The sequence below is a fragment of the Felis catus genome, chromosome B2 (assembly GCF_018350175.1).
Source record: "Felis catus isolate Fca126 chromosome B2, F.catus_Fca126_mat1.0, whole genome shotgun sequence".
Lineage (NCBI taxonomy): Eukaryota > Metazoa > Chordata > Mammalia > Carnivora > Felidae > Felis > Felis catus.
In genome coordinates this window covers 16,957,900-17,102,078 of record NC_058372.1, presented here as the reverse complement: position 1 = coordinate 17,102,078, position 144,179 = coordinate 16,957,900, and the positions used below count along the sequence as shown (strand labels likewise).

The following is a 144,179-nucleotide window of genomic DNA, read 5'->3' as shown; positions in this document are numbered from 1 at the left end:
GCAAACTGTCTTCCAGCTGATGAGGAATATGTGAGAAACTACATGACTGACCTGAGGACCTTCCTTAAAACATAACTTTTCCAGGCCGTTGTAATAATTATTGGAATTCCATTATTAGAGATGCATTCTTAAGCATCAGCACTAATGGTACAGCTTGTTTACAAAATATGGAATACTGATAGAGAGAAACACTGCGTTAAGTCACTGGGCCTTCAGTGTGATTTAACTGAGCCGTGCAGGGACTCAGGGCCCCGGGCCCGCTCTGAGTGAGGATGGGTGGGGAAGGAAAACAGGTTAAAAGCAAGGGCCAGCGGGGTGCCTGGGTGGCTCAGTCTGTTGAGCCTCAGACTCTTGATTTCAGCTCAGGTCAAGCGCTCGGCGGTTTGTGAGTTCCAGCCCCACATCTGGCTCTGTGCACACAGGGCAGAACCTGCTTAGGATTCTCTCTGTCCCTCTCCCTCTGCCCGTTCCCTCCTCACACACACTCTCTCTCAAAAATAAATAAACTTTTTTTTTTTTTTTTTTTTTTTTTTTAAAGCAAAGGACAGCATTTCAAGAGGGGAGAAGACACCCAAGTTAAGGTTCCCACCTGCAGAGGGCAGTCCTGCTTGTCTGGTTGTGATGAAAACCAGGGAGAGCGTGAGCTGACTCAGTGCGTCCTGGCAGAGGCAGGGACGACAGAGGCTTGTGTTCGCTGCACGTTGTCATCTCATTAATAGAATCCCCACGCATTCACGCAGTGAACCGACCTTTCCCATGTGCTTCCGCATCCGCTTCCTCCTCGCAGTCCGGGGATACAGTCGGACGAGCGGTGAGAGCCGATTCCCCTGTAGCTCAGGGAAGATCGCTGGGTTTCCTGACGTCACTAAGGTCAGAGCTGATGTCTTGACCACCTCGGTGGATTCCCAGGGGATTAAGGATGAAACCGGTGCTGGTGGCGGTGGGGAGGTCCATAAACTCCCTGACGTGGTGTTCACAGTCAATGTTTCGCATGTGCGGATATGGATTTTTGTTCTCCTGGTGCTCCTTGACCTTCAGGGTATTTATTTATTCAGTGTGTTCCTGGAGTGGTACAGAAAAAAAATCCACAACCCTTCTGGGGAGAGATCGGGGCCCCCACAACCCTTCTGGGGAGAGATCGGGGCCCCCACAACCCTTCTGGGGAGAGATTGGGGCCCCCATAACCCTTCTGGGGAGAGATCGGGGCCCCCACAACCCTTCTGGGGGAAAGATCGGGGCCCCCAAGTGAAGAGAGGAGTCTAGGCTGGCAGTCAGGGTGCCTCCGAGCCCCTCTGCTCCCAACCTTGCTTAAAGGACCTGCAAGAGGTCACGTCCAGCCTCCCCCAAGTGTGTCCCTTTGGCATACTGATTATTTTAAATAAAAATCACTTAAGAAACAGCCCCTGCAAGAACACTCCAACCCTCTTTTGTCCCCTTGAAAGCAGGAAACAAATCTCCCATATGGAAAATACCCTCCCTGCACTAAGAAGACGTCCTTATCACCAAGAAAGCTGTAGAAACAAACCTCGTTATTTTTTTTTCTAATCTACTACCTCAGCCTGAATTCTGCTAGAATTCCCTACTGATTAAAGCTCTGAAACACCTGTTTTCTTCATCCTGTCAATTCCTCACAAATTCCCTGTCTCTTTGTCTAGAATGTATAAAAAATGGCTGCCTTGGTCATTTCTTTAGGTGTCAATTTCATGATTGAGCCTCAGTGTGCACATTATAGATTTTTTTTTTTTTTAACTCCCGGTTAGTCTGTCTCTTGTCAATGTGATTCTTAGTCATCTGGAAGACTTCAGAGATTAGAGAAAGAATGTTTTCTTCCCTCCAGAACCTTCCTCAGGGAGCAGGCAGTGTCACTAGGTGGACATCCACCTTTCCATTTCATTGCTTATTCATAAGACCCTCTAAATGCTCACATTAACAACATTCTGCCCCATGTAAGCCTGCTTTTAAGAAAACCAGATTTTAAAACATCATTTAAAAGATAACTATGGGGATAGGAGAAATTCTTTACAAAACGATGCAAAGTATTTTTTTCAAAGAGGTTCAACTTATAAAATGTTCATTTCCAGGCTTGTTGTGATGCCTGTAAGTTACTTACAAATACTGGGGTATAAGTCGTGTGGTACTCCACGTGAGTTACCCTAGCTTAGGTCAATGCCAGGTGCTAATGAAGAATGGCGATTTGGGATGGGGCCAGCCAAGGTTATATCAGAAAGGCCAGACACATCTTTTACAAAGCCTCCTTGTTCAACTACCATTGCTTCGTTTAATCTTACATCATGTATCAACGATGGGTTTCTATTAATTCGTGTTAATTAGTTCTCATTGGCACAGTTAAAAAGATTCAAGATGTGTAGATTAGAGCTTGGAGGCGTTCCGTGTCTCTAACTAAACAGGACCTAAGAATTCACTCAACCATGGACCCATTCTCCTTGGGGATATTTGCTTAGCTCAAGCCCCACTTGGTCCTATGTCCAGTCGTTGCTTAACAGATGTGATCATGTTGATTATGTTTTGAGTCTTGCTCAGGAATATTGCTGTGCCTGTTGTGAGCAAACATTTTACAGGGTGTATTTGGAACCGCTAAAGGAACAGATTGCTGAGACTTGATTAAGTTTAGACAACCAGTTGATGAACTGTACTGAGCCCGCTTTGTTAACAAATGTTTATTAAATGGACGTGTGTGTATGAGAGTTTAGCGTGAGACTGGCTTCCATTATGACTTGTTGGCAGGGTTGCAGAGGAAAGCTAATTATTGCCCACTCAAATGTTCTTGAAAACGACTGCAACCTACCAAACCCAACTCCCAAAATTGCCCAAGATCAAATTGATTGAAGTAATTTGCAATAAACCTGTTTTTCAGAAGGTTGCTAGTTGGGTATGCATATAGACTTTATCTACACGGATTCCAAACGTTTCTATTATTCCAAAAATAGTGTGAGGACAAAAGGCTACCGTTGGTGATCATTTAGTGAGATGAGAAAGAAGGTGTAAAAAGGCAAGTATAAGGAGGAAGCTTCAGGGCGGTCTTCAGAATACAGATCATAAAAATTCCAGAACTGCTTAAATGTATCCTAAGAAAAGTTCGAACTGGATTCTAAGTAGGGTGTGACCGTAACACTTCACAAAATTTTCTACTGCCATTTTCCACATTTGGCTTGCTTACTACATCTGCCGCGGACCACATCTTTGTAAGTGTTCCCTGAGGACCAACTTTAAAGTTGACAGTTAACAAATGCTCATTTAATGCCTATTGTGACTATCGTAGGTACTGAGGGGGGTAGTGGAGAAACAGCCTCGGTTCTGATCTCAACGACTGGTTGAGGATGCCGACTGTCGCAGGCATTAAATAGCTAGCAACTGTGGGATGCCCGGTTAGTTCCGTCGGTTGAGCATCCAACTTGGGCTCACGTCATGATCTCAGGGTTCATGAGTTCGAGCCCCACATCAGGCTCACTGCTGTCAGCCTGTCAGTACAGAGCCCACCTCATATCCGCTCGTGCTCTCTCTCTCTCTCTCTCAAAAAAAAAATAAACAAATAAAACATTAAAAAAAACAGAAATGACTAGGACCCCTTTCCATGTGTTTTATGCTCAAGGCCATTATCATAATGGAATTTAGAGGCCTGGGGAAGAGGGAGAACAGACAGTCCCTGCCTCAGTGCAGTCAGGTCACCTGCAAACGCGAGGGGTTGGGAGACAAGGGACCCTGTTCTGGACCCTCTGTGGCCAGGCTTGGGTGAATTACATTGGATCAGGCAAGCGATTTATCTGGCCAGTGATTTATGCGGCAGTTTGGCAGAGAGAGACCCTGTGCCCATCACCATTAGGTCAAAAAAGTCAAAACTATAACAACAAAACTCGTGTCCCAAAAATGTTAGGCCATAAGGTGATGAATCCACAGGCCAGGACTAATCTGCAGGTCTGTGTAGTGCTGGGCTAGTGACCTGACATGCTCAGAATCACCCAGAAGGACACTGGAAAATGAGGATTAGTGCAGGAAGGACTGTGGGTCTCACTTAGAATGGGTAGGAAGGGGCTTCCCAGGTCCTCCACTGCCCGTCTCCCCCCGGTCCTGGCCTAGTTCTAAGTCAGCAGGTTCCACTTGTATCAGCTCAGTGGTACCCCCCCAACCCCAAGCTCACAGAAAACGGCTGTTATCAGCATGTAAACAAATCACACTAATTTAAAACACTGCTCTCATTGAAATCAAACACAATTAACTTATTATTTTAACTACCCAGTGGAGTCGGCGGTGGAATTTTAAAAACCAAAGAAAAGAATATGATAACTTTAGAGAGTTCAAAGAACAGTCAGGGCACTTTATCAGCACAATTGTGTGGGAGGTCAGTGTTTTTTAAAAAGGGGGGGCAGGAAGGTCTTCAGAGAACATCTGTCCACCCTCCTCATTTACAGGTGAGGGCACGGAAGTCGCGACTGAAGAGAATCGCCCTGGTTTACTTAGTTTAGAGTGGGGTCAACGTTAGGACAAGACTTCAAGGGTTCCAGGCTTAAGCCCCATGCTCTTTCAATGAAATTTGGTAACACATTATGAGTATTTAACTAACCTCACGGTTCTGTTTAAAGTTTTGTTGAGATACAACTCACATCACATCCAATTGGCTCATTTAAAGTATACAGATCGATGACATTTACTGTATTCACAGAGCTGTGTATCTGTCACCACCATCAGTTTTAGACCATTTCCATTACCCTAAAGAGAAACCCTACATCTCTTAATTGTCAGCCCCAAATACTCCCCTTGGCCATCTCTGCATTGTCTTTGGAGACATTTCTATTCAGTTACTTTGTCGCCTCAGCTTTGGCAACCGCCGATCTTTTCTCTGCCTCTATCACTTGCCAACTGTGCATATCACATACGATGCAATCCTAAAACGTGTAGTCTTTTGCGACTGGCTTCTTTCATTCAGTATGTTCTCCGGGTTCACCCACATTGTGGCATGTGTTCATGTTTCATGTCTTTTTATTGCTGAGTACTATTCCATTGCAATGGTTATATAGCATTTCATTTGTGGTTTCATTAGTTGTTGGACGTTGGCTTGTTTCTACTTTTTTAGCTCTTGGGAATGATGCTGCTAGACCCATTCATGTATAAGTATTTGTGTGGACAAATGTTTTCATGTCTCTTGGGTACGTACCTCAGAGTAGAATTGCCAAGTGACATGATAACTCTATGTTTAACTACTTAAGGAGGTGCTACACTGTTTCCCAAAGCATCTGCACCATTTTGAATTCCCATTAGCAGCATCTGAGTGGTCCAGCACTCGTTATTATTGGTCTTTCTTTTTCTTAAAGAGCCATTCGAGTAGGTGTGCGGTGCAATCTCCTTGTGGTTTTGATTTGCATTCATCCGATGGCTAGCGATGTTGAGCATCTTTTTATGTGCTTGTGGTCATTTGTACGTCTTCTCCAGAGAGATGTCTGTTCAGATTCTTGTCCATTTTTATTTGGTTATTTGAGTTGTCACAGTTCCCTATGTTTTCTAGATACAAGACCTTTATGAGACATCTGATTTGCAAAACTTTTTTATGGTTTCCCTCTCTGTGTGTCACCTTTTAACTTTCTCAATGGCGCCTTTTGAAGCACTTAAGTTTTAAATGTTGATAGCCTCACGGGTTTTTAGATGGTGCATTATTTTTTCTCTGCCTTTGGGTCATTTATAAATAGATCTTTTTTTTTTTTTAAATAGACCTTAATATACATGTGGTCATAAGATATTTGCTATAAGACACATGGTGAATTGATCTATAAGAGGTAGTTTTAGCTCGATATAAAGGGCAATACAAACGGATAGAAGTGGTGAGAAAACAGCAAAAAAAGTAAGGTCTGATGCTAGAAGGCATTGTGTGGAGAGGAGCCCTGTAGTCTTGCATATCTAGGAATCACCCCAGTTGCCCAATACCAAAAGCCCCTAGTTAATGTCACCATGAGAAGAAAGAAGATGTTAAGAAACAGAGACTATGCAGATAAAGACCATCACAAGAGGTTGCCATTCTTTGTGTCCTCCTGTTGTGAATAAACAGAGCCCCCATAGCAATGCCTGTTTATTTAAAAAATTTTGTTAATGTTTTACTTATTTTTGAGGCAGAGAGAAACAGAGCATGAGCAGGGGAGGGGCAGAGAGAGAGAGAGGGAGACACAGAATCCGAAGCAGGCTCCAGGCTCTGAACGGTCAGCACAGAGCCTGACGTGGGACTCGAACCCGCAAACCGTGAGATCAAGTCGGACGCGTAACCGACTGAGCCACCCAGGAGCCCCACAATGCCTGTTTATTGATGAAGCCAGGTGTGTGTGCTCACTCCCGGTCCAGTTACTTTACTACACGCACGGAACACAGGATTTCTGATAGAAGTCTGTGTATTTATGTCTGGGAGAGCAGTTTTTTTACACTTGTGGATGGAGCCAGGGCTCCAGGTTGTAACCATTACAGCCTGAATAGAAAAAAGTTGTTTTTTTTTCTTCTTGTTATTTTCCTTGTCTTTCTCCCTTTACCTCCCCCAACCTTGCCACTTCCCATCTAAACACAGGAATATACTAATCAGGGAAATATGCACTGCTGTTTAGTAAAGGGTCAAATCCATTTGGATGGAATTCTAAGCTCAGTGTGCTAACAATGGCAGGAAACTGGGTCCTCCAGCCGGCTGCAGCACAGAGCTGTGAGCGATAGATTGTGGACAGAGCCGGCCCTGGGGTATGCTGCTTTGGCGTGCTTTGTGTTTGGAATGCTGCGATTGTTCCAGACACAATGAGGGATCTGTCTGTCCACACAGGAGAAGTTGTAATTACAGGAACAGGAGCTAAATTACCGCTCTTAATTGCAAATGATTCCATAGCGGTCTGTATACAGCTTTGCTAATTTGTCCTCTGGACTGTATAGGAACCGACAGGATTGTTACTTTAATGCGTTTGGTGATGAGGGGAGTAGACCTTATACCTTATATCCACTTCATCCACGTTCAAATGATGCCGGGATCCCTTCTGATTTACCTCTCATGTTGATTGTGCTGGTGCGGGCCAGTGCACGGTATTGTCTCTACTGAGAGGGACAGGGTGTTGAAAGTCTCACTGCCTTTGGTGTCCTAAAACCTCGATTTGTTGTGATCATAACATCCTGTACAGGAGTCCCCTTGTGTATATCATTGAGAAGCCATTTCCTAATTGGGAAAGAAGTTTCAAATCTGGCCCCGAAACATGTTCTGGAAAAGACAGCAATGACCGATGACAGTTTGTAGCCAAATGTTATCTCTAAGTGGATGCTGTGAACTAAGGTCTTTGTCTTTTTTTTTTTTTAAGTTTATTTATTTTGAGAGAGAGAGAAAGAGAGACAATGTGAGCAGGGGAGGGGCAGAGAGAAAGGGAGAGGGAGAATCTCAAGCAGGCTCTGCACTGTCGGCTTTGGGATGTGGGGGCTAGAATTCACAACAGTGAGATCACGACCTGAGCCGAAATCGAGAGTAGGGCACTTAACTGACTGAGCCACGCAGGTGCCCCAGGTCTTTGTTTTTTTGTCTATTAGAAAGTACATTAGGAAAATTCACCACTTAGGATGGCTTATAATGTTATTCGTACGTTCATCCATCCACCCATTCATTCAACAAATGCTATTTGAGAACCTGCCATGTCCTAGGTATTGTATTAGGAATGGGATGAAAAGTAGCATAAGGGAAGGTCTAGTCTGTGAACTTGCGGTCTCAGTAGGGACCAAAAGATGTCAAGGAATAAAGCAGTGTGATAGCATCATGACAGAGTTATGTCTGTTTCGTGGCCTACAGATAAGAGTGATGAAGAACTTTCCGAGAAATAGCCCAAAACCATCTCCCACATATCATTGCCCAGAATTGAGATGTGGATCGTAACTAAACCAGTCGCTGGTTAGGCCAGTGAGGCCCATCCAAGGAAAAGGAGAGAGCTGTGGATCCCTGAATAAAACCCAGGCTCTGTCTGAAAGGAGACAGGGAATGATACCAGGAGACAACCAACCATATGCACTGCTTTTGACGGGTGGGTCAGAGTGCCCACTCCAGCAGTGGTGCGGAGAATGACAGAGGGGAAGCTTGAAGACAGGGAGACAGTGTGGACGGGCTGCAGTATTTGAGGAGAAGCCATGAGGCCTGACCCCTTCGGTGACAGTTACCAAGAAGAAGAGACAGCTTCCAGAAGCTGGGAGGGAGGAGACTTTATAACAGTGACTCTTCAACGTTTGGGGGGAAACGGACCCTTCAAGAATCTGATGCAAGCAGTTTTATATTAAATGTCCGGCTTGTGGATTTGTCCTGTTTTAGCATCAGTGTGGTCTCGACAGCAGGGGAGCTGGGCTGGTCAACCCTTCGTGGGGGCCACAGTTCTGGGTTCGGATGGACGCCAGTGATCACATCATGAGTTTGGAGGCTGCAGACAGAAAGAACGGGAAGCAGCATTTTCACCAGGGACTACCTGTGTCATGCTCTGAGGCCCACCCAGTGGATAGGAAAACTGAGATGCCACACGTATCGTTCAACGTCCTGCCTCTAGAAAATGGCAGCTGCCGGGTTTGGTTCACATGCGAATTACTATGATCGCCCACTTTTTTCTTTCCTGGAATCCTTTGGTGGCCTCTGTTTGTGCAGCTGAAGGAGACACTCACTACCTCATTCCTGACAGTTTTAGGAGCTGACAGCAGAACATTCAAGGAATGACATCAAGTGACTTTCCTCAAGGTCATTTCCTGTCTGTGACCTCTGCAAAGATCACATTCCCTAGCGCTGTTGGGGGCTGGGGGGCGGTCACAAACAGACCCTATTCTGGCAGGCAAGGGATGTCTGAGGGAGCTGTAATAGGCGGACGTGTGTGTGTGTGTGTGTGTGTGTGTACATCCTCTGTGACATGCTTTGTTGGTGAACACACACCCCACATTTGGCTAAAAACAAACCAGGTCTGCTGGGCGGGATGACTCATGCTTGAAACTGAAGTCTTCGCCCTGAGTCAATAATTCTCATTTTAAAGGCAAATGCTGAGTTCAACAGCTACCGGAGGTTATGCTGCCGGGGGGCCACTCTGTGCATTAAGGGGGCTTATTAGAAATGGCACTTCCTTAGCTCGTGATGGAGGACGTGCTTCGGTGGGCTCTCAGTGCTTCTGCCCCTGGTCCCGTCCAAGTTGCCCGCAAGAAGGGGCACAGTTCTAGGCGCGCAGAGAAGGCGGCCTGGCCAAGTGAACAGACCGTAGGTTTGGAGACGGGAGTCCTGGTGTCACGGGCAGCTTCTGCCCTTCATTACCGCGCGACGGTGGGTCACTTACCACCGGCTCACCTGTGAAACGGACATGACCGCGCCCTCTCGAAGAGTGTTTACTAGACTTGACGATAATGTGTGCAAAGTACTCGGTCACCTAGTAGGCACTTAACACGGGCATCAGGATTCACTTTGCTGCATGCCTTCTGCTTAGCCGAGTTGTCATTTTCTCCCCTCCCCCTTTGTTTGATTTCAAGGGCTTTTTTTCATTTCTTTAAAGAGAAAGACACCCAGCTGAGCGATGTAGATTATTTGCACTCACAGGGGGTTTTTCCTCCTCTCCGGTCACTTTCTTGTTCTGCGTGCCATAGGAAGGCATCCGTTAGAGCAAGCTTGAGGACAAAGGAGAAGCAGAAGGCAGAGAATCGGGGGACCTCGCGTCTTGTCTCTGGCTCTGCCCTAACTGTAAAGGCCCACGGAAGAGTCACCTAATCTCTTGGGCCTCTGAGAAACGCTAACCACTTTGCTAAGTCTGCGGATGCCTTTCTGTACCGGCTGATCCTTAGGACCAAATTTCCGACGCTCGGCACCAATGAGGTCAGCCTACTAAGAAACACCTTTACCATGAATGTGCCTCGGGAGGGCGAGGCGGACAGGGCTTGTCTCGGCTAATCAACCCACACATTTCCAGGAAAATTACTTTTTTTCTCCTTGCTGCTCCTACACATGGCTTGAGCATGTGGGGATTTGTAAACACAGTTGATTTATAAGGGGGTGGATTTCTCTGAAACATAATTTGTGTTAATTATGTCAGCCAGTTAAAGTAATAAGTCAGCTAGTTAATTATGTCAGCTATCCTCACATGAGCTTGTTAAGACACTAAATATCCCTCCTCTAGTCTTTCTCGTACTCAGGAATGAATGGTAGGTTAAGAAGTGTAATTTTGGTTGGTAAAACATCAGAAGGACTAACTGGGTTTATTTGTGTTTTACCCAAGGAAGTGGAATGTGAGGCTTTTCGCAAAGGGAAAGCTAGCCAACTGGATGAGTTTGCTTGGGCCAAATGTTATCATGAGAAACATTCTCGAACCTTCTCAGAATCCTAGTGTGTTAAGAGATGGAAGAGGCCTTAGGATTTCTGGGCAATTCCTTCTCCTCTCAACTGTCCTGTTAGCTCAAGAATGAGCTATGTAGAGGGGCGCCTGGGTGGCGCAGTCAGTTAAGCGTCCGACTTCAGCCAGGTCACGATCTCACGGTCCGTGAGTTCGAGCCCCGTGTCGGGCTCTGGGCTGATGGCTCAGAGCCTGGAGACTGTTTCCGATTCTGTGTCTCCCTCTCTCTCTGCCCCTCCCCCGTTCATGCTCTGTCTCTCTCTATCCCAAAAATAAATAAACGTTGAAAAAAAAATTAAAAAAAAAAAAAAGAATGAGCTATGTAGAAAGTATATTCCTTTAAAAAAATTTCTTTTAACCTTTATTCATTTTTGAGAGACAGAGAGAGCCAGAGTGTGAGCAGGGAAGGGGCAGAGAGAGAGGGAGACACAGAATCCGAAGCAGGATCCAGGCTCTGGGCTGTCACTACAGAGCCCAACGTGGGGCTCGACCCATGAACCACGGGATCATGACCTGAACCGAAGCCAGATGCTTAACAGACTGAGCCATTCAGGCGCCCCAAAAGTATATTCCTTTATTTAAAACAATTTTTTAAAATGTTTATTTATTTTTGAGAGAGACAGAGACAGAATGTGAGTGGGTTAGGGGCAGAGAGAGAGGGAGACCCAGAATCCGAAGCAGGCTCCAGGCTCTGAGCTGTCAGCCCAGAGCCCGACGCGGGGCTCGAACTCATGAGCTGCGAGATCATGACCTGAGCCGAGGTCGGACGCTCACCCAAACTGAGCTACCCAGGCGCCCCAAAAGTATATTCCTGTAAAGAAAATTTTCAGTTAAATACTTCTGCGGGAACATAAATCGCCCAAGTGGTGGAGTATCTCAGATGGGATTTTTTTTTTCCAGTAAGAAAATAAGAAACTTAAATTCTCTCTCTTCTTAGAAATTTGCCCAATTCGTTGTAGAGTTTTTCAGATCTAGCTTGTTCGGGAGACCTTTATGCTCTGTGAATGCCAAGAAGTCCCTGTGAATTTTGCCAGCAGGTGGCACCAAATGTTTTCATTAGAAAAGTAACACTGGAGGAAAACCTCTTTTGCATCCTCTGCTAGTAAAAAAGCCTTTTAAGTGAGCATTGCTGGTTCATTCACCCAAATACAGGAAACATGTGCCTTTCTTATTTGGTGGCTCTTTGGCAATCTACTGTTGCAGTTCAGGGTGAGTTATTTCCTTGAAGTTTGTTAAAAGGGAAGTATGGTGAAATTAAAGACGCGAAACAAAGCTTTATTAGAGTTTTGTAGACCAATTAAAATCCAGTCTCTCAGCCGCAAACCCTTCCCTTAACCCCTTCCCCGGGATGCTGAAACAAAGGACAGAAAGAGATGACGGATGGTTCCATTTTCCCTTGTTATCCTTGCCGTAGAATCTTGTTACTTTTTTCAGATCCCAAGTCAGCCCTTAATAGTCTGGTTAAACTTTAGGAAAGAGTATCTTACTGTGACTTTATTGATGCAGGCTCTGTTCTGGAGGGGGGCACACTTACACCTTCAGACATGCGTAGTGAGAAGGATAATATGTTTCTGCTCACCATTACCAGAAAAAAGGGCTGCCAATACTAAAGATCCTGAAAGATAGTGGCTGATGTATGCCAAATTTGAATTCTTATAAGGTTTTTTTTTTTTTTAAATAAACAATGTAGGTACATTCATTTATTCATTCATTCATTCGACAGATATTTTTGAGGGTCTGCCATGCCAGGCATTGTACTTGGGAGACAAGGATCCAGTGATGAAGAAAAACATGTGGTTCCGGCTCTTAAGGTGCTCACCATCCGGTGGATACTAATCAGGTTAATATTGTCCAATACTGATCAAGTCGCCCTCATGACCTTATACCAACACACTGAGGATAGTGTTTTGGAGGAAAGGAACACTGTCCCATGTGCTGTTGAACCAAGGAAGTTGACCAAATTCCTTGATTCGAGCAGAGATGGGCACAGGCAAGTTTCCCTATGGAAGTGTCCCAGCTGGAGCTGGCATGTGAAGGGTGAGGAAGAATTCATTAGGTGAGGGGGTAGGAAGAGGTGAGATGGAAGGTCAGATCAGGGACAAGCAAGTTCAAAGACCTTAGGGTGTGAGGGAGACTGGAGCATGCGAGACTCCAAGATGCAAGGGGGAAGGGACTCAGTGTTGAAGGGGAGAATAGATGCTATTACATGAGCGAAAACTCGTCATGGGTTTTACATTCTTCTCCCTGTTTTTTGAAATTAAAAATTTTTAAAGTATTTATTTTTGAGAGAGAGAGACAGACAGAGCACAAGCAGGGAGGGGCAGAGAGAGAGAGAGGGAGACACAGAATCTGAAGCAGGCTCCAGGCTCTGAGCTGTCAGCCCAGAGCCCGACGTGGGGCTCGAACTCACAAACTGTGAGATCCTGCCCTGAGCTGACGTCGGACACTTAACTGACTGAGCCATCCAGGTGCCCCATCTTCTCCAAACTTTATTATATTCCCCACCACCACCAGAAGAAAAAAAAAGTCTAACACACACACTCCAAAATTCTATTACTCACCTGATCTGTAGTGGTCTCCTGCTTTTGTAATATGGTCGGCTTGAAGCCAATGTCCAAATACTCCTGAAAAGTTTGGGAATTTTCTTTTCCGCAGTACAGGGACCCATAAGAATGGACACAAGTGCCTCTGAGGAAGGCTAGTTGTGAAATTCAGTACTATCACCTGCAATGCTAGAAAGTGGGTTATTAAGCCTTCATTTGAGGAAGTGTGGACCTGTGAACTGATTGAGATTTAGAGATGACCCCAACCTTCTGATACGGTGGTAGCCTTGGTTCACCAAATCTGGAATTTTCTCAGTTATATACATCAAGCTGGGCCAGGAACTCGATGATCAACCTACCATGCCCTAAGACCTCAGCAGATCAGTCTTTCCGATGAGTCCTAATGTCTACCAAGGTGAGTGTGTACCTATTTGTATTTGTCTGTTCTAGTGTAATTACATACCCTTTGCCACCTTGGGACGTTCCCATGGTCATCGCAATCAAGGCAAGTTGCCTTTTCAATGGCAGCATCTTCCTACAGTAGAAGAGCCACTATGTTGCTTTTCAAAGACGTTGTGTGTTTCCCTCGCCAGTGGCTATCTCAGGCCCTGATGATGAGGTCATCTATGGGGCTACTTCTACAACTGCATTCCTATCTCTTGACATCTTTGAGTTATTTTCTTCTCTATTGAACTCACCATTTCCGGCCTCTCAACTTTCCCGAGACTGAACTTCCAATTGAGCCAAGGCTTCTTCAGCTGACAAGCACTCTGTGAGAACGGCTCTCAGCTACTCAGCGTAGCATTAGTAGATATGGAATCATGGGTGATTGTACCCACAGTTATCCTGATCAAAATGATGTTTATTCCTCCCGCCTGACTCAATAGCCCTCAGGATCCCTTTTCTCACACATCGGCGGATCTTTGTCAATATAATTGAGTAAAGTCTTGTAAGGCTTTTGGTGGGTAAATCTACTGGGTTTGGCTTTGTAAATCTTCCCCTCCCCTTAGGAAATTCTGGGCTCTGATTTTAGCTACATGTCTGGAGATATCAAGGATTGGCATGTAAAATGGTTTGGTGGGGGGTGGGGGTGCATAGAGCATTAAGAGAATCTGCTCTTCTCCATCTGGGAGAAGGTCAGAATCCTCAGGCCAAACATGGAGATGCCTAATCAGACAAGGAAAGAGGAGACTCAAAAGGGGATGCTAAGAGTGGGTTGAGGGTTGGGAAAATTGGAAGTCTTTAAATCCTCCCATATATCCCCATTCCAGTTCTCTTCTGATCAATGACCTTATACATACAAAAATCAAAAACACAGAAACATTATGTAGGTATGAATTCAGCTTATAATATAATTGGGGAACTTTATATCACACTTTGCCTTTGATTTTAAACTACCTCAGTGCCATCCTTTTGACATAGACTTCGAAAAATGAGAATAAACAAAGCTGCAAATGCCAGCTTTAAAACTAGGATGACCCTGGGGGTGCCTGGGTGGCTTGGCCGGTTGAGCGTTCGACTTCGGCTCAGGTCATGATCTCGCGGTTCGTGAGTTCGAGCCCCACATCAGGCTCTGTGCTGAATGCTTGTTCAGAGCCTGGAGCCTGCTTCAGATTCTGTGTCTCTTTCTCTCTCTGCCCTTCCTCTGCTCATGCTCTGTCTCACTCTGTCTCTCAAAAATAAATAAATGTAAAAAAAATTTTTTTTAAAGAATTCAGAGGACAGAGACATGTGGGCTTGAAGGCTGAGGGAATCCTTGCTATAGGAGGTGGGGGCTGAGATAAACCTTGAAGAACATTTAAATAAGAATAAATAGGAATCCAATTTTATCAAAAATTACAGATACATGATAGAAATAAAGATAATATGTTCCAGGGACATTGACTGGGCTGATTTCATTAGTTTGGAGGAGTAGGACTTAAGGTTGTAGCCATACTGAGGAAGATGTTGCTAAATTAAGTTTGAAGTATTAATACATGGGGCCATCTGAGTGGTGCAGTCAGTTAAGCATATGACTCTTGATTTTGGCTCAGGTAATGATCCTAGGGGTGTGGGACAGAGCCCTGCGTTGGGCTCTGCACTGAGCATGGAACCTGCATACAAATCTCTTTGTCTCCCTCTGCCCCTCTCCAACTCATGCATGCATGTGCACATGCTCTCTCTCTCTCTCTCTCTCTCTCAAAAAAGAAAGTACTAATACATGACTTTAATGCTAACATATCTTCAAGTATAGTGCAAATGTTGATTGCTATTGTTATTTTTTAATTAATAGTACCCTTTCAATTAATAGTAACCCATACCAATATACTTGACCCTTAAGTGCTTTCCACAAACAGTATCCCATAATCTCATAATCTTGCATAATGTCCATTCATTTCTTTAATACTTCTGGGCGTCTGCTCTGAACTGGGCACTGTACTAGGCATGGAGTATATAAAATTATATCCAATATTGCCCCTGCTTTCAAGGAATTCACAGTTAGTTTTTATGTGAACTGGTCTGTTGAGCAGGAAAAAATTAGGGGGATGAGCTCCGGAGGGAAGTCAGGGCTAAACACATAAGTTTTGTTCGTTGCTGAGATGTGCACAAAGCACATGTGTGTTTTAGAAAGAAAAATAAGGGGCGCCTGGGTGGCGCAGTTGGTTAAGCGTCCGACTTCAGCTCAGGTCGCGATCTTGCGGTCTGTGAGTTCGAGCCCCGCGTCAGGCTCTGGGCTGATGGCTCGAGCCTTGGAGCCTGCTTCCGATTCTGTGTCTCCTTCTCTCTCTGCCCCTCCCCCCTTCATGCTCTGTGTCTCTCTGTCTCAAAAATAAATAAACGTTAAAAAAAAATTAAAAAAAAAAGAAAGTAAAACAAAAAACAGATTTCGAAGAACAACCCAAAGCAGTTGGAGCCTTTTTAAAAGTTTCTGAATCATACACACATATATATGCACATGCGTGTGTGCGTGCATACACACACACACACACAACCATTTTAGCTAATCTTGCAACAAGGAGGTAATGAGAAATGTTACTTTGAGGTCACAAAACTGTTATTATTATAATGTACACATTCCCTTGAATCAGTGGAGTATTGGGTAACTGAAGAAATGGATGTCAGGATTAGATAGGTGATCAATATCTTTTTAATGCTTATGATAAGCTTATAGTTAAATATTTCTAGGCTTGAATCAAGTTTTATCTTCTTAGGGAAATGTGGATCATTTTCTCAGGAAGCCCAGTCTTGGGATAGAAGAAAATAGTTCATTCCCAGAGGTAGAGTTGAATTGTACTGACTATGTTTGGGGCTCATCTCCATTCTTTTAGGGAGACAAAGATTTTAGGAGGAATTAATAGAAATGTAATCTTACCATCCACATATTACATCACCCAGGGAATTCTTTATCTCATCTTATATTGCAATAGAGCTGACTATGGAGTAAAAGGAGATTTTGGAGCCTTGGAAGCAGCAGCACAGCATGACCTCCAGCCAGGGGTCCTGAAAGTCATTATCATTAAGAGCACCCGGTGAGAGAGTGATCCCCAAAGAGATGCTTGGTGAACAGATGCTCAGTGGGGAGGAGAAAGTGAGGAGAGGAAAGGCTGGGTCCAGAACCCTGTGGAAGACTCATGATTAGGGGGCAGGAAAGACAGAGAAGATAAGATGAAATGGAACAAAGGATGAGCACAGTCTCAGGAAAACATTGAATCACAGAAGGCGAGGAAAAGAATTTTCATCGGAGTCAAATAGAGCTAAATGAAAGAACATGACAGAGATCTTTTAAAAAAAGATCTTTAAAAAGATCTTAGAGTTGGCTTCTCAAAGTTATTAGTAAAAGTTTGGAAAACAATCTCTGATCTTAACTTCCTGAGATCATCCAGTTGTTTTGTTAGCTGCCTTTTTGTTTCCGGAAGATTCTGAAGAACAAATCAATTTATACATATATACAAATAAATGAGAAATAGGTGTACTTGTTACTCAAAGATCACCTTGCAGAGATAAACACTGGAGAAAAGAGATGAAATATGAAAGCATACATACGTTTATAACAACTGATAGCAAGTTCAGGGGCTTTCTTCTATCCAGAAACCATGGCTCCCTTTGTCTACAAACCATGGTACTCCTTCTTCCATCTGGAAGTCAAAGCCTTGCCCTTTGAGTGTTGTCTCCCAGGACCCTATACCTTCCCAACTGGGCAACCACCCTGTGCCCACTTATCTTTCTCACCCAGGTACCTTTGCTTACCCTCCACTTAAACTTTCTTTGGTGCCTTTATTCAATAAGTATTAGATGCCTTCTTTTTGCCCGGTAAGGGAGTTACTATGGAAACTCAGATGGCCATGGCCTCTGTTCATGTAAAATTTTGCATCTCATGGGACAGGAAGACGTTAAATAATAGCACATATAATCATGTAACTCGGAGCTATGTGCAGAAGAAACTGATGTAATCACATGAAAGTTAAATAAAAGTCTGGACCCAGATGCCCAAGATCTGAGGGGTATGTAGGAGTTAATTTGGTAAAAGGCAGGGGAAGTGTCGGAGGCAGAGAGAACAGCGTGAAGGCCAAGAAGGGAGCCCAGAGCACAGAAAGTGACACAGCAGCACAGGATGAAGTAATGAGGAAGGCAGGGGCCAGACTGGGCCATGAGCTGGGCCAGAATAAGGCTTCAATCTATATCTATTTCTTATAGGTAGTTGAAAGCAAGTGAAGGATGTAAACAGAGGAATTACACAGTCGAATTTATGTTTTGGAAGATCATTCTGGGACAATGTACCTGAATAAACATTAGTTTTATATAACAATAGCAGTAAATGAAATTATAAATAATTACACACCATGACTAACTGCGGTTTATTCTAGGGATGCAAACCTGGTTTAATACGTGAAAATCAGTCTGTGGACATCCACCATGTTAACAGGTTAAAGGAGAGAAATGACATGGTTAAATCAAGCAATTCAGGAAAAGCACCTGAAAAAATCCAACACACCCATTCGTGATAAAAAAAACTATCAGAAAAATAAGAATAAAAGGGAACCTCCTCAAACTAGAACAGAATGTTCATGAAACACCTATTGTTAACATCCGACTTAGTGGTGAAGAACTGATGCTTTCTCCCTAAGGTTGAGGGTAAGGTAAGGATAGCCACTCTTATAACGGCTACTCAGCATAGAACTGGAAATTTTAGCCAGCACAATAAGGAAGAAAAGAAAAGAAAACGCATATAGAATGAAAAGGAAGTAATAAAACTGTCCCTATTTGCATATTACATACTGTCTACGTAGAAATCACGAGGAATCTACAAAACAACTCGTACAGCTATTAGTGAGTTCTCTGCTATTACAAGATCAGCATACAAAAATCAATCTATATAGTATTTATATATACTAGCAATTAGCTTGTGGAAACTGAAATGAGATATACAATACTATTTACAATCACTAAAGCAATGAAATACTTAGGTGTAAGTCTAACAAAACACGTACAAGATTTATGTGCCTAAAGCTACTAGACAGTGATGAATGAAATCAAAGATCTAAATAAGTGGAGAGGGGCACCTGGGTGGCTTGGTTGATTGAGCATCTGACTCTACTTTGGCTCAGGTCATGATCCCAGGGTCATGGGATAGAGCCCCATGTCAGTGGGTGTGGAGCCTGCTTGAGGTTCTCTCTCTCTCTCTCTCTCTCTCTCTCTCTCTCTCTGTCTCTCTTTCTCTCTCTCTCTCTCTCTCTGCCACTCTCCCTTGCTGGCACATGCTCTCTGACTCTCTCTGTGTCAAATAGATAGATCGATCGATAGATATTTCATTTTCATGAAGAGGAAGATGCAACATAGTAACGATGCCAGTTCTCCCCAGATTGATATACAGATTTAATATAATTCTCATTAAAATCCCAGCAAGATTTTCTGAAGATATAGACAAGATTATTCTGAAAAGTGTATGGGAAGGCAAAGGAACGAGAATAGCTAAAACAATTCTACAAAGGAAGGGCAAAGTGGGAGGAACTACTCTACCTAATGTCAAGATACCATGTAGCTACGATTATCAAGACTGTTCACGTTAGTAGAGGAATAGACGCACAGATCAGTGGAACAAATTAGAGAAACCAAGAAATATCTTCACGTAAGTACACCAACTGTTGTTTGATAAGGCTGCGAAACCAATTCAGTGGAAGAAGGATGGGTTTTTTTTTTTTTTTTTGGTGTTTTTGTTGTTGTTGTTTTGTTTTTGTAACAAATGGTGCCGGAGTAATTAGACGTCCACAGGCCAAAAGCTGAACCTTGACCTAAACTTCACACCTTATATGACGATTAACTTAAAATGGAGTATAAATGTGAAGGTCAGACATAAAGCCATAGACCTTTCAGAAGATAACATAGAGGAACATCTTCGAGACTCAGGGCTTGGTGGAGAGTTCTGAAACACCAAAGGCATGATGCAGAAAAGAAAAAAATACGAATAAATTGGATTTCATCAACATTGAAAACTTCTGCTCTGCAAAAGCCTCTGTTAGGAGGATGAAACGACACGCTACAGACTGGGAGACAATATTTGCAAGCCACATATCCGACAAGGGATTCTTAGCTACAATATGTAAAGAATTCTCAACGGGCAGCTTCAGAAACAACAACAACAACAACAACAACAAACAAGCCAATCAGAAAATGGGCAAAAGATATGAAGAGACATTGGACCAAAGAATATATACAAATGGCAACAAGCATAGGAAAAACGTTCAGCCCCACTAACCATTAGCTAAATGTAAATGAAGACCAAGGCGAGAGAACACCACACACCCTTAGAACAGCTTAAAAAAAAGTGACGATCCCAAGTGCTGTTGGAGATGCAGAGAAAGTGGATCTCTCAGACGTTGCTGGTAAAATGATACGGCCAGCCTGGAAAATGATTTGGTAGTTTCTTATAAAACCAAATACACAGTTCCGCCCCTGGGCTTTTCAGAGGAACGAGGCTTATGTTCACATTCACGCCTGTATACAACCGTTCACTGTGGTTTTACTTATGTGAGCCAAAATTAGAAACAGCCGAAATGAATTCATGGAAGTTCACTCATCCACAACATGAATACTGCCGAACAAGAAAAAGGAACAAACCGTGGGTACGCAGTAACTTAGATCTCAAGGGCTTCGTGTTGAGTGACACAAGCCAATCTCCGAGAATCACCTACTCTATGATTTTTAAGGAGACAGCATTTTCAAAAAAGACAAAATTAGTTAGAGGTGGAAAACAGATTGGAGGGTGAACGGGTTCCAGATGATGGAGGCAGACAGTGGGGAGAGGTAGGTCTTACTCGCAAGAGGTGGCATGAGGGAGGTCTCTGTGGTGATAAGACAAGGGTTCCGTGCCTTGATTGCTGTAGCGGTGGTAACATCAATCTACACACGTGATAAAATGCCACAGGACTAAACCCACGCATGGCACCAATGTCAAATTCCTGGCTTTGACATTGTACTATAACTATACCAAATGTAACCATCAAGGAACCTGGGTGCAGAACATGTCGGCGGGTCCTCTCTGTCCTATCTCTGTAACTCCCTGTGAATTTATGAATACTCCAAAATTAAAGGTAAGAAAAAAAGCCCCTTTGGTTGTGGCATGAAGAGACTAAGGGAAGAAATGGTAGAATGGTTCCGGTGCAGGGGAAGCGACCAGAGATCAACTGGGAACTTTCCTCTAGTCATCGCTCTGACGAGGCTGGTAGTGGGAGACATGGAGACAAGTGAACGGATGCGACAGATCTTTTAGGGAGTAGGATGGCAAGTATTCCTTTGGTGTTGGATACGGGGTGAAGGAGAGGGCATTGTCAGCAATAACGCCCGGGTTTCTGGAAAGACCCGGTGGTGGAAATTTCTGGATTTCTGGAAATCACCCGATGGTGATGGTGGTGTAGTCAGTGAGCTACGAAATGGGAGGAACAGGAGGAGTGCAGGGACTTGGGTGTGGAGATCGAGTCCGCTTTAGACAGGCTGGATTTGGAGTGCTTTCGAGACAGCGAGGTAGAGCTGTTGACTCTCAGAAACGCAGAGGTGAGTATGTGGGAATCCAGAACATAGGATACTTAAAGCCACATTGGATGGGATTACTTAGGGAAAGTACAGCAAGAGGAAGAATGAAGTCCTAGGATCTGTTCTTAAGAAATTCCAACATTTCGGGGCGCCTGGGTGGCGCAGTCGGTTAAGCGTCTGACTTCAGCCAGGTCACGATCTTTCGGTCTGTGAGTTCGAGCCCCACGTCGGGCTCTGGGCTGATGGCTCAGAGCCTGGAGCCTGTTTCCGATTCTGTGTCTCCCTCTCTCTCTGCCCCTCCCCGGTTCATGCTCTGTCTCTCTCTGTCCCAAAAATAAATAAAAACGTTGAAAAAAAATTAAAAACAAATTAAAAAAAAAAAAAGAAATTCCAACATTTAATAGGCCAGGGAGAGAAGTACAAGCAGACAAAGGATATGGAGGAGGGGTTGCCAGAGAAAGAGGAGAAAAGTTGGAAGTGTCAGGGAAGCTGAGGACAGAATGTCTTCCAGGGAGAGCACGACTCACAGTACTGGACGGTCCGGGTAGTCCGGTTAGATTAGAACCGAAGATGTCCCTTGGGTTCGTGATATAGAGGTGGCCTTATTGAGCGTCTCTTTCCCTCCCAGAGCATGGTGGAGTCGATTAAGGAGGCAGTGGAAAGGAAGACAAGTCTGTATCATTTTTCCTGGCGTTTGGCTGTGAAGGGATATAGAGAGAGCTGTGGAAGGAGGTCTTCATTTGCCTGTTGTTAGCCTGTTTCAGAGAGACGCCAATGGAAGAAGACTGAAAATACACCCGAGTAGAAGTGTATGATTCGGCACCTGAGAAGCTCAGAGGCCACAGCTTCCAGAGCACAGGAGTAGGCACATCACAAGTCATTTTTCGGAACCAGAGAGAGAGAAGTGCCTCTCGCTCAGCAATGCCGGGCTTTGCGTTGTAATGGTAATTATGGCACTTGGGTTTGGTCTGTGTTTTTCCACGTGAATAGATGTTCTTTCCTTAAGTTACTGCTTAGAAGGTTAAAGTTAGAAGGGACGCTGGCATTGACCTAGCTCAGAGGCTGAGAGGAGTCGCTCCTCCCTGTGGTGGGCAGGACTTGGATGGAAGCCACTGGAATCCCTCTCATCCCTGCATTCTTCAGCAGATCAGCACACTTCTTTGAGCCCAGGCTTCTTCGCTTACAACACGAACTATAATGCTTTCAAGAGGAGGGGTCTTTGGGATGATCTCTTTTTGTCGATACGGCTTGGAAACATGATTGTATGTTTCTCTGTTCACCAGCTTCTCGGTTTGAAGCTGACAAGCCTTACAGGGAAATCTGATCAAGCCCCTCGATTACAGTACAATAGCCTGTACTGCGGCACCATGTTATACTTGGAATATAAACAGCTGACTGATTTTCAGGTGTCTATTTCAAAAGGACTCGTGGCTCACTTGTATTTGGGCAGGGAGGCCCCGATTCCTTGCCGCTTTTGCAAAGACTTAGGCCGACACCCAGCAGCCTGCAGGCCCCGTCAGCAGGGCAGCCCAAGGCAGTAGGTCAGGCACCTGTTCTTTATTCCTGCTGTTGCATCCGCTGAGACCAGAGGTGGTGGTTCTGTTTTTCTATTGTATCAAGAAGAACTCCGTTTTCTTGAGGGGCCATAGGTTCGGTAGGATCAATTTGCATGCCTTTGTGTGTGTGTGTGTGTGTGTGTGTGTGTGTGTGTGTGTTTGGAACCCTGCCCATATAACACTTTCTTTTTTTTTTTAAGTTTATTTATTTTGAGAGAGAGAGAGAGAGAACGAGTGTAGGAGGCACAGAGAGAAAGGGAGACAGAGACTCTGAAGCGGGGTCTGTGCTGACAACAGAGAGTCCTACGTGGGGCTTGAGCTCACAAACCCATGAGATCATGACCTGAGCCAAAATCAAGAGTTGGACGCTTGACCCACTGAGCCACCCAGATGCCCTGGAGCCCCGCCCACTTAAAATCTTTATGATATTCTCTGCATAGAAATATCTATGTATACATCTTTTTATGTATCTGTTTTGGCTTTTTGTTTGCTTATTTGTTTATGTTAGGGATATTTGAAACAATATATTATTATGAATTAATTGTAGTCTTCTATCCAAGTGGTAAAAATAGTCCCCATAGTTTTCACGTATTCTTCTATCTTCCGCAAATGAAACCATTGTACAACTGTCGAGACCGGGAAAGTAAAAATAGTACAGACAATACCACTAATTAATCAACAGACCTTACTCCCAATTTTGCCAGTTGTCACATCAATGTTCTTTCTATAACCTAGGACCCAAGCCAGCATTTCACAATTGCATTTGGTTGTAATGACTCTAATCTGGGACAGGTCTCCGTTGTCTTTTTTGTCTTTCATAACCTTGATACTTTTGAGCCTGTCTCTCAGTGTGGGTCTCTCTGATGTTTCCTCACAGTTGAAATCAGGTTTGTATGCTTCTCTGTTTTAAGCACCGGGTTTTGGAGTTTGGGAGCCGGAATTCATACGCTACCCATGCATCATGCGCCTGTGTTCTTAGCGAAAGGCAAATTCACTTACAGAAGAAAGAATCTGCTTCTGGCTGTACCTCTGGAGCTATAAAATTAATCCTTAATGCAACTAATATAGCACTTATGGTTCACCTCCTGGGTTTTCATGAAATATATTTTTTAAAGGAACGTGAACTTTAAGTGTTATATTGTTTAATGTGCTATTTAAAACAGCTAAGTACCTGAGGGTATCAGTTCTTAAATCCCTATCATTAGTCATCATTAATTCACAGGGAACACAGCTAAATCATCAGAAACTAATGCTTAGACCAATTATTGGATCAACAGAAATTCTTAAAGACTAAAGTCACCCATAAATAACTTCATGGTTTAACAGCAACCAATCGTGGGGCACGAAGGGGCTCAGCCCCCAAAGATTTGCAGGCTGGGTACGACTATTGACGTCTCCAAAATGAGTGTGGGAAGGTGACAGTGGTCTAGAAGTTCTTTCAAGCTTTCAATTCAAATGCCACGTAAAAACTGTAACTGGGACAGGAATCAAGAGCCAAATTCCAGTCCCCCAGCTTACTATCACGTCACCTTAGTCTAGGAACTCAACCCCACTCATTTATTCCCTCCTTTTTAAAAAAGAGAGGGTGTCTTCTGTGTGCTCAGCTCTAAGCCAAGCACAGGAGATCTTATGCTGAATTAAAATAGATAAGGTATTTGGCCAGAAGGGATAAGGGAAAAGTGTTCTAGGTGGCGGGAACAGTGTGAACAGAGCCATTTGGCGGAAGAGAGCAAGAGTTTGGAAAAGAGACCACGGCAGCTAGATGGCAGGGAAAAAGGGCAACAGAACAGAAGCTGACTTTGTGGTGGAGGGAACGGCGAGACTGTGGGAACGCCACAGGGAAAAATGAACCCAAATGGATCATAGAGCTAAATGTAAACCCTAAGCTTACAAAATGCTTAAAGGAAATGGAAGAGAATTCAAGGTGAGAGTCTGAGGTAAGCAAAGATTTCTTGGAGGTGGTACTACAAGCAATTGAACACAGAAAAAAAAAATGGTGCAGTGGACTTCATCACAATTTAAAACTTCTGCCTTTTATAACACACTCTTTTTAACAAAATGTTTAATGTTTCTTTATTTTTGAGAGAGAGAGAGAGAGAGAGAGAGAGAGAGCAGGGGAGGGGCAGAGAGAGAGGGAAATAGAGGATCAGAAGCAAGCTCCTTACCAACAGCGGAGAGCCCAAGGCAGGACTCGAACCCACGAACTGTGAGATCATGACCTGAGCCGAAGTCGCATACTTAGCCGACTGAGCCACCCAGGCGCCCCTAAAAGACACTTTTAAGAGAACAAAATGGCAAATCCCAGGATAGCAGAACATGTGAAAATATTTGTAACCTGAATATGTAAAGAGCTCTCTCAAAACTCAATAATAAAATAAACCCAAAACGACCCAATTAAAAACGGGGCAGAAGACTTGACCAGATACTTCAGCAAAGAATATATATGGGTGGTAAAAAAAAAGCAGATGAAAAGATACCTCGATATCATTGTTAGAGAACCACAAATTAAACCGTGATGAGATCTCTTCATACCTATTAGAAAGGCTAAAATTTAAGAAGACTTATCATACCAAATGTTGCAGAGGATGTGAAGGGCCTGGAACTCTCCTTGCTGGTGGGCGTGTAAAATGGTGCAATCACTTTGGAAAATTCTTGGCAGTTTCTTAAATTAAACATTACCTTATCATATTCTCCAGACATTTCACCCCAGGCATTTACTCAGAAGAAATGAAGGCACATGTCCATGCAAAGACTTAGATATGAATCTCCATAGAAGCGTTGTTTGTAACAAGCCAAACCTGGAAACAACCCAAATGTCCATCAGCAAATGAATAAATTGTGGTATATCTTTACGACGGACTGCTACTTAGCGATCAAAAGGATTGCTAAATGATTGATACTTGCAACAAGCTGAATGTCCAAATAGTTATGTTGGGTGAAAGAAGCCAGACAAAAAGTGTGTACTCTGTATGATTCTATTTATGCAAAATTTCCGGAAAATCATTTTCTGTAATGACAGAAAACAGATCAGTGGCCTCTTGGAATAGGCAGGGAGGGGGGGAGGGGGTGGCAATGAGTGGAAAAGAAGACTTACAAAGGAGCATGAAAAGACTCTTGGCAGTGATGAATATTATCGCTCGTGTGATTTTGGTGACGATTTTGCAGGTGCAGGTGTCTGTCAAAAATTATCAAATTATATACTTTAAATATGTGCGGTCTGTTGTTGTGTCGCGTCTATTTTATTCAATTGCATGTCCATCTAATTTTATTCTAGTGTATGTCGATTCTATTCTATTCTACTCTTTGCCGGCCAGAGCTGGGTCATAGGCGGGTCTTGGGCCACATGCCTGTGTCGTGGCTGAAACGGAGTCTGGGGACATGCATGCTTGCCTTATAAGATTGGAGGGTTCCCCGAATGCTGCAAGGGTCATCCGATGCTGGATGGCCAAGAATCGCCAACATCAGGAGTCCGGGCCACTTTTAAGCTTACCCTCCATGCCCTTAGCCAAGAAAGGAATTTTTATAAGATTTCTGTTGAGAATCCCATGAGATCATATATGTGGAAGTTGCCATTTTCAGTATAAAGGCAAGCTGTTATTTTTCAAACCCATGAAACTTTGGAACTGAATATTTTTTTTTTTTTGGTCCAACTAAAGTCTTAAAGGAATACACAAGAACTAAATAGCTGAGGAGAAGGCCCCATGAACAAACAGTAGGAGATGCCAGAAGACAGAGAAAGGCCTTAGATTCTAGGTTGTGAAGCAACCAGCAGAGGGCCCAGAGAGAACAGCCCGATAAAGCTGACTCCTTGAAGGAAATTCTTTCTCTGGCTATTTCTGTAACTTTAAAATCTAGTGGCGATGGGGGCCGTAGCAGAAGCATTACAGTTAATAAGTTTATACACGTTGAAATCTGACACAGTGCCTATTATAAATAATAAATAAGTTGAATAAGAATACCTTTACAGCTGTCATAAAGTATTTTTGTATTACTGCGTGTATATCCGTATAAGACATATTACCAAGTCAAATCTGGGAAAACGCTATCACACCCATCTAACTGTTCTACATCATCTTAATGCACCATCTTACATTTGCATATCCCCAGCCGCGCGCGCACACACACACACACACAGTTTGTTAACACCAACTGAACTGACTAGATGCTGTAATTCCACACATGACTTCTATGACTTGGCCTTTGCTCTACCACAGTCAACACTGGAAATGGAAGCATTTAGTCTATAGGACACCCAGGGAAAGACCTTATAACTGCATTTAGAAGGTTATATATTGGGGCGCCTGGGTGGCTCAGTCGGTTGGGCGTCCGACTTCGGCTCAGGTCACGATCTCGCGGTCCATGAGTTCAAGCCCCGCGTCGGGCTCTGGGCTGATGGCTCAGAGCCTGGAGCCTGCTTCTGCTTCTGTGTCTCCCTCTCTCTCTGCCCCTCCCCCGTTCATGCTCTGTCTCTCTCTGTCCCAAAAATAAATAAATGTTAAAAAAATTAAAAAAAAAAGGTTATATATTTCACAGCACCCCTGGTATACTAACAAAGTAACATTAATTCCTCCAGGTAATTGTTTGCCATGTGTTTTTAGGTAAACGTCTGTATTTTAGAAAAGTTTTAGAATTACAGAACAGTTGTGAAGACAGAACGGAGAGTTCCTGGACGTTCCACACCCACTTTCTCTTATTGTTAACATCTTACATTCGTGTGGTGAGTTTGCTAAAGTGGATAACCAGTATTGATAGGTTATCATTAACTAAGGTCCCTACTTCATTGATATTTTGGTGATTTTCACCTAATGTCTCCTTCTGTTCCAGGATCCCATCCAGGGAACCGCGTTGCATTTAAGTCATCGGGTTTCCCTAGGCTCCTCTTAGCTGTGACAGTTCCTCTGCCTTTCCTTGTTTTGGATGACTTTGACCGTTTTACAATTTACTGCTCAGAGATTTTGTGGACAGTCCTTCAGCTGGGATTTGTCCATTTTTTTTTGTTGTGATCAGACCTGGGTTATCTGTTTGTGAAAGGAAAGCCACAGAGGTGAAGTGCCATTCTCACCACGTCATATCAAGACACATGCTACCGACATGACTTATCGCAGTTGGTGTGGACCTTGGTCGCCTGAGTTAGATGCGCTGTGTGTTGTGTATTGTTCACTCTGTGATGTAGCAGGTCTGTCTGCCACTTATTTTTTCATTGTTTTTCTAATATTTTGTCATGAGAACTTGAAAACACACACCAAAGTTGAAGGTTTAGGTTTTTATAATATTTACATAAATCCCCAAGATGGATTCTACAACTGATCTTTTACTACACTTGCTTGGCCACACACCTGCTATCCATTCTGCCACCCATCGCTGTCAATTCATCTTTTTTTAAAAAGTTGTCATTTATTTACTTATTTATTTTTAAAAATTTTTAAGTTTATTTTTGAGAGAGAGAGAGAGAGAGAGAGCATGAGCAGAGGAGGGGCAGAGAGAGAGAGAAGGAAGAGAGAGGATCCCAAGCAGGCTCCACACTGTCAGCACAGAGCCCAACGTGGGGCTTGAACTCACAAACCATGAGATCGTGACCTGAGCTGAGACCGAGAGTTGGACGCCTAACAGACTGAGCCACCCAGGGGTTCCTTGTCATTTATTTTAGATTCTGCCGGTGTTGCCCCACAATACAAGAAGAGATAGAACAGCCTTGTTGCAAAGAGACAAAGGAAGAGAATCATACTGGATCTTAAAATCCAAGTTGAGCTGCCGTGGCAGGAGCACATTGAAGAGAATAGTGGAGGTTAGAAATTAGCCTGCAATTTAGGAACTAGCGGAAAGTCCTTTGGCGTCATGAAGTGTGTCCAAAATACCACCGCAACTCCAAAGATTACCAGCCAATAGCATGGAAGGAAGCTGAAGAAAACTATGGCCCAAGGCATGTGTGATTTCAGGGCGTTTGAAGAAAAAGGAAGACCATTTTCCAGTTTTGGATACCAGGAGTGTATCTCCAAAGGAATTGTACCAGAAAAACCTGGAATTGTATTCCCATTTCCAGGACCCGTCCCCAGCACTAAATGGGAAATGCCAGGGTGTCATATTTTAATGATCTATTCCTTTAAGGCAGAGAAGGACGCAATGACTATCCCTTTACACCCTTCCTTGTCTGTAAGTGTGAGTATTTCTCCGGGAGAACAGCCTTTGTGTTCCTTTGCTAGAGATGCTGTAAAAAATAGTACCACAGCCTGGGTGGCTTCAACAACAGAAATGTATTTCTCACAATTCTGGAGGTTGGAAGTCTGAGATCAGTGTCTGCAAGAAGGATTCCCTGTAAGCATTGTGAGAATCTATTCCAGGCCTCTCTCCTCGGCTAGAAGATAACCACCTTCTCCCTACGTCTCTTCACACTGTATCGCCTCTGTCTCTGTGTCCAAGTTTTCCTTTTTATTAGGACACCAGTCATGTTGGAGGAGGGCTCACCTTAATGGCCTCATTTTAACTCAATGATCTTTATACAGGTCCTGTCTCCCAATAAGGTCATGTTCTGAATTGCTAGGCTTAGCACTTCACAGTGTAGGAACTGGGGGGGCAATTCAACCTGTAAGTCTTCAAACTTATTTTTTGTACAACCCTTCAACGAATTTGGAGAAACTACGTACCCCTCACACAGTTTAACATTGACCTTTAAGAAATTACAGGCTTAAAACGGTTCTGAAGGGTAGAATTGCTAGCATTTTGTAAATATTAACATTTAAAAATAGTGACTCTTTCAAGTGTATCCAAAAAAATCTAAATACCATAACAATTTGATTCAATAATCATCATCTATTAAAAAATGCATGCATAATTTCCTATGGAAATTTGATATCTTTCCTATTTCCACATTCCGTTCCAATTCCCCCACAGAGTTTTTATCTTCGTGTTATATATTTTCACGCTGGGAAGTCCCAGTTTTGATCACCCTATTATACTTCTTTTTGACAAGATTATAAGTGAAAATTAAAATTTTTAAACGTTTTATTTCCTGGGATCAGAAGGCTGTAAGTGTTTAAACTTTCTAATTGGGAGTGTTATCAGTTGAGCAAGAAAACAAAACTATATTAGAAAATAATTATCCTCTTATACTTTATTGAACAGAAGAAATAAACTATCTTTGAAAATGCTTCTCCACAAATGATATAAATAGTGCTTCTCCCTCCAATTAGTTCATGTATCCATTGATGAATGGCTTTATACTAGAAGAATACGATTTCTGCCGTGACTTTTATTTCTGTCCTCCACGCCATTTTTATAGAAGTAACTGCTGAGAAGTCTCATTCATGGTAATAAATAAGTGGGAATGAAAGGTGTTTGTTAAAGCAATTTTATCCAATTATTTGAATTTTCTTCAAATTACATGCCAACTACTACCTAGTAATTTACTACCCAAAATTATTTTTAGTACTCTTCTTGTTAAACATCTATTAGATTCAGGGTGCCTGGGTGGCTCAGTGGGTGAGGTGTCTGACTCTTGATCTCAGGGTCATGAGTTCAAGCCCCGCATTGGGCTCTGTGCTGGGCATGATGCCTATTAAAAAAAAAAAAAAAAATTCTACTAAATTCTTCAAAGTGGTGAAAGCTGAAAAACCACCTGACAAGCAAATGAGAGTTAGTTACACTTCCAAATTCCAGAAGAGACGCCTAGATTTATCAAACAGCTCTTGGTTACACGTTGCTCCTTCACTGTAAGCACCTTGTTTAGAACAGATTGCTCTCTTAGAGTTCTCCAAAAAAGCAAACTCTAAAATCAAGTCTTGGGGCCCCTGGGTGGCTCAGTCGGTTGAGCGTCCGACTTCGGCTCAGGTCATGATCTCACGGTCCGTGGGTTCGAGCCCCGTGTCGGGCTCTGTGCTGACCGCTCGGAGCCTGGAGCCCGTTTCGGATTCTGTGTCTCCCTCTCTCTCTGCCCCTCCCCCGTTCATGCTCTGTCTCTCCCTGTCTCAAAAATAATGAATAAACGTTAATAAAAAAAATTAAAAAAAATAAAGTCTGTTATCATCAAAACCTTGAAGCTGCAGATTTATCTCATTTAATTTATAAAAAGTATCCTTCTTACACTGATAAAACCAACACCCTCTGTCAAGCCTATCCACAAAAGAAAACATCTTCTGACAGCAACAGTTTAACTTCGTTTTTGATTCCAGTAAATGTTAATACAGGATTCAAAAATCTCATTAGCCATTCCTTGAATCGAATTTGAATTTAATAGTACATACATATTAAACACTACTAAAACTAATGAGAAAGAAATTTCAAGATGCATATTGTAAAGGGATGATTTCAATGGTGTAGAGATTATTAATTTATTCCCTTATAATAAGTTATCCAAACAAGAAAATGAACTGACGTGTCTTGTCATTTAACTTACAATATTTTGTAAATGATATTTAGATACCATTTGGCTAACACTGTAAATTATTTTTGAAAAGAGGTATATGATGAAAAACATGGCATTGCTTTGGTAAGTGTGTTTGTGTGCATTTTTGGATTGTTGGTATTGTGCTACGGGGAGTAATTAAATTAGAAGCCAGTATAGACGTCAGAAATAACATCATTGATTTTTAGATCTCAGGATAAAACTTGTCCTCATATTTAAAGGAAAAGGGGGCATCTGGGTGGGGGCGGGGGGAGGGTCTTAGTCTGTTAAGCGTCTGACTCTCGATTTTGACTCGGGTCACGATCTTACAGTTGTGAGATTGAGCCCCATGTCAGGCTCTGTGCTGTGCGTGGAGTTTGCTTAAGATTCTCTTTCCCTCGCTCCCTGCCCTTCCCCAGCTTGCATGGGCACAAGAGAGGGAGAGAGAGAATTCTAAGCAGGCTCCCCACTGTCAACCCAGAGCCTGGCATGGGTCTCTATCTCACCAACCATGGGACCGTGCGTGACCTGAGCCAAAATCAGGAGTCAGATGCTTAACTGACTGAGCCATCCAGGCGCCCCAACATGAAGCGTTTTCTAAATAAAATGAGCTGGGAATTAATTTCAGCTAGAATAGACATTTAACGATATGCTTTTATACTGTGCATTTTAGCTGCTTTATTGAAGAGCACACACCAAAAGAAAGAAATGATGAACACATTTTATTTGTGGCTTTTTATCCAATTTACTTTGGGCAGTTTGGTGTCTCCATGTCAGATGCATTAAAAAAAAAACACACACACACACACACACACAGAGTCACTAACCTATGCTTTTCCGGCTTTTTAATGTTGTTTTTCTTTCCAGCTAATGATACGCTTTAGGCATAAATATTGAGGATGGCCTAGAGGAACTGCTAAATTTTAACTTGATGAACAAGCGATGTCTCGCAATATGACTAGTACGTGACGCTGAACATCACATGATCACAACGGAGCCAATGGTTCTCGAAATTCGCTCTGATCTTCAGGTGCTTTGGATGACAAGCATGTTTCCAGACGAACTGTGCCTACAAACCAAGGTTTTACTGTATCTCATCTCAGAGCAAGGCTTTTTCCTCCTAATAGAAATGTGCCTACAAACACTAGAAGACCAAAAGCTTTATGGTGCTCTGAGTGGTCCTTAAAGGAGGCTTCTCTTTTGTTACTCACAGGTTGTTGAACTCAGGAGCCATGAACTGAAGTAGGATTTGGGATGGATGTAGGAAGGGCTTTTGTGAACACAGGTAGGCTCTTAGGTCAGTCCAGGAAAATCCTGCAACCTGACGAACCCTTTGAATAGCCCTGGTGTAAAGAATACCGGGTTCCTGGGTGTGCACATGTCCAATGTAAAGAAACACGGCCAACGTGCCCTCCACGGTGTTTGTGCCCATGTGCACTTCCATCACCCGTGCATGAGTGTTCCCATCACTCTGGACATTTGCCTCCATTTGATACGATACCATCAGACTTTGAAGGTTTCATCCACTTGGCAGGTGGACTTTGCTTTACAAGATTTCCAAAGAAGGACAATGAGTTCATGGATTTTGCTTTACCTTTTCCAAATTATTGATGAGTTTTGGCTTATCGTTTGTCAGCTTGTCAGTTTGTCAGCTGAGTTTCTATGGCGGTAAATGATCCTTATTTCTTTCTTCCTTTTTTGTTTGATTTTTAGAATTAAATTTTGAAGCTATATATATATATATATATATATTAATGTTTATTTATTTATTTTGAGAGAGAGTGAGAGAGAGAGTGGGGAAGAGGCAGAGAGGGAGAGAGAGAGAGAGAGAGAGAGAGAGAGAGAGAGAGAATCCTAAGCAGGCTCCATGCTGTCAGCACAGAGCCCCAAACAAGGCTCGATCTCACAAACCATGAGACCATCGCCTGAGCCAAAATCAAGAAAGAGTCAGGCATTTGACCAACTGAGCCACTCAGGTGCCCCTAAGTTCTTTATATATTCTATATGCTGATCCTTTGTCTGGCTTAGTGTTGCAAATACTGTCTCCTAATCTGTCCCTGTATCATATCTTTAACTTTAGAGTCACTGTCACTATCCTCATCGTCCAGGCCTGTTTAAATACCTTGTGTGTATTACCTCATTTAATTCTCACAATAGCCCTATGAAGGAGGGATTATTATACCCCCATTTTACAGGTAGAGAAAGTGAGGCATGCCAAGCCTTAAGGAAATTGATCAAGGTTGTCCAGCCAGTCAGGAGAGGAGCACTCATCCTTAATCACTAGACTTGCCTCCTATAACCTCATCTTAATACAATGCAAGCAATACTGCAGTGTTTAAGACGTAAGTTCAGTATAATACAAATGGTATTGAGTTTTATAGTCAAAAGCTATAGGCCATTTCATTTTGATTGGCATACAGTCCTCACAATGGATTATATATTATGTGAGACCTGTGGATTACAAAAAGGAGAAAGAAAAAGACGCAGTCCCTGCCCTCAGGGTGCTTGCAACGCAGGAGGGAAGGTAGTCAATTGCAATACTGTGTAATGAGCCCCGTAATAAGATCCAGCCGAGGACGCTAATAGAACATGCAGGAGGGGCCCTAACATGCAATCATGTGTGGTTCTACCAATAATCATGTCATACGAATGATCTCTGGCACATGTGCCAACCTTCCCTTGTCTTATACATTAGTTGAGACATAAATGTCCTAACTCATACGGCTGATCTGCTTGTTGAGATCTTTTTGGGACTCTGACTTGCCCATGGCAGGTTTCAGCGAGCATTTCCACCAGCATGCCAGTTACAGTTTGCTTAGAACGTTGTCGATGTCCTTATTCGTATCATTCACCACCCAAAGAACTGGTAAGAGACGTGGGATAGATTTTTGGAGACAAGTTGGGGGGGGGGGGGCAGCACGCAAGCCGAAGTGATCAGCGTTCTGACGGTGGTTCGTCCCATTTTGCCTCTACTTCTAGAATACAGAAGGGCAGCATGGGCGAGGGGAACACAGAGCAAGGTGGTGATAAGCAGCTCTGGCCACAGAGGTGGGGCTGACCACGGCGGCTGTCCCGCTGTTTCCTTTCCTTTTCCTTCTTTTCCTCCCTTCTCCCCGCCCCCAACCACCATCAGACGCTGCAGAATCTCTTCAAGAAATTAGTGAAGCTTTAAGTTCTCATTTGAGCTGAAAATTACACAGCATCGCTTAAAACTGCTGGCACCGCAGTTTATTCCTGTTTAAAAATGGGGGGGGGGGGACAAGTAATGCTGGACGCTAGATGGGAAATTTCAATTCTTCGCTGCGTTTTGGAGGGAGGAAAGATTAGGAAAGGCAGCAGATCACTTTTGCCTGTGAGCCCTGGTGGTACCAAGCGGGAAAAGCGCACCCACCGGTAAAGCCATTTGTGACTTCGTGCGAGAGCAAATGTTGTCTTACCTGGATTTTTCCTATTCTGTCATTCCAGATTGGTTATTTTTAAGCCCGCAAGCGCAAATATTCTTGGCTGCTAGTGTTCGGTCTCACCTCGCTTGCTATTTTAGCCACTGTCCTATAAAGGGACGGCCCTGTGATCTCGCAGGGTGCCGTGGAAGAGAGGGAAGAGCGGGGAGGCAAGCAGGAAAACGTAACCAGGAGGGCAGACGGGCTGCCACCAGGGCTGTTAGCAGGCACAGGTGAGGGGCGGGGGCAGGGGGAAGCGACCAGAAACAAAGTCCAGCAAAGTGCGGCTGCCGGGAGATGGGCTGGCTGCCATTCGTGAGAGTGAGTTTCCTTAAGACCATGAAGGAGTAAGGCTGGGGTGACGCTAACGACCGTAGCAAACAGACAAGAAGATGTAAGGGACCTTCTCGGCCCGTTATGCCCTATCCCCTTCCCTATTGGAAGAGGCAAAGGTGGAGGGAACTGGCGGAAAAAAAAACCAAAACACCAAAAAACAAAAAAACACGGAGTTTGCAGCATCGGTGCCAGAATCACAAAGCTGAGTACTCAAGGGTGAGTTGGAGGCCGAGAGAACAACTTCATAGCTGGCTCCCTAATAAAGCCTACAAGGACGGAGCCTCAGCCACTTTATCATTGAGTTCACTCCTAAGACACAGCTAGAGCCAGGACAGTGATTCAGGAAGCAGGGCAAGACATTTACCTTCCCCAGGAAAGGGAATACTATCCGTTTCCCTATGAAAATGTTGATTTTTAAGGTACCTCCGGGGGGTTACGCATGCACGCTATTGAACATTATTTATTAGCGCATGCCTTTATTTAACACATGTCGGGATGTACCTTCTGGGTTCATGGTCTTTACTGCCTAGGGATTCTGTAGGTGGAAAAGAGGGCTCATTTAAAGCCAAGTTTTCCACTGCGGTGATAGCAAATTTATCTAAAGCTGGCCAGGCTCCTAGGCAATTATCTTTCACCACGGTCCGTTCTCTGTCGCCAGGAGGGCTGCGTTAAAGAGAGAGAGAGAAAATTAAAAATATTTTAAAATATAAATGCCACGCCATCCCCGCCACTTAATCCATTGCTTTTGCAATCTCTCAGGAAATTTGGGAGAGGAAGGAAGTTTGAGTCTCTGTCTTTAGGCACTGATTACATAAGGTGAGATTAATTTTCCCATATGGTGCATGGAATCCACCTCGCTGCTCTGCAGGCATACTTTTGCCTCACGTAAGTCTATTTGTGTCTAGCTAAGCACACAGAGTAGAGTGTAGCTTAGAATAGAAAAAAAAAAAAAAAGAAATGGGAAGGTAAGGAGAAAAAGAAGTGTGAAAGGCAAAGAGAGAAACAGAGGACAATTTCATTCCAGGTTCATCCCTCAGGATGGGTCAAACCCATTAGGATCTAGTCATTCATTCCAACATGTAACATGTATTGAACATTTACGTGCCAAGTACTGCAGGATAAAGTCTCTAGACACGAGGCACGCAAAGACAAAACATGACCCCTACCTTCAAGAAGCTTCCTTTCCAGCGGAGAAGCTGCGCGAGCGAAAGAAGTCATGGTGCATTGTGGCAGGGATTCTAATTAATGAGATGTGCTCAGGGTGCCGCGAGAGAAGAGATGAATGGCACCAAAATCCCACTGGAAGTCTGGAAGGCTTCCTAGAGGGGATAGTACTTTTGGCTGGTCAAAAATAAAGGGAAGATGCCTGGGTGGCTCAGTCGGTGAAGTGTCTGGCTCTTGACTTTGGCTTGATCTCATGGTTTGTGAGTTTGAGCCCCGCGTGGGGCTCTGCGTGGATAGCCTGCTTGGGATTCTCTCTCTCCCTCCCCCCCACCCCTTCCTTATTCGCACAAACACACGCACTCTCTCTCTTTCTCTCTCTCAAAATAAATAAATAAACTTAAAAAAAAAAAGAAAAGAAAGTAGATAAGATTTGGGGAAGTGGGATCAGCATCTTTCAAGGCACAGGGACAGGAAACAGGTCAGTATAACCAGAGCATAGGATGAGAGATGGAACAAGAGATAGGAAGCGATAGGGCTGTCAAAAACCATGAAAGGTATGGAATTTTCTCTAGTTGCAAGCTAACAAGTTAGCTTGGCATGGTTTTGTGGATCGTGGCAGATGACACAAGACTCCCGGGTCAGAGACAAAGTACTTTATTATTAACGGGGTAGCAAGCAGCTTTATCTTCAGCATATTTGCACTGGCCTCCTTTTTCCCCCAGATGACACAGAAGTCATGTGATGGACCCGGATGCATGCTACACATTCAGTAGGTTTGCTCTGAAGCTGAGGAACCCAGACCCAAAGGCACAGCCCTTTTGAGGCAAGCAGCTCTCAAGTCCGCTACTCCAAGGGAGCAAGCAGAAACACAGTGACCATGCTGTCATCACCTGGATCTCCTTGGGTCCCTATGTGACTGGCTGCAGGAACTGCTCAGTGTCAGGAGAGGGCAATTCTTGAAGTCTGGCATGCTTGGTAAGGGTGTGCAGAGACACTCAGCCCCCACGCGGACCGCCTCTCCCAACAGGGGCCAGACAGTAAGCAGGAGCCATCTCACGAAGGGCACTTTAGATGACGCTAAGGAATTTGAGCTTTGCCCCAAAGCATGTAGCGCCCTTGAAGACTTGGCCAGAGATATGTGCTGATAGGAGCTCCAATGTGAAAGGATGACTCTCGTAGCTGTGTGAGGAAAGGATCGGACAGCGAGCTGAGACAATGAAGAAAAGCTCGTTAGGTGGCAATCCCAGTATTCCGTGTGTGAAGTGAGCTACCAGAAGTCAAGGTAGCAGAGGAAGAGGTCGGGGGAAGGTGGTTAGTCCAAGGGTATTATGCAAGGTAGGATCTGAAGCATTTTTGTGGAGTTGGTTAAAAACATTATTTTAGAGAGAATCTAAGTCAGTATTACTGATAACTTAGTGTCCTGAATTTCATTAGCATTTTACATGTATCAACTCATTTGACCTGACTCTTTGTGAAGGAGATACTATTGTTTTACAGATGAGGAAACAGGTGCAGAGAACCTAGAAGGAGAGCCCTCCCAGTTGCCAGGCAGGCAGCTGGGTGGGTGGTGGTGTCTCCCATTGACATGACCCATAGCACATGTGGGGCAGGTCTGGGAAGGAAGATGAGGCATTCGGTTATGACCTGAATGTTTGTGGCTCCCCCCACCCCCCGATTCATATGTTGGATCCCTAACCCCCAAAGTGATGCTGGTATTTAGAGATGTGGTCTTTGTGAGGCGGCTAGGGTTGATAAGGCCATGAGCGTGGCACCCTCATGATGAGGTCAGTGCTCTTCAAAGAAAAGGAAGACAAAGAATTCTCTCTTCGTGAGCATGCACTGAGTAAAGGTCAAGTGCGTGCGCAGAGAGAAGTTGCCGTCTGTCAGCCAGGAGGAAGGCCCCCGCTAGGAACTGAACTGTCTGGTCTCTTGATCTTGGACTTCCCAGCCCCCAGAACTGTGAGAAAAGAAGTTTCTGTTGTTTAAGCCACTCATTCTATGGTGTTTTGTTACGGCAGCCCAAGTACATGGAGATAGCCCAGTTGAGCGTACGACATCTGGTCAACATGTGAATGGTGATTCTTAGTAGGTATCTGAATCCATAACTCTGGGCTCCAGAAGGGAGGTCTTTGGGGGAGAAACAGATCAAGGAGTAGTCATTGAAGGGATGGTAAGTGAAATCACGAATTTAGATGAAACTGCCTGGAAAAGTGGGATGAATAAAAGGAGCAAAGGGTTATGGGATGAGGCTGAGGCAGGGAAACTAAAGAGATCCCAGGAAAAACTGCTTTTTTCACTCCTTTTTCTGCTTCTATTCTTGCTAGGACCTACACGCCCGCCTTACACAGGCCTTATAGAAACAGATCGTGTGTGTCCTCCTTGTGAAGGTCGTGGCGTTGATGATTTCTTTGGAGTCCTTCAGCACAGAGACCACGGACTCATCAAGACCCCCAGGTTCCAGGGCGTAAGTGACACGGAAGACACCTACACATTCACATTTGTTCCTGGATGCCTGGGAAGACACGTGCACGGTACCACAACCCTCAAGAGAAACCCCAGACCCCGAGCAAAGATGGGACTCACTCTCTTTTCCCTTCCGAGTCTCCCAGACACTCTGTCTGTGTCTACACTCCACATCTTCAGTCAACTCTGCTCTCACTTCTCCTTGGCTTACACATGATTTCTATCCTGCCTGAAGCCAAGGACTCCCCTCTGAGTCCTCGGACCCAGCCAGCCTGCATCAAAGCCATGAAGGTTGCATCAAAGCTACATTTCGGGGGCAGGTAGAAAGGAAAGCTCCAGAGAAGACCGACAAGGGATGATTAGAATGGTAAGAGGGGAAAAAAAAAAAAAGGAGAGAAGGCACAGAAGCCAAAGGCGGGGAGAATTTCACGTAGAACAGAGTGCTTAATAAAAACTTGCCCTCAGGGGTGCCTGAGTGGTTCAGCTGATTAAGTGTCAGACTCTTGATTTCAGCTCAGGTCATGATCTCAGTGTTGTGAGATTGAGCCCCAAACTGGACTCTGCACTGGGCAGGGAGCCTACTCAAGATTCTCTCTCCCTCTCTCTGTCTCTCTCTCTCCCTGCCTCTCCCCACTTTCTATGTCTCTCTAAATAAACCAAACAAAAAACTTGACCTCAGAAAGGTTGAGTAATGAAAGCACCATGCGCATTGAGTAAGGTAATTTGCAGGTAATTTCCAAGTGTAAAGAGAGTAAGTTAAGGTAGTGGACAAGGGAGGAATCGTTGAACTTTGGACTGTGGATGACAAACTTGAGATACTACGTGTTAAGTTACCTCAACGATAACTTCAGAGGATGTTCAACTGTGTTGGTTGGCGGGATAAGTGAAGCAACAAAGTGGACAGCCGTTTTTTCTTTTTTTTTCTTTTTCTAAAAAGATGAGATTCCATATCTCTCTGGAAGAGAATACTGTTGGCTTTTAAGCAGGTCATAGCAAGAATATGCACTCTCCTTGCATAGACTGGAAAAAGAGTGGGCATGTGTCCCAGAGGGCCTACCTGTCCCAGACAGGATTTGGATTCTGATCCCGGTGCCTTGCTCCGCTGCAATAAAAATGGAAAGTGAGGGGTTAAGAGAACAGAGCCAGCTCTCTTGGTCGCGCTAAAATGTAACTGTTGTTTTTTAAGAAGCGTTAGAAGTGTTGTAAGATAGTAGGAAGCAGGGATAGGCCAAAAAGACCATGTGGCGGAGACCTCTCTTATCTTTCACTGCAGTTAATTAATCAGCTCAGAGAGTAGATAAAGGAGGAAGAAATGCTTAAAAAATAAATAAATAAAACATGGGCATAGGGTCAAGCAGAGCACTTGTTGTAGGAGATGATTATTATAATTAATGGTGATACATATGGATGATGTCAATTTGCAAAAGCTCTGAGGGCCTGGGAATTCTTCCATTCTCTTGTCCTCTAGACCTCGGCTAACTCAGCTACTCTTCCCTGTTAACCCGCTGACCCTGCTGCTGTCTTCGTATTTTTGGTGTGTGTGTGTGCGTGTGTGTGTGTGTGTGTGTGTGCATGCGTGCGCGGGCACATGTGCGTAATTCTAAATAGCTAGATATATATCGCTATGGAAAGTAGTTCTACAGACAGCAAGTATCCCAGAATAACCAAAAGGGCTGGACGATAGGTTTAGTTGAATGTAATCCAAAGTGCAATCAAGTTCATGGTCTCCCGTGATTATCAAGAGGTAGCCCTCTCAACTAAGATGGAAAAGTAGGATGTTCTTTCCCAATATGGACTGTTGCACGTTAACCAGATTATTGAAGAACTACTAAATTTTAAAGTTGGAAGCGTTTTTAGAAATCAAAATTTCTAATTTTTTATCCCTGTAGATGAGAAAAATTGAAGCCTAGATAGCCTAAGTTATATCTCCAGGGTCACACAGCTGGACAGTGGCATGGCCAGGATCGGTACAAAGGTTTTCCAGTAACTTACTGTTACTCATTTCATGTGGCATATGTATGAATAGAAGTTAAATATATTATTGTGTGTTCGGACACATTTGAATATATTTTTTAAAACTCTGCTCTCACTGCTTTACACGTATGTTTTTCATGCACAGACATGGGTTCAAAGACCTATCCAGCTTTTACTTGTATATTCTTGAAAGACAAAATTTTGTTATTTGCAGAATATCAAGCTATATCTTTGAGAACCTTAACCCTTTTGCCATTCTATATCCTAGCTTTTTTTTTTTTTAAGATTTTATTTATTTATTTCGAGAGAGAGTGGGAATGAGCGAGGAAAGGGCAGAGACAAAGGGAGACAAAGAATCCCAAGCAGGCTTCATGCTGACAACACAGAGCCTTGACTTGGGGCTCAGTCTCACGAACCGTGAGATCATGCCCTGAGCCGAGATCAAGAGTTGGACGCTCGACCGAATGAGCCACCCAGGCGCCCCCTCGATATCCTACCTTTTAAAATCTAAATATCTAAATCTTTTGGGGGAGGGGTGCCTGGCTGGCTTAGTTGGTAGAGCATACAACTCTTGATCTCAGGTTGGGTGTACAGATTATTACTTAACTACGTAAAACTCATAAAAATAAAAAAAAAATTAAAAAAAACGTCTTCGGGGAAAATTTCAGGCTGATGATAAAGGAAATAAAATAGTTGGCTGGACATAAGCTCAAGGTCTCTTTGATAAGCCTGTCACAGAACGATTCCTTAGAAGACAGGCTGGTCTCTGAGCTGTGAAGTGAAGAACAGGAAGGGTCGAGCTAGAGAAAACTTCAGCGTCTCAGTGGCGATCTCTCTAGCTCCTGTTTGGTCTTTTCGGGAGACCTGTGCCAACTCGTCCATTCACCTTTGAAAGTTGCTGTGAATTCCCTCTTTTAAATATAGCAATCACGTCCCAGATGCCTGTTATTCTCTTTGACATCAAACGGACAGCTCATGTTCTTTACTGGCATTGTTTCCAATAGCTCCAGAATGGCCTCCTACAGCAGGCCGTGGGTTCATTAGTCATAATTTCCCATCTTTGCTCTTTGTTTCTTCTTTCCATCAGAGCCTGTAGCACCACGTATGATCACATAACTTATTTTCATGAATGTTTATATTTGTTACTGCTTATTTCCATTTACCTTTGGAAAGCTCTGATGACAACTTCCAATTCAACTACTTCTTAGCTCTGTGGCTAGAACCAAATCACTCTGGCTTCTCGGAGTCTTTTTTTTTTTTTTTTTTTTTTTAACCTCTGTAAAGCTGTAAAGTTTATACCTGATCTTCTGCTCCAAGGAGATTAAAAGTAGGGAAGTGCTTGACATTTTCCAGTGTGATAAGCTGAATTCAAAGATGGGCCCCAAGATTCCCATTCCCTGGTTTATATACCCTGTATAATCTCCTCCCCTTGAGTGTGGGCAGGACCTGTGACCATGATAGGGTTTCACTGCTATGAAAGGATTACTAATCAGTTGACTAGGAGTTCATCAAAAAGGGTGGGCCTGGCCTAATCAAGTGAACCTTGAAAGAGGAACTATAGCTTTCCTAAAGGGAGATATAAAGCCAGAGAGGTGCTCCTGCTGACTCTGAAGTCAACAGTCTTGCTGTGAGCTCTCTATGGAGGGTGGGTCTGTGAACTTGGCAGGGACTTGAGTGTGGCTTCAGGGAGCTGAAAATGGTCCCCAGTGGATAGCTACCAAGAAATCAGGGATTTCAGACATACGGCTGCAAATAAAAAAATTCCACCATCATCTGAGGGAGCTTGGAAACAGGTTCTTGTCCACTTGAGCCTCCCAGTGGGACTACAGTTCAGCCAACACCTCCATTACAACCTGGTGAGACCATGAGCAGAAAGCCCAGCTAAGAATGTGGTGGAACTCTGGTCCACAGAAGCTGTAAGGTAATAGGTGACTGTCATTTTAAACTAAGTCTGTGCTAGCTATTATGCAGCAGTAGAAACTAATACAGCTACTCAGTATCAAACACCAAGAGGTGAGGGGTGAGGGAAATGGACGTTCTCTCTTTTCGCCTGACACCCCCCCCCCCCCCCCCCACCTTTCCGACCGCTGGGGCACAGGCAAGATCAAGCAGATGTGCCTACCTGGAACTTTGAATCTCGGGGAGGGACACAAAGACTCAGACACTATTAGAGGTCAACCCCTGAGGTCAGAGGCAGGGGGAGCAGTGCCTCGCTCAGCTTTCAGACAGGATGTGACCATGTGGTCGTGCCACATGGAACCAGGTCCCCTTCGTTCCTGACTGTTCTCCGTGTTTGGTGTTCGTGTAAATCCTGTGAACTGATACGTTGCCTTTCCGATGCATTTATTTCTGTTGCCATTAGCCAGAAATTGCTTCTGTGATTTGCCACCAAGAACTTAGATTATTATAGATCATACATGTAAAAGTGCCTCGTAAACTGTGACAGATACCATGGATGTAACGTATTATTTTGACTGTTTCTCTGCCTTCGCTTTTCTTCGGGCTCCTGTGTATGACCTCGGGCCCTCTCTGGGCTGTTATAATTCTTGGTGTCATTCTGTCCATTGATATTCCAATAAATAAGGGTACCTTGATTCTAATAAACAAATGGAACTAATAGGTCAGTCTGTGTGAAAACGAAGAGGCCGTTATCAAAAAACACTGAGGGACATTTAGGCTCTCAGAGACACAAAGAGGGACCATGGGGGCTTGAGTGGCCTGTGTAGGTTTAAAGGACTTGCCTCCAGTCAAACTCAGAGGTCAAACGGAACAATCCCTACCTGTCTTCAACCCTTCAGGAGGCAAGCGTCTGCTACCGTGGGGGTCTCCAGGGAAGACGTGTCCTGGGCGATCCTTCAGAATGGGCTTGCGCCTTAGAAACGTACCTTCCAACGGGCTCAAATTCACATCTAGGGTTCACACCTGCCCTGTAATGAACCAGAAGCCTGTGTGTTATCTTCTCAGATTCCCTGCATTTCCACCACGGATAGAATGGGAAACAAATGAAAAGAGAAGCATCATCTTTGAGAACAGATGATTACAAAGCACAGTTTAAAAAAAAAAAGAAGAAGAAGAAAACCAACACACAGGGACGCCTGGGTGGCCCAGTGGGTTAGGAGGCCGACTCTTGATCGCTGCGTAGGTCATGATCTCACCATTGGTGAGTTCAAGGCCTGCATCGGGCTCTGCGTTGATGGCGTGGGGCCTGCCGAGGATTCTGTCTTTCCTTCTCTCTGCCCCTCCCAAACAAACAAATCCCAAACACACAAACACAAAACCACTGCCTTCTTCAGAGTCGTCTCAGGGGCCGCTGGTGCAGCTGGGCAAGAGGGGTGGGGGCGGGCAGCCACCGCGCACAGTCCTGGAGGCTATGCTCTTGGGTCACGTGTTGGGTGTTGGGGCTGTAACCAGTGTGAGAGCACCTGAGAGCAGGTCTATTTTGTTCTGACCAGCTAAACCCAGGGCCCGTGGATCAATTTACAAATTGATCCCAGCAGGGGCCCTGGGGACCCTTTGTGCGGAAAGGCCTCTGCGTTTGAAGAATGAGGACTCCGACCATGACTTTCCCCACTCACCATATTTGCATCCAGTTCCCAGCGAAGAGGGTGTTTGTCCGTGACTCCCGGCAGGAGAGCTCCGGTGAACTGAAAGGCAGGCCTACCTGGGGCCGGAAGCAGTCAGGGACTAACGGTTGTCTGTAGAGCACAGAGCAGGTGGAGGGAGGAAGAGGAGTCACCGGTGGCGGCGTGGTGCTGCACAGAATAGCTTCCCAGGATACCCACCGGAGGACTGCATTTAAGTTCCTAAATAGGGAAACAGCTGCCAACGTGACCTCAGTAGAGGAAACTGTAAAAAAGAGTGAACAAATTTAGCAACCTCGGTGGCAGTTTACCTGTAACCCTTGGGACAGAAATGGGGAGCGTGACAGAAAGCCAGTGGCACCGTGACAGAGGGAGGGGTGGAGCGCATGCGTGGTAGAAGGCGCTGCTGGGGGAGGAGCAGAGCGAGGACTGGAAGCAGGCGCACCGACCTCGGGGGCATCAGGCCAGACTGGGCTGGGCAGGTGGGCGAGGGGGCGGGGGCACGTAGAGGGATCAGGCTGGTGGCTGCCCCGGCCTGGCTCTGGGCAGTCACATCTGTCTGAGGTTCATCATGTTGACTAGGCATTCACTGCCCATCCCTTGGCATAGGAGCAAGCGGAGGGCGGCCGGGGTCTTGGCAGCTTTTGAGCCCCATGGCGTCTACGTGATCCCTTTCTTTGACAGTCCCAGGCTTGGCGGGGAATGGGGTCGTGTGCCAACTGCTGCAGCAGAATCAACTGGCCACCAACCCCTCTTGGTGGCTATGAGGTCAGAAGAGTTGCACCCCTGTCCCTTCCCTCTGTAGTTATGAACGTGGCCTGTGATGTAGCGAGGCCTTGTAGCTTTCGAATTTCCTCTGCAAATGATGCTTTCCATTGACGATAATATAATGTCAGTGTTCCAAGGCTCAAAAGATAACTCAAAATAGCAAAACAAAGTGTAAATCATATTTCCTGGTCGACGTAGAAATGAATATGGTTGTAAGCGCGGTACTTTGTGTTTAGAAAAATCGACCGCCAGTTTATACACACCGTTCCCTTTATTCGTATTACCGAAAAGTCAGAGGTGCGGCATTTAAACTCGAAACTTGCAAGCTTCCATGAGAGAACAGGGGAGGCTGGGGTTTGCAAATGCTTGGACAAGTTGTTGGAAACTGGCCCCAGATACTTTTGTAATGGACATTCTGAATAGTGGCTCTGTGCAAAAGCTTTGGTAAAGCTCAGAGCAGGAGAATACTGATTGGGAGCCCTCCACCCTACCAGGGGTTGACCAGTTGGCCAGGAAGGAAAAGCACGGTAGTAGGAACAGGTGGAAGGTGATATGAGTTACATTGTATCTTCTGATTGTCACAACATGATGGTAGGATTAGTATCTCCTTTTTAGAAGTTAACAGTCACATACCTAAGGACACACGGTTAATAGGTGGTCAAATAATGATGACGGTGGGGCGCCTGGGTGGCTCAGTCGGTTAAGTGTGTGACTTCAGCTCAGGTCATGATCTCGTAGTTCGCGAGTCCGAGCCCTGCACCGGGCTCTGTGCTGACAGCTCAGCCTGCTGAGTTGCGGGTTCTGTGCCTCCCCTTCTCTCTACCCTCCCATGCTCACGCTCTGTCTCTCTCTGTTTCTCAATAATAAACATTTAAAACTTTTTAAAAAAAATGGTGATGATGGTGATGGTAATGACAATGAGGGGAAGATGCTACCTGTGTACCGTGCTTTTCTGCTTACAGAATAAATTATTATTCAATAAGTGAGATCCTTGGATCCCTATAGTACACAGGTTATGCAGATTTTGTTATGATCATTTTTATTTCTGGTGTCGGAAAATTTGGACCAAAACAGCTTTTTAAAAATAAGTACTGAAACGTAATACTTATTGAAATAATGAATCAAAATCCCTCTTTCAGATTCATTGCAGGCCCTCCAATTTTTAGCTGTGTGACATTAAGCAAATGACTTAACTTCTATAAACCTTAGTCTCCTGGTACTAACTTTCCAGAGTATAAGGCATCAATGTGATGATCATTGTAAATTGTTTTGTATTGTTAGGGCTTAATAAATATTAACTATTTAAAAATAGTCATCATTAGAGGGGCTCCTGGGTGGCTCAGTCGGTTAGGTGACCAACTCTTGACTTCGGCTCAGGTCATGATTTCGGGTCATGATCGTGAGATTGAGCCCCAAGTATTGCGATTCTCTCTCCTTCCCTGTCACTCCCCCACTTGTTCTCGCTCTCTCTCTCTCTCAGAAAAGAAAAAAAAATCTTAAAAAATAAAATAAAAAATAAATAGTTATCGTAGAGATTCAAAAGTCCTTGCGCCTTTTTCATGGGATTTATTTCACAAAATTGTTACAAGAAATTTTTGAAGATTTTTTTTATCTTGTATTTATTTTGAGAGAGAGAGACACACACACAGGATGGGGGGAAGGGGCAGAGAGAGAGAGGGAAGGAGAGAGAATCCCAACCGGGCTCTGCGCTGTCAGCACAGACCCCAATCCTGATGTGCTTCAGCTCACAAACTGTGAGATCATGACCCAAGCTGAAATCAAGAGTCGGATGCTCAACTGACTGAGCCACCCAGGTACCCCAAAAGGACTTTTTAATTAGGTGTTCATATCCCTGAAGTATACCATGGCATAACCAAGACAAGCTGGATTGAAGATATATTGTCTACTTATGTATTTTGTGTCTCTTGTGCTTTCTCCTCAGTATATGAACTCAAGAAATACATGGTTAATGCCTCCTCTTTCAAGAGCTTACAATCCAATGGGGCAGCCATTTTTGTGGGTAATCCCAGTACAGTGGGGTGAGTGCATGTTGACTCAGCAGTTCCACTGTTAATTATTTTCCTAGGAGAAAAGAGAAGATGGTTCAATATGTAGCCACAAAAGTACTTGCACAGGACTGTTCATGGCAACTTTATTTACAGTGGCTCAAACTGTAACTGACTGAAATGTCTAACAGTAGGATTATGGAAAACCAGATTGTGATAAACCCATACACATTAAAAGCAACAAAAAGGATGAAATGTGGATGCACAGACATGGGAACCTCAAGAACATCATGTCCATGCTGAGCGTAAGAAGCTAGACACAAAAGAGTACATCCTATGCAATTGATACGAAATTCTATAATAGATAATGTTAATCTATGGTGAAAGGAATCAAAGTGGTTGCCGGGGGTCGGAGGTGGAACAGGTTTTGACTGGGAAGGGGCATAAGTAAGCTTTCTGGAGTGATGGAAATGTTTTCTATCTTGATGGAGGTGGGTGTGGGATAGGATTCAGAGGTGGTTGCGTTTGTCCAAAGTCACCAAATCAAACAGGTAAGATGTGTGCATTTCACTGTATATAAATTCTACCCTAATAACAAAAAGACTTTTAAGTCTTTTGTGTTTTTACACTTTTATCAATGGTGTTTTTTTTAAATCTTCTTTCCCAGATATTTACTATTAATATATAGCAAGTCAATTACTTTTTGTGTATTGACCTTGTATCATCTATTGGTAAATCCACTAATTCATTCTGGTAGTTGGGCTTTTTTATGTAATTTTCTTCAGGTTCTGCACATGGTAAACCTCCTTCAAGCTTCCATTTCCCTTAACTACCCACTTAGGTTTCCCATTTGTGTCTCTCTGTTCTACAGTTGGGATCATGTCTTTGATATTCTTGTTCTCTGCAGCTTAGTCGATTCTGCTCTCAGACTCCTCCTTTGAGTTTTTAATTTCCATTTTTGTATTTTTCATTTCTGATGTTCCGTTTGGTTATTTTTCAAATCTGTTAGGTCACTCTCCCTGCCCCCAGCCTAAGTTCCTGTTTACTGTAGGTAGTTTTAATTCTCATTTCTTTAAACATAGCTATTTTATAATTTGCTTCTGATTGTTCGGGAAACTTAAGTCTTTCAGGATCTGCTTAGATAGCGAGGTTTCTTTTTTCTGCTGTTTTTTTTTTTCTCCCACTGTTTATAACTTATTTTCTTGTGGCTAGGCTATCATGACTTTGCACTGCTCACTATCTATGAGACACGATTTTTGGTGGTTACCGTGGCTTGGGTGAAAGAGCTCTTTTTCAGTTTTGCATTGGCTTCTGCCAGACATGTGGGGACACTATCTCTCTGTTATCAATTCAAATTAAGTCATGGCTTGAAGTTTTCTGCACCACTCCTGGGTTTTTAATTTAGGTTATAATTTCTCAGGGGGCTAGCCTCTGGGTAGAACTACCCAGGGACAGATTGTGTGTGTGTGTGTGTGTGTGTGTGTGTGTGTGTGTGTGTCTGTGTGTGTGTTTCCCCACTCCTTTGCCCTATCCAACATTATGCCATCTCTATCTTGGGAGGTTTTTTTTATGGGGGCAGTGGGGGGGAGGAGTGGCTTGTTTTACTTCTGATTTATCTTTATCCTGAGGATTCTTCCTTTGGGATTCTAGGTTAACACAAGAGAGGTGTCTAATATTAACTTTTCAACCTGGTGGACACTGAGCTTTGACTTCTTCTTTCTCTGTAAAGTCTTCAAAACAGGTATGTAAGTCCCCCAAATATGTCTTCAGGGCAAAAGGCTTTTGTTGCTTTTCTTGCCTTTATGGGTTCTTGGAGCCTCTTAGACTTGGTCTGATAATTTCCTGTTGTTATCTTTTTCATGTTTTTAAAGAGATTAGAAAATTATATTTTCCATTGATTTTAGCATGTTGGTTCAAATGGCCTAGCCCTTCATTATTGGAAATAGAGGAAAATAAAATTTTGAATATTTCTAATAGGTCCTTTTTCATAATTTCTAGGTATAAAAATACCTAAATTGGTAAATTTCACTATGTAAAAATTTAAAATTCTGCATAGGAAGAAATAAAGGACATAAAAAGGAGAGAAATCATAAGGACGAAGGAAAACAGACATTCAACAAATAGGAAGAAGTATTTGAAACTCAAAGAAGCTCAAACTAAAGAGAAAGGAGTGATTTTCTTAACATATTTAGAGCTCTATATTATTGTTGACTGATGCATAACAAATTACCCCCAAATTTAGCAGCTTAGGACAACAAACATTTAGTACCTCTCAGTTTCTGAGGTGCAAGAATATGGGAGTAGCTTAGCAGGATGATTGTGGCTCAGAGTCTATCATAAGATTGCAGTCAAGACTGCGGTCAGCTGGGGCTGCGGTCTCATCTGAAGGCTCAGCTGGGGCTAGAGGGCCCCCTTCTAAGGTCTTTCATGTGAATCTTGACATCCTCCCTAGTCACTTGCTGAAGGTGTCAGTTCCTCACCACGTAGACTTCTCCATCAGCAGCTGGCTGACGTTACAGCTGGTTTTACTCCAGAACAAGTGACTCATGAGAAAGAGTCACCAAAAGAGAAGCCAAATGTGTTTTACAGACTAATATTGAAAATGACACACCATTCCTTCTGCCCTACACTGTTGGTCACTGAGACCACCTGGTACAGTGTGGGAGGTACCTATGACTGAATGTGGATGTCAAGGAGTGAAGGTCATCTGGAATGTCTTAGAGGCTGCCCACTATAGGCTCCTGAAGTTCAATACAAAATAAAAAACCCCAAAGAGAAAAATAAAAGGTACAAAAGTCTGTGCATTAAAAACACATACAAATAATACATATTAAGATACATCTTAAACATGACAAGGGGTTCAACCTCATTCAAGGTAAGAATCATATAAATTAAAACTATAGAGAGATGCCGTGTCTACCCATAAAACTGTATAACCTACTCTACTTTTGAAGATTTGGGGAAACAGGGTCTCGTATTTTGTCAGCAAAGGTAGACATTGGTGAAGCCTCGAAGAAGAGTAATTTGGCAATAACTATCAAGAGTAAAAATACACATTTCCTTTGATCCAAAAATTCCATTTCTAGAAATTTATCCCAAGTATATTCTGGCACATATGCAAAATGATGTCTGTCTGAAGATCTTTATTGCAGCATTGACTTACAATAGCAAAAGATTGGAAACCATCTGAATTTCCATCTAAAGGGAACTGATTACACAAAGTATGGCAATATACATATAATGGAATTCTATGCATTTCTTAAAAAGGAATGCAGCAGACCTCTTTATACTGATTTAGAATTTTCTCCATCATGTACTGAAAGATGTGAAAGCAAGGTGCAGGAAAGCATGTTGTCACTTGTGAAAAAAACATATATTTATGATTGCACATGAAGGCAATATCTCTGGAAGCATATGCAAGAGACTGGAATTGTAGTTGCCTTTGTAGAGGGGGACTGTGTAGCCAAGGAATAAGGGTATGAAACAGACTTGCTTTTAATGCATTCATTATTGTATATTTTCAATTTTATAATGTGTGTATTAACCACTCAAAGTAATTTTTAAATATATATATATATTTTTATAATTTTTCGAGAGAGAAAGAGAGTGCATGATTTGGGGAGAGGGGCAGAGGCAGAGAGAGAGAGAGAGAATCCCAAGCAGGCTCCACACTCCACACGGAGCCCAGTACAGGGCTCGAGCCCACGACTCTGGAATCAAGACTCGAGTTAAAATCAAGACACTCAACCGACTGAGCCACTCAGGAGCCCCACATATATTTTTTAAAGTATGTTGTGATAAACTGAAATGATAGTGCCTTAAGCTAAGCTGACATCAATAGAAACAAAGAGAAACAGAATTGGCAGGGCACGGCGGATAACTGTATCGGTGAGTGGGAGAAGGGAAAGTTCAGAATGGTGCTCAGGTTCCTGGTACAGGACCTGAGCAGATAGAAGACAGAGAACCCAAAAGCATACCTCTTAGAAGAAATTTCTGTAGCTGATAAAATTATCAAATTTTAGTAAAACAAAACCCACATTTTAAAAAATTCAAGGCTATTCTTTTCTATATTGTACCATAAGCTTCTTGCAATTGGAGATTATACTTTAAATGTCCTTGTATCTCTTACAGAATCTCATATGGTGTTTGACTTGTTATAGATACACAGTAGATATTTGTTAGATGAATGTCTGAAGATGAAATTTGTAAAAATGTGTTTTATCTCTTCAGAAGGTAGATTAAATAATTGCCCAGATATGTGCCGAGGGTGAGCATCAAAGAGATTGAAAATAAAAAATCTTATCATCTCTTTACCCGAGGGTGAAGGGGCACAGGTGGAGAAAAGATGAAGTTCATGCACGAAGTTGCTTAATTGGAACAAGACACAGAACTTTCAAAACACAAGATAATTAGTTTTCCTATCTCTAATATAAGGGCAAGAGCCCATTTAGCCACCAGAGGGCTCTCATCATTCCATTTCATTGTAGGCCTAGAATTATTCATGAGACAGACAAATGTAGTCAAAGACCCACAGAGACTAGATCCCCTCCCCCACCCCATTAAATTTATACTACCGTTGTAAGCCACGTCATCTTATTACAAGATGAGAGAATTGAAACTCAGCACATGTGCTTTAAAGGCTACATTTCCAAATGTCAAGGATTGTCTTGTGTGAATTTAAAACTGAACTTATCTCTAGGACCCTGTAACATGAGGACTGCTTGGAAGGTTTTCCCATATATGGGATGGCAAGAAGGAGGAAGTTGCAACGCACTGTATGCCCTGATGCAAACCACTCTAAAGTAGCCATGTTTGTGGAAATTTTAGGGCTTTATGAAGACGTGCAGGGTTCCAAAAACTAGGATTACTAGAGTCTACGCATTTACAATCGTGTATTACAATCGTATTCTGCTGGGTGCTATGTAATGGTCTCTTATTTGTACTCGAAGTCAGGGAATTTTGGGGACCTTCTTGTTGATTTTGTGAAGGCATTCAGACAATTAGTTAGTGTCCGTTCCATTAAAATCTTCTGACCCCGGTGCCCTCATTAGCCGCTTTGTCCTCTGTGACTTAACACTGAATCTACAGGATCACAAATGATAACCTATAAATATCCTCATTGGATTAATAGAGGCTTTGAGTTAAGTGAGCAGAGAAGGACATGGATGTTTATTGGTTTCCAGACACTGGGCTGTATTCTAGGTCCATTACGACATTCCATCCATACATTACAGTCACTCTAGCACAAGGTAGGTATTGTGCCCTCAATTTATAGATGAGGAAGCCCAGCTGTGAAGGCTGAATGAGTCACCCAAAATGGTAAATGTTGCGGTAATGGGACTAACTGAATTTTGCCTGCCTATCGTGTTTGTGCTCTTTCTGACATTACATTTCCCCCCTAAAATATGAACTCATGCCTTAGGCTTTCTTTATCTCTGCCTACCACCCTCTCCTCAAGCCATTCAGGGATCTTTGGTGGGGACTTCAGGCAGTGTCTCCCGCAGTATCTCCTGGGAGTGTGGTCTAATGGTGGTTACAGCAACAGCACAAGGTCTCTCCCCAGTGTCCCCCCCCCCCCGCAACTGTCCATCAACCACAGTGGACATAGGAGACAGCGACGAGACCCCAGAAGGTCTTTTGTAGTAACTGGTTTGGCCATGGCTGCTCTTCCCATTCCAGCTACTGATGACCTTTGACCCTGGGACAGCCTGCCAGGAAACACAGGTAGGGTTAATGGGCCACCAGATCAGTAACTGTGCTCCCTGATGGGAACTTTATGTATTGACCATCTGCACTGAACTTGTATAATAATTAGACTTGCTTCCAGGAGGAAAGCACAGTGGCCCAAAGTCAAGAGGACATATGCTTATGGGTTTGCTCTGATTCCTTCACACCTTCTCACCCAGTTCCCCTGGAAAGCAATGCTATAGGACCAAGATGGTAATGTGAGGTTGGTTGTAAAATCTGTTAACTGTGGAGGACAGTGGCCTTTAGCACCTCAATCAGAAAGCCACCCCAAGACCACAGTCCTGAAGGGTCATTAGCACATGTGAAGAGGTACCAGGCAGACATCTTCCCTGTGCGGTCCAGCCCATCCCCATCTGAGGCAGAGCATTTTGAAACCCCAAGCCCCCTCAGAGTCACGTGTGGAACAGTCTTGCAAGTTCATTTTCCAAGCAACGCTCCAATGCTAAGGTTTTCTTGCTGAAATCTGTTCCACTGAATGGGCTTATCCGAGGGAGGGCAGACTGTTGTGTCTTTGATTGGATGATGTAGGATTTTGGGCGATTCTTGAATGAAGGGAAGAGAGACAGAGAGAGAGAGAGAGAGCGCGTTTGGCAAACGGAAGCTGAGGGCTTATTATAGGCCTATGAGTCACAGGCACTGCAGGCAAATGATCTGGAAAGGGGCGAATGAGTGGGGGTAGGCGTGAAGCAGGGCTGGAAGACAGACCCAGGGAAAGAAAGCCAGGGCAGGGAAGAGGAAAAGTAGAGTGGATTAGTCAGGGTTCTCCAAAGAAACAGAACAAATAAGGTTTAGTGTCTGTGTGCATATGTGTGTTTACATATATATGTATATGTACATACATACGTGAGGGGGCATTTTAAGTGATGGGCTCATGGAGTCGTAGAGGCTGGCAAGTCCAAAGTCTGCAGGGTCGGCCAGCAGGCTAGAGACCCAAGGGAGAGGCCATGCTGCAGTTCCCATCCAAAGCCTGACCTTGGCAGAATTCCCACAAGGGGCCCCCACTGTGTCCTTGCAGTTGGGCTCTTTTGCTTCTAGGGAAGTGTGTTGAGGTCTGAGGTAAGCATGAGGATGCCCAACCACAAAGCCTGCAGAGGCCTTTGAACCGTTCTCAGATCCTGGCCCCACACTCTGCCTCAAAGGAACCAGGCAGACAGTCACGCCACCAGATTTGCCGAGCATTAGGATGGCTGGACTCTAGAAGGCAGCTTGGAAAGAAGGTTCTTCCGGGTGATGTTTAAAACAACCTGAAACTTATTATGTTCAATCAGACTTCAGCTGCCACCATGTCCGAGGAAAATCCAAGGAGAATTCCCATACATCAGTGCTTCCAACTTTGGCTGCACACTGGAGTGACCTAGAGGCGCTTTTAAAATTCCCAATGCCTAGGGTGCGCCCAGGTGGCTCAGTCGGCTGAGCGTCCGACTTCAGCTCAGGTCATCATCTCACAGTTCGTGAGTTCGAGCCCCACGTCGGGCTCTGCGCTGACAGCTCAGAGCCTGGAGCCTGCTTCAGATTCTGTGTCTCCCTCTCTCTCTGCCCGGTCTCCACTCATGCTCTGTCTCTCTCTGTCTTAAAAATAAAAATAAAACATTAAAAAAATTTAAATTCCCAATGACTAATCTGTAGCCCAGATGGATTCAAATCTCTGGAGGAGGGATCTGGGCATAAGTATGTTTACAGTTCCCCAGGGATCCCAAGGCTGAATAGTTCTGCTCTACTCCTCCATCAGCCCTTTGTATTTCTGTTCAATGTCCATTTAACCCATTTTCGTGGCCATTCAAGCTATGAGGCCCAGGAAAGAGGCTCTTCCACAATAATGAGTTTTCTTGGGCCTACACCCTTCCCATATTGCTCCAGAAGCCTTAAACTGAACATGTTTAACATTTTGACCTTGAGGACACAGAAAGAAGGGTTAACCATCTAGACATTATGAAGGAAACAGAAGCAAGATTTGGTGGAGATCACACGGCATAAAGGAAAAGGGCCAAGCATCCAAAGCTACCAGACTGGGCTTGGACTCCATTCTTCTTGGATAATTCCTCCTTGGGAAAACGCACCAACCTCACTGAGCCTCAGTTTCTTTATCCTTAACATTTGGGACAATAATGTCTACTTTCGGGGCTGTGAGGAGGTCTAGAGGTAATAAACGGCAAATGACCATCTGTAGCAGGTTGTAATTGAGACAGATGAGTGAGAAGAATTAAAATCTGGAATTTGAGAGGCTCCTGGGTCACTCAGTTGATAAGCATCCGACTCTTGATCTCGGCTCAGGTCATGATCTCACGGTTTGTGAGTTCAAGTCCCGCACCAGGCTCAGTGCTCTCTCTCGTCTCTCTGCCCCTCCCCCACTTGTGTTTGTGTGTGTGTGTGTGTGTGTTCCCTCTCTCTCTCTCTCTCTCTCAAATAAATAAATAAAGTTAATTTTTTTTTAAAAAGCTGGAATTTGATATCCAAAGACCTCTGACCCTCAATTCCCTCATTTGCAAAATAGGGGTAATGTTCTGGGTTGAATGGCCTTTATGTCCAGCTTGAACCTCAGCATGTAAACTCATTTAGAAATAGCATCTCTGTAGATGCGATTGGTTATTGATCATCTTCAAAATAAGTTAAATGAGAAGTGATCATCTCCCCTAGTCTCATAAATCAAGAGGTATACAAAACAAAGAGGACACAAAGAGATCACAGAGGCCTGGAAACAAATGGACTTGTGTAACTCTGAGTTCCTGCCCTTGTAGAGGGGACAGATTTCCTGGCTGACATGGTGTACTAGGAACAAAACTTCCTCTTTTTTCTTCCTCCAACTGAAGAGCCTCATCTGGAAAGCCATTACTTCTCCTGCTTCACCATTGTGGGGGGAGAGCCTGGCATCTCTATGGTGCAGGTGGATTTAATTCTGGGGCCCTGTATCTTTCTCCCCCAGGCACTGCTCCTGTAGCCAGGGAGGGTGCACTAGGCGATGGGGGACATCTCTGCAGTGGGGTGGTCTGAATGAGATCCTTCTGGGCTTTGGGGAGCCCTAAAAACAATGACTGGTGTCTTTAAAAGAGAAAGGAGAGGTAGATTTGGACACCGATTTCAGAATCGTGCCATAGTAAGAGACACAGAGACATGCAAGGTAGAATGTCATGTGAAGATGGAGGCAGAGATTGGAGCAGTGCAGCCGCACACCAAAGATTATCAGGGGCCATCGGAAGAAAGGCTTCTTCTCTAGAGCCTTTGGAGGAAGCATGTGCTGCTGCCACCTTGATTTCAGATTGCTAGCCTTCAGCACCGGAAGAGGATAAACTATTGTTTTTAAGCTACCTAGTTTGTGGTCCTTCATTGTGCTAGCCCTGGGAAACTAATAAAGATAATAATGTCTGTACTACTCCTAGATTGTTGCAACTATAAATGAATATATATTGTAAATATAATTATAAATATATTTAAATTATATTATAAATATACTTAAATTTAGCGATGGTAAATGTTAACTGAGGCTATCCAGATATACTGGATAAACACTCTAGCCTGATGTTCACTGGTCTTTGGAGGGTCTTTCAAGGGTGACCCTATGAGAGATGAAGTGACATGACAAATGTCGAGTGGAGAAGGGGGCAAGGTGAGAGGTAGTAAGGCAACCTGTCAAATGCAAGAGCTGCCCATACTGGGCATCTCCACCCACCAGCCAGGGAAAAGGGGCTGGCTGCCCTTAGATTTCAGGCACATGACCACAACCTCCTTGTAACACAGACACAAGCACACTCATGAGTAGCTTAGAGCCTTGCTGGCTCTCATCCTTGGAGACCTTCCACCCTCATCCCAGAGTTGTACTTCCAATCTCTTTCCCAATAAGGAACCACAGGACCAAGATTTACGTGCATGTGACATTTTCATTAAACCCCTCAGGATGTGCAGCAATCTTTCTTTATCGTCGCTGTAAGTTATCCCAGGGCTCAACATGGCTCCCAGGTGGGCCCAACAGAGTTCATCTGTGATTTGGAAGGACATTTGCAGCAGGTCTTTTCTTCCCCATGGTGGGAGGTTTAGCCAGAAATCACCACTGTTGAGCAGGGAGACCATGACTGAATTGGCTGCAGACATATCTCTTGGCCTCTTCATCTCCGTTTGGTGATAGGTGAGGGCACCAAAAGGTCGAAATGGCCAGACTAGAGTCTAGCAGAGGAAAATACAGGCAATGCCAAAGCCATGTATTTTAGAAAAAAACAGAATTTTACTTAACCACATGACTTTACAAATTGGCAAAGATGAGAGAATGCGTGCATATAAAATGGTAATGTGAGTGCATTTTAGAAGATACTTAAGGAAAACTTTCCAATGGAACAAAACACAACTAGATTGGGAGTTTTCATCATCACATATCGGATTCCTGCCAAGGTAAAAGTCATACGGTATTTGTTTTCTTAACTCAACTTCATCTAACTTCATAATTTGAATCTTAATAAAATTAAGTGTTGAGTGAAAACAAATCCCCACAGTGTCACCAAATGTATCAGCTCAGGTCAGACTTAAGCCTCAGCGGAAGGTTTTGTAAGCTCTTGTAGTGGAAATGTTTTTTCTCTTCTTCCTGTCTGCATCTCAGAGGGGCTGAGTCTAGCAGAGCAGCTGTTAACACAGCGAGCGCGAGAAGCAAGGCTCACTTCTATATTCCCACAGACGCTACAGGCAGAAAGGCTGCAAACCCCTAACCCCAATGCGAGTGGCCCGAGCAGTGAGCACCTCGTCCCTGTCCTCAGACCACGCGTGCATATGCCCCAGGCACAGTAGGCACTTGCTCAACGAATGAATGAATCCTACTGAACGGTGGAGTGCTATGTCGTTCGTTGCAACCTTATTGCTGGATCAAGAAGTCAGTTTAATGAGGGGACGCCTGCACAGCTCAGCTGATTGAGCATCCAACTCTTGATTTCAACTCAGGTCATGATCTCACGGTGGCTGGGTTCAAGCCCCGTGTCGGGCTCTCTGCTGACAGCTCAGAGCCTGAAGCCTGCTTCCGATTCTGCGTATCGCTCTCTCTCTCTCTGCCCCTTCCCACCTCTCTCTCTCTCTCTCTCTCTCTCAAGAATAAATGATAAAAATTATTTTAATTAAAAAAATAAATAAACATTTAAAAAAAGAAATCAATTTTAATGGTCACAATTTCAGGCAATATCTCAGGTAATAGAATAGAAAATAATAAGAGAATGGTCTGTCACACCTATTAAAAGTGTGTGTATGTGTTTCTACGGAGTCGTGATGGAAAATGTATTTCTGAGGTATCAGTCGGGAAAGACTAAAAGCCTTTGGTGAAGTGGAAACTGTGGGGGCCTTGAGTTGGATGGATCTGGGTTTAAATTCCCACACCACCTTGACTGAACTGAACATGTTATTTAAATCTGAGTGCATCGTAGTGTGTGATGCACTGTACTCTGTGTATGGGTGGGTACAGTGATGAATAAGTCATGCCCCTTGCCCTCAACGCCACTCGGTGTACCTTTAATAGGTGTCGGTCTATCTTGAACACTTCAGGAGGTCTGGGACTGGTTGCGAAGATGTTTGGGTAAGAAGGAATCTCGGGGAAGTTCAACCAGGCTGAAGCTCTTCAAGGGCCAATGGAATCCAATTTTTTTTTTCTTTGCTCTGCCTCCTCTCTTTTTAAGAATGGTGACAATCCAGCACTAACTTCTCTCTCTAGGTATAAAGCAAATTTAAATTCCGGTAGTGCCAGCCAGACAATCAAGACTAGAAACATCGGGAATGGCGTGTCACAGCTGTGCCTCCTCTTTCCACTCCTCCAAAGGCTTGCCGAGTTTTGTTGACCCGTCAGTGGCCAAGATCCTTGTCTAGCTCTATCTTGGGGCACACTAACCAAAGATTAGCTCCCGCAGAGTGGGATGGAGAGCCAGGAACCCACCCCCAGGCATCTCTTGGCAACTCACATGGTAAACCATTGTGAACTAGGCAAGTTTGTTCTTGGAGTCTGCAGCTGACCCTTTCTGAACCTATTCCTTTTCTCCCAATATCCTCATTTCCATTCTGCTAAGCATACCTTTTCCCATATGAACACTTTCTTTCAGATCACCAAATATCTCTCACTGATCATTGAACATGAATGAGAGCAAGTCCATGGGTCCCCTCTCTCAGTTATGTGTTAAAGGTGTCTCTCCACGTCCAGTGGAATACTTTATCCAGGTGAAGGGTTGCTTTGTATATTAGTGAGATATTTGGAGTGGCAGAAAGACCGGAGACCTTTTCCACGGTCCCGAAGAGTCATACCCTGGGAGTGGCTGAAGAAGTGTCAGTTAAGACGAAGAGTCAGACTAGACCAAGACTCAATGATAGGAGCGATCATCTGGGAGAAAGGGGTGAGAAGGAAAGGAAGATAAATGCTGAGGTAAACACGATTTGTCTTCAGTGGTCTCCTTTCTTAGGGATAAGTCTCCCCGATTTGGATCAGTGCCATGTAGGTGCTCCTTGGGGCAATCAGGACTATCCAGTCATTCGATCTGGAGCTCCATCTGTGTGCAATCTTTATTCCCCAAGCCATTCCTTGTCTGATTTTCCCCTTTATCAAATAAAAATTATGCTTGATATTTTGATTACAGAATATGCTTCATCCTGTAATGTGCTTTCTACTTCCGGGTCCCATGAAACTATCACCTGACCATCACTGTTAACAGGATTCTTGGATCGAACATGGAGAGAGTATCTTAAGTGAGACAGCAGCTCTCATGTTAACAGTCTCAGCTTCTGGCAAAAGGGGGAGACCCCTGGTGACGATGCCCATATGATTATGAGGCTGTAACCAACCCTCAAGTCAATCCTCTGTACATATTTCCAGTACTTTCTCAGGGCACAGAGCGAGGCCTCGTGAGGGATGCAGACAACTCGACATGGCTCAAGTTCTCCATGAGCTTGGAGTCAAGTGGGATGGAGAATCTTGGATGCCGCCACCACTTAAATAGTCTTATTCACTCATGGTAGGTATTATCGTGTGACTTGAAAGAACCAGGCCTCAGAAATGTAAACTATTTTCTCCAGATTGCAAATACATGGTGTGGGGTGGAGTCTGCCGGGTTCCGAAGCTCACCTTCTTTCCAGCATCCCAACCGCCATGGGGACAGAAGCCAAGAGGCTGGATGGAGAAGAGAGATGTCGTACTGGATGGGACTGGTACGTCCCACTCTGGGGTGCAGAGAAGGGAATGAGCCTTGCGTCTTGGGGAGCTCGAGGGAGCTTTTTAGGAGACTGGGCACTGGCTCCCACCAACGCCGGAAGCCACAAAGGACAACTGCCTTATACGATGATAGCTGGGTGGAGAGAGGTCTTTCCAGGTAGGGAGACCAGTTGAAGGAAAGGCTTGGAAATAGGAATAAAATCACGCTGGAGGCCCAAACAGGGGGCCCTGATTATTCCTTGTGGGACACTTGGTCTTTCACTTCCTCTTGATTCAGCCGAGGGACGGAGGGGCAGGGCAGGAGAGGGTTTCCCCAGTCTCAGGGACAGGAGCTCCGCAAACCTGGCCTTGCCCACAGTCTTATCTGGAGCTGCTGCCTCAAGAGGAGGAGGATGAGGGATGAGGGTCTCCAAGGTGAGGGGCTTTTGCTCAGAAGGCCCTGAGGACGCAGGTTGCCAGTTTCTGGGGGGGGGGGGGGGAGGAAGGCTGAAGGAGCCAGGTGCTGCTATATTCCCTATTTGGAATCCTGGCCAGTTTCAATTTACATAACACAGCTTAATCCGCAGAAACCGGAGCCCAGGAGGCAGGTTCTTTCTCTCTCTCTCTCTTTTTTTTTTTCTCTGAGACACGGAAACCTTTATTTTCTCCCTACACCACAAACCGGTGCTGTTAAATAATATTGGATAATTGCACCTGTCGTACTCCCCATATTGTGCTGAGGAAAAATAATTGCCGGTTTTCTGCTTTGCAGTTGAGCTGTGACTTCGTCATTTGACTCGGAGCATGTCATTTTCTCCCATTTTAGACTGTGTACAGGCAAACTGTGTGAAAGGACTCACAGATAGCAGTCCTGCGTGTGTGAGTGGGCGCAGGCCTCATTCAGCAATGATTTCTAATTTATACAGCATTGAGAATCCACAGCTATAAATAAACAGTTCTGACTGGCTTTGCTGCCTACTCAAATGCTTTATTAAAAAAAAAAAAAAGAAGAAGAAGAAAGAAAGAATGAAAGAAAGAAAGAAAGAAAAAAAGAAAAAGAGCCACCAACGCCATGAGAAGGGAAAACAATGTCTGGGTACGGATTTTGGTTTCTGCCACCCGGGCCCGGAGGGAGAGGCCGAGGCTTGGGACGGGTGGGTTCAGCGCTCAGCCTGGAGGCCTTCTGGAAGCCCCGCCTCCCCGCTCCTCCCTCAGCCCCCTGGGCTCCCCACGTGCAGGCGCCACGTGTTCGGGGATTACAGTATATGAAACTGACTTCCTGTTATGACAAGCTCTGCAAGCGAGTAGGTGCGGGGAGCTGAAAATAGCTTGAGAAATGGATGACCCATTTGAGGGGAGGATGGGGTTAATGGATCGTTTAGGCAAACAGGAGAAGTCTTCGCCTCGAACTGAAAACGGGGGTCGTGCGTAAGGTAGCCACTCCAGAACGTATGGCCGTATGGCCGGGTCATGAGGCACCAGAGTTGCTCTTCCCTCTGCCGCCGGGGATGACAGTTTCCACCCAGTTGGGGGCTCCTGACCATCACCTTCTTCGGTCCAGCCCTGCTGACGTACTAATACATTTTTGCTTTTTTTTTTTTTTTTTTAAGTGAAAGCTTTCAGATGGCCAGTTACTGCTTTGCTGTGTGACCAAGAGGTGGGAAGGTGGGTTCGGGAAGCAACCGCCCCTGTGGCCCTGGCCCAGTCGCTTCCTTCCTCCGGGGCCAGCGGAGCCCTCCAGGCCAGCTCCTCCAGCCTTGCGAGGCCCACGTGGTTACGCGTGTCTCGTCCCAGCTCTGCCTTCGGTGGCCGGTTGGCGGCTTGGAAAAGGCTGTGGTGGAGTGTTTACGCCGTGGAGTGGGCAAAACACTATAAATCAGGGCCTTACACTTTCTTTTCCCTGGAGAGTTGACTTTTTTTTTTTTCTTTTAAGGTTTTCTTTTAAAGCTTATTTATTTCGAAGGAGAGAGGACGCGGTCACGTGTGCATGTGCGTGCTCAAGTAGGGGAGGGACAGAGAGAGAGAGAGAGAGAGAGAGAGAGAGAAAGAGAATTCCAAGCAGGCTACCCACCGTCAGCTCAGAAGCCCTACACGGGGCTCCATCACACGAACCATGAGATCACGACCTGGGCCAAAATCAAGAGTCCTTCGCTCAACCGACTTAGCCACCCAGCTCCCCCCCCCCCCCTGCACCCCCGAAAGTTAATTTTTAAGCATTCAGGGAGCACACCAATATCAGAAACTCCGTTTGTTCATCTGGAAAATGAGAGCCTAATATCTTTTGTACCTATATTTTTGTGCGGGTAAAATGAGACCACGGGAGTGAGTGCAGCTTGTAAATTACATGCCCGTGTACAAATATTATCGCCGATTCTCTCACTGGTGGGTGTTGTTTTCTAACCACGCAGGGCCTGGCGTAGCCTTACGCAGGCAGCAAACCCTGCGGACCTCGTAATGCTTATTCAGTGCTCATCGCAGGTATTCTGCCGATTTTCCCTCTACCGCAGCACCCTGGAGCCACCTAAGGGCTGATGTGTGTGCCCAACCGGGAGGTGGTTCTGAGGGATTTCTGATGTTGGAATGGCTGCTGCACTTTGGTCAGTCATGCAGAAATCAAGGTTTCATTTGGTTCCAGGGACAGCGAAGCCGCAGAGAGAGTTCCGCGGACTCTTTCCGGCCAACAGCTCACAATCGCTCTGAGAAGTATGCAGCCCGAGTCACTTTCGGGGTGTGGAAAATGTGGGTGATCCCCTGCGGGTCTCCCATTTGGGGAATTTCCGCCTTGACAACTGCTTCGGGGCTCCTGCAGAGACCAGGTGCTTGGAGCAGTCAGGCAGCAGCAGGTATAGGAAAGGAGGCGGTCGGTGTTCTCAGCTCAGCCCAAAAAGACTGGAGGCTCATGTCTATATATTAGTGGATCAAGGATTAGGAAGACAGCAGGTTTCTCGGTGCCTGCCCTAGGCTTCCTGTGGGCTGCCCGCCCTGCTGTGTCAGTTGGCGGCCTTCTCTGACACTTCAAGACTTCTTGGTCTTTCTCAGGTTTTCTGGTGTTGGGATAGATACGGCACGGTGGCCGGTCAAATGGCAATCAAGGCTTACTGTGATTCCAGGAACAGTGTTTACCAAATTTTACCGATTGTTGCCAAATTTCTCCTGTACGGCGTTAGGTTAGGAAGCCCAAGCACAGTCTACTCTGGGGCCCACACCCAACCCACCGGGACCTGGTGACACGCTGCCAGACTCCAACATGTTGCCTCACATGTAAACCCTTGTTACCCATGTTCTTTACAAAATGAAGGCCCAGTAAATAAAGACCCTGTAAAGAAAGACCCACAAAAACCCCCTAGGAAGATCAAAGTAGGGTTCACGGATGTGCATTGTTAGTCACCTGACAGTCAGCTTTGTTAAACCATAAGAGCTCACTCAGCGAGGTGCTTTGTACCAACGTGTTCTCGGGGCTCCTCAGGGCCATGTCACTTCCCGTCACTTGCTCCCCAAGTAAGAGGTACATTTATTTGATGAAGTAATCCACATTTGAATGGAAGAGATGTTGATGACATTGCTATGTCCCGTCTTTGGACCTGCCCCAGATGCTCGCTCCCAAGATGGACAGATGTCCCCATATTTTTTTTTACAACTTAACTGTCTCATTGCACCAATCAGTTTGCTATCCTGTGAGGCGGACAGACAACTTCGGCAGCACCCGTCTCCCTACATTTATGTCTAGACTGTGGAAAACAAAATAGATGAGCAATCCGTGAAAATGACTAGTTTACGAAAATACTTGCTTTTAGGAAAGTTGGGCTTATTAAAAATGGCACCGGACTGAGAATTAGAAGATCGGGGGGACAAATGCTATTGTCTTTGGCCCTCATGCAGGTTACTTTTTATCTAGGTCCTCAGCACCCTCCTCTCTAAAGTGAAGAGTTTTGACGACCCTAAGTTGCTTTCTGTCTCCTAAGCATTCTCTAACGCCAAGTTTATGCAAATTTCCTTGGCCTTTGGCCAGATTTTGACTGCAGAGGCCAGAAGAAGGGAACAAATTCTGAGACAGCAGTTGTTTTTGAACAACTGTCCAGTAAAACCTTTACATGTCCAGTAAAACCATTCAAAAAACGAAGAGTCCCCAAATTAAGCTACCTTCAAAAACCCTCCTATTAAATTGAATATCATCCTCTGTCCTTTCTGCCTTCCTATCTGACTCTATCACCTCCCCGCCAACCAGAAAGAAAAGAAAAGAAAAAAAGAAAAGAAAAGAAAAGAAAAGAAAAGAAAAGAAAAGAAAAGAGAAGTATCTCATGTTTTCTTCCTCTTTTGTTCTTAAAAAATGGCCTGTGATCACTTCCTCTTCTTCCTTGGCTGGATCATGTCACCTGCACAATGAAGAACAGAGAGAGAGAGAGAGAGAGATCAGACTTCAGGGTTTCCCTAATGGGTATTCTTGTGTGAGTAGACATTCACTGTGCCTTGGGCCAGTGGAAGATCAAGGGCAATTATCCCAAGGCAAGTAGATGCACTTTACGAAGTTCTGAAAACCTACCACCTCTCCAGAGAGGGCAAGAAGTGACTCTGTTGTCCCCATCTGGTGCTTGGCTCACAGCTAGCCTGTCGACCAATGGTTCCATTTGCCTTCAAGGCTTCTGCACGTCTAATGTGCACCGACTGATGTCGCTTTTGGTCAAGTCTTTACAGGCGGCACACCACCCATCAACTAACTCGGAGATTGTGGCAAACGGAGGTGAAGAGACATCAAATGAGAGGAGAAATAGAAGAGTGGCTATTCACCTATTTAGGGTTCATTCCGCAACCTCTCATCGAATCACCTTATCAGAACGGAAAAGTACTGGCATATTAGATTCTAGTAAGCTCTTGAGAGGGGCATTCTTCTACTGAAATTATAGCATTAGAGTTCTAGAATCACTTCCATTCAGCCAGGTTGGTACCTCGGTCTTTATTGATCATACACCTTCACACAAACTCTGAAATGTCTAACACCTCACGAATGCATTATCCTTTCCACCTGTTGCCAAATGTTAACAATCTTACTTCGAAAACTTTTCTCAAGTCAGCCTCTCCTTGCCCATTCCAGAGCCCTGTTAGTTCTGGCTTTGTGCCACAGCGACCTCATGCCCCTAGTTTCATGCTTCACCCTTCAGATTCTGCCCCCTCCATCAATTATATCCTTAAATATCTTCTACTAATTTTATTTTGCTAGAAGTCCCCTTCTCGGGGGCTGTAGTGACTGATGACCTGAAATCCCCCTTATCACACTGATTTTCTAGGACAGCAGACTCCTAATCACACAGCCTTTGGGGCCATCCTGCATTCATGTCTCTCAACACTTAAGGACAGTCCTCTCTCTTATTCTTCTGCTCATCAATCCAGATACCCTCAGTCACTCCAGAGAAGGCTTCTTAATATATCCAGCTTTACAGGCATCATGTCATTTTCATTTATGATCTCACTTATTTTTCATTTTCCATGTAGATTCTCTCCTCCCCAGGTCCCTGACTACAAACAAAGGACCTCCTCTTTTCTGAAGCATGCCCATTTTGTCTGCAATGAATCCTTTTTCAGCTAAATGACACATTAATTCCTTCCTGTTCAAGATCTTGGGCAACATAAGCTTCTCACCTTGGTCCCCCCGCCTCCCCGCAGTCCCTTTGAAGGTTCCTAAAACTCTCTTTATCCATGCTGTTTACCAACCCCCCAGCCCCTCAAGTGTAACAGTAACCATAACCATACTTCCGCAACCCCAGTTGCCAATGATTGGAGAGTCCTTCTCCACTTAAGAAACACGACAGAAACTGAAGACTTCGAAAGAGCCCAGGAGCGGAAGTGGCGGCAGGAAGTTCCTTTGTGGGAGGAGCGTAGGTGGCTCTTTCTCCTGGATCAGAATCTCCCACGTCTAACACTAAACAGCTAGACGGAGCACTGAGACATTTCCACATACCCACAAACACATTAGAGAAGGCATCGAGTATGTCTCTGTGTGGACTTCCAACAATCATTTCTTCTGTAGTGACCTCCGTGGTGTGAACATCACAGAAACCATATTTTTCTCTTTGTTTCTGGCAGGTAGGGGTGGGTCCTGAGTCCTGAGTGTTCACGGAACTGAGGGGTCTCTAGGCTTCTTTGAATGCTCAGAATTGGTCTCTGACCACGATTCCACAGCACATGGCTGGAGATAAAGGAACCGTTGACTTAGTAACGGATAGCATTACCTTACGCAAAGTTCACAACAAGGACTCCAAATTCTGACCGGGAAACCATGTTTGTTATCCGTCTTTTCCTCGTGGCAGGACGGTTCTTCCCGTGGGATGCCAACTAGGAGTTGGCAGGGAGTTAGGGAGCTACGTCCACCCCTGCCTCACGTTAGTCCTTTCTTAGTCTTCTGTTAGATAGTACCAAGGAGTGGAGACATTTTAGGCCAAGCATTTAACGTTTGTCTTGTGCAAGATCCAAACGTTTTCTGCCGTCATGGCAAACAAAAAAAAAAAAAAAAAAAAAAAACCAACCCATTCTTTTAACCAACATCACTATGGATACCATATGTAATTATATTCCTTATTATTCCAATAGTCAGAAAACAGAGTAAGGAAAAACATTATATTCACAAAGATTTACACCTATGTATCTACAATCACAAAAGCTACTGCTGCTAGACTTTGAACTGAAAACTTGAGGAATATTTGCCTCGTTTATGCGGGTTGGCTTGGAAAAGGGTGAGAAGGCAGATGGTTGGGGAGACAGGAGGTGTTAGAAGAATGAGGTTTGCACATGAATGAGTAAAAGTTTCAGCGCAGACGTAGCAGGAAGGCTACGGATTCGAGGTTCTGGCTGGAGAAACCCTCGTGAGGAAAGAGGCAGTGGAAGGAGGAGAAGCAATAATCCAGTTTGGACTCTGTTTGAGCTGAGGGAGATGAAATCAGGGCGAGAAAGACAAAAAGGAGGCGCAATTGTGTTGTTGACTGAATGCTGCTCCTGTGAGACCACGCTTTAGAAATACATAGGGACTGGGGCGCCTGAGTGGCTCAGTCACTTAAGCCTCTGACTTTGGCTCAGGTCACGATCTTAATGCTCGCCAAGTTCGAGCCCCTCGCTGGGCTCTGGGCTGACGGCTCAGAGCCTGGAGCCTGCTTCCGAGTCTGTGTCTCCCTGTTTCTCTTCTCCTCCCCCCGCTCGTGCTCTGTCTCACTCTCTCGAAAATGAACAAACATTTAAAAAAATAAAAAGAAATGCATATGGAGTCATCTCCTGATAAGATTCTTTGGTGAGGAAATGATCAGGGGCAATATGCAAGATAGAAAAAAATCGCAAAGCAAATATCTTCATGTATAAAACTAAAGAGGTAGACTAGATGCCCTCTAAGCAGCTTCAACAATGAAATCTCCCTTTTAAAATAGCTGGTCTACAGGGGCCCCTGGGCAGCTCAGTCGGTGAAGTGCTGGGCTCTTGATTTCAGCTCAGGTCACTACCCCAGGGTCATGGTATCACCCTGAGTTGGGCTCTGTGCTGAGTGTGGAGTCTCTCTCTCTCTCTCTCTCTCTCTCCCCCTCTCTCGCCCCTAGTCCCATTCACTCTTTCCCTCCAAATAAGTAAATAAACACTAAAAAAAAAGATCCTGTCTACAGAAAATAGTATTAAAGGAAGGCCTTAACGTTATTCTGTCCTAGCCATAGACAAAGTCACTTGGTTAGACTAGAATTTTCAGTTTATAAACTCTCCTTAGGAAGAAGAGGATTTGTGGTCTCAGGCCCTGACAAAGGATAGTCTGATTCAGGGCACAAGTCTCTCAGGAATGTAAGAAGAGGGGTCAGGGGCCAGAGATAAGCTGATTACCTCTCTGGCCACAGCGACATATAAGAGGCTTTGCCATGATGTCCTGGAGGCACTTAGCTCCTTCCTGTGCCTGACCTGTCTTGTGGGTTGTGTTTCTCTTCCTGAGGAAGAGACCTGCATCTGGACGTTAGCATTCTTGTGTCTTATCAAGGAGAAAACAAGAAAAGAAAGAAAATTCAGTACTTAAATGGCAGACAAGGAAGCCTGAACCGGAATCCCTTGACAGTCCCTTTCTCCAAATCAGGGTGGAAAGAGTATGTCTGGGGCCTCCCTAGGTGCTCAGACATGGCGGGCCAAGCTTGCACCAATCTGCCAGAGGCTGTTTCACCTTGCCTGATTCTACTATCATTTGAAATGTATGTTCCATCTAACTCGGCCCGAAAAGTAGAAATCGAATCTTTCCTGGTGGACGTCTGGTCCCCCCAAAGTGACCCAGTGCTGGTCCAGTCCTCTGTCCTGTAACACACGACAGCTAGCACAAGAAGGGGGGTGAGATGGCGACAGGTCAGGCAGGGTGGCCCTCTGGCACCGCCTGAGAGCTCTTCGGGCCACAGCATCCCCTTGGAGACCAGCAAGACCTTCCTGAGGGCCTGATAGCATTCGTCTCCCTGCACACAGGGCCGGTCCCGTGAGTCTGCGTGCTCCTGGGGGACATCACGTACTATCCAGGTTTACATGTGATCACCAGCATCACCTTTTCCTACGGCCCTTCTCACTCCTCTCCACTGTCACCCGCCAACGTGACACGAGAGGAGGTAGGAAGAGGGTAGGCGTTCAGCCACTGTGGCCGTCACTGCAAAAAGCCAGCAGCATCAGTGTCTTTCTTTGGGTGTAGGCATCGGAAGGCCAGAATGCCCTGCCATACCTCCAATCTGCTGAATCTACTGCATTTTAACAAGAGCCTCATGTTAGCAAGAGCTGGAGGCTCATGCAAGTCTGGGAAGTGCTGCTCTGAGACGGTGGCTCCGGATGTTGCCTGCAAACCACAGTAACTGGAAAGCTTTGAAAACTATCGATGCCAAGGACCCACCACCAGAGACAGCGGTGTCATTGGTCTGGGGTGGACCCGAGGATCAGTGTTTCTCAAACGACCCCAGTGATTTAGCAACAGTGATTTTACAATGTGGCGAGGAGACTAAGGACCGTTGCTAGAGAGTTCCTCGCATGGTCGATGGGTCCTCACTGGTATTTTCTTGACCGCTTGGTGCTTGGCTGATAACTCCTAAGCGGACCGCGCTGTGTCTCAGGATTTCAGAACCGGGGATTCTGATCAATTCCGGCCTCGGTTAGCCTGACCTCCTCCATCACTCTAGCTTTGGGAGAATGGTTTCACCTCTGTCGATTTGCCCGCAGCTGTGTGATTGTTGCTTTTCAAGGGCCTTCGGCTGGGGAAACTGGTCATTGATGCGTAAAACTGAGGGAGAGGATGGGAACGTCCGCATAGAAAAGGTGACTGGGTTTTGAGGAGGGAGAATGACGTTAACGGCAATGGTCATGGGTTCTATGTGCCAGGCCCTGCTCTAGTCACTTGACACTTCTCCCATCAGTTACGGTTTTCCGGGATGTTAGGAGGAGGCTACTAGGATTGTCTCTGTGACGTGCAAGGAAAACGGGAACACTACTGTGAAGGCACTATTCAGTGCCTTGCCCGGTGTCACAGGCCTACCAGGAGTAGGACCAAGGTAGGAACCCGGGCAGTCTGGCACAGAGTTTTTCCCCTAACCACCACCTCCCCCTGCGTCACCGAAGCACTCCTTAGAGTTTTGCTCTCATCCAAGGAAGCTCAGGTGTGAACAGGTGACAAAATCGAAGGAGCCCCGGATTTGGACCGAGGAGGTGGCTGCCTTCGTCTCTCCCTGGATCCAGAACAGAAGGTTCGGAGAGGAACCCAGAGGTAGAAGAACCACACGGTTGATCGTCCGAGCCTCGACAAGGCTAACCTACATGCACAGTGGCGTGGCAGGCATTGACCAGGACTGTCCGAGGCAAACTGGCGTGAGGTCCCGTCACTGAGTCGTTGAAGGGTACTGACACAGCTTACTTACGTGGCCCGTTTGTGGCTTGGTGGGGGACGTAGCTTAGTTTCCTGATTTCTAGCCCAGGGCTCTACCCCCCGCTTTGCACCGCCTGCCATAGCGTGCATCTCTTTTCAACAGCTCCCCAATCAGGATTCCATAGCGTCACTGTCTCTACTCCTTAAACTCTCTGTCCAGTGCTTTAATCTCCAACCATCAGAGTCACTCCGTGACCACTATATCCAGAATCCTTGTGCACAAAATCCCATTAAATGCCTAGACAGAAGAACCCTCAGATATCTTTTGTCTGCATTGATTCATCCATGGGATAAGCTAAGGGAAAGGGGAGATTCAAAGATGGAGAAGACATACCCTGACCCTTATAGAACTCAGGGTCTAGGGTAAAAACAAATCTCTGTGCAGACCAGAGAAGGCTTCCTGGAAGGGGTGAGTTGATATGATTCAGTGGGTGCGAGACAGGCAAAGACTGGGGAATGTGAGAGACTGAAGCCCAGGATGGTGAGGAACAGCATCAATGTGTAAAGAAAACAAGCAATTTGGGGGTGCTGGGGCACACATTTAGAAAAGGCAGAGGAGAAGCCAAGGCAGGGATTGGTTCACAGAGACCCTCACGTGTCATCCCAAGAACTTGGATTTTCATCTGTAAATTGGGGAAGGCTTAAAGTGTTTTAAGGAGACTAAGACGTGAGAAAGTGTGTTCACATAGATAGTTCTGTTTACTCTTAGGCAATTTAAAAGTGTTCACTGCCATTGGAATGTTAAGTGATCTAATTTCTCCCTCTCTTAAATTTTTAAAAATGTTTATTTATTTATTTTTTAAAAGAGAGAGAGAGAGCGCGCGAGCAAGCCAGGGAGGGGCAGAGAAACAGGGAGAGAGAAATCCCAAGTAGGCTCCGTGCTGTCAGCGCAGAGCCTGACGCGGGGCTCGAACTCACGAACTGTGAGATCATGCTCCGAGCGGAAGCCAAGAGTCGGAAGCTTAACCCGCTGAGCCACCCAGGCGCCCCTCTAATTTCTCTTTTAATTCTTATTAGACCATTTGTAATTATGATCTGTTTAGAATTTAACCCATTTATGATCTTATTCTGATGCTATATAGGACTTTTGACCCAGTCTATTCTTTAAGGAGACTCTACATTTCTTAAAAATCTAGAGAGAGGAGAAGGATGCGTGGCTACCTACAGTAATCTCTATCACTCACATGAACATTCCCATGTGCGCATGTGAGGGTCCACGTGTTGACCCTAGCCTAGTTACTCATTGGGACCTAACTGTAGTGAAAAATTAGATGTAGTTCTTAACCAATGAAGCTTATTTAAAAGCACTTTGTGTTGTGGGGCACCTGGGTGGCTCAGTCGGTTAGGCATGGCTCTTGGTTTGGGCTCAGGTCAGGATCTCACGGTTTTGTAGGTTCAAGCCCTGTGTCAGTCTCCTTGCTGACAGTGCAGATCCTGCTTAGGATTCTCTCTCTCTTTCTCTCTCTCTCTCTCTGCCCCTCCCCCGCTCATACTATCTCTGTCTCTCTCAAAATAAATGAACGTAAAAAAAAAAAGAGCTTTGTGTTGAACATAGTGATCTCAATACTACTAAATTTGGTGAAAAAATTTTTAATTCAGTGGATGTTTAAAAGCCACTGTAGAATAAGAACTTAAAAATTCATCATTATTGAATTCAATACAGTTGTTTTAAAAAGTTAACGTTCTCTAAGCCCTGAGTAATGATATTTTTCTCTGCACATCTTGTTTCTGTCACATTTCAAATGGATTAGGTTCTTTTTTCTTTCTTCATATATATATATATATATATATATATATATATATATATATTTAGGGAAGACATCAAAAATCCTTACCAAGAACTTCAAGTTGCCAAACCAGTTAGAATTAGATGTCAACACATCTGAAATGTCAACAAATTCCCCGCCCCCCCGGGATAATTTCCTGCGATTTGGAATGCTGATTTTGGGAATAAATAAACACAACATGAATGAACTGGTTTTTAAGTGTTTGCTTTCAAGGATATTGCCTTTAAGATTTCCCCAACCAGTTAAATTCTCCAAAAGGAGAAAACAAGTGAAAAAGCCAAGTTGCCTGCTTATTTCTCTAGGGTCTCATTCTCCTCTCAGAAATATACACTCTTGTACTGAAGCTTCTGAAACTGTCATGTTGTTTTTCTTTTCTTTTTCTTTTTTTTTCTTTTTTGCATACACGGGCTTATGTTTTCACACCAGTTCATAGATTGGGCGGAAGAAGCCACTTCTGCCATTTCTATTTTGATAGAACAGAATGGCATGTGGGCGAGTGATGTGGGGGACTGTATGTGACTCTTGTCTTCCTTATATACAAAATCAGGGGAGAGTTCCTGTACTTCCCTTTGGGTAGGGAAAAAAAATCATGATTATTTTGCAGCCTGACTTTTTGATAGTTACTTCTCCAACAAAATAATATTCTGGGGGTCGGGGCAGTGGGGGGAGCAAGGAATCAAAGAAAATCTATTTTAAAGTCAGCTAAGTTTTTGTTTGTTTGTTTGTTTGTTTGTTTAATGAAGACGCAATATGGTTCCAACCACCTAGAATTGGGAAGCTTAGCTTGCTGACCTATTCACTTGGCCTAAGACCCTGTCTAAATGACAATTCCCATCTCAAGTACAGGGGGTGATTTCATCTGGTAAATGTTGTGCTAAGGGTTGAGAAGCAGCCGAATGGGAGAGGGATGGGAGGCCATCTGGGAAAGCGCTACTGAGGGTGAGAACTAAGAGGTCATCTGGACCCACACCCTTCAAGAAGAAAACCTTGACATTTAACAGCTTGGATCGCTCAGTCCCTCACTTAAGGGAGGAAGACTCTGAGTTCATTTTTTTCACGCGGGGATAGTGACACCTTGCTCTTGCTCTGGGTCCTGAACTCTCTAAATAAGATTATTTTTAGCCTTCAAGTTACAGGAGGTGCTGTGTGTGTGTGGTGGTTGGGGGGGGCAGGGAAAGAATGTGATGGGGTCCTTTAAGAAAATGCAAACTTCTTCCAGGCTTTCCCTTTGCCTGCTTTGGTAGGACCTGAGTCCTCTGGACAGAGCCATCAAGGACCGCTTCCTTCTGCTTTGGACTAGATTCTCCCTCTGTTTTCAGGAGGAGTGGAGAGAGTGTAAGGAAGATGGGTCTCCGTAGGTAAAAGAGAAATAAACTGACCCCATTTCCAGTGGTTGAGCTTCTCTCCAAGTAGATAAATGCTGGCGATAAAGATGTAGCTGAGGGAGAAGAAGGCTGTCAGCCCCACCGGGCTGAGTCTGGCAAACAAAGGATACACCCACGTACCGGTCTCAGAGTAGATCCATAGGACCCTGCAGATAATGACAAATCACAATAATTAGGACGATGGGGGGTGGCGTGGTGGTAAAGCCGTTTTATCCTCAAGATCAATGGGGTTCTGGAGCCCAGGCAGATGAAAAGAAGCCATGGGGATCATTTGTCAACAGCTGAGGTGTTCCACAAACCTACAGAAGTGATTCTTTTCTGGATAAATAGGCTTGATTCAAAGAGACATCCTACTTCATAAGGTGTGCTGGGCTCTTCTACCTAATCCATTAAAATTCAATGCTGGTGAAAGAATATGGGAGAACGTCAAACACATCATCAGCCGAAGAGAGTATGTGAGGACGCGAATTATTCTCTTCCCTGAGAGGTAGGGCCTGCCGAGACATTGAACTTGCCGAGAGGGCATCATTTTCTGGCTCTCAGCCAGACAAGGGGGGTTTGCGTTTCTGTACCTAAGAGTCAGGTGTAGCCCTGAGTCTCTTAGGGTAGGAGGGACAGAGATGGAACATCATCGCTCTATTGCCTTTTAGAGGTAGGAGAGGTTTCATTGTTGGCCCTGATTTTCAGCTCATGAATCTAACCATGGATACAGTGTTCGGTAGGAAAGGATGGATTTACAGGAGGTTCGGATCTTGCTCACGTGAGGATAAAATAGAAGTCACTTCTGTAAGCCAAGAGAAGGAAAAGGAATGCTAGGAGAGGAGCCACGATATCTAAGAGAAGCCTGCAAAGGCAGCATGCTGGAAACCAACTGCGTCGCACGATGCCAAAATCTGAAATAACTTTTAAAATTAAACATGGGGAAGATGATGTATCTAGCAGAGTTTATAATTGGTGAAGCGGACAGAGTCTGAAACCAGCCTTCTGTGATTCAAAGTCTAGTTCTGCCACCTATTACCTCTCTTACCTTTAGCTGTTTATCGAACCCCCTCTGCCTCCTGCCCTCATGTGAAACGTGAGGGGTGCAAACAGCATCCATATTATAAAGCTGTCATCAAGATTAAGGGAGTTAACCCATGTACAATAAAATAGTGTCTGGCCCACGGTGATCATTTAATAAGAGTTTTAAAGCTTTCCTCTCCTTAGGGATGGCACAGAGGGGTCTTAGCAACCTTTCTTTGAGGCTCCCTGTCTCCAGTAACAATTAGGATAGACCGGGTCATGCTTCAGAAACAACAAGCGAATTTTGATGCCCTAGGTTATCGTTCAAATTTTTTTTTCAACGTTTTTATTTATTTTTGGGACAGAGAGAGACAGAGCATGAACGGGGGAGGGGCAGAGAGAGAGGGAGACACAGAATCAGAAACAGGCTCCAGGCTCCGAGCCATCAGCCCAGAGCCCGACGCGGGGCTCGAACTCACGGACCGCGAGATCGTGACCTGGCTGAAGTCGGACGCTTAACCGACTGCGCCACCCAGGCGCCCCGAAGACTAGGTTGTCAGTTCAGAGGGAAGAATAAAATTCTGAGCTTAATTAAACTTTCAGAAACCCAAGTGTACTCTAGGTTGTTTAAAATGCTTTAGATTTTTCAAATGCTTACGGAAGAGACAAGGACTAAAATCAGCGTCAGGACTGGGGTGAGGCAAGGGAGGCACCTACAGTATGAAATTCAAGGGGCCATCTCTGTACATCCTGAACACAATCAATATGGCAAAAAAGAAGCCTATGGAATGGGAAACAATATTTTCAAATCACGTATCTGTTAGAGGATTCATATCCATGATATACAAAGTACTCCTACAACTCAACAACAGCAACAAAACACCCCAAACAACCCCACTAAAAATGGGCAAAAGAATAAATGGACCTTTTTCCAAAGAAGATACACAAATGGCCAACAAACAGTACTCAGCACGTCATCAGCCAAAGAGACTGCTGTGGAAAACAGTGTGGCACTTACTCAAACAGGTAAATATAGGATTATCATATGATCTGGCAATGCCACTTCCTGGTACCTACCCCCAAAAAATCGAAAGCAAGGACTCAAAGACACATTTGTATACCTGTGTTCATAGCAGTATTATTTTCTTTTTCTTTTTTTTAACGTTTATTTATTTTTGAGACAGAGAGACAGAGCATGAACGGGGGAGGGGCAGAGAGAGAGGGAGACACAGAATCGGAAGCAGGCTCCAGGCTCCGAGCTGTCAGCCCAGAGCCCGACGCGGGGCTTGAACTCACGGACCGCGAGATCGTGACCTGAGCTGAAGTCGGACGCCCAACCGACTGAGCCACCCAGGCGCCCCAGCAGTATTATTTTCAAGAGCTAAAACATGGAAGCATCCAAGTGTCCATCTATGAATGAAGAGATAAGTAAAACGTGGCATAGACGCACAGTGGAATATTATTAACCCTTAAAAAAGGAAGGAAATTCTGACACATGGTACATCATGAACGAACCTCGAGGATACAAACCAGTCCCAGAGAATACCTACTATACGATCAAATCCATAGGGACAGAAAGCAAAACGGTGGCTGTCAGGGCTTGTGGGAAGGAGGGAATGGGGGATTACTGTTTCATGTGTACAGATTTTCAATTTAGGAAGAAAAAGGTCCTAGAGACGGATGTTGGTGATGGCTGCACAACATTGTAACTATTTGATGCCACTGAGTTTAAAAATAATGAACATGGTAAATTTTTGTTATGTGTATTTTACCAGAATAAAAACGATTCAAGGAAGCATCTGTCTTAGGGTAGTACAAATCAATCTAGGGCTGACCCTGGGTGCCTAGTCCTGGCCATGCTCGGATCACTCTGCTGTCCCAAACTCATCTAGATGCTTCTTTTATGTAATTAAAACTTTACTAGATACAAAACAAACAATAATGATTATTGTTTGGGAGGAAAACATTTCCTCCACCTTTCACGGTCCTTTTGGCTGGTCTAAGAATTACATTGACACGTGACAAACAGGAGAATACCAAATTTAATTTTGTATGTATGGGGGCTCCACAAGAATATGGGGCCCATATGCAGTCAAACAATGGAAACTTAGATGTCATTTGAAACCAAGGGATAGGGGAGGGTGTTCTGGGTCTTCAAAGGGAAGGAAGACAACTCACAGGAAGATGAGAGAGAGTAGAGGTTTGTTAACTGAATGTTTGCTGGGCCATACACAAGGAGGGCATAAACAGACTTTGCTAGGGTCCTCCCTGTCCCCCTCACCAAGTTCATATTACACTGCACTTATCTATGGGGACAGCTCCCTTCCCAGAGCAGACCCTCCATTTAAATTCTTTTAGGCAATTGGGTGAAGGTCAAAGTTTCTTCCTCAACCTTCTGCTTCTTAAAACTAATCAACATAAAATAGTCCTTATGCCCGGCTGCCTGGGTGACTCAGTCAGTTAAACATCCAACTCTTGATTTTGATTCAGATCATGATCTCATGGTTCGTGAGTGCAAGCCGCTCATTGGGCTCTGTGCTGACAGGATGGAGACTGCTTGGGGTTCTCTCTCCTCTCTCTCTCTCGTCCCCTCTCCCATTCTCAAAATAAATGAATAACAAAATTTTAAAAAATGAAAAGAAAACAGTCCTCATGCCTAAGAGACGTTGTGGGTTTCGTTCCCCTACGTTGTCATTATTACCAATATTGGGATTCGGTGCGATGTGCGTCCCATGGGCATGTGCATTAGAAGGATATCTACAGCACTTCTTTCTTACATGGCTGCTTCTCATGACAGACCAGAGAAGGTATAAAAGACAGAAAGTAAACCCCCAAGGAGCTAGGGCTGGAATTTGGGGTCAACAGGGAGATCTGAATGCACTCCAAACAGATTGTTTTAATTAGTTCACTTTGTTTACTTTATACACCAGAAATTAGGGCTTCCTAGTTTCCATACACATTTATGTAAGATAGTCTGTGAATAAGGACATTCCCCTGGAGGCCTGGAAAGTTTCTCTTTATTTACTTCATTTTTGTTTCCTTCAGCATAAGGTTCCATAAAGGAGAGTTCCTGAGGTAAGTTAATGAAGTCTGTAGTTTCACAGAGAAAGCGCAAAGAAGGTTAGAAGTGTATTGACTGTCAGCGGAAAAGTAATGAAAATACAAACACAACAGCACGTAGAAGTGCCGTTATTTAATGAAGGGCAGTCAGAGAAAGAGAGACAGAGAGAGAGGAGGAGGAGAAGGAGGGGGAAGGAAGGAAGGAAGGAAGGAAGGAAGGAAGGAAGGAAGGCAGGCAGATGGAGGCCAAAATGGAATTCATCAATGTCTTCTTAGTCAATGTCAGCTCTTTCCCAGCCCCCATGTAAGATGCCACGAAACCACATCTAATTGTTTATCTGTTGCCCTCATTTCCTAATCTTGGTCCAGGCTCCTTCATCCAGAAGGCTTTCTGTAATTGTCTGCTTGCTGGGCTTTCTCGGACCCTTCAGTCCACTTTCCTTACCACAAGCTACTAGCGATCCGTTAATCTTTCCAAAAGGGAAATCTGTTCAGGGCACTCCCCTGCCTCCAGTGGACCCCATCAATGCTTTAGGAACATACCCAAGCTCCTTTACCCAGACTACCTGGCCTTGTCCTGCCCACCTGTCCACCTTCAGATCTAGAACCCATCCATATTAGACCCTTTTCTGTTTCTTAAATAAACCAGGCACTGCAGCTCTGGGCTTTCACTCATGCTGTTGTCTCTGCCTGGAACACCTGTGACCTTTCCGCTTCCCAGGACACACTTCTCCTCGCTCTGTGCCTGGCTGAACCATACTCACACTTCAAGTTTCAGCTTGTAAGTCAATTTCTCTGGAAAAGATTTCCCGAAGATCCCATAACACCCATTCAGTTAGGTTCTTATGCCAGATACTTCCTTTACCACGAACTTACCCTTGTTGTTTATTTGATTGTCTTTCTCAACCTGGAATGGGACAAGGATTATATCTATCATGTACGTCTGTCTCCCAAGTGCTGGGAACATGGCAAGTTCTTTATATTTTTAAGCAAATGACTCTTTGGGGTGTTTCTACTAGCACCTATAGTTCCCTCTTTATATATATTATATATATATATATATTTATATATATATAACATATATATAACATATATAACATATATATAACATATATATAACATATATATATATAACATATATATATTAATGTTTATTTTTGAGACAGAGAGAGAGCATGAGCAGGGGAGGGGCAGAGAAAGAAGGAGACACAGAATCCAAAGTAGGCTCTAGGCTCTGAGCTGTCAGCACAGAGCCCCACACGGGCTCGAAATCACAGACTGTGAGATCATGACCTGAGCCGAAGTTGGATGCTCAACCGATTGAACCACCCAGGTACCCCAGCACCTATGGTTCTCTAATTGCTGTTCACTGCAGCTTCTGCAGACCGCTCTCAGCTGCGTGAACCGTCAAAAACATCACAGCCTCTAAAACCAGGGAGGGGCGCCTGGGTGACTCAGTCCGTTAAGCGGCCGACTTCCGCTCAGGTCATGATCTCGCGGTCCGTGAGTTCGAGCCCCGCGTCGGGCTCTGTGCTGACAGCTGGGAGCCTGGAGCCTGCTTCTGATTCTGTGTCTCCCTCTCTCTCTGCCCCTCCCCCATTTGCACTCTGTCTCTCTCTGCTTTTCAAAAATGAATAAATGTTCAAAAAATTAAAAAAAAATAATAAAACCAGGGAGATGTACCCTTGGCCTTCCAGGCTTTAGTTAATCGATTGCTCACTTTATTAATACTTTGAAGAGGCCAATAATTCTGACCCTCAGTTCAGAGAGCAATACTCTATGTCCTTCTAGAGCTGTCTGCTGAGTGAATCTATATGAGTCAGGCTGGGCAGGCACAGACTGGCAGCCAAAAATTAATCTTTTATAGTTTTCTTATCCTAGATATTACAGCATCCGATGGTTCTCATAAAATTCATATTTTCTGTGTCTTATCAGTACACAAACAGTGGAAGTCTGTGGGTTAGGGACTAGTAGATAAAAAGGGGGTTTTGTGGGCTTTACACATATACTTGCTTTTTTTTAATTGATTTTTTTTTGAGGGACAGCGAGCACAAGTGGGGGAGGGGCAGAGAGAGAGAGAGGGGGAGAGAGAGAATCCTAAGCAGGTTCCACACTGCCAGTGCACAGCCTGATGTGGGGCTCGAACTCACAAACTATGAGATCATGACCTGAGCTGAAGCGGGATGCTTTACCAGCTGAGCCATCTAGGCTCTTGTATGCATATACTTCTTAAAGCAAGAACACTCATGCTGTATCAGTAGAATAATAGAATTAAAGGGCCCTCTGGCCCCATATTTTCATGCTGACTTCCTACAAAAGCATGCAAGATGGTCACAGTTGCACCTGAGACCAGAAGGCAAGCACAACCTGAATTCACACTTTGTCAACAAATTCAACAAATTAGCAGAAGACTTCCTACCATGAAAATGTCCTTGAGAACAACTGGGACCTGGTGATTCTTTAAGATGGGGACAGAGCCTATTGCTGCCTTTGCAATGCAGCCCCGTGTCACCCTTCTGTTCACCTGCCTTCCCAGGCTCCCAAACACCCACAATGGAAGGTCGAAGATACCTGCCAGCTCTGGCTTTTTAATAGTAACTTGTGAATTTCTACCACTGTCTTTTTTTTTTTAAGTTCATTTATTCATTCTGAGAGAGGGAGAGCACGAGAGCAGGAGAAGAGCAAAGAGAGAGGAAGAAACAGAATCCCAAGCAGGCTCTGCATTGTCAGCGCAGAATCCGACGTAGGGGTTGAACTCAGAAACCATGAGATCATGACCTGAGCGGAAATCAAGAGTCAGATGTGTAACTGACTGAGCCATCCAGATGTCTCTTCTACCACTGTCTTTAAAAAAATCCATGTTAGGTAAAGAATGTAAGAAAGAGAAGAGAAGAGAATTAGGAGAGGAGAGGAGAGGAGAGGAGAGGAGAGGAGAGGAGAGGAGAGGAGAGAGAAAAGAAAAGAAAAGAAAAGAAAAGAAAAGAAAAGAAAAGAAAAAAAAAGAAAAGAAAAGAAAAAAGAAAAGAAAAGAAAAGGAAAAGAAAGGAAAAGGAAAGGAAAGGAAAGGAAAGGAAAGGAAAAGAAAAAAAAGAAAGGAAAGGAAAAGACAAAAGAAATGAAAAGGAAAAGAAAAAAAGGAAAGAAAAGGAAAGGAAAGGAAAAGAAAAGAAAGGAAAAGAAAAGAGAAAAGAAAAGAAAAAAGAAAAAAGAAAAAGAAAAGAAAAGGAAAAGAAAAGAAAAGGAAATTTTAAATGGAGTAGAAAGAAACGGTGAAGCTAGAGGGCTAAATTATTTACCTAGATGTTGAAAAATATCAGCAATAATGAGAGTTGTTTGGGATGGCCACCTGTTCAAGACAGTTAAAACTGTTGCCCACCCTTGCTATATTGCCCCCTTCTGGGCCGGTGCCTCATCCTCCCTTCAGGGACTGTTGGGCTCTTGTACCTTCTCCATTTTCTACCCTTGGATCATTCTTTGCTACTCTGATGCCCCATTGTCCTTCCTGCCCCTTAGAGGAGGGCATTGCCCCCCAGCATTTACTTTCCATCTCTCTCTCTCTTTCTCTCTCTCCCCACTCTCAGTCTCTCACTCTTTTTCCGGGAAGCTCATTCTACCAGGAGGGTTTACTCCCTGGATCTCCACTGTCCCACCTCTCCTGGGAAGGATGTCCAAATGCAAGTTCCTCTAGGCAAGTGGTTCTCAGCCTTGGCTGAAGATGAGAACTGCCATGGGGAGCTTTAAAAATCCCAATGCTCAGGACGCACCCTAAACTAATTAAACCAGAATCTTTTGGAATAGGACACAGATAGGGGGTTTTAAATGGAGTCTTTCACTTACACCCCCAAGCCATTTTGTTTCCCTAACGTTTCTACACGTATTAGTGCGACCACCATCTTCCCTGGTCTACCAGCCAAAAACTCATAGAACCGTCCTTGACTTTTTCTTCTCGTTGGCCCATGGCATGCCAATGAAGCCACAAACCTATTCTGTTACTTCCACAATGTGTCTCGGGTGCCCTCATTCCCGCGTGTACAGGAGTATCACTCTTCAGCATCGTATTACTTCTAATTTTTGAAACAGGCATTTGGGTCGAGCAAGAGCCAAGGTTTGCACAGGAGGGACAAGTGTGGATGACCCTCCCCTCTCCCAGCCCTCCACTTTTACCTGTCTCCAGATTGCTCCCCAGCTGGCCTGCGCTTCAAATGTGGACAACTAGGGGCCTTGTGTTGGCATCTTTATATTTATTTCATATATTAATTTACATGGGGGCAAAGGAGTACCTCTGTGAAAAATGGGACTGGGAGTCTGATCTCAAGATTCAAGGGTGTGAAACTCCGGTGCGTCTAGACAATCCCAGACAAGCGTTGTATTTAAACCCGGGAAAAAGTTAAAATGGGACTGGGAGTCTGATCTCAAGACTCAAGGGTGTGAAACTCTGGTGCGTCTAGACAATCCCAGACAAGCGTTGTATTTAAACCCGGGAAAAAGTTAACAGTGGTTCCGGGCAGCGATTTACCATGATGCCTTAGTGGACGTAGACGCTGATCTTGGAACTCAGCTTAGTGCATCGCTCTGGCAGCTTTTAATGTATTCCGGCGCTGAGGTATCTGTATGTGTAAATGTGTGTGCATGGAAATGGATGCCCAGATTTAGAGGATTGTTGTCCCTGAGGGCCCAGGCACCTTTGATGGGGAAGCTCACCTGAATGAGCCGAGTATAGAAGACAGAAATGATCTCTCTTGCCTCACAGGAGCTGCTATTGAGGACGACTTTACAGACACCTCCCCTGCTGCTGGGTCATAGCTGCGTATCTGTGTGATGCTCGTCCCTGGCAAGACCTCACGCGATAGCAGAGACACCTGTGGCACCTGCAGATTTCTGGTCTACGGAGAGCAAGGTGGCGACCCACTGCAGGTCAGCTGGGGCTGTCGTAGCGGCCGGTAGTGTTATCCTATGGACACAGGGGACCTGTGGGCGATGACAGTGTGGGTCTCAGCAGACGGGGGGTGGAGTGCAACCTGACTTGGATGTGGAGCCCGGTGGAGATGGGGGGCCCGGGAGGCTAGGTATGCATGACCAGTCGGCAGAGGTGACCACCATGGGCAGGTGTGAACACTCACGGGCTTATTGGAAGGCTCAGGGAGGAGGATCTTGGAGACCCGGGCCACCTGCCGCCAGGAAAATAGTGCCCGGAGCACCCAGACATGGGCTGACACGGGAGCTATGACGTAACCATGGATCAAGACTAGGACATTGGGATCAAACTCAATGAGAAGAATATTCCGCCCACCTTTTGTTTGGGTGTTATTTTATTCTGTTTTGCTTCCCATGCAAAGCTGCTTCCTCCTCTATGTTCCCCGTGGCTCCTTGTATTTGCTGTATTTCCTCACCTCCCATCTTGTGCTCTGACGATGCGCGGCTCATCCCCACCTATGTAGCACAAACCCCCCATAGACTGGGGCTGGGCCTTATATAACTTGGCTCTTCCCAGCAGGACCAGCCTCGTGTTAGGGGAAATATTGGTTCACTAAAAGAGCGGATCAGAGCCAGCGGTAGGAACAGGTCTGTTTTCCCGCTCCTCACCATGACCTCAGAGAGAGCCGGGTGAGGAGTTTAGGGGTGAGAGAGAAGGGAGCGGGGAGCAAGCTACCGTATTTAGAGGTGAGTAAAGCTTGCCAAAGGAAACGAAACGTTTGCAGTCATCGCTCCTTTGCAAAGCTTTCTTTTCCCACTTACGGGCCAGCCCTCCAATTCCGCAATCTGAAAAATGACAAAAATCAAGGGCCACGTGTGAGGCAGTCCCCACGGTCCCAGTGGCTATTTTTAGGTCGTCGTGACACGGTTTCGGCAGTGCGAGGCGTCCCCGGCTCAGCGTTACTGCTGTTTTCCTGACTCATGTTTGTTTCTCACGCTCACCCTGGCCCCGGCCCATACTCTTTACCTCATTCTTGCCACGCTGTTTCCCTATTTGACCATCCAAACCGGCCTGCCTAACAGCTGGCCCCCAGCCACTTCCCTAAAACGTCTCTGTGGATAGCCACACTTTGTGGAACTTGGTTGATGGCCATCTGTCGCTGCGAGGGCCCCACGGGCCCCAGGGCATTGCGTAAGGGCGGAGGCGGCCGACGGCCGAGTCTGAGCTCCCACCACCGGGAGCGGGCAGAGGTAGGGAAGCTGTAGTCAATGGAGCAGCGGAAGTGTCCTCTCTTTGTCCCAGCAAAAGTGGAGCCTAAAGGGGCCAAAGGCCGCCTTGGTACTTCATCGGTGATGAGGGGGTCCAAATCGCAAACCTCTTCCGCTCCTCACCCGGGCCCACCCAGTCACGTTCCTACTGGTGACAGGTCTCCGTCACCTCCCTCCCTCCCCTCGTTCCATTGTGTCACTGTAACATCCAGTCCGAGCACAGAGCTGGGAGCAACGACATCGCCGAAGTTTTTCGACCGTGGAAATGAGGTGAAGCTTTGGCTCATGCTCACCCCCCAGCTCACTTTGCAGCGTATGTTTTGCTCACACGGGGAGCTGAGCAAACCCCTGGCCGTGTGGAGACGGTGGAAAGCGAACTGGATTTGGAAACGGAGCCCTGAGTGTAAGTCCCAGCTTCAACTTTTCCCCAGCCACAGGACCTGGGGCATGTCATTCAATCTGTGAGGCTTCAGGCCTTCGGTGCTAGATGACCTCCCAGTCACTTCCGTCACTCGCCCTCTCTGATTCCGTTTGCAGATTGACCGATATTGTCATCGGTTGGCTAACATCCATTCTTTCCAGCTACCACAAGTGCCACTAATTGGTCTCCCCGTCTTGTTCTTCTTTAATTTCCTCCAGAGTCATCTTTCCAATCAATCATTTACTCCTCCGCTTAAAACTTTCCCACAGACAAGCCCTTACCTCCTACGGTCCAGATTCACCGATGTGAATTCATGAGCCGGCTTTTCCTGTCCTCCAATTCAGCCCTACCCTCAGCAACTCCAGCCCTTTGCAGATGCTGTTCCCTCTGCGTGAAGATCTTTCCCACGTCTGTCTTGACTTAATCCTTCTCATTCTTTGGGTTTCTTTGGGTCTCAGCTGAGACATCAATTCCCTGCCAAAGCCAGCTCTCAACATCCTTCCTGGGCACCCACAGCACCTTGTGCTTCCTCCTATTATAGTCCCCTCACCCTGTTGTCCCTGTGGGCAATTTCCTGTCTCTCAGACAGATGCTGAAGGCAGCATGGTGCCTTGCACACCGCTGTGTCTTCAGTTGGTTAACCCAGTGCCTGGCACTGATGAATAATCGAATGGACACATGATACTCTCGCACCGGACCCCCATCTCATTGCAACTCTTTTCTCCCCCAACGACAAGCTAAGCTCTCTTGACTGCTGCTTCTCAGCTTTGCGGCCGCCACAATTACTCCCCAAGATACCAGTGGCGTTAGGTGCTTTTCTACCCTCTTGGTCTCTGAAGATAAGAGGGCAAAAGTCAGGTGTGACGATGGGTGACCGCCTTCCAAGTCGTTAGGTGGAAGAAGTTAACAGACCGAAGATGCTACCGTATATTTAAACTCCAAAAGTTACACTCAGCAAGGAGAACTCAATCCGATGAAAGTCCGCCTAAAAAGGCAAAAGGATGGAAATTCGTGTGGATAATCTGCCAGGTGCCACCCTGCTTCGGCTCCACGCATAATAATACGAGAAAATATCTTGATATATACATACTCTTACCCAACCTCAGGATCCAGATGTTCTCTTTAGGGATTTAGTCCTAAGGGTTAAGCCAGATGTGGTAAGTACATGGCACGTATCTTCCCACCTGCCTTCTTTTTAAAATTTTTTTTTTCAACGTTTATTTATTTTTGGGACAGAGAGAGACAGAGCATGAACGGGCAAGGGGCAGAGAGAGAGGGAGACACAGAATCGGAAACAGGCTCCAGGCTCTGAGCCATCAGCCCAGAGCCCGACGCGGGGCTCGAACTGACGGACCACGAGATCGTGACCTGGCTGAAGTCGGATGCTTAACCGACTGCGCCACCCAGGCGCCACCCAGGCGCCCCCCCCCCCACCTGCCTTCTTACACTATGGACAGATATTGCTAAGGATGACAAAACTCTTTTTGTAGGGTCTCAGAATCCTTCTCGACACTGTGCTCCAGAATCAACTGCCAGTAGGTGTCCAACCATCACCTGCTCCCTAAAAGTGTCCTTTGTTAAAGTGCAAGGACCCCAGGAGTGCCTGGGTGGCTCAGTCGGTTAAGCCTCTGACTTGATTTCAGCTCAGGTCGTGATCTGACAGCCATACAATTGAGCCCTGTGTCAGGATCTGGGATAGATGTGGAGCCTGCTTGGGATTCCTTCTCTCTTTCTCTACTCCTCCCCTGCTCATGCTCTCTCTCTCTCTAAAAACAAACAAACAAAAAAAAGCCAAGGCCCCGGACTGGAGACCAGACCAGTGTAGAGTTCTAAGGTAGATTTATTGAGCAAGTACTTTCTTTGTTCAAAAGAAGAGAGGCAAGAAAGATGTGGGGCACTCAGAGAAGGAGAGGTGCAGCAGGGGAGGAGGGACATGCATTCCAGAAGGAAACAAAAGGCACGGGAGGAGCCATCATCTGAGTTCTGAGCGCAAAGATTATGGGCTCTGAAGCAAAGGACGGCGAAGCCAATGAAACAAGCAGGGTCCTATGGGATGTGCTCTCATTCTGGCTTCTACCTCCAGCAGAGCCCTATACTTAATTGAACCTCCATATATAAGGAGGGATTGGGGGATTACCCCGCCTGTCAGACACGAACGGCTTAGATGAGTCTAGACTGGAGAAGGAACAGCAAGATTAGCTTCTGATCTGCAGGGATTATGCTTGGCATGCCCCTGTCTGTAGAGCAAGATACGGTAGCAGATGAGAAGGCGACAGCATGGGAAGGGGGGCGGTTCTAGTCATTGGGCGGAAGGCCAAGCCTTTTCCCTTGATTACAGACCATTGGGCAGCGTTCCTGAGTTTTGGTGGTAGCAGGTAGTTGAATAATGAAGTCTAGGCCAGCTCTCCCGTGCCTCCAGCGTGGCTGGTCTGCGAGGCGCTGGGAAATTGCCCCAACGCCCTGTAGGAGCTCTGGTGCCGGAGGTTGATGCAAATAAGCCCCTAAAAATACAGGCAACAGAAACGGGCCAAAGGGGCATGCCCGAGCCATCAAATGCCTTTTTAATTGCAAACGGAACCAACGATCAATATTTTCTTGGGGGGAGTAACACGCATAGCTGTGCAATGCTGACTTCTTCACGAGACAGGGAGAGGAGTGTGCAACTGCTCCCTGTGCACTCACACCTGTGCACTCTGGCGCAAGTGACGTTCCTGTGAGCACCCACGTCAAACAGTAAGAATCTTTCCTGCCTCACGATGTAATGATGGTTAAATCCCTGTTGACCCAAGATGGAGGCGCTCCTATAGAACAGAGTGCTTCTTCTGGGGTATCCAGAGTCTTAAAAGAAAAGTCTAAGGACATTTCCTCTCTGCGATGCATACCTGCTGATGTAAGCGAGGCTGGCCACAGCCAACAAGGTGAGTCCTTTCTTCTTCAGTGGGTAGCTATGTGGCCTCAGGATGACTTCAACCAGCGAGAAGGGCAGTATGGATGTGTGCTGGAGGAGAAGAAATGATATAAATCGTCACGTCAGACAGCCCCGGTGGCCTGCCATGCCTCCAGTTCTGTCCTTCCTTTCCAATCTAACTTCTTATGCAACTACCGGCTGAAACTTCCCCAGACTTGGCTCGCATCATGCTCCTTAGATGCCCAAGAGCCTCCAATGGCTCCCTACTGCCTGCCATCCTGGTCCAAACTCCGTTGTCTGGCCACCAAGGCTCTTTGTAATGTTCTAGCACCTTCTCTGCTCCTGCTTATTGCTCTCTGCTCTTCTCTTCCCACCCCCCCCCACACACACACACTTACACACCCACCCACACACACTCCTTCCCTAGAACAAAGCTGTTTCCTTCATTCCCCTTTGCACTCAGCGTGCTAGTTCCCACCCTCACACTTCTGTTCATGCCCCAACTCTCCGTGTGGAATGCCTCCTCTCCCTATATTCTAATCATTCATGTTCTTCACAGCCAAGACAATCTTCCACGATGCTGTCTCTGAATTTTCCTCCTGCTAATTTCTCTCACCCAATTCCACTGCATTTGTATCCCGCTCCACGTGGTCTGGCACTTACGATGTGTACTCGTAAGATCTGGGGGTGGGGTGGTGGAGAATACTGCTTACTGGGAACATCTAGTAGTGTGAGTATTTTATGTATATATATTTTCACACGTACAGCTATCATTCCCCTTTCATCCCCAGGCCCCGATTGCCTCGGCTCTTGGTAGCCTCTCGTGTCCTCAGGCTCCGCTTGTAAACCCCAACTCATCCCCATTCCTGATCCCCAAGGCAATAGTCGCTGGAGCTTAGAGATGTCACAGAGCCCATATCACCGTGCTCCCATGCCCAGCTGTGTGGCTGGGGCCCTGGGTGCCGGCTCTGGGTGGCCTTTGCTCTCAGTCATGTCTGCGTCATGCTCAGAGGCTTCTCCAGAAGACCACAGTTTCTTCTCACTCTACCTGAACTAGGGAGGGTACGGTCAGGAGATCCAGACCCTCAGATGACAAGAAATGTGGCAAGTTTTTATGCGGTAGGGGTGGAAGGAGAAGGAACAAATCTTAATAGAAGGCATTGCTGGGCAGAGAGGGCCTCCTGGGGCCCTGACAAGGCTGCAGTTGGTTGGTACAAAGTAATTAGGCCTCTTCCAGGCCCCGGGTTCCCTCATGTTAGTAGCAAAGCTTAGAGGAACAGTGTTGCAGACAAGCTATAGCTTTTATATATACAATTTTTTTTTTTTAAATATCATAGAGAGAGAGAGGAGAGAGAGAGCACAAGTCGGGGAGAGGGGCAGAAGGAGAGAGAGAATCTCCAGCAGGCTCCACACTCAGCCCCGTTCAGGGTTCCATCCCACAACCCATCATGACCTGAGCCGAAATCAAGAGTCGGACGCTCAACTGACTGAGTCCCCCCCCAGCCCCCCTGCCCGGTGTCCCCATGCTACAGCTTTGATAGACTTTGCCCCAGGTTGGTCCTGAACTTACTGACGGGTTGCGTGTACAAGTGGAAAGACACGCAGGCCAATTGGCATACCCCACATCTTTCTCTGGTCTGATTTTCGGCTATAGTTTCTGTGTCTCTCCCTCTAATAAAGAGCATCGTGATTACAGGCACGAACTTTCAGATCTGACCTTGGGCTCGTGACTTGAACCTGAACTTCAGCTTCCTAGGCTATACTATGGAGGATAGCCAGTCCACATGTCACAGGGAACACCACCCTGAGGATTAGGGGTAGAGCGTATAATGGGCTTCGTCTGCCACCCCGGAGCACTTCCAGTGAGTGTTGGCTGGGATTGCCACCTTTATCACTGTGACCGCTGTCCTCCATCCCCTTGGTGGCCCAGTGTGGCTGAAGGGAGGTTCTGGGTTGCCCACAGCGCCAGGTGTTCAGATGCAGGCGTGTGAGCAGCTGGAAGAGGGTAGCACAGCGGTCCCTGTGGCCACCCTGTGGCTCCCTCCCCAGCCCACGGTGGTTGCCTACGCTCCCAGCCGTGGCCACCTCCGAGCCCTGGCAACGCCCCGTGACTGCCATCAATGATCTTTTCACCCAGGGGCCACCTCGGGAGGCAAGAGACGGGGCTTGTCTGCCCAGCACGGCCACCTGCCTCTCCACCCGCCCTCCCTCTGCCGCAGCCAGGAAGATCCGGCTTCTATTAGGAAGCATTAACAGTCCCATTATACTGGCCATTGATCTGACGGATTTTATTAACCCTGTCTGTCGTCAGCAGCTTCCATTCTCTACATTAACGATCATTTGGAACAGAATTCCCGGGGAATAATGTAGTGCGTTCGCATTAGGAGCAAATGAGTTCGTAGTGATTAATGCTCTTGCAACAAATAACTCAGGAATGCATGACTGGTCACCTCTTCTAGAAGCCTGCCCTTTGCAAGTGACATTCAATTGGATTTCCAAATGACTTCTCCCTGATGACTTCTGGGAAGTTTACCTCAGTGATGTCATTAGTGACGGGCCATATACTGTGACTTAATACCAGCTAAAAGGTCTTTAAAAGAATCGCATTTTTTTGGCCGGAGCTGAGGGATAGGAGGAAGAAGGTCGTCTGAGAGCTTTCTAAACATGGAACTACCGTGAGGAGACAAGCGTCATACAATAAACTTCCTGGTGTTTCAAACGTCCTGGTATTTCACCTCGCGTTCGTATACATTGTATAACCTTTATCAGGCTGCGCATGATTTTTTTTTTCCTCTGAGGAAGAAAAAACAACTCAGGAAGAGAAAAATCAAATATGCTTTCTGCTTCCAAAAAATCTAATAATTAGGCTGGGATTGACACAAATTAGAGCACTGCCAAAAATTACTGAAAACAGTGACTCATTCTGTATTTCAATTAACAGTTTCTCAGTTTCCCTTATAAACAGCGAAACTGACAAAAATTAATTATCTCAGAGGGGGTAAAATATTTCCTTCCAGAGTAAACAAAAACATCATGGGCTGAAACAATAGTGCGTGCTCACGGAGAGGATGCAGTGAAATGATCTTCCCTTGTCAACTAGCCATCATTTTAGTAGGGCTTTTCCTTGAATATCTCGTTCCAAATGCATTGGTTAAAAGGACAGTGTTGCTCTTTCCCCATCCTTCTCTACCAAATTACGCCTTTTTCTCCTGTCCTCAGTGGAATGCCCACTTTGGTCTGAATCTCTTGCAGACGTAATGCTAAGCCTGAGACAGGGATTTAAGAAGTAGGATATTAAAGCATTTTATCTTTCAATTTTTATTTAAAAAAAATGTTAATGGTTACTTTTAAAAAATTTTTTGAATGTTTATTTTGAGAGAGAGAGAGACAGAGCGTGAGCCAGGGAGGGGCAGAGAGCGAGGGAGACACAGAATCCCAAGCGGGCTCCAGGCTCCGGGCGGTCAGCACAGAGCCCGACGCAGGGCTCGAACCCATAGATGGTGAGATCATGACCTGAGCCGAAGTAGGACGCCCAACCGGCTGAGCCATCCAGGTGCCCCAAATGTTTATATGAGAGAAAGAGAGAAAGACAGAGAGAATGTGAGCAGGGGAGGGGAAGAGAGGGAGAGAGAGAGAACCCCAAGCAGGCTCCACACTGTCAGCGCAGAGCCCTACACGGGGCTCCAACTCACAAAACCAGGAGGTCATGGCCTGAGATGTAATCAAGAGTCAGACCCTCAAGCGACTGAGCCACCCAGGCACCCCTATTGGTAAAGCATTTTAGATACCTTGTTGCAAAATAGCCTTGGCCATAAGAACTTAAATTTACCAGCACACAGAGCATTCTTACAAGGTTACATGAGTGGCAACATGAAACATAGAGCATTTACTTTTTACTCACTTCGCCCCAGGGAGCTACATAAAGAGCTATCCTGTTGGGTTTTTAAAAAAAAAAAATTTAATGTTTATTAATTTTTGACAGAGAGAGAGACAGAGCATGAGCGGAGGGAGGGGAAGAGAGAGGGGGAGACACAGGTTCCAGGCTCTGAGCTGTCAGCACAGAGCCCAACACGGGGCTCAAACTCACTGACTGCGAGATCATGACCTGAGCCGAAGTCAAACGCTCAACCGACTGAGCCACCTTGGCGCCCCAAGAGCTTCCCTGTTTTTGAGACTACGGGTACAATCAGATGCATCTGCCTGAGTCTGGAGAAAGAAGCAAGCCTTAATCCCCGAGATAACCCATGGAGCCCCCAGGTTTCCATCACAGTCATGCAGGCTCCAAGCCCTAAATCCATAAGCCTAGGATGGTCCCACTCTTATCTCTACGATCCTCGAGGGGCAAGAGCACTTAATTTTCTCCAGTGAAAGGATTCAGGGAGCCTCCACATTTTGAAAACCAGGTAACGCTGAAAAATACGGTCTCTGCCTTTTTCCTCTATTTCATTTCCTTGTTGGACTGGCTCTCGTGTTGATTTGAGTTGATCAAGATAAACACGGCTGCTGCTAGCCTCTTGGACTGGTCATTGAGAGACTTTGTCCTTCAGAAGCTGTTTCTCACAATGAGCTTCCGTAATATCGCCCGCTTTGTGTTCTTCTCAGTGTTCGCCTCCTTCCCTCCGTTCGGGCAATGCTGAAATCTTAGAATCAGTTCCTCACACTGACTCTAAACTGGGGTCCTTTCCCCCAAGTCTCTAAAACAATGTCTTTGGTTTGTTTATGGTGCTAATGGATTGATAATTTTAAATGAAGTTTTAGGGGTGCTGGGGTGGCTCAGTCAGTTAAGCGTCCAATTCTTTTTTTTTTTTTAACTTTTTTTAAAAGTTTATTTAATTTTGAGAGACAGAGACAGAGCACAAGCAGGGGAGGAGCAGAGAGAGAGGGAGACACAGAATCCAAAGCAGGCCCCAGGCTCTGAGCTGTCAGCACAGAGCCCAACGTGGGGCTCAAACTCGGGAGCGTTGAGATCATGACCCGAGCCAAAGTCAGACACCTAACTGACTGAGCCACCCAGGCGCCCCCAGTGTCCAACTCTCGATTTCGGCTCAGGTCATGATCTCACGGTTCGTGAGACAGATCCCCGTGTCAGGCTCTGTGCCTCCTTAAGATTTTGTCTCTCTCCCTCTCTCTGCTCCTCCCTCACACGCTCTATATCAAAATAAATAAATAAACTTAAAGAAAGATGAAGTTTTATTGCACCAGCAAGATCTCATTTCTGGGGACATTCAGGGTATTTTTTGCTTACTATGCATTAAATATAACACTTCTTCTGTATTAAAAAACACAAAAGCCTTTACAAAATCTCCTCAGGGGCAAACACATGGCCAAAACATCCATTAAAACTTAAATGTAAATACAGCAGACATGGAAAAGGAGGCAAAACAAACCTTAATAGAATGCTATTATACTCAGGCTTGTTATTACACTGCTGGGTCATGTTCCTTAAGCTCGCAAACTCCATGTGGTAAAAACACACAGTAATAATTGTTTTGTAAATCCTTGTAAGACCATCTCTGATTTCAATAACTACCATTCATTTGCCAGCGAAAAACTTTTGCCTCCTTCCTCACCACTGTAATTTCTGACTCTGACACCCACAGGTTGGGACAATGGTGAAGGTCTCCCTGGGAATATTTTGTATCCAAAAGCAGAGACCATCTGTATTCTTTCTGGCTCCTACGTTGTTACAGTTACAATTTTGCTTTAAATCCATCGGATACATGAAAATCCAGAAACGTAGACATAGATTATATCTTTCTATTCCTTTCCTTTCCTTTCCTTTCCTTTCCTTTCCTTTCCTTTCCTTTCCTTTCCTCCTTCCTCTTTCTTCTTTCTTTCTTTCTTTCTTTCTTTCTTTCTTTCTTTCTTTCCTTCCCTTCCTTCCTCTTTCTCTTTCTTTCTCTCTTCCAAACCTTTCTTTCTTTCTTTCTTTCTTTCTTTCTTTCTTTCTTTCTTTCTAAACTTTTCCACCTACACTGCCTGTGGGTGTCTTTTCAGCCTCAAATACCAGAGAATAGAAGACACTGCCATTGGATTTGTAAAAAGTCCCTTTCCCACTTTCTAGAAAGTCAAGTGCACAAGGTAGGCACCACTATAATTAAAGAGCCAATGTTCAAATGCCTGGGGAGGGGGATTGGGAAGATAAACCACCCACAGAAAGAGCCACGGGTTTGCCTTTGATCTTCGTGGTCTTCCTGGGTGGGCTGACACAGCCCAGCGTGGCAAAACTCCAGACACATAAGTTAAACACCAGTAGTCTTATTTACCAAGGAAGAGTAGTGATGTTTGCAATTTACTCTGAAATATACCAAAAATAAGATGAGTTGATGGATGGGCAGATGCACAGATTTGGGGTAAAGCAAATCCAGTTAACTACAAATAGTAGAATCCAAGTGGCAGGTATTACAGCGGATCACTGCAAAAATTCTTTCAACTGCACTTGGTTTGAAAATTTTCATAACAAAAGCTTGGGAGCAATGTGAATAATCTTTCCTTACCTGGAAAGAGAAGTAAATGCTCCACTGGGCTGAGCAAAAAAAAAAAAAAAAAAAGCACGGTGTTATTTATGAACTCATACATGGCTTGAACAGAGAGTTAAGTGATACATTTGTAAATCTTCTGAAGAGGGTTTCTAAGTGATTTCTCACTTACTACACTGTTGTCCCTTGGGTTAATATGGAGTTTGGCCAACAGCTCAGAGCAGCAGATCTTCTGATAGGAAGCTACTTGGCTTTGACAGCATCCAGCCTGGTAAAGAGGTGCCTGTTTAGACTCTATCCAGTTAAGGGTAGGACGAAAAGAAAGATCTGGGATCTTAGGACTCTACAATCTAGGGATATATTTGCCTTTTCCTGTTCTCTCTCTCAGTACCTCTCCAAAGCACCCAAATCCCTTCCTCCCGTTTAATTCTCTCTGGCAATAACAACACCCTAGACACCTGCTGTAATCACCGACCCACTTCTTCATGTTTTCTACCCAAACTTGATTCACTTTTCCTTTCCAATTCATCCCATGGCTGTCTATATCCTTTTATCTTCCCCAGCATCACCCCCCTCCCTAGCTTTACCCTTTCTTGTACATACTCAACATTGCAATTAGACTAACCTTCCTAAAACAAGTTTCATGTTGCTACTTCTGCTCAAAAAGCCTTCTGCAGCTCCCTGCTGCCTCGGGTCCACTGTTCACACTCCTGATCTCATCTCATCTCTGATTTTCCACAGCTTCTCAACAGGCTCCCCCCTCCTTTGACTCAAACCAATCTCCTCATCATTCTGTTTCCTTCCCTAGACTTCCTTTCTTTTCCCCCTCCATTTGCTGAGCTCTAGAATGCTTCTCTCCCGACCAGCCCCACACACCTTTGAGATGCCTTGCAACCCAAAGCACCCGCCCTACCATGAGGACACATGAAGGAAAATCAGGACCCAGGAGACACTAAAATGCAGATCTACCAACCGGAGCTTTGCTGGGCTGCTCTTACTGAGATTGAAACTTAGCAATAGGTTGCCAGACAACCGAAGTAAAAAGAGAGAGATGGAACGAACAGTCTCTTTTCTCGTTTGTCTGTGTTTAGGGGAAAGCAAATTGTTCCGCTAACATTTTCCACTAGTAGGTGGTGTCCCCGACGCAGAACAGGTCAGAGATCTAGGTTCCATAAACTGATAAGATCTGAAAGCAAAATAATAAAACAGAATCTCTAGGCGGGGACTCTGCCCCTAAGGAGATAATATTGTATAATTAGGCTTCTCATGATCAGAGTAGTAGATCGACTCCCATAAATACCCTTTCCCCCCCTGGGGTGTTTTTGGTTGGTTTTGTTCCCCTTATGAGTCGGACAACAGCCCGTATTTTATTCTGTGCTGAGAGGCTGGAGCGGAGGTATTCTACCCCAGCTGGTGACACAGAGATCTAAATGCTTGGAGGATTTCAGTCAGCGGTAACAACGACAGCCCCTTACTGCAAAGGAGAAGCCTCACCGAGGAAGCCAGCCCGCCTCTCGGAGCTGAGCACGCAGCCCTTTCTGCAACTTCTGGGGCCCATGCCCCGGCCACGCCACACCCATGTCACATCCTGCCTTTGCACGAGGTGCGCACGCTCCTGTCCCTCCCACAGCTCTTTGGGGCTGCCCTCCGCCCTGCGGTGCTCAGTTCCATTCCGTTCTGTTTCTTACGCTGTCACTTTCGTGTTTCCACGGTCAGCTTTCTTCCCCTGGTGTCATCAGATTATCAACTCTTTGAGGGCAAAGATCTCATCTCCTTTCTCAGGACGCCTCCCTCCTCCGCTTAATAAGTGCTTTCTGATCGATTTCCTCGATTTGAACGTATGTGTTGCAAAGTAGAATTAAGTCCTTCGTGCAGCCTGCAGAGCTCCCGAGGATGTGGTCGCCTCGCCCGCCTTACCTCTAGGCCGTGCTGTCCCTACGTACAGCCTTCGCCCCTCTTCCGCCACCCACAGTGGTACGTCACACACATGTCCCTCCCCTCCGTCGCCTCCTTCACCTTCTTCTCACCTTACGGGGCTTGGCGTAGATATCGCTGCCTCCGGGGAGCCTTCGCCGCATCCTGAAACCTCCAGGACGTTCCCTTCCCGGCCACAGCTGGACCTCCCGTGCTCCTTCACATCAGAGTCACATCACTGTGCTCACGTGACACTGGCCAAACCTCCCAGGGATAGAAACGACTCGAGGCTTAGGGCTATTCCCGTTTCATCGCCAGCGCCCGACCCACTACTTGCCCTTCTCCGGCCACGTGACTGTTTGTGGCATTCATGCACAGATCAGTGGAACGATGGAGTGGGGCAGAAGAGCGAGGGGCCGTCCTCCACCTCTCCACCTCTTCCTGGCGTTCTGGAAGGAGAAGACAGCAGCTGAAGGCCAGGTGCAGCTGACGTGGGCGGCTGCAGAGCGGGCTGTGTCCACGGTCACAGGGCCACATCAATCCCTCTTTGGGCGATCACCATCCTTTGCCATGGCTACAGATGGAACCCCAGGTCCTGAGAGTGGACGTCGTGGGTCACAGGGAAACCCGTGAGAAAATGGGACGCCTGGGAACAAGCTCAGGGTGTCAACGTCACGACGACTACCCTGGAGACTCAGCTAAAGGGGTGTCAGCACCCAGGAGCCAGCAGCCCTGCAGGAAGTCAAAACCTATGTAACCAGCAGACGCTGTACTTTGTTCGTCTTGGGATCTGCTGGCCTTGGCCCTCCGCTCTGGGGATCGGGCCGGGTGGAAAGCCCCAGGTTTCGTCCGGTATCTTCTTTGCATCTCCTCCTCTGAATTGGAGTGTGATCCACCCTTCCTCCGTGCTTCTGAGCCTGGCTCCAGATAGCACACATGGAGACTTGTTTTTAAGACATAGACAGATGGGCAGCTCTCTAGAAAGCTGCTCCAAGTTGGAGAGAGGAGACTGTTCTTTTCACGAAAGAGAAAGTTGCAGAAACATGAGAATCTGCTCTTGCTTTAAGAGCCACGGTGTCTCGGGCCACCGTCGCTTCCCCTCAGATAGCGCATCGTGATGTCAGTAAAGGACACGATGTGTGGGCAGCTGGTTTCCCTGGGAGATAACAGCGATTCAGGAAAGCACCGTGCACGCACACGCTCCGGGGCAAAGTTCCAAATTCCCCACATGACTGATCCCATGAGGGACCGGTTTCCAAACTCTCTCGCCTTCCTGCCTCCGGCTCTCCCTTGCTGACCCATCAGGGTATTCCTGAAGCGACACGCCAGCTGTTCTTGAAGAGGGGCGCTTGCTGCTCTCTGGTGGCGTTCCCAAATGCGAGTAGTTGGTTGGTTTGGGGTTAGCCTCCATGGGGGTGAAGAGGGACACGTGTGTTCACCGCAGGGGAGGCGGGGGTCTAACCCGCAGAAGGGAAGGCATCTGGGAGGGGGCCACAGGGGCAGGAGAAAAGAAGAAGTTTGCTTGGGAAACACCCTCATTCGCTATCCATCAACTATCTCACGAGAAGCAGTTCCGTTTCAGCACTCCGGGAAACTGGAAAGTATATGGGGCAGGGGCTTCAAACTCAAAGAAACATTAATGAATTTCAGTGCATATTTATTAGAGCCCTGCAGTGCGACCTGGGACTCGGCGAGCTCTAAAGCATAACGGAGTGGAGACTCTTCGGGAAGTGTTGGCCAACAAGAGGTACCGCTGGGGGGAGTGCCTGGAGTTCACGGTGAAAGTCCTTGTTTAACGCAAAGACCCCCTTTCTCTTTTGCGAGGCTCGCTAGGGGCGAATCGGTCTGACCTAAGCGACTCTAGGGTTTCTCTTCCTGAGCAGCATCCCAAACTGTGTCTCCTCTCACAGTGCGTCACTAATCGGTGCTTTGTTCTTTTAGAACAAAAACTCATTTTAATCCCCTTTTATTAAAAGATGATATAGCACACACTAGTTGTTCAATGATAAACATTTTTTTTCCTTGCTGAGAATTCTTTTATTTTTTTATTATTTAAAAAAACATTTGTTTTAACCTGTATTTATTTTTTGAGAGACAGAGTGTGAACGGGGCAGGGGCAGAGAGAGAGGGAGACACAGAATCCGAAGCAGGCTCCAGGCTCCGAGCTGTCAGCACAGAGCCCGACGCGGGGCTCGAACCCACACACTGCGAGATCGTGACCTAGGCAGAAGTCAGACGCTCCACCAAATGAGCCACCCAGCTCCATCGAGAATTTTTTTTTTTTTTAAATTGCTCAGTCAGTTGGTCATCTGACTCTTAATTTCGGCTCAGGTCGTGATCCCAAGGGTCATGAGATCAAGCCTCACATCAGGCTTTGTGCTGAGCACAGAGCCTGCTTGGAAAAGTCTCTCTCCCTCTGCCCCTCTCGCTCACTCACGTGTTCTCTCTCTCTCTCTCTCTTTTTTTTTTTTTTTAATTTTTGGGACAGAGAGAGACAGAGCATGAACGGAGGAGGGGCAGAGAGAGAGGGACACACAGAATCGGAAACAGGCTCCAGGCTCTGAGCCATCAGCCCAGAGCCCGACGCAGGGCTCGAACTCAAAGACCGCGAGATCGTGACCTGGCTGAAGTCGGATGCTTAACCGACTGCGCCACCCAGGCGCCCCTCTCTCTCTCTTTAAAATAAAAAATTCTGGGGGCACCTGGGTGGCCCAAGTTGGACTCAGGTCTTGATCTCACAGTTTGTGAGCTGGAAGCCCGCGTCGGGCTCTGTGCTGATGGCACAGAGCCTGGAGCCTGTTTCAGATTCTGTGTCTCCCTCTCTCTCTGCCCCTCCCCCGCTCGTGCTCTGTCTCTCTCAAAAGTAAATAAACATTAAAAAACATTTTTAAATAAAGAATGTTTTAAAAAGCAAAACAAAAGGACTGTCTGTAGGTTATCACACTGAAGATGTCCAACAGAATGGTTGAAATCCGAGTTTTGTGCTCAGAAGAGACATCTAGCTAGAGACAGAGACTTGGGAGCCATTAGAGTGTAGCTACAACTTTTTTAAGTAGCAGAAGATGAGATGACCCCCCAAAGAGTGTATGAGTGCAAAGAATAAAGAATCTAGGAATAAACACTATGGAACACTTGCACTACTCACAGTGTAGAACTGAGAGGTCTTTGAGGAGGGTTGCCTGTGTGTTGTAGGATGGTTAGCAGCACCCTCGCCTCCTTCCTAGATGCCGGGAGCACCCACCCTCCCCCAGATGTCCCCATCAAAACCATCTCCAGATATTGCCAAGTGTCCCCTGGAGAGCAAAATCAATCCCAGTTGAGAATGCCTGATTTGGAAGAACATCTTGCAGAGGTAGTCGACAAGGAGCAGTTAGAAAGTCTGGAGGTAAGACAAAGGGAAGAGAATTCTTCGATAAATATGGTCAAATGTGTCAAACGCTGAGAAGGTATTAAATCTTGAGTCCCAACCCCCTTGGTTTCAGAGACAAGAAGGGAACGCAGGAGCTTATTCTTACGTTCCCCAAATGTCTTGTTCTTGCTTCCAGGTTGACTCCCATGTTCTTTGTTCGGTTCCCTGTCCCCTTGGTTTCAACCTTTTATTCACGGTGTTCTTGGACTTGGACCTTGGAGCCCCTGGGCACTGGGGAAATAGCACGGGGATGTGTCCGTGGTTGCCACGGATGTCTGTTCCACAAATCCCAAGGGTGGGTGGAAATTAGAACACCTTTCTGAGTGCAAGATCTGGGAACTCACATGCAGGACAACTTGGTGACAGTTTGCTTGCCCAGAGTCCCCTCACGCCACTGGGAACGCGAACCTGGGGCGCTGAGACAGTCTTCCCGTTGCCAAGAAGTTTGCCTCACTTCCTTATCGCGGTTTTCTTAGGAAAAACAAAACAAAATTTCTCAAAAGGTCACAAAATTCCTTCGCACCACTGAATAGTAAAATGTGGCTTTTATGAGTTCCTAGATGTGTTTGGAGAGGCAGACCCAAAACACACAAGCTCTTACTAGGAGAGCTCTCTGGAATAACCCTCTGAAATAATCATGCACTTTTTGGTTTCCAAACTCAGGAAAAAAAAAAAAAAAGCCCACAAAGGTTTTTTTGTTTTTGTTTAGCCTTCAAATCTGAATTTTCACTGGTAAAATCTATTCCTAGGAAGGGAAGTGAAATGCTGAACTCTCGCCTGCCTTTATGAGGCTTTTCCAAAAAAAAAATTTTTAAGTTTATTTATCTGTTTTGAGAAAGAGAGAGAGAGAGAAGGCGCATGCACAAGTGTGAGCTGGGGGAGGGGCAGAGAGCGAGGAGAGAGAATCTCAAGCAGGCTTTGCACTCTGCCAGCACAAGGTCCTATGTGGCGCTTGATCTCATGAACTGTCAGATCATGACCTGAGCCAAAATCAGGAATTGGTTGCTTAACCAACGGAGCCACCCAGGTGGCCCAAAACTTTTTTTTTTTTTTTTAAATTCTGCCCTCAACTTAAGAAGACTCTTTTTTTTAAAAAAATTTTTTTTCAACTTTTATTTATTTTTGGGACAGAGAGAGAGAGAGAGAGCATGAACGGGGGAGGGGCAGAGAGAGAGGGAGACACAGAATCGGAAGCAGGCTCCAGGCTCTGAGCCATCAGCCCAGAGCCTGACGCGGGGCTCGAACTCACAGACCGCGAGATCGTGACCTGGCTGAAGTCGGACGCTTAACCGACTGCGCCACCCAGGCACCCCTTAAGAAGACTCTTGATTACTACTGAGATGTTCAAACATTAGGTTCTGTGGCAGGCCACCCAAGAATTTATTCTGTTTCTATTGAAGTTCTACGTTCATGGATTCACTCGGCACCTACATATACTAATGCACCCCATTACTAGCCTCTTTGCCCATCAATAGAAGCCCTTGGTTGGATATATTATCAACCAAGAAAGGCAGCAATAAAGCTGGGGAATTGGCCTTTTACACATTTTTCACAGAGATAGAAAGAGGCTCTTTGGATTCTCCTTGTTTTTCCTTTGACCACCTTTCTTCCACCTGGTTACCTCCAATGTGGCCATGTCTTTATTCCTGTTCTTAGTTTCAGCCTCTGCCATTTTTCTTCCCTGATTCAATAACTTTTTTGAACTCCCATGGGCTACGTGAATACTCAGTTACCCAATTCACATCCGAGAATGGTGATAACAGAAGAAAGCGTGAGCCGGAAAGTGTTTCTGTCAGAGAACGGTCCGTTTTGGAGCCACAGCCCTGATCGGAAACAACAGTATCTTTCCTTTCATAAAATGTATGGAATTGTTATGTCTCTGTGCATCTCTATGAACAAAAGTCAATCAGTAGTATGTCATATCTCAGGTATAACAACCAAAACTCCCATAGATGTTTCAAGCTATCAGTAATCCCTCTAGAATTTTCCTCACTTACACCTTTCTGAACAAAAGAACACCTCACAGTTTCAAAGCATATAGTGTGAGCCACAGACTCTCAATGCAGGGCTGCTAAAGGCTTCCTCTCTGCCTCCAACAACCCCGTTAGCCCAAGCACACCCCACTCTGCCCCTAAGGGGGAACTTTGGGGCCAGTCAAGGGCACAGAGAAGCTAAGACAGTAAGAGGTGAAGATTTCACTCATTCTTCCACGAAACAATCTTTATTAACTGCCTACTTCATGCCAGGCGCTGTGAGAGGTGCTGGGATTAAATGGTAAACAATGTGGGCCCTGCCTTTGTAGATCTTACAGTCGAATCAGCAAGATTTTCTACAAACAAGTAAAAAACCCCACAGAGATACCAATCATGATATATGTTATGAAGTAAACAAACAGGAATCTATGCATTAGGGCCAGGGACGTACGTTTAAGTAGGGTAGACAGGAAAGGCCATCTTGGAGAGGTCATTTTTAAGCTGGGGCCCAAATGATAAGCGCGAGCCATGGAAGAGTAGAAGGAGATCATTTCTGACAAAGGGGACAGCATGTGCAAAGGTCCTGGTGTAGGAAAGAGTTCTGAGGATTTCGGGCTCCGAGCAGAGGCCAGGTTCATCAGACATGGTAGGCCACAGAAAGGAATTTAGGTGTCATTCTCGGTGCAACAGAGAGTCACTGAAGAGTATCAAGAAGGGAACACTCTGTTTCAATCTCTTTTGCTGTTGTGTGGAAAAGGTTAAGAGTGGAAGCAAGACCAGTTGGGAGGTAATGAACATTTTGGATGAGAAGTGCATGTGGACACCAGGGTGTTGGCGGTAGAGCTAGAAGGTGAACAGATTTGCTGAGCATTTTGGAGGTAGAATGGATTCGGGGTGAGCGTGGTGGAAGGCGGGGAGGTGGCAAGGTCAACGCTGGCTTCTGCATTGAGCAACTGGGAGGACGGCGGCTCCATTTTCTGAGAGAGAGGAGCCCAGGCCAGGTTTGGCGGTGAGTGCCAACACTGACCCACCTGTCTCTGCGACACACCCACAGGTAGGTCTTGCACGGTCTGGCAACACGGAGATCATCGGTGACCAGAATAGGAAGAAGTAGAACAAGCGTAGACGCTGCTTAGTAAGCTCTTGGTCGCTGTCCCGTTTGGAGAGACTCACCTGCTTCTTTTCCATTGTGGCTTGTCTGCCCAAAAGCAAACTCCTAATTAGCCTACCCTGCCCTCACCCCCCACCCCCGCCCCAAAACCCTGGTGAGAATCAGGGATAGGCTCGGGACAGTGAAGTTTTCACTTGAGGTCTGTCTTTGCTTTGGGTGGTAAAGAGAAGGGTGTCCTTCCTTTCATCTTCTCTTAGAGTGGTCGGATTGAAAGGCTGATTGGAAGCCAGAGAATGGGTCTCAGAAAAGGGACCAAGCAGCAGGCTGACATCTTGCTTCTGGCCAGGCCTTAAGCAAAAGGGACAAGATGGACCACTCTGATTGACAAGGATGGAAGGGATTAAGGAACTGGGGGTGTGGGGGAGAGGAAGCAGCTCCCGTGTTGGCAACGTCTTCGTCTTGGGGCATTCACAGCTCGTGGAGGCTTGGAGGAGAGCTAGGAGTTTGCTTTCTGGTTAAATCTCTCCATGGGGCCCAGCCCGCATCGCAAACAGGGCTTGCCTTTCACCCTTCCCCTGGTGGGGTGGCCCAGGCTGTCCCGGAGGCTTGTGCAGAACCCCCACGTTGATGTGAGCCGGAAAGTAAATCAAGAAATCCCGAAGACATTAAAAGTCAACACCAGAGTTTGACTTATACACCAGCTAAACAGCACGAGCCAGAATATAAAGAAGCACATACTACTTCTGCTTAATTGTGATGCTGCCCGGCATGGAAGGCAGGCAATCTGGTCACCTGAAGGGAGCACTTTATGATCAAGAGCCTCTCCTTAATGCCAGAAACCTCTAAGGACCTCCCCTCCAGGGACACCTGCCAGGATTAGAAAGGAGGACACTCCACCAAATGCATCTATAATCACAATTTAATACTATTAAATGGCGGCCTGTGGAATAAGCCTTAGGGAGCTGGGCTCTTGCCCCTGAGAAACGGATGAACCAAATGGATGGCTTCATCACTCACTCTCTTTTTCTGCCGGTCCCTTTCACCCGAGTACTTTAGAAACTTTGCGTTTTCCCCTCAAATGTATTCTGATCTTCCCGTATTGCCACTCCTGTCCCCGTGTCTGACGACATTAATAACTGGCATCGTTCAATTAGGGGTTAGTTGCATAATTTAGAGATTTGTGCCTTTAAAAGCAGTAGAAATGCTTGCGGGTGAGGGTGGGGAGGTAACTCAATGGTGCTCAAAGGCTTGTCCCCCATAAAGCACACCTGCACTCATGAGTTTGAACCTACCCCACGGGAGTCCTGTGCTCGCTCTTTTCTCTACACCCTGGAACTGCCTCTGATTATGGATTCAAATTTTCATCAGTGTATTTTTTTTTCCTCTTCAGTTTTTCTTCTTCTACTGATGCAGAAGCCATAGGCTCCATTTTTATGTCGCCCTTATAGACATTACAACGTGCTCCTTTAACTCAGTAGGGGCCAAGAGAAGTCCTTATCTCTCGCCCCTTCCTCCCCTTCCCCCCCAATCCAAGGCAGCCTTAGAATGCCTTCCTTCCAACCATCCTCTCCCAATTTGCATCCTATTTCCATCCAGCATTTTTTTTAAATTTTTTTTCAACCTTTTTTATTTATTTTGGGGACAGAGAGAGACAGAGCATGAACGGGGGAGGGGCAGAGAGAGAGGGAGACACAGAATCAGAAACAGGCTCCAGGCTCCGAGCCATCAGCCCAGAGCCCGACGCGGGGCTCGAACTCACGGACTGTGAGATCGTGACCTGGCTGAAGTCGGACGCCTAACCGACTGCGCCACCCAGGTGCCCCTCCATCCAGCATTTTAATGCATTCTTTTTTTAAATCACCGGAAGTTGAACAAATTGCTTGCCATTTGCTTTTGGGATCGCCGACCTCCCTTCTGACATCATTTTTCTGCTTCCTGAAGTATCCCCGTTAGCCTTTACAGGTGGTAAAGTCTGTTTCTGCGTGTCTGAAAATGCCTTCCTCTTGCCCCTGTTTCAGAAGACACTGGCATAGAGTAAATAGGTTGGTGGGTTTTTTTTGTTTTTGTTTTTGTTTCTTTCTTCAATGCTTGAAGCTGTTACTTTACTGTCTCCTGGCGTCTTTGTTGCTAATGAGATATCAGCTATCAGATTTCTATTTGGGAAACCCATCTTGTTAGTCTGGCTGTTTCTAGGATCTTCCTCACGTCTAAGGTGTCCACGGGGTCATACAAGTGGCTACATGTCTGCCCTTCGTCCTGCGTGACAATTTTTGGTTCTTCTGGAATCGGAGAGCTAATTTTTCGAAAATTCTGGGAAATAACCAGTGATCCGCTCTTCAAATATTGCCTATACCTCCCTCTCTTTGTTAGCTCCTCTTTTGGTTATCTGGGGGAATTTCCATAACTTTCTTGTCAGTCAAACATTTTTAAATATTTTTTTTTTAATTTTTTTTTCAACGTTTATTTATTTTTGGGACAGAGAGAGACAGAGCATGAACGGGGGAGGGGCAGAGAGAGAGGGAGACACAGAATCGGAAACAGGCTCCAGGCTCTGAGCCATCAGCCCAGAGCCCGACGCGGGGCTCGAACTCACGGACCGCGAGATCGTGACCTGGCTGAAGTCGGACGCTTAACCGACTGCGCCACCCAGGCGCCCCAAACATTTTTAAATATTTTGAAAAATACTTTATTAAATGTCTCAGGTGTCTTGTCATGTTTGTTTCAGGGTACTTATGCCCACTCTGCAGCTAGAAACAGAAGTCACTGGAGACCTTGTTTCCTTTGGATGGATCTTTCCTCATGTGAAGGGTGTGGGCATGATTCAGACGGAAGCAGGCATTTTATGGCCATGTATCTGCCAGGAGCCCAGCAGGAACACAGAAGCCCGTTGAGAGATTCCAAGGAGGAAGGTCTTGGGGGGATAGGCAACCGTTGGACAAGGTAGGGCAGTAAGAGTCAGGGAAACTTCTGCTCAAAGGGAGGATTTGAGGGAGTTGGCCAAGAGGCCGTGGCAACCCTCATAAGCCTCTGGGAGCTGCCACCATTGATTTAGCTGCTGTAGTATAAAGTGTGTGATTCCTAGATGCTTGTGCAGCAGATGCGGCTAAACTTGTGTCTGTTTTCCCACAAAGCTGTTCTCAACTGCCACTAGAGAATAACGGCTTCTTCTCTTGCACATCTCATGAGGATGCCCCTCGTTGGCTGCTGACTCTCGCCTGGAACTATATGGAGAAAGTGATTCTAGAAGCTGTGTGTGGTCCCAGGCTTCTCCTTGCTACGCATAGAAGGTTGGAGAAGGGAGTCATGGTGATTCTAAGTTGACAACGATTTGGTATGGGTCATTATGTATCACTGATAGCTTCACGTTGCACATAGATAATTTTCTTTGCTCCTAATAACATCCCTGGGAAGAATAGTAAACACGCCTGTCTTCAGGGACCCCGTACCCAGAGAGGTTTACTAACGTTCCCAGGATCACACAGCAAGACAATGGCAGCAATGGGGCCAAAACTGGGATTTTCTGGTACTTAAAGGCCATTCTTGTCAGGAACTAAAAAATTAACTTGTAGGAAACATCTGAGTTCAATCACTTGTGCAACTTAGACACAGAGGGAAGAAATTTTGCGTCCTTTCACCCCAACCTCATTTTTGAGGATCAAGCTCCAGCACCCCTTTTCCTAATAATTTACCCCTTTCAACTTTTCAGCCCCAGAAGAAACTTAACAGATGTGAAGATAGAAAATTCTTCACCAGATGGTCCATTTCCTGATGGCCTGCACTTGACGACGTCTTGGATTATTTGCACCTTACTGTACTCTATGAGTCAACGCCCCCCCCCCCTAAAAAAAACCCCGGCTACCATTAAGGTCCCATTGTCATTGGGTATACAACTCATATTCCAGGTGTCAAAAATCATTCAACAAATATTTCTTAAGCACCTTTTGTGTCAGGCTTACAGTTTCTGTGATCATCATGATACTTCAATGCTTCTAACTCTGACATTATTAGGTTAGCAAAGTATTTTAAAATATGTCAGTAAAAGCATGCATATTAATTAAAATGTTCCCACATATAAGCCTTAAACTAACCTCCCTGGGCTGATTGGAGACAAAAGACTTTTATTAAATACTGTTTGATAGGTTAAGTATTTTAGTATCTCTGCCAATCATTGTTACAAATGCATACTGAATAAAAATGAATAAAAGAATATTTATTGCCAAGCATGAAATGGGTAAAAAAGAGAACTATCGCTGTATTATTGTCTATGAGAGTCACGCGTCCTAACTAAGACAATTGCAAAAAGTAGCGTTTTCAAGCAGTGGCCCTACCCTTTCGCCCCTTATCTAACATCAGGCTTTCATCCTGTTTTGTTTTGTGTTGCTTTTTTTTTTTTTTTTTTTTTTTTGAGAGAGAGAGAGCGAGAGCATGCAAGAGTAATAGAGGGGGAGAGAGAATCACAAGCAGGTCCACTGCTTGGAATCCAATAGGGGGTTCTTATTCGATCATGACCTGAGTCAGATGCTTAACCCACTGAGCCACCCAGGCACCCCTAATTCTGGTTTTAAACATTCATAATTAGCTGATTCTCTGAGCAGAGAGATGCAGATTTTTGTGTTAATGGAGGGTCTTTGTAATGGCATCCAGGGCATTTTTAGTTTTCAGTAAACGCTTAAAGACTACAAGTATATTCACAACAAGAAAGGCAGGTACAAATACGCAAACGCCCACAAGTGAGAGAAGACATTCTCTCTCCAATCATACGAAAAGCAGGGTGTCCATAAGTTACAAAAAGCCGTAGACAATTGGCAGAAAGGTAGACTTTAACAATGAGAACAGGTGGACAAATTTCACAGAAACATGAACAAAAGCTTTCAAAAGTCTAAGTTCTACCCAAATGTTGATAACTCTAGCTCCTTATATAAGTATGTGTTTTACAGAGTCACAGGGCTCGGCCCAGCTGTCCACTCCTCACTCATAGGTTTAATCAAGGCAGACTTTCGTGGTAGAAATCAGTGGAATAAGAAGCCGCTATGTTTTCTGATACTCTCCGTCTTGATAAGTGAGAGAGGCATTTGTGATAAGTAAGAAAAACAGTCTGATTAAAAGGAAAGTGCGTTCAGAGGCGCCTGGATGGCTCAGTCAGTTAAGTGTCCGACTTCGGCTCAGGTCACGATCTCACGGCTGGTGGGTTCGAGTCCCGCATCGGGCTCTGTGCTGACAGCCCAGAGCCTGGAGCCTTCTTTGGACTCTGTGCCTCCCTCTCTCTCTCTCTGGCCATCCCCGGCTTGGGCTCTGTCTCTCTCTCTCAAAGATAAATAAACATTCAAAAAGGATTAAAAGAAAAAAAAAGGAAAATACATTCAACGAATCATAGTTAGAGCCAGAACTTTCTTTTATTTTTTTTTTCTGAGAGAGAGAGAGAGAGAGAGAGAGAGTGAGAGAGAGAGAATCCCAAGCAGGCTACACGTTCAGCATGGAGCCCTATGCAGGGCTCAATCCTACCACCTTGGGACCATGACCTGAACTGAAATCACGAGTCAGACACTCAACTGACTGAGCCACCCAGGTGCTCCAAGAGCTAGTACCTTTAACTGTGTAGTTTTCACAATTTTTCAAAATGCGGATTTCCAGCTTGGGTGTGTTTTGTTTGTTTGTTTGTTTTTGTAAATACTAGCTACCCCTTAAGGTCGTCTAAGACTACTCCCTGCTGTTTCCACAGCACGGAGGGGAAGGTCTGGAATCAGGTCTATCATCTGCTCCTTGGTTTTTATTTAGGAAGAAATTACGACAATAATAATAATGACCAAAAGCAATTTTTTTTTTTTAAATGCTATCCCTCCAGAACGCCTTATTTCTAATTCTGATGTACTCACAGAGGAAGAGACCTTGAAGGTAAGCAGTGGCTCATAACTGCAGGACCAGAGACCTTTCAGGGACTTGGAGAGCCTCCCAGACCTAGGATCTGTGTTGGGACACCGTGGCATAGGCAAATCGAGTCCGAAACGATCCATGTAGCAGCTCTGGTAATTGTAGACGTTCCTGGTCATGACTGCAAATGGTCCCCCCAAAGCTGCTTTATGGCAGCCTCCAAGCCTGCATGCATTTGGATGCAAGGGCCCAATTACAGCTTCAAATTTGGAAGGACCATTAGGTCCGCTGTGCGCTAAGCAGAATACAAAAAAGCCCACAGCCCCAGAAAAGGGAAAGAAAGCCCGCCAAGTTACCAGGTCTTCCCCTCCCCAGTCTTCCCCCTCTATGCAAAGTCACCCCCAGTGTCTCAAGCTAAGTCTCAGCGGAGTAATCTTGGCTTCGTTCTTTTGCCTTACACTTTAAGCCATCAGCAAGTTTGTTAATTCTACGGCCCAAACACTCCCGAAGTCCTTCCGTCTCTGCTCATCTCCACACCTGGCTCGCGGGCCCCGGCACCACGACCCACACCTGGATGCCTGCAAAGGCGTCCTCAGTGGTCCTGTCACCTGCACAGTGTTCTGTAGATGGCAGCCGGGTGGGCCTCTCCTGACACAGACCGGATCATGTCACGCCCCCGGCAATGATTCCGCAGAGCCTTCCCACGGCAAGAAAAACAGGATGCCCAGTCCTCAGCCTGGTGTCCACGGGGCTTCATGCTCTGGCCCCGACAACCCCACCAGCTGCTCTCCGACCTGGTCGGCACCTCTCCCTTGCTCTCCCTTCCTCTGTGCCCCGAGCTCCTTCCCACCCTGGGGGCTTCATGTGTGCTTACCTCTGCCTGAACTCCTTTTTTGCCCCCTGCTCCCTCCCGGCTACCGGCCACTCATCCTCACAGAGGCCTTTTTTCTGACCCACAAACCCACACTGTGCTGTGGGTCTTTCTCATAGAATACGTAAAGTTTGTCCTTATCCATTACTTTAGGAGACTGTTTAATATCTGTCCCTTCTCTAGACTATACACTCTACGAAGACGGGGGCTACGTCTGTATCATACGTCATCCGGCCCCATACACACAGCACACGGCAGACATGATCTGGACGCCCAGCAAAGGCGCAAAAATGTCCTGCTCTTGGGGTGCCTAAGTGTCCGACTTTGGCTCGGGTCGTGAACTCGCTTTCGTGGGTTCGAGCCCCGTGTCGGGCTCTATGCTGACAGCTCAGAACCTGGAACCCGCTTGAGTCTGTGTCTCCCTCTCTCTCTGCTCCTCCCCTGCTCGTGCTCTGTCTCTGTCTCAAAAATAAATAAAGATTAAAAAATAAATTAAAAAAAATGCTCTGCTCTTATATAGGCTCCTTAATTCATCCCTCCCTCAAAAGCATGGGACTAGGACAAGGATTTTATCTCTAAAAACGAACAAGGGGGGGCGCCTGGGTGCCTCAGTGGGTTAAGTGTCCGGCTTCGGCTCAGGTCATGATCTCACAGTTCGTGAGTTCGAGCCCCGCGTGGGGCTCTGTGCTGATGGCTCAGAGCCTGGAGCCTGCTTGGGATTCTGTGTCTCCCTCTCTTTCTGCCTCTCCATTGCTCATACTCTGTGTCTCACTCTGTCTCTCCAAAAATGAATAAATGTTAAAAAAATTTTTTTTAAAACAAACCAAAGGACTGTAAGTATACGCCCCGCTCACGTGTAGAATCACTGAGCATCAAAGCAGGATGCCCACTTTGAGCAAAGCTTTTATTCCCACTCCCCCAGGCCTCCCAGCTCAGCGTGCAGGACCTCCCTGGAGAAAGAGCTCTCTCTTGCCCCCATGTGCTCACTTCTGTGAAACCTTCAAGAAAATGGATGAATCTCATGAGTACCTGCAGGTGAGACGGGGGACAGCTCGTAAGAAAGTACGGTCGCTGCTAGGGCACCAGAGTGGGCGAGATTTAGGACCGAGCCGGCAAAGCAAGCGCCCGTATACACGAATGTGCCCATTAGATCGTGAGAGGGAGAGGAAGGGCAGGGCGGGGAATTCAAAACTCAAGACAGAGAAGCGTCTCAGAGCCAGGAATCCATGCCACGGGCATGCAGCGTGTGGGTAAGTGGAGACACCATCCAGGAGAGCAGACAGTGTCCTGCAGAAATGTTCTCCTGCTCGGTAACACGAGCACCTGGAGGTGAGAGCGAGGTGGTGGACTCAGACAAGCTCGAAATTTCCAGCGGGGCACAGGTGAATGCTCTACAGGCAGAGAGGATGCAGAGACCAGGGAAGGGGGCTGGGGGCTGGGGGCTGGGGGCTGGTTGAAAGTCCCGCAGCGGCTCCCTACTCCAGGAGAGGACCGGGCTCCACAGCTGTCTGAGTGGCTTCCAGTGGGTTTCCCAAGCAGCCACAGGCATGGGGGGACTTTGTGCTGCCTCTGTAATCAGGCAGGTGACGTTCATTGGAATCTGGCGGAGGAGAAGGCTCTCCCACCCGCCCACCCTGCTGCTCTTGGGCATTTTCACTTCTGTTCTGAGATCACGGGATGTTAGTAGCTCTTTCCTACCCACTTAGCTTTTTTTTTTTTTTCTTTCTTTCTCTTGGTATTTCAGAGGGGTTTAGGACCTCCCGTTATGAGTTTCTCCGTCCCGGTTATTCTTCAACACAAAGTCATTCTTCTTGTTGGTAGTGTTACACACGGTTGCCATGGAAGTAGGGATTAATTACATCACATGGGAGGGCAGACTCAGCAGCACAGCCTCAAGGGCACCAAATGATTTTAATTATTCAAATTCCTAGTAACTACTTAGAAGACACGTATATCGTTTGGATATTAAAAAAATAAAATAAAAGTCTTGGACCTTCATTTTGAAACTGGGATGTATTTCCTAACGGGTATTCTGTTTAGAAATACGAAGAAATACTAGATCGTGGAATCGTAAAAGAGAGCCACTCTTCAGCACACCTGGGAAGTTCTCCAAAGTGGGATTTAAAAAAAGAAAAATAAAGATAAACTTTCACCACTCGGGTCCCTCCCTGCTCTCAGGAGATGAAGAAAGCATGGGGCGCCTGGGTGGCTCAGTCGCTTCAGCATCTGACTTCAGCTCAGGTCATGATCTCGTAGTTTGTGAGTTTAAGCCCTGCATGGGGCTCTGTGCTGACAGCTCAGAGCCTGGAACCTACTTTGGATTCTGTGGCTCCCTCCCTCTTGGCCCCTCCCCCACTCACACTCTGTCTGTCTCTCTCAAAAGTAAATGAACATCAAAGAAAAGCACGCACTGTGATCGCTTGGTTGTAGTTATATAACACTGTGAGTGGATTGGTACTCCTTTGGCAGCTCATTATCAAAATCTGCTGTTCACCTTAAGACTTCCTGAGGGGCAAGATGGCTTTATTGTCCTTACTCAGTGACTTCTGCTCCCTAATCCCAGCTTAGCTTCTGATTTCACTGCTGAACCTGAAACATTCACTCAACCTGTTTCCCAGGTGAATGTCTGTTGGAGAGTCTAACCCGCCTTAGATTAGGAAAGGAATAGTGGGAATAAAGTAATAGCTAGAAATGGTTTTAAACAAGAGGACAACCCATAAATAACACTGTAGTGATTAAACCTGGAAAAAATATCCACGGAAATATCAGGGTGTGGCCATTGACCACATTTTCATTCTTGGTTCAGGAGCTTTGGAACAATGCTCTGGAAAAGGATCTCTTCAGTGGCACACCATCCATTCAAGGACTTAACTAGTGTATCCCTACCATCCCTAAAGTCCCAGGATGAATCATGTCCCAATACCATTTTCTGATCTTTTTGGGCAGTCATATTTTCGTTCTGACGTGAACCTCGTCCAGAATAGAAAATCACCAGAGAAGATTTTAGAATGTAATGGCACAACAGATTTGAAGAAGGGGGAAGAGGCCACGAACCAAGGAATGTAAGCAGATTGTAGGTGGAAAAGGCAAGGAAACCGATTCTCCTGTGGAGTCTCCAGAAGGAATGTAGCTGTACCGATGTCCTGACCTCACCCCACAAGACGCATTTTGATCTTCTGACCTCCAGAACTCTAAGCTGACAGATTTATGTTGTCTTAAGTCATTAAGTTTCCATTACTTTGTTAAGTAGCAACAGGAAACTAATGCATGTAGCATTACCAAGGCTCTACCTCCCCTTATCACTCCATCCAATTGCTCTTGTGCAAGTCACTGGAGAGTTTAGTATTGCCAAAGCCAATGGAAGATTCTAACTCAGGTCATCTTACAATATCATCATACTTGACCTCTCGGAAGCTTCTGACATGCAATACTTCCTCTTTCTTGAAACATTTGTGTACTTGACTTCTGGGAGACCTAAAGACATTGGGTTTCCTCCTAACTCATGGGCAGCCCCTTCACAATCTCCTTTGTAAAACTCTGCTTTTCCTCCCAGGCACAGGAAATGGAATGTTCTAAGGCTTAGTCCTGGAGTATCTTCATGAGCTGTACTTGCCCCTTAGGTGATCTTAATTAACTTTAAAGAGAATCATCATGATGTAGACAACCAAATTTTTGGCACCAGTCCGAAAATCTCCCCAATGCTCAAATGGCAACCTGCTGTTCTGCACCTCGATTTTGCCATCTAACAGGCATCTCAAACATGTCCAAACAGAACATGTCCTCCTCAACCCTTGCACTGTCCCTAGGATCTCCATCCATACCCTTTCCCCATGCCTTAGGTTAAAAGCCTTATCTCTCTTGGTGCATCTGGGTGGCTCAGTCAGCTAAGCGTCTGACTCTTGATTTCAGCTCAGGTCATGATCTCGTGTTTGTGAGATCGAGCCCCAAGTGCTTGCTCTACTGTCTGCCTGAGCCCTTTTGCCAAAATTTCCTGTGGCCGCCTGCCTCACTTTATCCAAATTTCTCTGAAAATATTAGCTCACCACAGAGGCATCCCTGACCACTCTGATTGGCCTACACCCTATAAACCTACTAGTTTTATACACACACACACACACACACACACACACACACACACACTCCTTTGTCCCCTCACCCTGCTTTACTTTTCATTTTAATACTTTCACTCCTTGACATCATTCACTGTTTATTCATTTATTGCTTCTCTCCCCCACTAAGATTATATATATTCTCCACAAGGACAGATTTCTTTGGTTTGTTTGTTTTCACATCTTTAGTGCCTAGAAGAGGGCCTGGTACATAGAAGCTACTCTATAAATGCTTGTTAGCACTGCCTTATGTTAAAGTTAAAGGTCTTGCTTATTATTACATACATTAGATAGAAAAAAATATATATGGTTCTATATTATATAAAAATATGTAGATATAATATAAAGGAGGCTCCCTATAGTGAGATAACATTTGATAAAAATGGTGTCCATCAAGGTAGGGTTTACAAAGGTATTTTTGAGGAGAGTTTATTTCCAGCTATCTCACTGTAGGAGAGCTGCATGGCTTCCAGTGACTTTGGACTGTGATTCAAATATCCTCCAACAGATCTCATTTACCACCCTAAGAGTGACGTGGGCTGGGGCACTCTACCAACAGGACATACTCTGGCTGATGTCTTACATCATGGGGACGCAGAGGTGGATGGGAGGTGGAGTATCCCATGGGAACTTGACCAGGTCCCTCTTTCCTTTCAGATGTGGACGTTCTGGTTAATAATACTGGGGTGGGGGTTGTTTTTGTATTTTTTTACTGTCACAAATATCCTCCCAAAGATGCTGCAAAACACAGCCTCTGCATTTAGTAAGTTAAAAGGTTGAGTGGGAATATATATGTGTATGGTATACATATATATATATATATGATATCTATAGTTTAAGCTTTTTGCAGTTAGGACACATATCTCACATTTCACCCCATAAAGATGAAAACAGATCTAAGTATATCATAATGGCTTTTTCTTTTTTAATGAATAATCCTTGGGGAACCTGGGTGGTTCAGTTGGTTAAGCATTAGACTTTGGCTCAGGTCATGATCTCGTGGTGTGTGAGTTCGAGCCCCGCGTCGGGCTCTGTGCTGACAGCTCAGAGCCTGGAGCCTGCTTCGGATTCTGTGTCTCCCTCCCTCTCTCGGCCCTTCCCCTGCTTATACTCTGTCTCTCTCTCAAAAATAAATAAACATTCAAACATTTAAATGAAAAAAATTAATTCATAATTCTTGATTCTGTCTTTTCGATTTGAACTGAGCATCAAAATCATCTAGGGGTCCTCTTTCCAGGCATATGCTCAGTTATGCCAGGAAAGGTTAACCTGAGTCCCATAGATGGAATTTATAGACTCAGAGACTTCCCAATTCACAAAAAGGTCTATTCCCTAAAGGCTGAAAACCACTGACCTATCCATAGATATCTAGATTCTGGGTCTCCTCTGCTCAGAGGCAGGGCTGGGATGAGGAATCAGGAAGGTGTGGAGGATGGGTTGGTAATTTTTGACAACAAAGTGTGGCTATTTGGTACTGATAGGTCCACAGCTGACCTTCTTTACTCATCAGAACTCACCTACTCGGCAGCCCAACTATTTCACACCAGGTTTATGGGTGGGAGAGAAAAATCTGAGATTGGGTCTGAATTTGTGCGAGACAGCGTCTTGCATGCTATGAGGGAGGAAGAAACTGGAAGGTTTAGAGTTTCACTGTCACAACATTTTGACTCCCCAGCACATCCCCAGAGAGGGCCCACTGGTCTTCTAGACATGAATCATGTGTCGGTCACAGCCAGGCCAGGACACAGGGGACATAGAAGCCCTCCTGTCTACGTCATTCATTTGGTAATAATGACTGACTTCTGTATGACGCCTCATATGTCAATGTCTTACGTTCGTATTGAGTGTTATTTTATTATTTCACCTCTGTGTGTACATACTAGCCTCAATCAGATTTAAGGGTGCTTGAAATCAAAACCCTTGTCAAACATCGATCGTGATGCTACACACATAGTTGGTACTTAATTATTTTTTTCAAATGAATAAATGGCAAGGCATTTAATAACTAAGAAGCCATATCTGGCACCTGCTCCAATTTAAAGAGCCAAGGTAAGGCCTGTCTCTTAAGAGCAGATGATTTTGAAACCTCTGTTAACACGAACGAAAGCTTTTCAGTTCTAAAATTCTGTGACCATGGATTGAGAGTTTTCTATGACCATCACATATCGATGCCATCCTTGATATTTCATAAAAGTGCTTGCACATGCGTTCTCAATAACTGGGTACTATTTTCAAATGTAGAGGGGCTCTGAGGGGGGTTCTCTGATCTATTTCAACTCTCCTTAGGGGCAACCTGAACAATGTAGGTTGGTTTCCAGAGAAATAAATTCCCTAGCTCTCTTCAGGTTAGGATCTGATGGTTTCCTCAGTTACTGAGTCGTCTTCCTGCTATTTAAATCTGTCTGCTCTGGTTCTATCTTTAGTAGTCATTTAGATAAGACCCAGGGAGGTAGTGTTTTCCCCGGTGAAACCTGGAGGAATACTTTGCTGATCTTCCCTTTCTTTCATGAAGACTGGAGAACCACTCAGCAGTGAGTCAGGTTGATCTACTTGAGTTCCTAGGGCACCAGCGAATGGCAGCCCGGCAATGGTGAATGCAAATATCTCATGTTACTATTTGGTTTGACTAAAAAACAAGGGTACGAAAATGTCCATGAGAGATGACAGTCAACTCTGAATGACTCTTCTTCAATGATACGCCTCCAAGGAGCTAGAAGGGTCAGGCTGGTAAGGTTCCAAAGACCTGATGAATCATGAAGGTTTTATAACCACACTGTGTCAAAGGAGAGAGTGGTATTTCTTAATATGACAAATACTACTCATAAAGCCCAGGGCAACATCACAAATGGCAACAGGGGAAATATTTCAGGGCTAAGGCTAGAATCACAAACATGAGGACTGTTGTGAAATGAGAGAATCTTTAAGGAAAGCTTGTGACTGGCTATGGACAACAATAATCCTTATCTTGTGGAAGAGAAAAGGGGGCGATTCCCTTCAGAACAAGGCCGGCCCCATATGGAGACGACTGGTACCAAACGTCTAGCCTAACCACTCATTATCACTCTGGCTGCCACAGTGGTGGTTTCCAGGTATTCACTCCTCTGGATTGTCATGGAAGGACACTGTTAGAATTTAGAAAGAGTCGACAAATTGACCCAGTGACAGCCATTTTCATATTCATTCATACTGGTATTTAAGAAATTAGTAGAGAGCATTCCTCAAGGCAATAGACTAGGAGAATTTAACAATTAGGACAGAAACTAGAGACAGTAAGGGACACAATCTGGGAAAGAGGGATGAGATGCAGTCTTGAAGACACTGGATTTGGAGCAGAACCAAAGGAAGCATGACACTTTGAAGGTGACCGCATCAGGGACACCCACTGTTGGTTCTGCGATGCCGACATTTTTCCATCAAGGCTCTGTTGGGAGTTTCTCCAATTAAACGAACAGAAACACAGGAGAGTCTGTGTCTGACCCAAGACAGCTTGCCTCCCCCTCTCCTCTCTTTGTCACCTGTGTCACTCCTCTGTTGACTCTAGTCCTTTCTCTCTAAGGGATTCAAGTTACTTAATTGACCAGAGGCCACATAGAAGGGTCAACAGAAACCCCTAGATTGTGAAAGCACAAAAATATCTTAAGACCTCTGTTGTACAATATCTGCCTTGCTAATTAGTTTGTGGATATGATGCACATTATCCAACTATCTGCTTCCAAAATTATCAAAAATCCATATGGCTGCTTAGCAAGGTCACAAATGCCAGGCATCACCATTACAACTATTTGGAAGAAGTCCAACTTGACTTCTATGTGGAAAACGGAACCTGCGAGAGGTAGGGAAGCCTGTAATGGTCGTAGGAAAACTCCTACATGAACTCACAAAGCCAGGAAAAAGGTGTTTGGCATATGTGTTTGGCTCCAAATAAGAGATATGTCCTAGACTCTGCCTTTATATTTTAATAACATCTAGCTCAGTCACTTGTCCCCAGTCACTTCATTTTCTTAAGTCATATTTTGGCTTATGAGCATACAGATGGGGATTCTGGACTTTTTTTTTTTAAGTGAGAATTCTCACTTTGGTATGTTAATCAAGCTGAGTGACATCTTTTTGATTGCCTGGTGAATTATGAAACCCGATCGAGCCACAAATTTTGCACTTATTGTACTAAAAAGCAACAGTGAATTAGCCTTGGATTTAAATCCAGCTGTCCCATTTTTGAGCTTGGTAGCCCCACGCAAATCACTTAACCTCTCTGAGCTTCTTCTTCTTCTTCTTTTTTTTTTTTTGTGTGTGCAAAAAATCAGGATTACAGTTGTCATCTAAAGAAGGTTGTGTGAATTAAATGAACTCATATTTGAGGAACAAGCTTAGCACAGTGTATCGTGCCATTAAAAAGCAGAAATATTCCCTACATGGGTATCTGAGATTAACGCTGATGGGAAATTGGGAAGGTGAGGAGTGGTCTCACCAAAAGAAGGTGGTGGAGGGATCCCCGAGAGGTGGGACTCATTTAATGTATAGTTTTTGTCCCGAACTCGAAGTTAGATCAGAACTTGCGTATCTTTGTCAATTAATCATCAGTATCTCACTGAGTACATAGTAAAGGTGAAAGAATATATTTTTCCAGGGGTAGGGCACACAGAGGGGCAGAGTTAATGGAATGAGTTGCTCTTCCAAATTGGTAATCATCTGAGCTTTAAGACAATGTAAGGATTAGGAGCAGAAGAAAGTTTGTGAGCTTGAAGAGCTTTCATGTGATGTTGCCTCCTTCGTAAATATTGAGAGCTGAGCTAGGACTTTGAATGATTAGCGCATGCATGCAATGCCAGTGACTCAGACCTCCCCTTTCATCCAAGACCTAAACAGCCGTGTGCCAGGACCACTTGTCCAGCTCACTGTTACTGGCGTTCAGATACCAGTGACCTGAATATCTCAGAACAGGTTCTGTTTACTATCCAGCCCCTCAAAAATCAACATGCGAATAAAAAACGAAATGGGAACGTATCCACAGAAATGTGTTAATGATAATTCCAGTTGCCATGTATAGCCCTATCAAGTATTAGCTACAAAGCTAAGCTGTGTGAGCTGCTCCTTGGATGCTGGGGTGGATTTTTTTTTAAAGGTTGCTTGACTTCTTTCCTAGATCAAGTTTTCATTACATGCCATTTGCTGAAGTCACCTCTCTTTCAGGACTGCAGCCGCCAAGAGGTTGCCTGTCCTTATGGCTGGGTGTCTTTTCAACGACTTCAGAAGTAACTTGGCAAAAAGGGTTGCCTCGACATCCCCTCCGCTCGCGGTGGGTCCAATTACAGCAGCCATGTTTGTTCATTTTGTATCCTTACTGTGCTCTTGAAATAAACAGTGATGGGATGGAGAGTGAGAAGTGAACAGGATGCTGGGGGCTGAGAAGTTTGGAAACATAAATAAGGCACTGTGGAGTTCTTAGTACAGAGGCTGTTGCCTTTCCAAAGTCACTGAATTTCCCCCTCACTCACCATTGCATGATTCAACCATTCTGGAAAGATATCATCCAGGGCCTTCGGGTAAACGAGCTCTCGATCGTAGAGAAAGAGGATCCAGAACGACAAAAATACAAACTGGAAAATAGAACACAAAAATAGCATCATTAAATTTTTTTGTCAGTCGGAGCTTTCTAAGTTAACCAAGGAAACATGGCGAAATAAGAATAGACACCAGTTTTAAAGATATCCTCCAGACACATTATAGAAATGTAAAATGAAGACAAAATTCCTCACTGTTGAATTGCTAGGTCCACTCTGGGGATTCCAGAGAGTTGGGGATTAATTATTTGTCATCGTAGCAGACAGGGTGGGTATAGATAAACAGGATTCACCGACTCTTAAGTCATTTTATTTTCCTTTATTTAAAAAAAATTTTTTTTAATGTTTATTTATATTTGAGAGACTGAGAGAGACAGAGCGTGAGCGGGGAGGGGCCGAGAGAGAGAGGGAGATGCAGAATCTGAAGCAGGCTCCAGGCTCCGAGCTGTCAGCACAGAGCCCGGCCCGGGGGTCAAACTCATGATCTGTGAGATCATGACCTGAGCCGAAGTCAGACACCCAACTGAACGAGCCACCCAGGTGCCCCAAGTCATTTTATTTTAACCAATGACCTCTCTTGTCTAAGCTTTCATCAGAAATACTGAGAGCAGCCACACGGGGTGGTTTGAGTCTTATACTTTCCTTGCCCATCTAAGTTTGAAGGCTCAATGCTAGAGGATTCAGGACAAGGATAGGTGGAAAGAGGCAGCCATTTCTAAGCACAGATTCTGCTGGGCGGCCGACGGGCTTGATCCCAGTTCATTCCCATTCTGCCCAATGAATGCAAACAGGAGCCACGTCATCGAAACGTGGACCGTATCAGCAGATACGCTCACTGTCACTGGCATATGTTGTACTTCTTTCCAGGGTCCATTCATTCAACAAAATGAATGAGGCTCTCACTGTGCACCCCACACGAGATATTTTGGACAGACTGTCTCGCTCTCTCCCCAATTGTCTTTTCCACGTACCAACTCTGAAGTTCTCATACCTTTTTTTTTTTTTTTTATGGTTTCCACTTGCAGAAGTAACATATGCTCATTGTAGCAAGTGAAACAAGATGTATAAACGGGAAAATGAGTCATCTGTCTCCCCAGCACCCTGCATTCCCGGTACTCCCATGGAGCCAAGGTTATCTTAGCTGTCGTTTGATGAAGAAAGATCCTTCAAGCTTCCCCATTAGACATCAACAAGGATCTTGTATCGAACGTTCACCAAGATAAGAAGGCAGTGTTACCTCCAGTCCGTAATGAGCCCTATTTCTGTGTGCCACTGGGCAACATGGTACAGTCCTCAGGCAAGACATTCATGCAAACGCAGTTACTCTGGTTTGCAATCATGGGGCCCTGAACAGCCTTGCTGCCCGGGGGGGTGTGTTGTTCCTGCGAATCTACCTGGGTATTATATTACTAACACACCTTCGTCACTTACTGTGGATATTGGAAAAGCCAGCGTGGTAAAAAGCAGGTCTCCGAAGGCGGTCACGAACTTAAGGTCTCTTTCCCCTTTAATTCTTTTCAGCACATCTTCCACGCAGGCGACCCCGTAGAAAATGGTCTGCAAGAGCTAAATTCATTACAACAAATGAGGGCATTTTCATTTGCTTTAATTAATACATTCTTCACCGACGTAAAGCTCCGTCCCTCTGGGAGCAATGTTGATTTGAGGAGGTGGGGGGGGGGGATGCTGTTGGCTGTTTTGGTTGAGAGCCAATTCAAGGACTGGTCTTCCAGCTCAGTGGGCCCTGACCTTGCTTGCTAAAACTGATTGAGTAAAGTCGTTTAGGGGATAATAATGTGTACAGTATTTAGTGTAATGGACTTGAGCTAAAATGGAAACAAAATAGTCAGCTTAAAAGGAGAATGTAACGAGATAGATACCTTAGCTGCACAGAGGTGGGCAAAACCAAATAAACAACACGAGGGCAAAGAGCCAGACGCAATGGTGGGCATATTCTGGCCTCTTCCAGAAGGAACCAAAAAATGTTTAAATGCCTAGCGCTACAATCGCATTAGAGAAGCCAGAATCAGGGTCAAGAGCACCACAAAGCAGCTCTGTGCTCTTATGAGGGAGAAGCACAAAATGGCATCTTGCTTATCTGAGGGAGAAGTTGATGTCCTTCTCTGATTGCAAGGGGGTGCGTGAAGGCCTTACAAAGAAAATCTGGCTAAGGCAGTGACTTCAATCCACAGGGATAGAGCAACCCAGGGGCTCTGCTGTGTCACTAAATACCACGAGGTCCCTGAGGCCAGACATAAGAGAAGGACGGCCTTCTTCAGAGAAGTAAAACCAAATCAAGGGCAAACTTTGCCCCTTCTTACCATTTCGCACAAACCCACGGCTCCTGATTTAAGACCTCATGGGTCACACTACAGAGTTGGGGTTGGTTTAGAGTTGTGCTTGCGTTAGACCCCATCCTACTCCTTAAAAGTTCTGGGCTGGTACAAAAGGGGCCATCTGGACTCCTCTCTGAGAGTATGAGTCAGGCAAGTTCTGGACCCCAGGGCATTGTACTCAGGAGGGATCAATCAGCTGTCAGGGAATGACCTCTGAGGTCTGAACTCGAGGAGAGTTCTAGCAGAGTTGGCCTCCTACCAGTCTTCAGCGTGAAGAAGCAGGTGGGAGAGGATACAGAGGGGAATTAGGCGAGCAATATGCATAGCTGGGTCCGCAGACCAGCAGCACTGGTGTTACCCCAAAACTCATGAGAAATGCAGACCTCAGCCCCACCCCAGACTATGCAGTCAGAATCTCTGGGAGTGAGGTCCAGGAACTCGTTAGCAAACTCCAGGAAGTTCTGGAGACACTCACTGGGTTAGACATAAATTTATCACTTACAAATCCTACTGACTCCTCAAAGCTAATAGACGACTTTCACTGATGTTATGTGCCCGGCTTTTAATTTCTCGTAACAACCTTATGAGGTAAGTCCTATTATTATGTTCTCTCCCGACCCATTTTACAGATGAGGAAACTGAGGCACAGAGGCATGAACACACTTGCCTAAAGTCTCATGGTGGATACATGGGGATTTGAAACCCACAGTCTGCTTCTTGAGTCAGACTTTATTTTTTTTTAATTTAATTTAATTTTTTTAAACACGAAATTTGTTGTCAGATTGGTTTCCATACAAGAGTCAGACTTTAAAAAACAGAGGTTTCTGAGAACAGTTCAGGTAAAGCACCGTGAGAGGTCAGAAGAAAGAACGCTATCTCCAGGTGGAAGAATGAAAAATGACTTTGAAAAATACTGATGCCTGTTTGCCACTCTTTCCCTCAGAGATTCTAATTTTCTGGGGGGGTGTGGCCTAGGCGTCAGGATTTTTAAAAAATCTCCCAAGTGCTTCTAATTAGGACAGATAAGGTTGAGAACCACTTGCCTAGAGGAACTTCCATTTGGACATTTGGATCTGGCCTTCCCAAGAGAGGCGGGATGCAATGGACAAAGAGAGAGAGAGGGAGAGAGAGATGGAAAGCAAATGCTGGGGCAATGCCTTCGTCTAAAGGGCACAGGGCCAAGAGGGTCAGCAAAGTAGCAAAGAATGATCTGATGGTACAAGACAGAACATACAGGAGCCCCAGAAGGGAGGAGGAAGCTTCGAGCCAGAAGGGTGGTTCCAGGGAGGGGTGGGAAGCAAGCGTTAAATGTCATACACCCGCGGCCACCCCAATACTCGTCATCTACTTTTGACACTCAGCCCTCAGGCTGTAGAATCCGGAGTACATGGATGTTAGAGGAAGTCGCCTCCTCCACCCTTCCCCACTCCCACCCCTCCAGCAGCCCTCACCTCACCCCTGGTTTCACTTCCAGCTGTTTAGGCCGCAGCAGGCAGCTGCTTTAGTAAGGAAGGACAGGCATGGGGCCCGGGCCCTGGCGAGGAGGCCCACACTCTTCTATCAACATAGCAATTAATCACGTCCTGGGCTCGGAGAGTCTGCCAGGGTTTCTCTCTTCGGGGAGAGGCCGCCTCCGCCCAGCATGTGAGGTCCACGTGACCGCTTTCCTTAGCAAGAGCTTTCTAGAGTCCCCATGAGTCAAGCTGGTCCTAACTCTCTCTTGCTTTTCCCAGTCAAAAATGTCGAAATTGGACTGGGGAAAAGAACACATTACTCAGAGGCTCCCTGGCTTCTCCTTCATCAATAAAACTTTTCTCCGTGCCGCAAACTGGCCAATCGCTTCTCCACCTCTACCCCCCAGCTCCCGTATACACGCCACGCTGTGAAGATGCCAGCTGGGTGCGTAGAGCAGCCTTGTCCCCGCCGATCTTCATCTTGCATTGGCATGCCATCATCTGTATCAACAAGGAATATTTGTGGAGCCCTCACAAAGGAGCTCGGGAGGGAGGCGCTAGGATGTTGCCAAGAGAAATACGTAAGCCAGAACTAGGGCGGAGAGGAGCCACACAGCTGAGCTGGAGGGCAGGGAGAGGGAGGCGCCATAAGCTCATTCAATGGGTAGGCTCCTTGGAGGGCCACAAGAACAGGTCTCGATCAGCTCGCCCAATGGGACAAGGGTCTGCTCAGTCCCTAAGGACAATACAGTGAAATGGTTATCAAACAAGCATAGCAAGACAGTCAAGGGCGACAATGGTAGTTATTATGGACTGAATGATGCCCCCCCCGCCAATTCACATTGAAGTTATAACCCCCAGTGCCTCTGAAAGTGGCTTTACAGAAGTAAGTGAGCTACAATGAGGTCGGTAAGGGTGAGTCCTGATCCAATAAGACTGGTGTCTTTACAAGGGGAGTTCTAGGACACAGACAACAACCAGAGTGAGGCATGACCGAGTGAGACACGGGGAGCACGTCAGCATGCTGAGGAAGGGGCCTCAGGAAAAACCAACACTGCTGATACAGTCATCCTGGACTTTTAGCCTCTGGAACTGTGAGAAAATAAATTTCTGTTGTCCAAGCCACCCGTCCGTCATACTTTGTTATGGTGGCCGGAGCAGACCAACACGGGAGCGTTAAAACAAGGTAGCAACAGGGGCGCCTGGGTGGCGCAGTCGGTTAAGCGTCCCACTTCAGCCAGGTCACGATCTCGCGGTCCGTGAGTTCGAGCCCCGCGTCGGGCTCTGGGCTGATGGCTCGGAGCCTGGAGCCTGTTTCCGATTCTGTGTCTCCCTCTCTCTCTGCCCCTCCCCCGTTCATGCTCTGTCTCTCTCTGTCCCAAAAATAAATAAACATTGAAAAAAAAAAATTTAAAAAAAAAAAAAACAAGGTAGCAACAATGGGCCCTGTTAAGAATCTTACGACAAAATTACTGTCATTTACATTTCTTTTCTTTTTTTTAATGTTTTTTAAAGTTTATTTTTGAGAGGGACAAAGAGCAAGCGAGGGAGGGTCAGAGAGAGAGGGAGACACAGAATCGGAAGCCGGCTCCAGGCTCCGAGCTGTCAGCACAGAGCCCATCGCGGGGCTCGAACTCACATACCATGAGATCATGACCTGAGCCCAAGTCCGGCACTCAGCCGACTGAGCCACCCAGGCGCCCCACTGTCATTTACATTTCTCAACTATTTTGGCCACCAGGAAGACACAGCTAATGGTATCTTCTTGACCAGCATTTGCCTGAGAGCTACTGCCCTGTGATGTATCTTTTCGACCAGGTCTGCTCTAAGTCTCTTTGGTCTTTGTGCCTTTTATTCTGAAATGTGCTGGTCTAAGTTTGTTAGCTGGCTTCTGCTTTTTTTTTGTCGCTAGCTAACAAATTTACCACCTGGGAAGGCTGAATTATGTTTTTTATAACTAGGGCAATTTAAGAAACCATAGCTAAAGGAAATTTCGTTTTTATATTCATGTGTCTTCGCAAGATTCACAAAAATCTTGAAATTATGGAAACTTAGCCTTTCTAAGTCATTAAGTTCATTTCTTTGCCTTTAAGCCAGAACTGTCTTCAACTGTCTCAGGAAATGAGAATTTCTTCTATGTAAGAAATAACTCCAGAGAGGGAGATTCCACAAGTTTTTCTGAACAAGGCATTACAACTCTCATTGGATGAGTCGTCATCCAACGCCCGGCCCAGCTCTGTGCCTGACTTGAACAGGCTGGACCTTTCTTAGGTCTTGCCTTCCAAATGAGGCAAGGTTTACAGTGGGAGACTATTCCAGAATAAAACAGCAAATGGGGACTAACTGTGGTGAGTATTTTCTATAATCGCGATGATGAGAGTAGCGGTGTTTGGGGGCAGGTAGAAGAAAATTTTTTTTTTTTTTTTGCTAAAATCTAGCTGCAGAATGTGCACTATACTGTTTCAAGCATCATTCGGGTGCAGTTAGCTTCAGTAAAACACTGAGATAAGAGAATGAGATAGAAGACATAGGAGAAATGGAGAATATAAGCTGGCAACAAGTGGAGGAAAACGAGAGAAGAAACCAAGAACACTGGCGGGGGATTGGAAGAAGAATTCTAAGAACGCTCAGCCAGTGTTGTGTGCTGATGATAACCGGCTTCGAGAAACAGCAGGATGGGGGTGGGGAGACGCCCCTACAGGTGGGATGGGGGGCCCGAGAGACCAGGGTTTAACTCTTCCCAGTTAGGCCCATGCTCTGGTCATTTATTCATGCCACCAACATTCACAGAGTGTAGGTGCCACAACCTGTATTAGATACAGTACAGGCCAGGGCAGGCCCTGTGCTAATGTGTCTTTATTAGGTCGAAGAAGAGGGGAGAAGCAGGAGGAGGCATCTTTCCTGTACATTTACTCTTTTGTGTTATGTAGGTCAGGTTCCCTGGGAAAGGATCAGATGCTTAGATCTGCCGGCAGAGTGTTCATTGAGGGGTACCCCCCGGAACAACTGTGAGCGGGAGGGAAGAGCGGGGACAGCAGGTCTGAGCGGCAGGAAAAGAGGAAAAGCAATGCATTGGCATGAAATCGTCTGGTCCCCAAAGGAACTCTGGATCCGAGCTGGCTCTTCGGTGTGGTCCCAGAGCCCGGCCTTCGCACCACAAATCAGCCAGTCACTGGATGCAGCGACTCCAGGGAGGGCCCTAAGTCTTGTCTAGGCAGCTCCCTTCGGCTGAAAGGCAATCCTAGGACAGGACCCCAGCTGTGAGTCATCACCAGCCAACACTCTTCCCGGGAACTGGGGAACGAGTACCTCGATGCTAGGGAGATGGGGGGGATCCTGGGGGCCACACCACAGTATCCATTACCTATGAGGACACTGAGGCTCAGGGAAGTTGGGTAACCCACACAAGATCACACAGCCCGTGAACGACAGAGCCAGCACTCACACCCAGGCCACCTGTCCTCTATCTATGCAGTGTGTAAAGAACCCGCCAAAATGTCATGGCTGCTCAGTAAGCTACAGCTATTCTGTTTTGGGTGCTGGTGGTGACAGGTTCCTGCCATCGGTTCTCCTCCTTTCAGCCGCCTGAGCGCTAACAACGGGGGCCTTAAGCATTTTGGGGAAAGGACAATTCAGTGTACTTCTGACTCTGTTGCGCATCAGAGCTCCGCGGATTGATATATTGACCCGATGATGGAAATCCAAGGTTGGCCCCGAGTATCGAAGTGGGGGCCGGAGCATAAACGGGTCCCTGTCTTCCCAGCGTTCGGGAGCTGCTTTGGAGTTTGGACCCATGGAGGCTCCTCAAGGATCTCTCTTCCGCTGGCCCTGCTTTACCGTCCCTGAGGACCTCTGTGATGAGGTTGCTCTTGTCATGGTGACAGCTTGAAGAGAATGAGGTCGGAGCTGCCTGAGGCTTGGGCAACTTTATGACAAATGGAGGGAAAGGTCGTGTCTCGGTTGGTGAAGTGGGGAGGGCCCCACCCAGAATCTCCCCTGGAGATCCCAGTTATGTGGCACCACCTCCAGCAGGGCTTCAGAAGGAGCCTTACTTTCAAAAAGAGGAAAACCCAGCAAGCCGTTCAAAGTCAACAAGCTAAATCGAAGCTAAAAGTCCCCTCCGTCCCCCACCTCCTAGCTTATATTCCTTGAGGTCAGAGACAGTCCCTGGATGGAAATGGAGTGGGCTACAGAAGCGGGGACGCAAAATTTGTGGAGGTCCCGGGCGCTGGAAGCCAGAGCCAACATGGGGACCAGGAGGATGTCCCTAGCACTGCCTTGTCTCCACTCCAGCTTCAAGGGTTTCCCCATTCATCATATGTTCCCTGCTTGAGCCTGCAAAGTCTACTCCCAGGACGGCCCCAGATCCCGAGGGCTGCACCTGCACAGCTCTAGCGGGGGCTCCGCGGTGGCCATCCTTTGGCTGGGAAGCTGGAGCGTGTCACCCACAGAGGGAGATACCGGAGCAGTGAGGCAGGTGGGCGACCCTTGCCCGGAGCCGGGACCCACCAACCATGGTGCTGTGAGGGGACCGATGTCCCACTAAACCGCCTTTCCCTCCGCACGACCTCTATTCAGAGACGGGATGACTAGAAGCTCATCCCCACCCTCCTACCTTCTCTTTTCATCATCCAGTGCATACCGCATTCTGAGTGCTTCTGTCACGCCAGGCCACGCATCCCTCATGGTCACTCTGTGATGATGCACTACTTTTCTTTCTATTTGGCAGCTTTGGGAACCCAAAACACAAAGAAATACCTAGCCCAGTGTCACAGAGCCTGGAGGTGGGGAGGCTGAGGTACCATCCCAGAGACTCATAACCCTAGAGCTCATGCTTATAACCACCAGGCTACACAGCCTCTCCCTCCCCACAGAGAATCGGCTGCCCCTTCCCTGGGGAGGGTGGACTCCCTCATTAGGCAAAACCTCCCAACTGCCCTTTACTCCTTCCTTTACTCTCCTTAAGCACCAGGCAGGAATAGGTCACGGTGCCCAACTCTCAGTGACACCCATCCCACCCCAGCCCCCCACCCCCGCCACCAAGCCTGTGTGTCTTCCCTTTGAACGCCCTGGGATGTTTCAAGAGGAAATGGGGCGCTCAGAATGTTGACCCACACCAAAGTGGATTGTGCTTTTGAAAGGAGGCATAGATGACACTCAGCCAAGTAAAAATGGAGGCTGTTTCAAGGGAGGGGGTCTAATTTTTCTGGAGAGCAGGCTGGGGTACTGACTTCCACAGGCTTACATAAAATAAACTGAAGAGTGTTAGAGCAGGTTACGAGACTTCTATGACTTTATAAACACAGCCATCAGCTAGTCACTAATTAATCCTTAGTTAACACCAATTAATCATTAAGAGACGCAACCCTTCATCAGCCCATGAGGCCTCAAAAGCAGAGCAATGTTCAGGCCCAGTATCTCACCTTGGGTAACATATGTGAAATCTATTCTTTGAATCGACCCGCTGACACACAGCCAACCACAGTCAACCCATCGTCGCCAACTGAGAAACTCTGCATTTTCACACTTTCAGTGACACCTAACAGAGCCCGGAAAGGAAATACCTGCAGGTGAGACCCTCTCTGCTCATTTCAAAGGCCAGAAGATGTCAGAAGAGATAATATTGTACAGGGAGGCAGAAAACACCGAAGGTCAAGTGCGGTCAACATTCCAAGTCGCTCGGTTTTTATACGGGGGTTACGCCATGCCAGCCATTGTAGCAAGTCCAGTGTAGAACCAGAATGTCAGGAGACAAAGCTCCTGGTTTAGAGGATTTATGATTTTATTGGAATGTTAAGACTCACATGTGGGTGGAAATAAGAAAATCATACTACACCTAAATAAGCAGGGGCTGAGAGATGTCATAAAAACTCAGGGAAAGGGGAACCTGGGTGGCTCAGTCAGTTAAGCTTCTGACTCTTCAGTTAGGCTCAGGTCATAACCTCATGGTTCGTGAGTTCAAGCCCCACATCAGGCTCTGCACCAATGGCATGGAGCCTGCTTGGGATTCTCTCTCTCTCCCTCTATCTCTGCCCCTCTCCTGCTCACACACACACACACACACACACACACACACTCAAAATAGATAAAACAAACATTAAAAAGAGTTTAAAAAAAACCTCAGAAATAAAAAAACACATGTGGGCTGGAGTTGGTCAGCAGAGATTTTAAGGAAAACATGGGATAGCAGGGGTCTATGAAAACAGCAAAATGGTGGAGGGGCAGGTAGGCCTCTCATTCAAGGACGGTGTAAATACAGGCAGAACAGTGATGGCAAGAAGCGTAGGGACCAATGCTGGAAAAGACACAGGCTTTCCTGGAGAAGAGACCAGCTTTTCTGGGGAGAGGGGGGCCTGAAGGCTGGGTAGGCAGGTGAGCTCACACGTCAGGGATTTGCAATCGGTTCCATCAGGTAGGAGGGAGCCACTGTGGTTTCTTCAGTAGCAGACCACATTTCTCAAGCAGGCTCATGATGTTTATAACAAAACTAAACCAAAAACAGTGCTTTGGGAAGATTAATCTGGAATCTGAGCGGTAGACAGATGAATTGCTAATGAGAGGGCAATGAAGCGATAATCTCGTCACCCAGGTACAAATTAATAAGAGCCTGTAATAAGAGGGATATTAAGATTGGGGAAGAAGGAAGGAGCCAACAACAGGAAAAAGATAGGATTTGGTGGCTGATTAGTCAGGGAAGCGGAAAGGGGATTAATACTAGGAAATGATAGTGTCTTTGACAAGATAAGTGGCTTTTTTCCATACTTGGAAATATGACAGCTCTGGGGCATGGAACTGAGTGAAAACGAAGAAGTCAGGGAGATGGTTTGTGGGAGTAGGTGATAAGTCTGTTCTCAGCCATGCTCAGTGTGAGGTTCCATACTGGAACTTGGGTTAGATTCCACTATCCACCCCGACTACAGACACCCTTGTCTTTTTGTTGACCATTTCTAAGATAAAGCCAATGGATGCACAGAGCAGAGGTTTTTAGTGAATTATTCTAGCTTCACAAAAGCATTTCTTTGTTGTTTTCCATTTGTGTGTCTATTTCATAAAATCCTATGACTCAAACAAGCAGTCATCTTGATAATTTCCGGGGACACTGGAGCTACGGGGGCTTGGGTCTTCCAGGCCAAAATCAAAAGCCAGCAAATGGCCAGAGAGGGGGAAGCAGAACATCTAGGCGCCTTTGCTCCGAACCTTCTGAATTTCCTCCCCTTACAGCGTAACACGTTCTGACCACGCATAACCTCTGCTTAGGATCGTGATTCCAAAGGATTGGAATATTTTTGCCCGCTCTCTGAAATCAGAGGTTTTCACCACACCCTACATTTTAGTTAAAAATCTCAAACATCCATTAGCATCCCCAAAGGATGTGCTATTTTTAGCTTTTAACTCTGAAAATATTTTTACATATTTCCAACACATTGTTTTTAATCGATTTTTCTCCCATTCATTTTCGCTTCATTCATCAGAATGTGGTCAGCTGGGCTAGAGAGACGAGAAGGAATCAAGTCATTGGATTGGTTTGTAAATGGTTGAAAATGTGTATTTGCCATTTGGTTGGGTGATTTATCCTTTAAGATGGAGCCTGAGCCTATAAAAAATTGAAGTGGGATCTGAACATGGCAAAACGTGTTTGCTTTCCTTAGATAAATCTGTTAGTCTGCGCTGGGAAATGGCATCGTTCCCCCCATTGGAAATTATGCTTCCCACACAACATCCGCCACTCTGCCTTCCCTCACAGATTTCCCCAACCAAAGTTCAAAATCCTGCCTGTGTTTGTAGTCAGTCCCCTGGTGAAGCCATTCATTTAGTCTTTCCATTTGGGCTCTCTGAGAAGAGCTCCACGACAGGATCCTTTTCGAAAGAGCGCTGGGCAACTAGTCCAACACGTAGCTACAGGTACCTTCTGAATTGGGTCTCTCAGAGCAAATTGTCAAGGAAAAAGCCAAAGTTTCCAGACAACGAAGAAGGAAGGCAAAGAATGGGATCCGGCATCCGATAAAAATCAGAGGTGATAGGTGCAAAAACACTGATACTCTAGACAAACAGATCGCTTCCTGGTATGGTCATACCGACTTACCAGATTTAGGAAGGTCAAGTATTTCCACTGTCCACCATTTAGAAAGATTTGGGATTTCCGCTGGTCCCCTCCTTGCTGCGAGATGTAGTAATTGAGAAAAAGATACCAGCTCCAAGCAAGGAAGTGGTAGATGCATGTGCAAGTTCTCCTCATGGCTAGCTCTGACCACGGAGCCGTGAATGTCTCAGGGAGCTCTCCTCGGCGTCCTTCTCCTCCTGTGGGTCACAGTTGGAGTCCCGGGGCAGGCCAGAGAGCTGTAAAATACACCCCTCAGGGATTGAGAGTTCCAACAGGGCTGGATTTTGCTTCTCTCATAGGCTCCCTCCCTGGTAAACTTGGGAGACAGGATTATTCGTGGCTTTGAGATACTTTCCTTTAGATAACAAGTAATCCTCAGATTTGCATAAATACTTAGGCAGGGAGGAAGGCCAGAACTGCCCTTTGCACTGTTTGGCTGGGGTGGGGGTTAAATGACCTTATTGTGAAACGCCAATAAACTAATAAATACTGTCTTGGCCACATTCTCTTTTCTTTCCTTTTCATTTGGACAGAAGAAAGCTGGGACAATACTTCTTGCTAGATGAGGATCAGGTCGATGTACCAGAAGGGAGACATTACGGGCATGTTTATGCCACCGAGGGAGAGGGAGGTAAGGAGAATGGGAAAGGATGTTGTAATCTTGTTCCCGAGGTCTCCAGGGCCCTATGAAACCTGCAACAAACTTTGCTCTCCGGGGAACGGCTCCAAGGTTGGTTTTTTTTTTTTTTTTTTTTTTTTTTTTAAGTTTTATATCTAAGCCCAAGAGAATCAAAGGTTAGCCAGGGCTCCCCCAGATATTTATTTGCATGGGTATTTCTGAGCCCTGAGAGGGAAGAAGCATAGCGTGAGGAAGAGATATGTAGTCATGACCCCAACATACCTGAGTTTAGACATTGCTGGGAGACAGTGAGGGTCTCTGCATTGCCTTAGAGAGGACGAGCATGTGCTCCGGCCGGGCAGCAGAACCGGGCCCTGCTCAGGTTCAACAGGAGGACCCTGAGAGAGCGCCAGAAGTGTCATACCTTGTGATGTCACCAGCTTGTTTCCCCGGGCAACTGACTCAGAGGGTTCTAAGCAAATCCCCAAGGGAAGGGCTCCCAGTGCCAGTATGTAAGTCTGGAGTTGATGCTGTTGCATGATTTAATCAGGGCTTGCGAGTACTGGGAGAAAGAACCATAGGCTGCACGTGGGCTGCAAAAGAAAAACAGACCCACCTCCTAAGAGTCATCAGGCCCCAGACATCAGGAAGCGTGGTAGATGGTGGCCCAGGGTGGGGAGCGCAAACCCGAGCCAGCAATGGAGGGTCTTCCTCGTAAGTGTTGCCAAGGGAGAGGGTGATCTGGCAAATGGTGACATAAAACTCTAGACACAACTCCATCCATGGCCTGGGTTAAAATTGCAAATGACAGGGGCGCTTGGGTGCCTCGGTCGGTTGAGCGTCCACCCTCGGCTCAGATCGTGATCTCACAGTTTGTGAGTTCGAGCCCCCCACCCGGCTCACTGCTGTCAGCACAGAGCCTGCTGCAGATCCCCTGTCCCCTTCTCTCTCTGCCGCTCACCTGCTCATGCTTTCTCTCATCCTCAAAACATTAAATGAATAAAATAATGACAAATTACAAAAGCAGCTAATGCTTTGCCAATACTTACTGTGACAGGCCTTGTTCTGAGTGCTTCACACCTTAGCTCGGTTAACACTCTAAACACCACTATGAAGTAAGTACCACGATGAACCTCACTATTAGGAACTCCATTCTCAGATGAGGAAATGGAAGCCAGGCTGCTAAAAGGATGCTCGAAAAGTAGCAAGAGACAGAGCTACAGTCTGCACTCTAACCAGCGAGCCTGACCACAAAGCGACAATGTTTGCTCTGCAGAACCTATGACTTCCTTTGCAAACGTTTCTCCACTCCCCGCTAACCCCTCTTATTTCTCTATCTCTCCCATGGGAAAGTTCTCTCAGGAAAGGACAGGTCCGTTTTGAAACTTGGCGCACATATAAGCTATTGTGCTATGTCTCCTGGGGTGTTTTCACGGTACCTGCCATTATGGATTTAGGGGTTTTATCCCCTTACCCAAAAATATCAAGCAAAAATCTGCAGATGTGTAAGGATTTGGGGAAAAAGTGAGAAAAGAGAGGAAGAGAAACATGCAAATGTCTGGGATGCGTACACCAACCTGGGGGTACCTTTTGACACCAGGATTTTTTTTCTTTCCTGCATTAACCTCAATGCCCATCGATGAAGCCTTTCATAAATATTGATACGATTATTTAAATTTGTAAGGTGCTCAATGTTTGACATTGGAATCCAATCGTCAGCTTTTTAATGAATGGAAAAGATGATATATGAGGATTTGTGTGTATAAAACATATAATTTTTTAATTCAGCATATTTCTTATAAAAATGTTGTGAAAATGAAATTCTACCTGTGACCATGTTCACATCACAGTTTGTACCTGTGGTTGAATAACCAGATACATTTTCATGAAGCACTTTGGCCATCTGTCTCCTGCTCTGAGAACAGGTACAGCTCTGGGGAATAATGAGTGTTACTGTTTAGCTACACAATATTATAAACTAATACATACTAAATCTGCTGTTAGCCTGCCTTTCTCTATTTTCCAAGTATCTTGAGACCTCACATCATATCCAGGCGAAGCAACAGAGAATTGTTTCCTAATTTAATAAAAAAACTGACAGAAACATGCATTTTTTTTCATAGGAAGTACTAAAAATATACAATAAGCATATTTTATACTTTGAATTGAACAGATAACTTGACTACTAAAAAGAACATTCTTTGAAACTCTCTACCCTCTGGGAGTTTGGAACACCAGTCCTTGATGTCACAAATGCTTACTGACCAACTGCTAATTGCCAAGTCCTGTGGATGCCTTGGGGAAAGAGAGAGAGAGAGAGAGAGAGAGAGAGAGAGAGAGAGAGAGAGAGAAATATTGAGAGATCCAATCCCTGGCCTCATGGAATCTTTATTCTAGTAGGGGGTGTGGACATTAAAGAATAATACAATTGGGTGTTAATTTATAATTCTGGTAACTTCTGTGGAGGATAATAGCACAAGACCTGGAGTGGTCTGAGGTCAGGGAAGCTGGCCCTAGGAAGCCACACATGACCAGGGCTGCCCTCCCAATGCCCCCAACATGCTCTGACTGTTCTACCCAGTCTTTTGTGTGAGCTCCTCTATCTTTGCTCTTCCTTATGTGTTGGTGTTTCCCAGGGACCTGCTCCAGCCCTCTGGCCATCTCCTTACATACCCACCCTGGTGACACCGCCCACCACAAATCACAGTGTTTGCCACTACTTTCCAGTTTATGACCACAAATTTTATATATGTACTCCCAGCCCTCTCCCCATCCTCACAAAGCTTCAAATAGATCTTTGAGTACATGTTGCATATTTCCTGAATGAGTCAGATGCACCTCAAACTCAAGATATCTTAAATGAACTCACCGTCTTGCCCCAAACCTGACTTTCTGTCTTTATCCTCTGTCTTGGGGGGATGGCCCCATGGTCCGTCTGGGAGTCTTCCTGGTCTCCTCTGTCTCCCTCTTTCCCCAGATCCTGACAACTTCATCTCCAAATCAAGCACAAGTCGGTCCTCTTCTTTCCATTCTGTCTCTAACTGCCCCGGTTCAAGTCTTTCCAATCTCTTTCCAGGACCACGACAACCGTCTTCTACCTGGTTTTCCTGATTCTAGTCTTATCCCCAACTTGGTATTCTCTCCAGCCTCATTTTGGTTTTACATTTGATGTTCCTCCAGCCACACCTGGCTATGTCGTGTGCCAGTGCCTTTGACTGGATACCATCCTCTAAAAAATGCAGCTCGGCACTTTCCTTCTCTAGGAATCCTTCCCTGAACATCTCCTCAAACAGGCCATATTATGGCCTTTTGTAGCAACCTGGATGGAACTGGAGAGTGTGATGCTAAGTGAAATAAGTCACACAGAGAAAGACAGATACCATATGTTTTCACTCTTATGTGGAGCCTGAGAAACTTACCAGAAGACCATGGGGGAAGGGAAGGAAAAAAAAAAAAAGAAAAAAAAAAAGAAAGGTTAGAGAGGGAGGGAGCCAAAGAAACTCTTAAAAACTAAGAACAAACTGAGGGTTGATCGGGGGTGGGAGGGAAGGGTGGGTGGGTGATGGGCATTGAGGAGGGCACCTGTTGGGATGAGCACTGGGTGTTGGATGGAAACCAATGTGACAATAAGTTTCATACTTAAAAAAAAAACAGGCCATATTAAATATTCCCCTCTAGTTTTCTTTAATACCCTGTGCATCTCTGCAAATTGCATGATGATTATTAGCTTCTTAGTCCATTCAGGATGCTATAACAACAACAACAAAAAAACGTAGACTGAGTAGCTTATAAACAACAAAAATGTATTCCCTTCAGTTCTGGAGTCTGGGAAGTGCAAGGTCAAGGCGCCAGCAGATGTAGTGTCTGATGAGAGCTGCCAGGTTCATAGACGGTCATCTTGCTACAACCCCACATGTGAGGAGGGGTGAGGGATCCCTCAGGGGACTCCTATGTAAGGGCAATAATCCCATTCATGAGCGCTCCACCCTAAGGGTCTAATCACCTCTCTAGCTTCTCACCTCCTAATACCATCACTTTGAAGGTTAAGATTTCAACACAAAAATTTTGGAGAAACAAAAGATTTACTCCATAGCAATTAGAAATGAATCTCTTTAATCAACTGTTCTCTCCCTGGGTTCAGAGGTGGTGTTTGGGGATTCTTAGAGCTCAGCATAGTGCTGGACACACAGTAAAAACTTAAGAAATATACTAAATACACTAAAGTGTTCAGCTGCTTAGTTGTGCGGACGAGCTGGAACACTAAGATGAGTAAGGTATATCCCGGGCTCTGGAGGAACTCACAGTCAAGTGGCAGAGACAGATATCTAAACAAAAAAATTATAGCATGATGTGGTAAGTACTATAACAGAGGCACACATAGCCTACTAATGGAACCTAAATTATCCTGCATATTTTCCATCATTCTAAATATACAGAAGATTGAGTTCAAGATAAATGCATTGAGTGAATCATGGGAAAACTCCAGAAGCTATGTAGGAGAAGATAAAGATTAAAGCGATTTCACTGAACACAGTAGCTCTGGCCGCCAGCATGGATAACGGCTTTGCCTGGGAGAGATTATAACCCATTCCTGGGCCAGTCATAAAATGATGAGGTACGAAAAGCAGGGGCCCAAGCTGGGCTTGAGTCTACTGTGTGACCTTGGGCTGGCTGGCCGTCAGCCTCAATGGGATGTTAGTTACCTTGAAGGTGAAATGGGACTTGGGGTACCAAGGGTGGTGATTGTCTTGCTTCTGAAAACCAGGACATTTACTGAGCCAAAGGAGTAACAACTGGCCAAGGGTGGCCTCTGAAGACACTGGAGGGAAGCCCCAAGCCCACACTGATATATACTTACTCATTCCATGGAGCCAACTACAGCTCTTCAGCGTTGGCAGGTTGGTTACAGGTAGCACAGCGGTGAGAAGGAAATCAGGCTGGCAGAGCTCAGCATTCTCGAGGTCAGGGTGAAAAGGTTGAGAAGTATGGTTTCGATTCGGCACAAGAGAGAGGCCCCTCCAACTGCAAGTGCTGAACAAACAAAATCCTAGCGAATCCCAGTCGTGTTAAGCTGCAAGGTCAGTAGACCTTGTCTGCATTCCACTTGCCTCTTAACTTGCACCGGCCATTTTGAGATGGCTCATTCCCTTGAAAGCTGATATGCCTCCACACGCCTTGCAACCTCCCTTAACTTCACCCACTCTTCAGTAAATAGTCCCATCCTTAAATTCCCATCTGAGGAGGCGACTGTTTCCTGCCGGAACCCTACCTGATGGGGCCAACCAAACTGTGAGCTCCTCCAGGGGTGTCTGGGACACCTCCGGGACCTCAGAACTATTCGTGGTTGTAAGCAAATTCCAGATGCTAACGAATATTTGTTTGCAAGGGTCAATTCTAGTATGGTGGTATTCTTAATATCTACCTAGGGGGTCTTGAACCCATGGTTCTCCTGACCGTTACCACCCTCATCACCTAGAGCTGGTTGTGTTTTCCTAGAACCCTGCTGCCTCTGACTCAGTGTCACTTCATTGACTTCTGAAGGACTCTCTCCAGTAAAAAGAGAGTGATTCTGGAAATAAATAAATTAACAAATGTGTGTGATGTGCAGTTGGAGCCAAGGTGCAGGGGGAGCAGGGTCTTCTTTTCAGTGCATTTTGCTCCCCTACGAGCCTTTGTCCGTTTGCTATACATGCAGCTAAGAGCTGAGTTAGAATGAAGCATTTCACTCATTGGGTTATTTATACCCCATCCCGGCACATTTGTTTTCTTAGAGGTCACTGCAACTACTCTGCTTTTTAAAAACTAGAACATTCATTGGAGACCCCTTCTGAAGTCTCTTGGGTGAGAACATGTGTGAGTTTCCAGCTACCAACGTCAACTCTGAAAAGCAGAAGAGTCTTACCCTTTTTTTTTTTTTTTTTCTGGTCTAGTAGAACTTTCCTGGCCCACCACTCTACTCTGCCTGTTGCGCTGGGACACCTCCTTCAGGCCCACCTTACGCTTTGGCCTCCAGGTTTGTTTTCACAGTGGAATGCGGTGTTCTGTGGTGATCTTCTCCAACTCACTCAAAGGAGAGAAGTTCTCTGTTGGCAGTTTTGAAGAGGCATTTTCAATCCAGAGGCCAAAGCAGCTTCCTGTTTACAAGCGTGAAATTGACACGTTGTTTTCAAAGTTCAGGGCAGGAAAGAACCTTTTGAGGTCAGTTAATTCAACCTCTTTCATCTTTTAGATGAGAAAATTAAAGCTCAGAGAGGTGAAGGCACTTACCCCAAATCACAGAGCTGTTAATAGGGGAGCAGTGACTAGAATACATGTCTCCCAATCAAGCCAGGGAGCTCTCACTGTCTTTCGAATTGCTTTGTTCTGTACCCAAGTTCTAGAATTTTCAGGTGAATTTTTCTCGCTTGAATTTGTGCGTCACTTGATTATGTGAGGTCTGATGAAGTTAGTAAAGAAAAAGTATCTACTCATAAATGCCTTTTTCAGGGGTGCCTGGGTGGCTCAGGTCATGATCTCCCAGTTGTGAGACTGAGTCCCACATTGGGCTCTGTGCTGGGCATGGAACCTGCTTAGGATTCCCTCTCTCCCTCTCTCTCTGCCCCTACCCCACCTCTTCTAAATAAATAAATAAATAAATAAATAAAATCTTAAAAAAAAAAGAAAAGGAAAGAAACAAAGAAAGGAAGGAAGGAGGGAAGAAAAGAAAGAAAGAAAGAAAGAAAGAAAGAAAGAAAGAAAGAAAGAAAGAAAGAGAAAGAAATGCCTTTTTCAGATTCCATGTCAGATTTCGTGTATTTTGCAAACACCATGTTAATCAGACTTAAGTTTTTCATAAGAGAACTCAGATACTGCCGACAGATTTTTTCCTTCTAAATGAATTGGCATACTTAAGAAACATATTCAATACTGACCAATCGGCACATTCTAGTTTCAATCTTTTGGGCACACTCTCATTCAATCTTTTGAAATTTCTCGTGTGAATTTCTGCTTTCCTGGGAAATTCACCAGAAGAGGATCAGCAGTTAAGCTCTGGTTATCTTGTTTTGGCAGTCTGTATAGAAATAGGTATGAGTCATATATAGTCATATACATAACCTGCACTTTGATTTGCTGATTTTCTATCTAATAATTATATGATTTGCTGAAAGGGGGTGTTGACATCCCTAACAATAATTACGGATTTGTGTATTACTCTTTTCAGCTCTATCAGATTTTGCCGTTAGGTATCTAATACTCTTGTTTGGGACATACATCCTTAGCATTGCTATGTCTTCCTGGTGATTAGGAATTATCATTATGCAATGTCTTTCTTTGTTTCTAATAAGTTTCTTTGTTCATATAAGGTCTACCTTATCTGATATTAATATTGCCATTCCTTCTTTTTTAAGTTAATGTTTACGTAGTTATATTTTTTGATCCTTTTACTGACCATCTACCAATTTTGTTGAAATTAAAGTGAATTTTTTAAAGTTTTTATGTATTTAAATAATCTCTACACTCATCACAGGGCTCCATCCAGTTCATGACCCTGAGATTAAGAGCCACACACCCCTTCAACAGAGCCAGCCAGGCGCCCCTAAAGTGAATTTCTTGTAAATAACATAGATGGGTTGTGGGTGGTTTTCTTTTTTTTTTAATTTTAAACTCACTGTGCCAATCTCTGCTTTTTAATTGGCATATTTAGACCATTTACATTTAAGGTAGTTGTCTACCATCTAATTACTTGTTATGACTTGTTTCCTCTATTTCTTGCACCTCTGTTCCTCCTTTCCTTCCAGTGTATTGTGTATGTTTTTAGTATTCTATCTTGATTGAATTATAGCGGTTTTGAGTGTATCTATTTGGACAGTTTTCTTAATGGTTGCTCTGGGTATGGCAATATGCACATGTGACTTATTAGAGTCTATTATTATTAACATTTTGCCATTTCAAATGACGTGTGGACTCCTTGCTTTCATTTTAGTTCCTATACTTCTCCCACTTTTAAATATCACAGTCTTGAACATCAGATAGTATTGTAATTTTTGTTGTACTCAGTAAATATGATTTACAGAGATCGTGACAAGAGTTAGTCTACTGTATGTATCATACTTTTGCTTTTTACATTGTTCTTTCATCCTTTCCAATGCTTCCAATTTCCCTCCTTTCTCATCATCTTTCGGCTTGAATTACCATTGGCCCTTGAACAATGCTGAGGTGAGGAATGCCAATCCCCAGCCGTCTGCATACAGCTGTCAATTCTTTAGAAATGTAACTGCTAATAACCTACTGTTGACTGGAAGCCTTACCAATAACTGCCAATTGACAAGCATTATGTATATGTTATATATTGTCCTCTTACAATAAAGCAGGCCAGAGGGAAAAATGTCACTAAGAAAATCATAAGGACGAGCAAATACTTTTATAGTACCGTTCATATACTTATTGAAAACAGTCCACATATAGATAGGCTGGGCCACCAAAAGACAGCAGTGAGGGTGGGCCTGGCCCCAGCATGGTGATGTTCCTCTTCCGTTGGCCCCAGCTCAGCCGTATCAGCTGTTGGTTGGGCCCAAAGCTGGCAAGAGCAGTGTAGAGGAATAGTACGGTTGCCACTTCTGCCTACAAGTATACCATCAGCCCGTAACTGTGGCCATTTGTGAGTGCCCAAGGAGGCCTCAGAGCCAGGGCACCACATGGGGAAGGGTCCATGCCCAGCCCAGGTGGGGCCTGAAGCTCCAAGCTTGCTCTGAGCAACTTCCACAAGCTAGTGTATGGAGAACACGGGGCAGAGACATCAGGGGCTCAGGCTCCCTACCTACTGTGGTCCCTGCCCTCTGTGCTATTCCCCTGCTCAGCCTAGCCTCCCTCCTGCCAGCCCCGAGCACTTCACCCAACCACCCTGTTGGCACAGGGAAACCTGCAGCTCTGGTTCAGGGGCCCCCAGGGGCTTCTGACAGCCTTGGTCGGCCTCCCTGTGTCTCAAGGGCCAGCAGACAGGGCCTCTGCCCCAGTCGCCTTTGATCTGGTCCTGTGGAGACTCGGGTGCCCAGCTGTAAATTAACATTAAAAAAAAACTCTACGTAGAAGTGAACCTGGGCAGTTCAAACCGGTGTTTTCAAGGGTCAATTATATTTCCTTTCACCGTTTTATGAAGGCAAGACCGCTAGCAACAAAATTCTTTAGTTTTCCTTCATCTGAGTTTTCCTTCATCTGAGAATGCCTTTATTCCCCTTTCATTCCTGAAGACTTTTGTAAGATGTAGAATTTACCATCGACAACTTTTTGTTTTTATCCTCGCAAAAATGTGTGGGACACCTGGGTCGTTCAGTCGGTTAAGCAGCCGACTTCGGCTTAGGTCATGGTCTCATGGTTTATGGGTTCGAGCCCCACGTCAGGCTCTGCACTGACAGCTCAGAGCCTGGAGCCTGCTTCCGATTCTGTGGCTCCCTCTCTCCCTGCCCCTCTCGCAGTTGTGTGTGCATGCACTCTCTCTCTCTCTCTTTCTCAAAATTAAATAAACATTTCAAAAACATTTTAAAAAAGGAGAAAAAGAAATCTATTAAAAAAAATGTACAACTTCCTCTGGCCTTCATGGTTTCAGATGAGAATTTTTTTTTTTTTAATGTTTTAATTATTTTTAAGACAGAGAGAGACAGAGCGTGAGTGGGGATGGGGCAGAGAGAGAGGGAGACACAGAATCTGAAGCAGGCTCCAGGCTCTGAGCTGTGAGTACAGAGCCCGACGTGGGGCTCGAACTCACAAACTGTGAGATCATGACCTGAGCTGAAGTTGGACGCTTAACCAACTGAGCTGCCCAGGCGCCCCGAGAAATGTGTTTTTATTTGAATTTGTGTTCCTTATCGTTGATGTGTTGTTTCTCTCTGGTTGCTTTGATGACCTTGTCTTTAGTTTTTAGGCATTAAATTATGATATGTTGTGGCCTGGATTTCTTTGGGCCTATCAGATTTGGAGAATTGTTCAATTTCTTAAATCTGTAGATTTATGTCCTTCACCAAATTTGAGAAATTTTCAGCCCTTATTCTTTTTAAATACTCGTTCATCCCAACTCGTTTTCTACTCTCCTTCTGGGACTTCGGTAATACGAATTTTGGAATTTTTGTTATTATCCCCACAGTTCCCTGTGACTCTGTTTATATTTTTCTAGTCCACTTTCTGTTTTTTGTATTGAGTAAATTCTATTAATTGGTCCTCAAGTTCATCGATTTGATCCTCTGTTATCTCTACCCTATTATTGAGCCCACCCAGTGAGGTGTTTGTTTGCTTTTTTATTTCTGTTATTGTATTTTTCAGTTCCACAATGTCAACTTGGTCCTTTTAATAACTTCTATTTCTTTGTCAATGGTTTTTATTTTTCATTTGTTTCAGGAGAATTCATAATTGTTCTTTAAGGCATGTTGATGATAACTCCTTAAAATCTTTTGTCAGATAATTCCAATATCTGTTTCTCCGTTGGTGTCTGTTTATTGCCTTTTTTTCATTCAAGTCGTACTTTTCCTGGTTCTTGGTGTGGCCAGTGATTTTCATTTAATCTTAGACATTTTGATTATTATCTTAAGGGACTCTGAGTCTTATTTAAATCTTTTATTTTAGCACTCAGGGCCCGGCTTGACTTTTGTAGGCTCTGGTTCCAACGATAACTTAATTTCTTGAGACTTCGTAATGCTACTTTGATGTGCTTTGTTGATCTGGTGCCACTGCAGCTCGCTCCTAGTATGACAGCCAAAAATATCTCCAGACGTTTCCAAAAGTCCCCTGGAAAGAATAACGTCCCCAGCTGAGGAGCACTGCTTGGCAGAAGCCAGAAGTATTCAATGTCCCCGGTGTGGGACAGGCCGTGATCCTGTGGGGAGGGGAGGATATATTCTTCCCCAGAGCCTCATGGGAGAACTTCAGGATCCCAGGCTGCGTTTGTGTGCACCCACTGCTCCAGCCTGGTATGAAGAAAAGGCTTTATTTGCCTCTTACTCCATTTGTTGACACTTGTACTCAGGGAGGAGATTGACAATGCTTCCTGCAATGAAACAGGATTTGATTTCCTGTATAACCCAGCTCAAAGGCTAATCTAGCCGGAGACAAACAAGTGGTCTTTATTATGGAATTAGAGCTATGAAGTTTCAAGGTGAAATCCTCTTAGCACTACATATATACGTGTGCATATTTATATCTTCTCCTTTAAGACCTGTTGCCAAAGATCGTTATCAGTTATATCCTTTTTGCTTGTTAGTTGGTTTTTTTTCTTATTTCTGCATTGCTGAAATGACATTACATGACCTTTTGAAAGTTTTTGCTTTTCTGCCTGGAAACATGGGGCAGTGTTTCATAAAAGTGAGGAAAATGTTGCTGTGCTTTTCAAAATCCCCTTAACTTAAAAAAAAAAAAAAAAGCCAGATTGTTTATTGCAGACTTGACTCATTTGGTCAAAAAGAATTGTTTTGGCTAATCATTTGCTCGGCTGCCCTCCGAATAGAAATGGCATCCTCAGAGTATGTGAAAATTACATGAAACCTCGGAGAATTCGTGTTAACCAAATGGCTGAGACTTAAGGTCAAATCTGTTGGCCTCCTTGGCATTTTCTCCCTGCTAAGCAAGTCTAAATTATTACATGTTAATTATTTAGCTGGAAACGCTTCACATTATCTGGTTAGTGGAGGTTTCTCTACGGCCGCTAGGCAATTTGCACCATTCTCCACCGGAATGTTCATGGCATTTGGGGCTACTTAAAGTGAATCCAGCCTTTAGTGGTGTCAAAAATAAAGTACAGAAGAAAATCAGCCTCTTCCTGTTACCTTCGACAAAGGTAGATTTCTCTGAAACGTGGCCTGCTCAGGATAAGAATGTTTTATACACTGTCAGCTCCTGGAGACAGATGTACAGCTGGTTCCCAGCTGATTGGAGGAAATGTCTCCTTCGGACTCTTGACTTTTGTTTTGTTTTGTTTTTCAATATATGAAATTTATTGTCGGACTCTTTACTTTGGTACCGACCCTTTGTATAGTTGTCTTCAAAGAGGTCAAAACTTTTGTGCACAGGGCGCCTGGGTGGCTCAGTCGGTTGAGCGTCCGACTTTGGCTCAGGTCATGATCTCGCGGTTTATGGGTTCGAGCCCCGCGTCGGGCTCTGTGCTGACGGCTCGGAGCCTGGAGCCTGCTTCGGATTCTGTGTCTCCCTCTCTCTGCTCCTCCCCCACTCATGCTCTGACTCTCTCTCCTTCAAAAATAAACATTAAAAAAAAAGTAAAAAAAAACTTTTGTGCACAGTATTCACCTGCTCCCCTTCTCTGTCCACCTTCCAAGAGTCAGAGGAAATCTTGCGAAAAGCATCTGGAGAAGTCCTAATGGAAAATACATGAAGTACAGCCACTTGTCTTCAAGGCTGTCCTGAGACCATGAAGCCTCCTTGCCAATGAACTTACTTGAGGTGCAAGAAGCTGACTTTTTCCCCCTGTTTTTGGAAACAATGATTACTTCACTGAACGCCTAATGACATCCTTCCCCACCACAGTAGTAACGTAAAAAGAGTTTTTGTGTATATACATATATATATATATATATATATATATATATATATATTTTTTTTTTTTTTTTTTTTTTTTTTTGGCTCTTCAGTGGCATTAGTGTGAGCATCGGTTGGCCCAGGAGCTCAGAGAGAACATGCTAGGTCTAGAAGCCCTGGGATCAAGGGCCGAGTAGAAAAATCCAGCCCTCAGTCCTGGCACTGCTCTTGGTCTGTTACCACCTGCCAGCGGTGACATCATTGTGGGGACGTTATCAGAAAGAGGGTGACAGAGGAAATGTCTGAAAGCTGCCGGGTGATTTCAAAGACTCTCGAATTGCTTTCTGTCATTTCGGTGAGGCTGCCAGCCTGCAGCTAAATGTTTACTTCTAAAGAAGTATGGCCTCCAAAGCAAAGCAAGGCAAACTACCTTCATGCAATGGCCAGGAGCTCCAAAATCAGTGTGCCTTACTTCAAGTCCTGGTCTCACTTCTTCCCACCTGTGTGCCTGTGAGCAAACTCGTGGAACTTTCTGGGTCTCTGTTTCTGCGGCTGTGAAGTGGAGATAATAATGGTGCACAAGTCACAGCGTTTCCACTCGGGTCGCATGAAACAGTACGTGTGAAATGCGAAGGAGAGAGCCTAGAAGATGGTACGTATTCCATAAGCGTGAGGTCTTATAGAAAGTCCTTGGACAATGTCTGTCCTCGCAGCCACCGTCTGATCAGAATGCGCATCTGAAGCACAAGCACCTCAGCACCAGGAAGTGTGTTTGCAGTAGCAACTTCTGCTATGTATCTTTGCTGAATGGCATGCTATTAACAGGCTGTCTATTCCAAGCAGCCTGAGTTCTTTCCAAAACACATTGATGGGAACAATTTTCAAATGTACTTCAGAGTTGTCTTCAGGGCCACATTAGCTTTTAAACTGAAGAAAAGTTGTTACCCTTGACCTGGGGCTTTCCATTCAAACTTCAATGACCAGTAATTTCCCAGCGCCCCTGCTAAGTTTGTTAGGAATTGAAAAGAGCAACTGAAATTGACCTAACATCTGATGTTTACAAATTATCACTACCTCTCTCTTGAGAGAGACAGAAAGACACACACACACACACACACACACACAGATACACATGCAAGTTCATGTGGGCAAGGAAAGGTAGGAGGAAAAGCAAACACTCAGCTCTGAGCTGCTGTCTTTGATTTAATTAAGGGGGTGCTAAGTGACAATCAGAAATGTCTTCTGGTAGCACAGAGAAATATGGAAACAATTCAAATATGCCTGACTGTTTACCAAATTTTGAAGCTTGAAAAAGCTGATTTTGAAAGCATAGCCCAAATACTGTCTAGATAAAACTATTTTCTTCTAAGGAAATCAGATGGTAGGAGTGACTGTTAGTCAATGGTGAAGGGAAATGCACATGACCCTAATGGACTACAGAGAGGCCTGCAGAGAATCCTGGGAGTTCTCTGTGTTTGTGAGGTAGAGAAACAGCCCTCAGCACCTCCAAGTTCACAGACATGGAAGAAAAGGGAAGATGATGCTTGGCTCCCTGGTTTCTCTGCCCTTATACCCCTTTTCTCAGCTCAGCAGAGAGACATTGGGAAGCTGATTATTCACCAGCCCCAAAGAAAATAGTGTCCTGTATCCATTCTCAGAGTTCCTGCAAGGGTACACTGTGACCATCCTCGGTGAGCTTCCATTGAACAGACCAAAACAGAATGTTCCGACCTCCTATCCTGGATGAGTGTTATGGACTGTCAACATTCGCATATTGAAACCCCAACG

General features: G+C 45.4%; 1 protein-coding gene and 3 long non-coding RNA genes across 17 annotated transcripts in view; 1 reads left to right on the top strand and 3 right to left on the bottom strand.

The window, feature by feature from the left end:
• Positions 1-44,188, bottom strand: part of LOC102900121 — a 47,606-nt gene extending 3,418 nt beyond the window's left edge. Inside the window, exons 1-6 of one of the 14 annotated variants that reach the window (XR_002156892.3) lie at positions 44,105-44,188; positions 43,788-44,015; positions 42,993-43,139; positions 39,296-39,340; positions 39,073-39,206; positions 35,068-35,274 (exon numbers count right to left, since the gene is read on the bottom strand). This is a non-coding gene — a long non-coding RNA (uncharacterized LOC102900121). Of the gene's footprint in view, positions 1-589; positions 1,063-15,661; positions 15,694-25,137; positions 25,257-35,067; positions 35,275-36,413; positions 36,983-39,072; positions 39,207-39,295; positions 39,341-42,992; positions 43,140-43,787 lie in introns of those variants that run through there. The other 13 variants (XR_002156894.3, XR_006597560.1, XR_006597562.1 and 10 more) reach the window with 13 other exon arrangements.
• Positions 44,189-62,882: 18,694 nt separating this feature from the next.
• Positions 62,883-129,412, bottom strand: ADTRP (androgen dependent TFPI regulating protein). Its single transcript, XM_006931454.4, has 6 exons — positions 129,260-129,412; positions 118,818-118,952; positions 117,321-117,422; positions 86,066-86,181; positions 72,512-72,663; positions 62,883-63,823 (listed from the first exon to the last, which is right to left on the bottom strand). Exons 1-6 carry the CDS (start codon positions 129,410-129,412, stop codon positions 63,789-63,791), a joined length of 693 nt encoding a protein of 230 aa, XP_006931516.1. The 3' UTR covers positions 62,883-63,788.
• On the top strand, positions 103,584-105,200 carry LOC109499565. Its single transcript, XR_002742188.2, has 2 exons — positions 103,584-104,264; positions 104,684-105,200. It is a non-coding gene; the product is annotated as an uncharacterized LOC109499565 (long non-coding RNA).
• A 4,580-nt stretch (positions 129,413-133,992) lies between the features above and the next one.
• On the bottom strand, positions 133,993-136,153 carry LOC102899997. Its single transcript, XR_440254.3, has 3 exons — positions 135,891-136,153; positions 134,755-134,927; positions 133,993-134,221 (listed from the first exon to the last, which is right to left on the bottom strand). It is a non-coding gene; the product is annotated as an uncharacterized LOC102899997 (long non-coding RNA).
• Between the last annotated feature and the right edge of the window lie 8,026 nt (positions 136,154-144,179).

Bases quoted from the DNA above. Each gene is read 5' to 3' on its own strand.
- ADTRP (XM_006931454.4), bottom strand. From the start codon at position 129,412: ATGAGGAGAACTTGCACATGCATCTACCACTTCCTTGCTTGGAGCTGG. The intron at 117,423-118,817 runs GTAAGTGACGAA...TCTATTTTCCAG, and splicing joins TGGCTTTTCCAATATCCACA to TTTGTATTTTTGTCGTTCTG. The intron at 63,824-72,511 runs GTCAGTTTATTT...TTCATTGTGCAG, and splicing joins GCTCAACCACTGGAAATGGG to GTGACATGATCCAGCCAAGG.